The sequence below is a fragment of the Aethalodelphis obliquidens genome, unplaced genomic scaffold (assembly GCF_003676395.1).
Source record: "Aethalodelphis obliquidens isolate GAN/ISIS:26980383/991018 unplaced genomic scaffold, ASM367639v1 scaffold61, whole genome shotgun sequence".
Classification (NCBI taxonomy): domain Eukaryota; kingdom Metazoa; phylum Chordata; class Mammalia; order Artiodactyla; family Delphinidae; genus Aethalodelphis; species Aethalodelphis obliquidens.
This window is the reverse complement of record NW_020838005.1, coordinates 4,826,713-4,965,004: the sequence shown is the minus strand read 5'-3', so window position 1 is coordinate 4,965,004 and position 138,292 is coordinate 4,826,713. Positions and strand designations below refer to the sequence as shown.

General features: G+C 38.4%; 1 protein-coding gene and 1 pseudogene across 2 annotated transcripts; one reads left to right on the top strand and one right to left on the bottom strand.

Annotated features, from left to right (window-relative positions):
• Window positions 1-30,358: 30,358 nt before the first annotated feature.
• Window positions 30,359-30,946, top strand: LOC113610075 (ubiquitin domain-containing protein 2 pseudogene; annotated as a pseudogene).
• An 11,203-nt stretch (window positions 30,947-42,149) lies between these two features.
• Window positions 42,150-135,775, bottom strand: FZD3 (frizzled class receptor 3). 2 transcript variants are annotated; one of them, XM_027087885.1, is made up of 8 exons: window positions 135,650-135,768; window positions 125,616-126,144; window positions 104,935-105,131; window positions 97,849-98,866; window positions 76,175-76,213; window positions 54,360-54,508; window positions 50,073-50,306; window positions 42,696-43,806 (listed from the first exon to the last, which is right to left on the bottom strand). In XM_027087885.1, exons 2-8 carry the CDS (start codon window positions 125,802-125,804, stop codon window positions 43,593-43,595), a joined length of 2,040 nt encoding a protein of 679 aa, XP_026943686.1. In that variant the 5' UTR covers window positions 125,805-126,144; window positions 135,650-135,768; the 3' UTR covers window positions 42,696-43,592. The 2 variants fall into 2 exon arrangements, with proteins under 2 accessions (XP_026943687.1, XP_026943686.1); XM_027087886.1 differs by lacking the exon at window positions 76,175-76,213 and having other exon boundaries at window positions 42,150-43,806; window positions 135,650-135,775.
• Between the last annotated feature and the right edge of the window lie 2,517 nt (window positions 135,776-138,292).

Sequence of the window (138,292 nt, the reverse complement as noted above, 5' to 3'; positions counted from 1 at the left end):
CCAGTGGAACCAGAGATGTTAATGGAATAAGGTAGCCTCTAGCTTCACAGATAGTAGATCTGATGTGTCTGGCCTCCTGCAGGAAGGGCTTGGAGAAGGGTGTGTCCAAGTGCCCAGAAGAAGGGCGGCATCTCTTACATTTGAGCCTAGAGAACAAGGCAGAGAGGCCACGGGTGGAGAATTATAGGAAGCAGGATCCTGTCATTGGAGAGCACACACAGACACCCTCCTGTGAAGAACTCAGCTTTAGTTCAAGAAGCCGATAAGAGCCTCAGCTTGGGGAGGGTGCCCTGCGAAGGTGGAATCCAGTCTTCCTGAGCCGAGCCAGCCTCTCCCAAGTAACCTCACCACATGGGTGGGAAGAGAAGCTTTAAATCATCCCTGAGCCCTGCCTTCTGAGGTGATGGGGACCCAGAAGATCTCTTGAGAGAAGGAAGTCCTGCCTAATACTTCCAGATTCGTTTGTTTTTTTTGTTAATTCTTCTGAAAGAACCAGAAGCCCACTTAGAGGTGTACTGATAAAAATAACTGGCTCTTCAGAAAGAATAGCTCTGATTTGTGGTGCTTGCAGATTTCTGTGGTGTAAATAAAACTGAGCAGAACCCTGTGGGGCTCCTGGGCATGGAAGCCTTTCTGTGTCCCCCATTTCTTGTTTGTAGGGAATAGGCTTCATTCAGCCTCCATGACCTTCCCTGAGTTCCAAAGGGCAGGTTCAAACAGTTGCTAATCAGGGAAGGGAGGGGATGCAGAGACAAGGGAGGATCAGTCGAGAAACAATAGTGCAGCCTCGGGCAGGGTCCTGATTCTGCCTCAAGGGACACACATAACAATATCTTGGAGCTCTTCTGCAGAACTAAAACCCCCAGCAAATGGAAGATGTTTACTACTCGAAGCATTCTTCATTCCAGAGAGAAGGTCACAAAAACAAAAGCTTGAGAACAAAAAGCTCATCAGGAGACCACCTGAGGCCAGATTAAAGGCATGCAGGCCGCGCCTAATCCTTATCAGCAGCCCTGCCCCTGAACTATAGCTATAAAACTCCTCACCAAATCCTCCCGGGTTTGGACACACAGTTTTTCAGGGCACAAGCCTGCTGTGTCCCCGTCTGCCTGGCAAAGCAATAAAGTTATTCTTTTCTACGTCACCAAAAACTCCGAGATTCGATTTGGCTGTGGCCCAGACAGGCTGAGTTTTCAGCATCATAAATACTTCCACCGTGGCTGATTTCAAGCTACCAACATAAGGTCTCTGAACACAGAGTTGGAATGCCAGCATGCCACCAAGCCCTGGTAATTGGCTTCAGAGTCTCAAAGCCAGGTGGCGGCCAGGGAGCCGTTTCTGGGGGCACCCCAGTGAGGAGTAGAGAGAAGGGCAGCTCTTATGGGTGTGGAGCAGAGCCTCCAGCTGGGCAGCCGTGCTAGCAGGGAGCCACGGGCAGTGGGGAGGCCCAGTGAGAATCGGGGACCACACACAGCCTCCAGGGCAGCAGGGATGGGGATCGGGTGAGGAGACCAAACACAGCAGGAGGAAGTGCACTCAGAGTGAAGTAAGTCAGAAAGAGAAAAACAAATACTGTATGCTTACACATATATATGGAATCTAAAAAAGAAAAAAAAAGGTTCTGATGAACCTAGGGGCAGGACAAGAGTAAAGACGCAAACGTAGAGAATGGACTTGAGGACACGGGGAGGGGGAAGGGGAAGCTGGACGAAGTGAGAGAGTGGCACGGACATATATACACTACCAAATGTAAAATAGATAGCTAGTGGGAAGCAGCTGCATCACACAGGGAGATCAGCTCAGTGTTTTGTGATCACCTAGAGGGGTGGGATAGGGAAGGTGGGAGGGAGATGCGAGAGGGAGGGGATATGGGGATATATGTATACATATAGCTGATTCACTTTGTTATACAGTGGAAACTAACACAACATTGTAAAGCAATTATACTCCAATAAAGATGTTAAAAAAATATAAAATAGATAATTAATAAGGACCTACTGTATAGCACAGGGAACTCTACTCCATGCTCTCTAATGACCTATATGGGGAAAGCATCTTAAAAAAGGAGTTGATATATGTGTATGTATAACTGATTCACTTTGCTGTACAGCAGAAACTAACACAACATTGTAAATCAACTATACTCCAATAAAAATTAAAAAAAAAAAAAGAAGTCGCTTTATGACCCTAAACATGGGCCACTGCCAGGAGAAATGAGGAAGTAAACAGCCAGCATCTTCTTTTTGTGTCTTTCCCTTCCAGGCACCAGGTGTTGATAACTGGTATGAATCATTAAGGGTAGAATTTTAGGCATGAGTGGGAAAGAAATTTTTCGGATGTAACAACGCTGCAGGCACTCCTCAAATCACACCATCACACACACCACATACTCAGCTTGGCTGAAAGGCCGGTCCTACCTGGACAGATCCTCTCAAGACTGGGACACTCTGACAGGAAGTGGGCTTTGAAAGAACATCCTGCTTCCTGGAGTTGAGCATAACCGGGAACACTAGGCTACCTTGATGTAGTCTGAGTAAAAAGGGCTTGAGATGATAAAAGAGGACATGGCTAAAAGAAGGAAGCAAAAAGAACCTTGGGGAATAAGCCCTGTAAATCAATATTGTTTCCCTTCCATTTCCTAAGCCTGGAGACAAAAACCACAGCAAGTTCTAAGACAGCCTGTGCAGAGCCACTAGGTAGTGCGGTCACCAGGGTGCTCCTGGGAGCCTTCGTGTGTTCCTAGCTCCTGCTCTATATCCAAGTCCACACTCAGTACACAACTGCTAATGAATTCACTTAGAAAGGAAAGCTCCTAAGCATTCAAGCAATATCAGCCTTGTGCAAAAATCTTAAGGAGCACAAGATTTGCCTTTTACATCTGACTGTCTCTCTCTGTGGGGCTTCCATCTCGCTGTCTCCATTACTGACTCTTCATCTCTTACAGCTTCCCCATTTCCTTCCACATAAAATTATCTTGACCTGTTTATTGAAAGGATCTTATATACGAATTCATATTAAGGTATGAATGACTGAAAATAGTCTACTATACTGCCTTTTGCAAGAGCAGTCACATTTTTCAAAGTAATAATTTCATCAGTGATAGATTGGATATAATTTTTTTTTAATCCAAGAAATGAAGATATACCACACTAACACCAATCAAAAGAACACTAGAGGGCTTCCCTGGTGGTGCAGTGGTTGAGAGTCTGCCTGCTGATGCAGGGGACACAGGTTTGTGCCCCGCTCTGGGAAGATCCCACATGCCGCAGAGCGGCTGAGCCCGTGAGCCATGGCCGCTGAGCCTGCACGTCCAGAGCCTGTGCTCCGCAGCGGGAGAGGCCACAACAGTGAGAGGCCCGCGTACCGCAAAAAAAAAGAAAAAAAAAAGAACACTAGAGTACCTTTATTACTTTCAGACAAAGTGGGCTTCAGAGCAAGGAAAATTCCCAGGGATAAAGAAGGGCATTATCTAGTGATAAAGGGGTCAATTCTTCAAGAAGACATAATAATACCTAACATGTATGCACCTAACAACAGAGCATCAAAATACATGAGGCAAAAACTGATAGAACTGCAAGGAGAAATAGATGAATCCACTATTATAGTTGGACACTTCAACAGCTATCCACTCTATCAGAAATGGACAGATCCAGAAGGCAGAAAATCAGTAAGGATATAGTTGAACTCAACACCACCAATCAACTGGATATAATTGACATCTACTGTCAATTCACTTAACAACAACAGAATACCCATTCTTCTCAAGTGCACATGGAACATTCACCAAGACAGACCACATTCTGGGCCATAAACACACCTTAACAAATTTTTATCCTTTTTTTAAAATTGAAATATAGTTGATTTACAATGTTGTGTTAGTTTCAGGTACACAACAAAGTGATTCGGTTCTATACATATACACATATATACATATACATATATATTCTTTTTTAGATTCTTTTTCCATTATAGGTTATTACAAGGTATTGAGTATAGTTCCCTGTGCTATACAGTAGGTCTTGTTGGTTATCTATTTTATATACAGTAGTTTGTATATGTTCATTCCAAACTCCTAATTTATCCCTCCTCCTCTTTTCCCCTTTGGTACCATAAGTTTGTTTTCCATGTCTGTGAGTCTATTTCTGTTTTGTAAATAAGTTCATTTATATCATATTTTTAGAGTCCATATATAAGCAGTATCATATTATATTTGTCTTTCTCTGTCTGATTTACTTCACTTAGTATGATAATCTCTAGGTCCATCCATATTGTTGCAAATGGCATTATTTTATTCTTGTTTATGGCTGAGTAATATTCCATTGTGTATATATACCACATCTTCTTTATCCATTCATCTGTTGATGGACACTTAGGTTGCTTCCATGTCACACCGCAACAAATTAAAAAAAAAAAACTACATACAAAGTATGCCCTCAAACCACAGTGGAATTAAACTAGAAATCAATAACAAAAAGATCATCAAAAAATTCTAAAATATTTGGAGTTTAAACACACTTCAAAATAACACATGGTCAAAGAAGCCTCAAGAGAAGTTTTTAAAAATGTAAACTAAATGCAAGTACAACTATCAAAATTTGTCAGATACAGTGAAAGCAGTGCCTAAAGGGAAATTTATAGCATTGAATACATTTATTACAAAAGAAGAAACATCTAAAACCAGTAATCTAAGCTTATACTATAGGAAACTCATAAAGAAGATCAAATTAAATCCAAAGTAAGCAGAAGAAAAGAAATAACAGACATTAGAATAGAAACTTATGAAATCGAAAACAAGAAATCAATAGAGAAAATCAGCAAAACCAAAAGCTGATTCTTTGAAAAGATCAATAAAATGGATAAACCTCTGGCCAAGCTAATCAAGAGGAAAAGAGAGAAAATACAAATGACTAATATCAGAAATGAAAGAGAGGCTTTCATAACAGATCCCATGGACATTAAAAGGATAATAAAGTAATATTATGAACAAATCTATGCCTACAAATTTTGATAACTTAGATGAAATAGGTCAATTCCTTGAAGATGCAGGGATTTTTCCAAACTCTCTTCTACCAAAACTCACACAAAGAGAAATATATAATCTGAATAGGCTTTTCTCTATTAAAGAGAGTGGATTGATAATAAACTTCTAAAACTGAAAGCACCAGGTCCAGATGGTTTAACCAATGACTTTTAACAAACATTTAAGGAAGAAATTATATCGATTCCCTACCATCTCTTCCAGAAAATAGAGGGACAAGGAACATTTCTTAACTCATTCTATGATGACAGCATTATCTTAATAGCAAAATCAGACAAAGACATTACAAGAAAAGAAAACTACAAACTAATATCTCTCATGAACATAGGTGCAAAGACCCTTAACAAATTATAAGCAAATTGAATCCAACATTATATAAAAAGAATTTTATACCATGACCAGGTGGAATTTATCCTGGGTATGCAAGACTAGTTTAACATTTAAAAATCAATTAATGAGGGACTTCCCTGGTGGCACAGTGGATAAGAATCCGCCTGCCAATGCAGGGGACACGGGTTCAATCCCTGGTCTGGGATGATCCCACCCGCCTCAGAGCAATTAAGCCCGTGCGCCACAACTACTGAACCTGTGCTCTAGAGCCCGCGAGGCACAACTACTGAAGCCCGCGTGCCTAGAGCCCGTGCTCCACAACAAGAGAAGCCACCGCAATGAGAAGCCTGCACACCGCAACAAGGAGTAGCCCCCACTCGCTGCAACTAGAGAAAGCTCGCGTGCAGCAATGAAGACCCAACGCAGCCAAAAATAAATACAATTAAATCTTTAAAAAAAAAATCAATTAATGGAACCCAGCATATCAGGCTAGAAAAGAAAAATCATACAATCATATCAATAGATGCAGCAAAAGCACTTGACAAAATTCAACACCGATTCATGATAATAGCTTTTATACAAAATTAATAAGATAACAATTTTTAAATGAATAAATTATCGTCAAGAACACTAAGAAAGAGAACACTCGCCTTGCTAGAATTTTAAAACATGTTATAAGTGGACAACCATCAAAAGGGATGAGATTAAAATGCCAAGATAACTTTTGCAATGAAGATAGGTTTTGACCAAAACATCATGCTGCCAGACTGGTGATGCCTTTTCTTTCTCCCATCAGAATGCTCCTCTGGACCTAGACAGTCAAACAGCAATTAAGGAAGAGCCCTTTGCCCTTTGCTGCTGGCAAAGGAAGTGATGATCCCAGAATGCCAAGCCTCTGCTCTCACAATGATGACAAGGTCTGGGGTGACAGTGTGTCTGGGGCTTCTGCAGCTAGGAGCGAACAGAATCAATTCTGTATTTAACCCCGTGTCTCCTTTGACATTTCTCTGGCAATCTTAGTCTTCAAAGCACAAGGATTTAGAAAATGAGAAGTATTTTCCAGACATAAAGAAAGAAAAGAAGAAACCAAGAGCTGTAAACAAGGGCAACAAAGAAGCTATGTCAGTATCCTTTCTGTGTCTAAGTGGCCTTTCATTCCTGGGTGTCAGGGTAACAAATCCACTCCAAAGGCGAGGTCAATTACCCTCTCTTGCAATGAAAGGGTGGAAATCATACTCTGGCTAAAGCATTTCAGTTATGGTATGATTCAAAACTCTTGCTGAGAAAACTGAAAAAGTAAACACTGAAATGCATTTAAAATCCAGAATATTACAGCTGGATGAGACCATATAAATTAAAATTTTAATGTCCCATTTAATAAATGAAGAAACCCCAGTCAAGAGAGGTTAGAAGTCTGGCCCTTGGACACATGACAAGGAGAAGCAATATAGGAAAATAGCCTCCAACAGATCTGGGTGTGATTCCCAAATGCGAAGTCATTGCACCCATCTGAGCCCGTTTCTTCAACTGTAAAATGGGCATAACAGGAATCATTTCACAGGATTGGTGTGAATATTAAGATAGAAACCTGCAGAGCACTGGCATAGTTTTTGCCACATAAAAGTCCTCAATAATCATTTTCCTTTCTTTTGGTTCCCAGGGTCAGAGCCAGAACTCAATGCCTGGGCTCTGGAATCACAGTTCATTCCTCTTTCCTCTGGTCCAAATGACAGCAACAGGTAGAGTATTTGCAGGTGTCAGGTCGAGATGGGGATGAAAGGGATCCCTGGGTGTGTTCCACTGGCTCTGTAGCTCTGCTCTCCAGCAAATGAGATACTGAATGGGGCTTAGCTTCTGCCTCTGCCCCTGATAAGCTATACATGAAAACCTAGATCCACCTGCAGTTCAATTTTTCCATCTGAGAAATAGGGCAAAGGTCATTAAAGGGCTTCCCTGGTGGCGCAGTGGTTGAGAGTCCACCTGCCTATGCAGGGGACACGGGTTCGTGCCCCGGTCCGGGAAGATCCCACATGCCGCGGAGCAGCTGGGCCCGTGAGCCATGGCTGCTGAGCCTGTGCGTCCGGAGCCTGTGCTCCGCAATAGGAGAGGCCACAACAGTGAGAGGCCTGCGTACCGCAAAAAAAAAAAAAAAAAGGTCATTAAAAATTGATATTATCTGATATTTTGGAAGCCTTCCCAACTGCTCAATTCAATGAGCGTTTCTTAATCTGTATTTACATCTGTATTTGCTGCAAGAACCAGAAGTGTGTGTGTGTGTGTGTGTGTATGACTGTATGACCATCCATAGAGGGTGATGGGAATAGATGGAAAGGTGGTCCTATTCTAAATGGAAAAATGATCGGGGTCAGTAAGGACTTTGGTCAGTCCAGGTCCTCATACATACAAAGAGAAAGAGCCAGTAGGCCAAGAAAAGGAGGCTGCGTGGTCTTGGGAGAGTGAGGCTCTAGGGATGTGGAAAGAGAAGAGAATGTTCTTCTGAGAATGCACAGGAAGACAAACGCAATAGCAACTTAACAAAGAGCGCTAGGGGATTCTTCCTATAGCCTCATGGCTCCCCAGATCTACATTTTCAGCCCTGACCTCTGCCCAGAACTCTAGACGAACACTTGAATGGTTTCACAGGCGTTAGAATGAGCTTGCTCAGAAGAGAACTCTTGATTCTACCCTCCCACATTCAAACCAGCTCCTCTGCCAACCATCCCTGTCTCAGAAAAAGGCAACACAATCCACTCACTTGCTTAAGCCAGAAATCTAGGGATGTTCCTGGGTCTCTTTCTTTCATCTTCCTCAGCGCCGTAGAACCTTCGTTCACAATGCACCCGAATCTATTCTCTTCTCTCCGTTTCTTCTGCTCTGACTCCACCACCATCAAGTCCAGGCCACCATCAGTTTTTGTTTTAGCATTGCAGTATCCACCCAACCGATCTCCCTGATTCCAGACTTGCCCCCTCTTCATAAACCCACCAGAGTGACCTTCTAAAAATATAGACCAGATCAAATCATCCCAAAGCTTAAAGCTTTCCAATGATTTCCCACTGCACTTGGAAAAAAATTCCAAATTCCTTCTTCTAAGTCACAAAATCCTCCATGACCTACCCCTGCCCCCTACTGCCTTTCTAACTCATCTCATGCCTGCTCTCTCTGTTCAGTCACTGGGCTCAGGACAAGTTGGCCTTGTCTCTGTTCCTCAAATGTGCCAAGCTTGGTCCTGTGCTAAGGCCTTTGCACCAGCCGTGCCTCTGCCTGGAATGTGTTTCCTTCATACCTTTGCCTGGTGGTCTCCTCTAGAACTCAGCATGATGTCACCACCTCAGACGATCTGTGCCACCTATTCACTCACCATTCTGGCACCCTATTTTATTTCTCTGCGTAGCTCATATCACTTGCTGATGGTTTTCTTCTTTATTTCTTTAGTTACTGTCTGTCTCACTCTGTGAGATAGCAGGAATCTTTCAATCCACGCTGTTTCCTGTTCTGACACAGGGAAGGCACGCAACAAATACTGTTTGAATAGAAAAAGGAAAGAACTCCAAACCACCAAAAGTGAACTAAAGAGCCTTATCTTGGGGGGAGTGTTCATTTTAACTGAATCCCAAAACTGTCTCATAGAAATCTGGTGATGTTCGGAAGCCCACCAGGTTAATGGAAATGAGAAGAGCGTGGGCAAGTTCAGCACAAAACCCTGAACCCTTTTCTAGAGGATCCCAACTGTCTGGACATCTAAGGGCCTCTCCACCAGGAGACCTCTGGAAATAGAGTTCTATGTGTTTCTGTAATGAGACCAGCCCAAATGTTTGTTTTCAGACAGATGAATTTTGTTACAAATGCTCTGCTATGTAAGTCCTACGGCCTCTTTCATGGGAGGCGTTTTGGAAGGGAGAGGTTATCTCAAGCCAGGGCTCAGATGTTGTTAAGAAGAACCAGTTTCTTAAAGCAAATGTGAAATTTCCTTATTTTCACCTCATGCCATGCACTTTCATACCTTTTGCCTTTCCTCTGGCTCCTTCCCATCCCCCACCTCCTGAAATCCTACTTCTTCATCTTTACGGCACAGCTACAGTGCTACCGCTTCTCAGAAACTCCGCGACCTCCTGCAGTTGAGGTGAGCCAAGGCTTTCCCAGATTCCATTACCCTTTTGTACATAAATCCATTAGATTACTTATTTTATTTTATCTTATAATTACTTTTTACACCTAGAGTTACCCTAGAAGATTATAAGTTCCCTGAAAGAATTATGTCATTCATTTTTTAAATCTCCTCTTAGCAAGGATCACAGTTATTTATACAGAGGCAGTGTTCGATAAATGAGTGAAATGAACAAAGGAAATAAGAGAGGGCAGTGTGACTCCTACCCAGGTGGCTAAACCAATTTATGGCTCCAAAGAGTGAGGGGGGGTGGGGGAGGGGCGGGGGGTGGATCTTAAACTTCCAACAGCATTTACATATATTCACAGCTACCTTCTCACCTCCCAGCACAAACCCAAGCTTTGCTGTGCTTTGCTCGAGTGACCCAGAAAAGAGGAAGAGACCCCCCCAAACAGGCACCCCCCAATATATGCGACATGTGATGCCGAGTCATCCTGACGGGTGAAGGTTAACTGCTAAGACAGGAGTGAGTTAACAGAGTTAATAGATGAAAATTTTAGGTTAATGAAGAAAATGTCTGATTTTACTTGCGTATGTGCTTCTAAAGTTGTTCTACGATGCCATCCCTAAAATAATGAAGTTAAACTGTTTTCAGAAACACATTTTTCAGTAAATAAGATACGGACAATTCATGGTCTGTGACTGTCACGGATGTCAAATTTGATCTACATGACCAAGGCTCCCATCACACCCAGCGGACAGCCACACAATGGGACTCCAGGGGTATTTATTTTTGATTTTGTCTTCAGGAAAATGAATTCACTCGTCTTTACAGGCAAATGACATCATTCTGAACGATTTTAATCTGTTTTAAAAGCTTTGTCCTCTCCATTTGTTTCTCTTTTGTGATCAGCAAAAGAATATTCAATGCTGAAGAGCCACCCCAAAACAGCTACAGTGTTCTCTCTGCCACCCTTACTCGTCTTGACCTCGACATCCCATGGCCAAGTTCATTCCTCGAGCTGGAGCCCCATCTCCTCCCTCTCTTTCCTTCCCTTCTCTGTTTCTTTTCTTTTACAATCTCCTGTCAGTTTACTCCTTACATCCCTCGCTACTTCTCACTCTCTGGCGACTTACTGGGTCTTCTGAAAACCACAGATACAAATCTCCACGGAGGATTCTTCTCTTTTCAAGCACTTTGGTTAAAGTAACCAACGTTCGGTACCTGTTAAAGCTAAATGCTTTGCTAAAGGATATGTTATCCTTCCGACTCAGTAATCCCACCCCTGGGTTTACAGCAGGGACATAAGTGTCTATGGCCACTTACAAGGATGTTCACAGCAGCTTTCTTCAAAAGTTAGAAAAAGGGGCTTCCCTGGTGGCGCAGTGGTTGAGAGTCCGCCTGCCAGTGCAGGGGACGCGGGTTCGTGCCCCGGTCCGGGAAGATCCCACATGCCGCGGAGCGGCTGGGCCCGTGAGCCATGGCCGCTGAGCCTGCGCGTCTGGAGCCTGTTGCTCCGCAGCGGGAGAGGCCACAACAGTGAGAGGCCCGCGTACCAAAAAAAAAAAAAAAAAAAAAAAGTTAGAAATAGCTAAATGCCCATCAACAGCAAAATGGATAAATTGTGATATATTCACACACTGGAATGACTCACAGCAAAGAAAAAGAATGAATTATTGCTATATACAACACCATACATGGATAAATCTCAAAGACGATGATGAAAGAAGCCAAACACACAGATATCTATCTATTATCCATTATCTATCTATCTATCTATCATCTGTCTCTCCATATGTACACATCAAACAGACAAAGCTAATGTACAGTGATAGAGACGGGAAAAGCGCTTACCTTTGGGGGTATGCTGACTAGGAGGCGGCATAGGGGATCCTACTGGAGTCCAGAAACATCCTGTATCTTAATCTGGTTTGTGCTTACCTAATCCTAGCATACTGGGTCAGCCAAAAAGATTGTTCGGGTTTATCTGTAAGATATGGAAAAACCCAAACAAACTTTTTGGCCAACCCAGTACATGTAAAAAGTTGTCCTGATTAATGCAATTTACTCTATATAAGTTATACCTCACTTAAAAAGTAAGAAAATATATTAAAATAAAAAAAACAATAAAGTAACCCATGAATTACCACAAATTTCAGAACAGAAAACAAGCTGTGCTCTACCCCTCTCCCCCACATTTTAATTTAGCTGCATCCTCTTGTGTTTGTGCCAGGATGGCATACGACGGGTGCTGTTGGCATATGATGTGAGAGAGATGTGCAAAGCAAGCAGACAGCCTGGCAGATGGAAGCATACACACCTTGTGAGGGGAACAGATCTGGACCTTCCTTCTGCAGTCTCCTCAGCTGTGGATATAGAAGATGAGCATATGCCCCGAGAAAGATGGTGGAATTAGCAGTTTCTCTATGACTCTTTTCCCAGAATTTTACCCTCACGCTCCACCTCATAGTCAAGGAAAACTCAAAGTGCTAACACCCGGGCTTTAATTTCTGCCTGTTTAATTCACTCTGGACACGTGGTACAGGACCCATCGCACCTCTCTTCTTTCCCTTTTCTCTTCATCACCTATTTCATCCTTTTCATCACATCACTCTCCGTGCCCTCCTCCCACTATGTCTTCTTTATCTTCCTACTTCTTTTTCTTTTTAAAAAAAAAATTTATTTATTTTATTTATTATTTATTTTTGGCTGTATTGGGTCTTCGTTGCTGCGTGCGGTTTTCTGTAGTTGCAATGAGCAGGGGCTGGTGTTGGTTGTGGTACGTGGGCTTCTCATTGCAGTGGATTCTCTTGTTGTGCAGCACGGGCTCTAGGCACGCCGGCTTCAGTAGTTGTGGCACTCAAGCTTAGTAGTTGTGGCACACGGGCTTAGTTGCTCTGCAGCATGTGGGATCTTCCCAGATCAGGGTTCGAACCCGTGTCCCCTGCCTTGGCAGGCGGATTCTTAACCACTGCGCCACCAAGGAAGCCCCCTAGTTCTTTTTCTACCCCATCCCTCTGTGTGATTCCTTCTCTCTTCCCAATCTTCCCACTAATGTCTTTCCTCTATAATGTGGGAGAGAGATCTAACAATTTTCTTTTCTTTTTTTTTAGAAGATCTAACAATTTTCTACAGCATTACGGATTATTTCATTTTAAAAAGGAGTTTGGAAAAGCCTAGATTTTGTTTTATGAAACATCTTTCCTGTTAACTTAGACACACGTGTACATGATCACATAGAAATCTGCTTTTTAAAGTAGTTGTCATGGAATTCCCTGGTGGCGCAGTGGTTGAGCATCCCCCTGCCAATGCAGGGGACATGGGTTCAAGCCTTGGTCCAGGAAGATCCCACATGCCGCGGAGCAACTAAGCCCGTGCAGCTCAACTACTGAGCCTGCGCCCTAGAGCCTGCAAGTCACAACTACTGAGCGCACACGCCACAACTACTGAAGCCCGCACGCCTACAGCCTGTGCTCCGCAACAAGAGTAGCCCCTGCTCACCGCAACTAAAGAAAGCCCACGCAGCAAAGACCCAACGCAGCCAAAAATAAATAAATAAATAGATAAAAATAAAGTAGCTGTTACTCTAAAAGTTAAAAAACAAAGCCTGTTGGAATTGTAGTATGAGGGGCTTGCTGTTTTCCCCTGAGGAAAACAATTTCCAGCAACATTGTTATTAAGGACCGAAAATATTTACTCAAAGTGGAAGTCACATAGAATTTCTACATGACCTCAGTTTATAGACACGATAATTGACAAAGCACCTCGCGGTGGAAAAGCAGTGAGGGGAGATTTGCTTCATTGCTACCTTATGATCCTCAGAGAAAAGAGTGGGAGAGGGTGTGCATGGAGGGTGGAGAGTGGGGAGAAAGGAGAAGACTGGAGAAATGAAACGGATGTGGGTGGAGGCCAGGCAGGGAAGACACAGATGCAGCCAGGGCTGGACCAACCATTAGCCTCGCCTTTCAACCCGCAGTCGTCTTTAGCTGCCTGCTCAGTATTGGGAAGGGGGACAAGAGCTGCACGGTGGGTGTGGACACTTTGCGGTGCCGGGTAGGAGGGAAGGGCGCCCTCTGGGGGCAGCCGCTCCGCCTTTCCCCACATGGTCCCAAGGCACTCAGCTCTCTCTCACCTTGCACACCACCTCGGCAAACCAGAACCCTGAGTTAGCCAGAGCCTCCTCCACGCTCCAGAAGGCCAACTAGGAGCCAGGGGTTATAACTCCACCCCATCCCCAGAAGCCCATCGACTATTTCTTAAAGCTTCTTACTCTACTCTCCCCAAGAGAAAGTGCTGGAAATAAAGCATTCTCCACCTCACTACATTTCCAGCAAGGTATGGGCACTCTTTAGAGATGGACGTCTGGGCAACTATAACTGGACCCACCTTTGGCTCAGCTCTGCAAGGAGTTATTGAGGGACCCTTTAGAAAATCCACGGTAGGAACATGGAAAACGCATGCCATTTAACCTGATTCTCAGCTCCTGAATCTTGAAAATTAGGGGTGATAGTACCTACCACCCAGGGCTTTTTTGACGGTTAAATGTGCGGCAGTAGCTGGCATATAGTAGGTGCTCAGTAAATGTTGGTTCCTTTCCACTCCCATCCCACTCTACCTCACCCCACAGCCCTTAAAAAAAGATGGGGACTTCCCTGGTGGCGCAGTGGTTAAGAAAATCCGCCTGCCAGTGCAGGGGACACGGGTTCGAGCCCTGGTCCTGGAAGATCCCACATGCTGTGGAGCAATTGAGCCTGTGGGCCACAACTACTGAGCCCGCGTACCACAACTACTGAAGCCCGTGCGCCTAGAGCCTGTGCTCTGCAACAAGAGAAGCCACCGCAATGAGAAGCCCACGCACTGCAACCAAGAGTAGCCCCCGCTCGTCACAACTAGAGAAAGCCCGCGGACCGCAACAGCAACGAAGACCCAACGCAGCCAAAAAAAAAAAAAAAGGTGAGTTGGTAAGTTCATTTCCTCCTCCTACTTGGCCTGCAATCAAGATAAACCGCCCCTACGGGCAGGGCCGATTTGGTTCACGCCTCCCCGCCTCTCGGTAACTGCATATGTTATTAGGTTTGTGAGAGTTTGGTGCAGCTGCTTTGATGTAGGAGCGTTTTGATTTGGCCTCTAATGCCATCATTGTTTTTCACCTTCAGAAACATATCCACCCTCGGTCCCTGAGACTCCCGTGGATGCCGTCCATCTCCCATCCCCGGATGGATGTCAATGTTGTACATGACATAGGAACAAAACAAACAGCAAACAACAGTTTTACATTTGGACACTACTGAATGAAACGATTATGTCACAGAGTTCCTAAGTCAAACAGCAGCATCAAATCAGTTGCTAAAATAGCAACCGAAGTGTTCTGCATTATGACAATCGTATTCAGAAACCGGCTGAGCAGTCACTACTTCGGAAAATGTGAGTCCTGTGTAGGGTGTATTTTAAAATCATCTTACATGCAAACTATTATATATAGGACGGATAAACAACAAGGTGCTATTGTAGAGCATAGGGAATATGCTGTGATAAGCCATAATGGAAAAGAATATGAAAAAGAATATATATATGTATATGTACATATAACTGAGTCACTTTGCTGTACAACAGAAATTAACACAACATTGTAAATCAACTATACTGCAGTAAAATTTTAAAAATTAAATTAAATTAAAATAAATAAATAAAATAAAATCATCTTACAAACAGCCTTCAGGAACAGTGTGTCATGTTCAAAGACAGGTCCTTTGATTCTGCTGAGCTCTTTGATGGTTTTGGTCACGCAAAGGGGGGCCCAGGGCCAAGTTTACCTATTAGAGCCAGAAAGTGTTTTACAGACTTTCTTTTCTTTTCTTTTTTTAAAAAAATCACAACGCTTATTATTTATATTATGATTGAAACAGTTCACAAAACAGTACTTATTCTTACCGTGCACACATTCATATTTTCTATTCTATTTCATTTCTAAGAAAGCCTGGTGGTGACCCTCTGTATTGATTCTATTACCATGAATGGGTTTTGACATAGATTGAAAAACAGTGGGCTAGGATGCTGACCTACTCTGTCAAATAGAGAAGAATAAATGTGTAGTTCCCACCGGTAACTGGGAAAAAGCATGTGAGGGAGAGAGAGAAGAAAGGGAAGTGAAAAGAGCTATGAAGATGTCGTGAGACCAGAACAATGAGGGGAGAAAATGACCAAGAGTCACTGGCAGGCAACCTGTCTAAGGGACTGTAACAACAGATTTTTTTTCTTTCCAGCTTTACTGAGATATAATTGATATATAACGTGAAGTTTAAGGTGTCTGCCGTGATGATGTGACATGTGTATACTGTGAAATGATCACCACAATAAGGTTAGTTAGCACATCCTTCACCTCACAGAGTTACCTTTTTGTGTGTATGTGGTGAGAACTTTTAAGATCTACTCTCAGCAACTTTCAAATACACTATCGTTAAGTACAGTCACCATGCTGACATTATTCATCGTATAACCGGAAGTTTGCGCCCTTCGGCCACCTTCACCCATCTTCCCCCCACCCCTGGCAACCACCCATCCTCTCTCAAACCCAGAAATTTCCGATGGCCATTTTGAAGCTGTTTGCCTTGGAGCATTGTGACCACTCCCTACTCCTGAACATTCAGTTAAGTCTGTTCCTCACACAGATGCCTCCTGTACGTCAGTTTTAGGTGGGATTGGAGGTGAGGCTCAATGTCATTTCTGGGTAGATATAGTGCAGAACACAGACAGCGCTTATGGGGTGAGGATGAGACCCATAAGCTACACGAATGGTGGAGGCAGGGCTCAGAGTCAGGAAATCACAGAAATGCAGGCAAACGTCTGGACTCCCCCTAGCTTTGCAGTAGGCGTTCAAACCAATGCGACTTGGATCTTTTTTTAAAATTTTATTTATTTTTGGCTGCGTTGGGTCTTCATTGTGGTGCACGGGTTTCTCAGTGCGGTGGCTTCTGTTGTTGCGGAGCATAGGCTCTAGGCGCACAGGCTTCAGTAGTTGTGGCACATGGGCTCAGTAGCTGTGGCTTGCGGGCTTTAGAGCGCAGGCTCAGTAGTTGTGGTGCACGGGCTTAGTTGCCCTGCGGCATGTGGGATCTTCCCGGACCAGGGCTCGAACTGTGTCCCCTGCATTAGCAGGCAGATTCTCAACCCCTGCGCCACCAGGGAAGTCCCAGTGACTTGGATCTTAAGGGCAGGGTTATGCCAGGATTTTTAGACCAAAGATCCCAAATCCCAAGTTCTCAGGAGCAGTTTCATACCCCAGAAAGAACCCAAGAGGAGAGACGTTAGAGCCAGCCTGAGGGAAGGTGGGAGGGAGAGGCTGGGAGAAGAGAAGGGCGGACTGCGGTCAGTAGACTTGGGACCTCCAATCTGGGGAGAGGAGCGGAGGGTTGGGACGGAGGCTGGATGAAACGTGTGAGGGGTGAAGAGTGTCTGTGGGATAGAGAGGCTGGGAGCGATGTAGGGGAGACGGGAAGGTTCAGAGAAACCCAAGGACGGTGGATGTGACTTAGGGTGGAGGAACGGGGAGAGTGTTTGGGGCAGAGAATTGGAGGAGAAAACATGTGTTAATGCAGGGAAAACCTATCTACCCATAAAGATGGGCCTCAGACAGACAAATGAGAGGTGCCCTACCTGGGCTGTCACTCAGTCTCTGAATGTCAAGGTAGCATGTTGCCAATTGCTAAAGGTGAAGTAGGGAAAATGCTTCCTAGAGACCAGCATCAAAAGGGAGCCACCCTCCTGAGCAGTGTTTCCTCAGCAAATCATTCATCTCTGAAGGTACGAGGAAGGGACTCGTAGAGGTGAAAACGGACATTTTTGAATCAATACAAGGTCAGCTCAAAGCTGTCCAGGGGCAGCAAAGACTGCAGAAAGACGAGCTAAGAATTCCCTCCCTTCCAGCACCCGTGGGCTACAGAAATGGGAGCAGGAATGAAGGGAACCTCCCTTTTCTGGGGAGGGAGGAACCTCCCTTTGCACTTCTGTATAGTGTGGGCTCAGATTAAAGGTGGGATTGCAGTCTGTACTATTGAAGATCAAAGATCTGCTCTATCCAATGGCTGAGGAGAGTCTCGTATTGCTCAGATGACATAGAGTCTGACCCTTCTCTGCTTCCTCTGCCTCTCTCTCTGTAGCCACCACCTGTTCAGACAGACCAGAAAGTTGCTGAAAACCAATCTTGTTCATTCATTCAAATTCTATTAGGTTTCTTGCCTTTTGACGCACCTTCCTCACCTACCGCAGCATGCAATGTAAAAATGTGACAATAGGGGGAGCGATTGTGCTCCCGACATCTGATTATACCCAGGGCAGGAAGCTACGTTCTCATTCACAGCTGAAGGTTCATAAGGGGTAAAATTAATTGTCACAGTTGAGCAAAAAAGTAGCCAACAGGGTCTTCCCTGGTGACACAGTGGTTGGGAGTCCGCCTGCCAATGCAGGGGACACGGGTTCAATCCCTGTTCCGGGAGGATCCCACGCGCCTCGGAGCAACAAAGCCCTCAAGCCACAGCTACTGAAGCCTGCGCGCCTAGAGCCCATACTCCGCAACAAGAGAAGCCACCGCAATGAGAAGCCTGCGCGCTGCAGTGAAGAGTAGCCCCCTCTCGCCGCAACTAGAGAGAGCCCGCGCGCAGCAGCGAAGACCCAACGCAGCCAAAAGTAAATAAAAACATTTTTTTAAAGAACTTAAAAAAAAAAAGTAGCCAACAACTACCCTCCTGAATGTTTCTTAGAGAAAAATATGAAAGATCCAACTCAGTGGCTTTTAAAATTAGGAAAATAACTAGGGAAACTAAACCTTTATTTACTGAACACTGTTCAATATGTGACAATTATTAGTATTCACTTTTATATTATGGCCAATTTTCAGAAAAAAAAAAGATGGCATGGAGCAATAAACCAAAGATAGATGGAGAAAGAGAGAAGGCATGAGAGAAGGGACAGGAGAGACACTGGCCAGGGAGGAAGGGTGTTAACATACAATAGTCAGAATTCTAAGGGGGCAGCAAGAGGGTCAGAGAAAGGAAAAGGGAGAAAAAGTCTAGAATAATCGTTCTTAAGTTTCTTCTCATTACAGTCCACTTTGACAATATGAAAAACTATGGGCCTTTTCCCATACAATAGACTTATTCTTGTATATTCAAGGGATCTATGAACCATAGGTTAAGAACTCCTGGTTTAAGGAAGTTCCCTGGTGACCTAGTGGTTAGGATTCTGGGCTTTCACTGCCGTGGCCCGGGTGCAATCCCTGGTCGGGGAATTAAGATCTCACAAGCCGAGTGGTGCAGCCAAAAAAAAAAAACCCAACTCCTGGTTTAAACAGGGCCACAGAGTAGCAAAAGCAAAGAGAAAGATCCAGCAAGGCAGAAAGATGGAGACTTGGGTAGAAAGAGCCTCAAGGAAAGAAAGGAAGATGAGCATTCTCCTCCCCATCCTATCTTCTCTCTCATCTAAACTTATGCCCCATGTTAAAAGGGAGCACCGTGGTCGTGGCACATATATACAATGGAATATTACTCAGCCATAAAAATAAACGAAATGGAGCTATTTGTAATGAGGTGGATGGACCTAGAGTGTGTCATACAGAGTGAAGTAAGTCGGAAAGAGAAAGACAAATACCGTATGCTAGCACATATATATGGAATTTAAGGGGAAAAAAATGGTCATGAAGAACCTAGGGGTAAGACAGGAATAAAGACACAGACCTACTAGAGAATGGACTTGAGGATATGGGGAGGGGGAAGGGTAAGCTGTGACAAAGCGAGAGAGAGGCATGGACATATATACACTACCAAACGTAAAATAGATAGCTAGTGGGAAGCAGCCGCAGAGCACAGGGAGATCAGCTCGGTGCTTTGTGACCACCTAGAGGGGTGGGATAGGGAGGGTGGGAGGGAGGGAGACACAAGAGGGAAGAGATATGGGAACATATGTATATGTATAACTGATTCACTTTGTTATAAAGCAGAAACTGACACAACATTGTAAAGCAATTATACTCCAATAAAGATGTAAAAAATAAATAAAAAATATAATAAAAATAAAAAATATGAGAAAAATAACCCAAACTTACTGATAGGAGTCATTCTAGAGTAACATCAAAAGGGATCCACCCTCCTGAGCAGTGTCATCTTAGCAAATTATTCACCTCTCAAGACCCAATGAAGGGACTCACATAGGTGTAACGGGCATTTTTGACTCAATACAAGGTCAGCTCAGAAGCTGTCCAGGGGCCAGTAGGAGTCCTGGATGCCATGGATGGGGAGCAGGAGCAAAGCCTGCAGAAAGACGAGCTACGGCTTCCCTCCCTTCCAGCACCCGTGGGCTACAGAAATGGGGGCAGGAATGAAGGGAACCTCCCTTTTCTGGGGTGGGGGAGGAGCCTCCCTTTGCACTTCTGTATAGAGTGGGCTCATGGTTAAAGAAGGTGGCTGTCTGTGTTGAAACCATCAACCTGAAGTGTCTAAAGCTGACCTTTGCCCCAGGCCTCTTCCCTTTCCTTGGAGTGTTGGCTGGGGCTGACCCAGAAAGCCACAAATTCCACCTTGTCTTCCAACTTAATTTTTAACTCCAAATAGATGTTTTTGGCTCTAGCGTTTTTATTCTAGAGTTCTACCAAGAGATAAAGAGCTCTAAGAAAAAGGTACTGTAGGGGGTTTGAAGCAGGGATAATACAAGAAATGAAGTTTCTGGATTAGGCCAGCCCTTTTACAGGAAGAGGGATACTGACATGATATTCTTAACCTCATGTTGTTTTCTTAGGGGTTATATTTCCGAAGTATCTAGGGGGGCTGGAGGCAGGAATTGCTCAAAAGAACAGAGGCTTTGTTTTGGATGACTTGGAGCAGACAATGTCCCTATTCAAGGGATCAAGGTGGGCTGGGCAGGAGTAATAGATGGAAGAAGAAAGGAATAGATCAAGTGTGAAAAGTCTGTGCCAAATAGCCTCATGAGCTTCCTTCCAGCTAATCTGACCCTTTTCAATGAGAAGGGTGAACTAAAGTGTTCCTTTGATGATCGTTCCACTTTTTTCCATGGGGGTGAACGTGGTGGGAGCCATATGGCCTCCATTCATTTGCAATCCTACAAGAGGAGGCTCTGGGCCAAACGTGAATAATGAGCTCCTCCCCTCCAGTCAGTCAACAAGCAAGCTCGTTAGGACAGCTGACTCAGAAGTGCCCTGTCACTCCCGGGAGCTGTACTGCGCCCACTAGGCTGGCTGGCAGGTGTCTGCCTACTTCACACATGCCCACCTCACGGCACAGAGAGAGGAATTCGGGGACAAAGGGAAGGGGAAAAATCTCAGGAAGTATTCAGAACTCACCATCCCCTGCTTATTTGTCCTTCGGTGATAAAGAAGATTTACTTGTTGCCTAAGGGATTCAAGAATCCATGATGGGGCTTCTCTGGTGGCGCAGTGGTTGAGAGTCCGCCTGCCGATGCAGGGGACACGGGTTCGTGCCCTGGTCCGGGAAGATCCCACATGCCACGGGGCGGCTGGGCCCGTGAGTCATGGCCGCTGAGCCTGCGCGTCTGGAGCCTGTGCTCCGCAATGGGAGAGGCCGCAGCAGTGAGAGGCCCGCGTACCGCAAAAAAAAAAAAAAAAAAAAAGAATCCATGATGCCATGATGCGGGGGAGTGTTTTTCAAAGTGTGGTCCTCAGGCCACAGGCATCGGAATCATATGTGCTTCTAGATTCAGATTCCTGGGCCCTACCTCAGACCTACTGTCTCTAAATCTCTGAGGGGCTACAGGCTGTTGGGTAGGGCCAGGTCTTGGTGAGAAAATGGCGGGCTCCAGGAGGGCTCGCACCAATGAGTACTCCCCAGAACTACCGTCCCCAGTGTCCTCGTCCCCGCAGTGAGCCACAGCCATCGCCACCCCCGCCTCCGCACTAGACCCTCCAATACTAGCAGATCCTGCCATCTCCAACCTAGCTTTCTGGGCCAGCAATAGCTTGCCACCTGTGCCCCAGCTGGGCCTGTGGCAGCATCCTCCCCAAAATAACATCATCAAGATGGAGACATGGGGCTTCCCTGGTGGCGCAGTGGTTGAGAGTCCGCCTGCCGATGCAGGGGACACGGGTTCGTGCCCCGCTCCGGGAAGATCCCACATGCCGCGGAGCAGCTGGGCCCGTGAGCCATGGCCGCTGAGCCTGTGCGTCCGGAGCCTGTGCTCCGCAACGGGAGAGGCCGCAACAGTGAGAGGCCCGCGTACCGCAAAAAAAAAAAAAAAGATGGAGACATGCCTCAATCCACTTCAGTCCCCCTCACAAGAAGATCAATTAGTATCCGTCCATAGACAAGACACCACTGAGAAAAATCCCAGAAAGTAGAGGTGACGCTGAAGCACCCCCCTGGACCACAGAGACTGAGAAGGACCACATTAGAAGGCAAGAGGAGTGGCTACGCTCTGACCACGTTGCCCCTCCCCCAGGCCGGCACAGCACTACCTGAAGAGGGCCCCTCGCCTACAGTTTGCTCCAGTGGGAAAAAGAGAACCCAAAGTGGACACCCAGCTTTCCCAGTATCGCGGAAGGCACTTCCAGGGAGGTGCATTCAGGTCTCCCCTCAAAGAGATCACTTGGGGAACCGGCTGGGCTCCACCATTGGAGACAGAGCGCCAGGCTAGCAGCAGCCAGCGCTCAGACCTCCACAGACCGCGTTACTACTTGCCGTGCGCCGGTGCAGAGGTCCCAGCCAGTGGCTCTGCTTGTGGTCCTGTCTGGCCAGGGAATACTGTTGTTTGGCAGTTCTGCCTGATTTGAGTCTCCAGTCAAGGGCCCCCACCAGCTCATTCTACCGCCTCACTTCAGCAGGAAAGCAAATACACAGCCTCAGTTCCTGCCCATCCGGGAAACCTGGCCAGAGAACCTGGGCAGCGGCAGAGCACATCCTATAGTGCTGGTTGGTCTGGGATCTGAATTGACATATTTCCAAAGAAGATATTCAAATGGCCAACAGGTACACGAAAAGATACTCAACATCACTAATCATCAGGGAAATGCAAACCAAGTGTCTCCTTCCATTATTTGATGCCCCCATCTTCATATGTAGCCTCTAGATTCCTGGCTTTTTTTTTTTTTTTTTTTGCGGTACGCAGGCCTCTCACTGTTGTGGCCTCTCCCGTTGCGGAGCACAGGCTCCGGACGCGCAGGCTCAGCGGCCATGGCTCACGGGCCCAGCCGCTCCGCGGAATATGGGATCTTCCCAGACGGGGGCACGAACCTGTGTCCCCTGCATCGGCAGGCGGACTCTCAACCACTGTACCACCAGGGAAGCCCTAGATTCCTGGCTTTTAATAAAAGATATAACTCAGGAGCAGCCAGATGGAAGAGATGCACAGGGCAAAGTATGGGGAGACAGTGCAGAGTTTCCATGCTCCTCCAAGCACGCCACTCTGAGGCAGGAGATAGATGGGCCCCAGACTGAGCAGTTGGAGTCTGTCGCTTGTGGACAGATACTCCAAGATGAAGACAATAGGAGCGAGGAGGAGCTGAGCCCAGCCCAGATAAGAGATCAAGAGACCACATATTTCTCATTCTTGAGGTCAAGGAGAACCTCCTGACTACACATGCGCAGAAAGGTTCCTTGGGGGTCAAAAAGGGCGGGGGCGCCACCCCATAGTAGGTGATGTCAACCTACCCATAGGCCTCTGCACTAGAATCCATCTTGGCTCAGAGATGCACGTGCACACATGGGAGGACCCTGAGATGTACCAAATGTGGGCTCAGAGCCAGGCAAAGCAAGATGATTGGCCAGAGGAAACCCGGAAGAAATGCCCCATGTAAGTGATTTAAGCTATCACGAGGGCGCGACTCTCTCTCTGAGCCCGCCCACGTGAGTCTGTTCACACGTACTCTTTTTCCTCCTAATAACACTTGTTTCACTACTTTCCGTCTCTTTGTGGAATTTCATTTCTAAAAATACGACAGGCCAGGGCCTTGTCACTGGCTACTGGCCCTCGTGGTCTGCTAGGATTCAGAGCTCTCACTGCCACGGCCTGACTTCAGTCTCTGGCAGGGGAATTTTGCTTCAAGCTGCCGCAGGCTGAGACCACCCGAGATCAACTCTCCCCAAATCTCTATGTGTTCACCAACCCAGAAGCTTCTACTTTAACCTCATTCTTGAGAGATAGTTTTGCTGGTTGATAATTCTTGGTTTACAGTTATTTTGCTCTCAGTAAATTAAGATATATTCCTGGCTTCTGACTTCCATTATTGCTATAGAGAAATCAGCTTTCAGTGTAATCGCCATTCCTTTGAAATTGATCTTTCCCCTCTCCGGTTGCTTTAAGATTTTTTCCCCTTTGGTATTCATCAGTTTTCCTATGAGATGTCTAAGTGCTGTTAAAAAAAAAAAAAAGTATTCATTTTAGGATTCGCTGGGCTCCATGGACCTAGTGATTATTGTCTTTCAACAATTCTAGAAATTTCCTAGCAATTAACACTTCAAATATTTCTTTGTTCCCATTATTCTTTCTGGAATGTTGATTAATCTCATTTCATATTTTCTATCTCTTTCTTCCTCTGTGCTGCCTTTAGGGTAATTTCTTCAAATTAATCTTGTATCATTTATTGCTGCATGACAAATTAGCCCAAAACCTAGCAGCTTAAAGCAACAAACATTTATTACTTCACACAGTTTCTGGGGGTCAGGAATCCAGGAGTGACTTAGTTGGGTGGTTTTCACTCAGTGTCTCTCACAAGGTAGAAGTCAAGCTGCCCCTGGGGCTGTAATCAAATGAGAGCAGTTCTATTTGTAGTTTTTTAAGGAACCTCCATACTGTTCTCCATAGTGGCTGTATCAATTTACATTCCCACCAACACTACTGGGCATATACCCTGAGAAAACCATAATTCAAAAAGAGTCATGCACCAAAATGTTCATTGCAGCTCTATTTACAATAGCCAGGACATGGAAGCAACCTAAGGGCCCACGGACAGGTGAATGGATAAAGAAGATGTGGCACATATACACAATGGAATATTACTCAGCCATAAAAAGAAACGAAACTGAGCTATTTGTAATGAGGTGGATAGACCTAGAGTCTGTCATACAGAGTGAAGTAAGTCAGAAAGAGAAAAACAAATACCGTATGCTAACACATATATATGGAATCTAAGAAAAAAAAAAAAGGTCATGAAGTACCTAGGGGTAAGACGGGAATAAAGACACAGACCTACTAGAGCATGGACTTGAGGATATGGGGAGGGGGAAAGGTAAGCTGTGACAAAGTGAGAGAGTGGCATGGACATATATACACTACCAAATGTAAAATAGATAGCTAGTGTGAAGCAGCCGCAGAGCACAGGGAGATCAGCTCGGTGCTTTGTGACCACCTAGAGGGGTGGGATAAGGAGGGTGGGAGGGAGACGCAAGAGGGAAGAGATATGGGAACATATGTATACGTATAACTGATTCACTTTGTTATAAAGCAGAAACTAACACACCATCGTAAAGCAATTATACTCCAATAAAGATGTTAAAAAAAAAAAAATGAGGGCAGGACTAGGGCTGGCAAGCTGCGTCTGAGACAGCTCATTCAGGAGGCCTCTGTTCCTCCCCACAGGGGCCTCTCAGCAGGCTGCCTGAGTGTTCTCCTGACAGACCAGCTGGCTTCCCCAAGCCAGGGATCTAAGAGAGGGAAAGCAGCAGCAGGAAGGCACAGTGTCTTTTATAACCCAGTCCCCAAATCACACACCTTCACTTCTGCTTTATTCAATTTGTTAGAAGCATATCACTAAGTCCGATCTATACTTAAGGAAAGGAGAATTAAACTCCACCTCTTGAAAGGAAGAATATCAAAGAATTCTGGACATTTAAAAATCACCACAGGGCTTCCCTGGCAGTCCAGTGGTTAAGACTCTGTGCTTCCAATGCAGGGGGCACGGGTTCCATCCCTGGTCAGGGAACTAAGATCCCGCATGCCACACGGCGCGGCTAAAAATAATAATTTTAAAAATAAAAAATAAAGTTAAAAAACATCACCACATATATTTCAGTTCAGTAGTCTTTCATCAGTTGTGCTTAATCTGTTGTTTCTAATTTTGATTATTAAATCATCCATATCTGGAAATTCAACTAGGTCTCTTTTTTCAAATCTGCCTAGTCACTTTTCATAGTATTGTGTTATATACCCAATACCTTCTTTAATTTCTTCAAACATGTTAAATTGTTATTTTATATTGTGTGTTGACTCTTAACATCTTAATCCTTTGGAGAATAGGCTGTCATTTGTGATGTCTTGTTCTCTTTTGTATGTTTTGCTAGTTTTGACTATGACCTGCTCCTTTCCCTTGGAAATTTCTCTGTGGAAATTCCTTGGCACCTAAATTAAAATTGCTTTCCTCTTCATTTGCTTCTGACAACTGCCTGAAGTAGCAAGCAATCCAGAACCCTTTGAGTTATATTCTTGGCTTAAGGTTCAGATCACACACAGTGTACATTTGGACCAAAAAATGTGCATGAGGGCCTTTACACATTCTCAGGGGGAAATTCCACCATACTCCTGCCAACCAATGCTAAATTTGAATTCAGATTTCTTTGATGTCCTGTTCTGGGTGACTTTCTTTTCTTCCTTCTCCTTTACATTGAAGGTATAACCCATTGAAGTCCCAGCTTTATGCAGAGATCTATTACATTCTCCAACTGATGTTGACCTTAGGGTTAATCTCTTATCCCCCAAATATGGTGCTGTCTCCGGGGCTCAGCAAAAAAAACTCTTAGAGCAGAAGCTGGTATTGGTGCTGCTTTATTGCCAATGTTTCTCGCTTTCACTTTGTTTTTGACTTTTGTTGGTAAGATCATGGCAGTTCAGCAATACAAACACAAAGGTGATTTTTATATATAATCCAGCATTTTAACTGCTTACATTGGGAGGGTCATTGAAAGTACCGAATCTTCCAACTGCTGGAAATGTAAGTTCCCCATTTTCTCTCCAATCCACTCCATGCTGGCCCCCCTCCCACTCTATTTAAGTTGTTCTTTTCAATAACCTCCACGTTGTCAAGTCAAATGATCTTCCTCAGTCATCATCTCCTTTATAAAACACTTCTCTCCTGGCTTCTCTAACAGGTTCCCTGGATATTCTTATCTCACCGGCTTCTCCTTCTCAGTCTCCTTTCCTGACCTTTTGTCTGCTACACAACTTCTCCTCTCTATCCAGTCTTCTCCAAGGTGATCTCATATAAAGTGATGGCTTTAAATCCTACCTATATCTTGATGATGCTCACATTTCTATCTCAGGCCAAAATCTCAACCTGAGCTCTAGACTTATATCCAACTGTTTACTTGGCATCTTCACTTGGATAACTAATAGTCACTTTAAACCTAACCTGTCCAAAACAGAGCTCTTGATTTTTCCCGTCAGCATCTATTCTTCCTCCAGTCTTCTCCACCTTAGGAAGTGGCCCCTACTCCACCTCACTGCTATAGCCAAAGAACCAATAGTTATCTTTCATCGTCCCCTTTTCCTCAACTATCACATCCAATGTTTAAGACATCCTGAATCTTCCTTTTTCTGTCCATCTCTACCACTACCATCTGAGTGCTAGTCATTATTATCTCTAACCTGTACTCATGCAATTGCTTTTTTATTGGTTTCCCTGTGTGCATTCTTGATTTTCATAATCCATCTTCATAGAGCTACCAGAATAATTTTTTAAAAAGGAAAATTAGGTCGTGTTAATCACTTAATTAAAATGCTTCAATGGCACTCTTTTGCACTTTGGACAAAATCCATATTCTTTACCAAGACCTTTAAGCCTCTCCCTCCAGGACAGTCTTAGTCTTGTAACACTTACTACTATCTGAAATTAATCTGTTAACGTCTTTACTTATTTATTGTCTGCCTCCTCCCTTTAGATTCAAAATTTTGATTAGAGAACTAAAACAGAACTGCCTGTTTTGTTCCCTGCCATAACCTCAGCAATTAATAGGTGATTAATAAATTCCTATCGATTGGATCTTTCATACTCTATGAAAGTTCTCTGAACGCCCAGTCTTCTTGGCAGAAGTAACTTCTTCCACATCTGTGCTCAAATAACACTTTGAACACATCAGTATTACGGTCCTCATGTGTTGAAAAGCTTATCTCCTTACTAGCATGTGAACTCTACACGAGTATAAATCATGACATTTCCTTCTTTGAATTCCTAGGGTCTTACTCACTACCTGGTAAGGAGTAGGTAGACAAATGAGTGTTTACTGAATAAATGAATGAATGAATTCATGCTAATGAATGGTCACAGAGACTTGAAAGATCATTTTCTAAAATTACTTTCATCAACGGACAAGAAAAACAATATGAATATAACCCTCGGCTCTGGAAAAACAACTAAAATTGTGACAGCTAAAACAAGTTTATAGTTAAATATGCCATGTCTCTGCCAAAGAACTCCTACCAATGGATAGGACAAAAGAGAGGAAGAAAAGGACTTCTGGATTAAAGGTGTAGTTTGTTCTCCTCTGAATTTGCTGACCAATTTTAGTGCTGCAGCAATGGCTCCAGAAACAAACCAATTTCTGGCAGCCACATGGCCCACATAATCTTTGGAATTTTTAAAAATGCTTATCATTAAGGGAATCTCTCCTTGCTTTGTGGTAAGGGTTCATTTGAAATCTACTATATTGATGGCTAAGGGCACAGGTATTACCCCGTCCTCAGGATTCTTACCAACAGTTCCCTTAAACTGGCTCAACCAAAGCCCAATCTGTTGCCAGAGAACAATGTCGCTTCGTCTGCCCTTGCAGCCACCAGGACTTGTGGGAAACCGGAAGCTTGCATATAGATATTAGTCATGGATCTAGTCCCCGTATTCAGCAAACACTTTTCTAGAAAATCCGGTGCCAAAAAATTCTTAAAATAAAACTGTATATGCTTCATTGATTCACTTCATGTGAAGCGTTTAAATGCTTCTATTGTATTTATTATTGTTCAGTAGCTCACGTAATATTATTTGAAGTTGATGAAGACCTTCCATTAGCCCCTTAGGGCCTTTAGTTTTGCGCTAAGAGATAGTGAAAACGGCTCAACATAATTTTTCGGCAGCAAAATAGAAGATAGTGACTAATCAGTACCTTAGCAAAAACCTTTTGTTATTTTCAAAATACTTTTGAGTGCCTGCTTTTTTTTTTTTTTTTTTCCGGTACGCGGGCCTCTCACTGTTGTGGCCTCTCCTGTTGCGGAGCACAGGCTCCGGACACGCAGGCTCAACGGCCATGGCTCACGGGCCCAGCCACTCCGCGGCATGTGGGATCTTCCCGGACCGGGGCACGAAGCCGTGTCCCCTGCATCGGCAGGCGGACTCTCAACCACTGAGCCACCAGGGAAGCCCACCTGCTTAGTTTTGTGTTGATTTCTTTTTTTAAATAAATAGATTTGTATATAACCCTCTTTTGTGAATGCATGTGGTGCTCTGGAGTACCAGAGACCAGGTGGTAAAGCTTTGTTCCTTACCTTTTTAATTCTTGGCACACTTGAAAATCTCGACATTCTCCCAAGGCTCCTCTCATGTTCTGCTCCTTATCTCCTTCTGACAAATGGGTGGGTACGCTGGTGGGGGTGTGGGGCTGATAAAAACATATGCTTGATTAGCAGAGAAAAATGAAGAGCAGTGTTTAAAAGAGGAGGAGGAAAGTAGGATGGAAGAGAGGATAAAAGGAAAAATGGGAATAAAAAGAAAACTGGAAAATAATGGTGAAAAAAATGGAAGAATAAAATTGGAAGAAGGGCACCAGGGACTGATTGCTCTTATTAAATAATCTCAGTACCTCCAACCTATCCCAGCCACCTCAGCAGTCTGTTCCAGGGCAACTGGCCAACTCCCTGAAACGTTTCTGGTCCCTAATGGACTCCTTGGGCCACTTTCCATTACTCACTTGTTCATTGCTTGCACTTTGCAGATGTGCAAGTGTGAGGCTGAATATATTAGTCTTCTATTGCTGCTCTAACAAATTACCCTAACTTTAGGGGCTTAAGCAATACAAACTTATTACCTTCTGTAAGTCTGACATGGATCTCACAGGGCTAAAATGAAGATGTCAGCAGTTCCTTTAGGAAGACTTTTGGGGAGTGTTAATTTCCTTGATCATTTTGGTTGTTGGCCGACTTCAAAATGACATGGAAGGCCTTACAGAGTAGTAAGCTTCATTCAAGCCGAGGCTTATAAAAGATGGTTCTGAAGGATTTTTGTACTGGGTTGGAAGTTGGACCTTATGATTTCTAAGGTCCCTTCCAACTAAACACTGTACAATCTAGGCAAAAAAAACCCTCTAATAGCAGTTTAAATCCTGATCTGCTGTCCTGTGTGTGAAAAAAAAAAAAATCAACTGGTTTGCTTATGTGGGTAGGATTTTCTATTGGGAAATTGATACTTTAATGTATTCATTTTTTCCCCTATTATGTGCCTAGTGGCGGTATATATTGAGGGTATAATAATGAACAGAGATGGGACTCATCTATATCAACAAGTGTGAAAGAGCTATAATACAGAATGGTGTGTTAATATATTTCTATATTCCAGATTAATGTGGATCCTGTTATTATGAATGAAAAAATTAGTAATTAGAAGAACATAAAATATGACACCTAATTTAAAAACAGCAGCTTAGGGGTGGGGACCGATGGGGCCTGGCGGACAGGCTGCAACGGGGCTGGACTCGCCTGGACGCCGGTGTGCTGGGCTGCGAGGGGGTGAAGCGGGAGTTGCGACCCGCCCGGGATGGGCCAGCCCTGGTCTGGCGGGGCCGAGCCAGAGGCGAGGGCGGCAGGGGGGCCAGGCCTGCTGGGCGGGCGGCCCTGGGACTGAGTTGCTTTAGGTCATGACTAGCCTTTGAAAAAGGAGAAACCCAAATGGAAAAGCGATTATCCCATGACAGATGGACAACTGCTCAGCAAGAGAGATGAATTTTGAGATACTGCATCAGCTTTTGAAGGCTGTAAAGAGATTTGGGATGCCTTGAAGGCTGCAGCACATGCTTTTGAAAGCAACGATCATGACCTGGCACAGGCAATCACTGATGGTGCGAACATAACGTTACCACATGGTGCGCTTACAGAGGGCTATGATGACCTGGGGAATAGGCATCAGCTTCCGGTCTATTGCGTGGCACCACCAATCAACATGATAGAGGTAAAGAGCAACATAGAGACTCTGGATATTCCTGAGGCAGCACCCAATTCTGGGTATGAATCTCAGCTCCGTCTGCGCCATTCCACGAGCAAGACTCAACCCTGTGGTCCACGGCACAGACACACTGTACCACATGAAGAGGTGGCTACATGCAAGCAGAAGGAGTGGAACTGGGCAGTCAGCGCTAGTTCTTTTCTGGCAGATCTCTCACTGACAAAAATGAAGCTGGAAGACATGAAGATCGTAAAGGCCTATGTTGTACAGGTTATAATGAGCCAACCTTTGCAAAACCCAACACCAGTTGAGAACTGAACTGGTCCTGCTGGCTGTCCCCAGATCCCTCCTGCTCCTTTTTACCGTTATCATTCCCTACTCTATGGTGTGAAATTTATTTTCACTGCTCTGAATTCCATATGAATGGATTTAGGAGGAATTACCAGTGAAAAATTCCATCTGTGATGGAGACCAACAAAAATAATTAATAAAACATAAAGAGCCAGCCGTTGAGACTCATGTAATTACAGTTTCTAATTCGAGAGGCAGTTAAGAAATAGATAACCATTTATTTTAAAATACCCAACAACTATGTAATGGCTGTAAATGATTTGGACTGTAAATAGAACACTGCATTCATGAAGAACCAAGCACCTGTAAATACAGAATTCTTAAAAAATAAATCAAATTTCTGGAAATCATCAATAACACTTATAAAACTTGAGCTTTTTAAAATGGAAACTGAAAGGAGCAGTACTTGAGGTTCACTTCTTTTCTGGTCTTAATTCCTTGCTCAATTAATATTTAGCCATAAAGGAGTAGAGACCAGCAAATTGTGTTTCAGTATTGCTTTCCCTATCCCCATATGTTGAGCTCCTTATTTACATTCACACTAAATTTTGGTGCCTTCCAGCACGTTGGTGGCAGGCACCTTTCTGGAACACTAGGCAAAAATTGAGTCAGTGCATTCAGATCTCTGACTTTCAACTGATACTTGGTTGAAAAGTCTATTTTCCTCTTGCTGCATAGGTATTTTGAAATGCCTATATAATGAAGCTGTTTCATATCCAGGCTTAGAAGGTCACTACTATGTAATACCTTCACTGATCTACCTACTCTGTGTAGAACTTTTCAGAGCGAACTGTACCCCCAAATGCGTGGATACTAGGCCAGGGAATGCACAGAATCAAGTACGGCTGTTCCCACTGTAGGATAATAAAGTAATTATCTCTTCTCCTCCAATTTGCAGGAAGGAAAACCCATTCTATCTGTGCCTGGGAGAATTGTGGCTACCTTCAATCTTTTAGAAAAAATTTCAACTTATAATTGGCTAGTGTGAAAGATTTACTGACATCATTTAAACATCGGCAGTGAGACCAAATGATGATACGTTGCTTTAAACTTTAGTGGTTTCCATAGTTCACTGTTACCTATAGTTGTGATGGATGAGAATTTTCCTCTCTCATCTTTCCTAGCAAAGAGGCAAATTAAGAAGCATCTGCAGATTTTATCAGAGGACTGAAAAATTTGGTGAGATAACCTGATTCTTCTGTACTAGGACTGGAATAAAGCTGCCAAGGATTATTTTTAATTTGGAGCCTTTTCAAAGCTGGTTCCATAAGTGAGAAGGGGGCCACCACATGACCTCTGAACCCCTGAGAATCCATGGGATGGAAAAGTAGAGGCAAGAAGGCATTTACGTTGTTCTCAAATGAGAAATAATCAAACCTCCACACCTACTTTGGATGTGAAGCACCATTATTAATTTTGATGGCAAAATGAAACTGCTATTTAGTTTAAATGTAATGTTTAAAATAGTATTACATTTCGTATAGCCGGATTACACATATCTATAATTGTAACGTATCATGTTTCTGAGAGCTTTAACTACTTCTCTTTTTTATGCAATCATTTTAAAGACTGTGGCTACATTTAATTTAGGTTTACTGACAATTGAATCTAAATTCAAGAGGTGACAGCAGCATTAATTCCAAAGGAGTATTTTTATACATGGAGGTGGAGGTATGCGAGGGCATTTCAATATAATGCCCCGTCATCAAAATGTTTCCTTATTGTGTGCCACGTTGAACAGCAACATCTCTCAAAGGTGTCAACTGGAGGAAAAATAGTGTTCAAATCTGTTTTTCTTAAGTAAATTTGGTGATATAATAAAAAAAAATAAAAATAGCAGTGTAATATGTTAAATAGAGTCTAGAAGATGAGGTAGAAAACTATACTCAGTCAGGTACTAATGACAAAATACAGAACAAATCATTTAATTTTATTACAAATTTCCAATTTATAACCAAAATATACAACCACTACATTTAAAATCAGTTTATACACTCACAGTTAAAGTGCTAAGTAAAAACATTTACAAAAACTGACATCAGTCTACTGTAAACAAAATGAATCTACAAGAGCAGAGTGCAAAGCACACCCAGCTAATGTGAAAGTACATTTCATGCTCTAATCAAGCGCACTTGTCCTATACAGAGCTCAACAGTAACTTCTCCACTCGTTTGGAAATGAATGAACGATTTTAAATACATAGAAAAGAAACATGAAGAACGAATGCCACAAAATACAAGTCTTTATTAGCATAAAGTTTCTAACTAGATGTTTATATGATAAAGCAAGATTAAAATTTTAGAATCAATTTTAGAATCACCTCATCAACTTAATTCAGATTAGAGTTTGAAAACGAAATTGCTAAGTGCCACCTGTTTAAGAATAATAGTTTTTGAAAATAATAAAAAAATATCCTTTCTACCTTTATATCTCTTGAAAAAAAGAGAAGGTGGTGGTCATTGTTGATAACAGTAAAATGAGGCAAGACTTTTTTAAAACAAGAATGGACAGTGCCCATTTAATATCAAGGAGCAGAGCCGGAACGCAGGCCTACCTGAAGGTAGGGCAGACAGAGCCTGAAACACAGCCTTAGAAGAGTGTGGGTGAAGGATATCTAGGATGTTCCAGACACAGCCTTTGAACTGAAAAACATGAGATCAGTAAGGCCCCGACTTCATATGACGCATAAAACAGAAATGACTAGTTCCTTTCTTCAAGGTCACTGAAAATATACAGCACTTTCAGTCATCACATGGGTTCAGGGCAAGAGGAGCAGATTCCCAAGTTAGGTCATTTAAATGATATCCCTTGTCTCAAAATAGTTCCACCAACACTAAATTATTTCCACTTTTAAAGCTTAATATTCTACTAACTGATAGTAATCTGTGCTAACAACAATGTATTTGTTTTTAAGAGAGGTGAAAGGGCTATAGTCACTAACACTTTATTCCAAACCAAGACCCCTAGATTAATACTGGAGTGCACTAGGTCAGCTCTTGTTGGCTATCTGTTACCCTTATTATTCACAAAAATATTATTTATATGAGGAGATGTAGTATGACTTTGGAACAACGCAATCTGCAACTTTTTAGAACATAGCTCTATTTAAAATTGGGGATTTCCTGTGTAGGAGCTTCTTAATTTTATATGCTTTTTTATACTCATATATTTTAATTCTTACAACCTGAAACATATGCATAAAGAAAATCTTTAAATGGCACTTTAAGGCAAATTTGTTGACTACATAACATAATAGTATTCATTATTTTAGAACGCCTATCAAGAAGACACAATTCTGTAGCTGGCAAAATTTGAGTCCATATTAGATATTGGGTGGGGAGGGGAGTTATTTTGCCTCTAAATGATATTTAGATGTATGACAATGTTTCAATAATGAAAACTTAAAAACTACACACAGATTTAATGAAAGGCGTATGTAACTTATGTATTCCCGAAAGATATTTGCTTCAATTACTGAAGTCATTTTGTTTTTTGGGTTTTTTTTTTTGTTATTTTGCGGTACGTGGGCCTCTCACTGTTGTGGCCTCTCCCGTTGCGGAGCACAGGCTCCGGACGCGCAGGCTCAGCGGCCATGGCTCACGGGCCCAGCCGCTCCGTGGCATGTGGGATCTTCCCGGACCGGGGCACGAACCCATGTCCCCTGCATCGTCAGGCGGACTCTCAACCACCGCGCCACCAGGGAAGCCCACCGAAGTCATTTTGATTAAACACCTTTGAAAACTGGGCAATTTAAAAGCAAAACAAAGCAGAATTTTCTTGATAGACCTACGGTTATCTGTAGTTTGAGTCTCTTTCATAAAGCCTGGTAGGTTGATTAAAAGAGTTGAAATGGGAAGTCATTACATCTGTTCTAAAGGATCTTTGTTTGGTTGTTTCTTGAATATATATTATGAAATTGTTAACATTTGATCAACAAAACCAGCAACTTCACATAGCTCAGAATAATATTATCCAACTATGACCACATGATATGAATCTCCTTGGGCTGATTCTCAGAAAGAACAGTCCATCTATGTAAGAGTTTTCTGCTGAGATGACTGTGATAACCTAACATATACAATACTGTACAACATTAAGAAAATAAGACAAAACAAAAAAAAGTCTCAAAAAAAAAGCTCACATTAAATAAATGTGAGCTTCAGGTATCGTATATTACAGAAAGCGAAATAACTATTAACTATAATAAATTGTAGACGTATATACTTACATAAATAATATCCTCAATTCATTAACAGATTAAAATATAGCAAAGTTGGTATTTTCCTAATTTAAAAAGTTTAAATTAGAAGAAACAGTTTCCATAGCTCTTTCAAATAAAAATAAGACAATTTAATAGCTTTTGCGTGTCAAATGAACTTTTCTTTTTGCGACTGGGAGTAAGGGACTGTGGTGTTGCTGTCTTTATCATGCCAAAGTAAATTTCTAAACTGCATCACTCCTTCACATATGCAATACGTTTAAACTGCAATGAAAAAATAAAACTCTTGAAAACAGAATTTGGCATTTCTGAAAATAAAAGCAGAAAAGTTGTTTGAAGTTGGTATTAAAGATCTGTGAAATGGGATAATTTTAGAGAAATTAACTTTTTAAAAAGATGAATAAAAAAAAAGATGAATGATAAAGAACTCAGATTTACTATGATAATTCACAAGCTAAGGTAAAAATAGCACCTGATGACAAGAATTTCCAGACTAATATTTTCAAATTAGAGTCCTTTTCATGATTAAAAAAATAATTTCAAGTTCACATATAAAGAAAACATAAGATTTTCAAGTACACAAACACCTCAGCTCAGTGTAAAGCACTACTGTGTTGATCTTGTCTCAGAAATATAGAATTATTTCATATTAAATCTTTCTGCCAACAAGAGTAGTTCAAAGAAAAATTATCTGAGGCAGGACTAAGGGAGGGAGACAAGGAAGACATAAACTTCCTTTTCAAAACTGGGGGAGGGGATAAGTAGGTAGAGAAATAGAAGAATAGTGGATGGATAAATATAAATTAAATCACCCTAGGATTATCTGTTTTATCTTATAGAATATCCCATTATCAAAACCCAGAAAATACTCAATGAAATGTTTAGACCTCAGACTCAAGCTTAACAAATGTAATATCAAAACATGAAGAGACAGAGAACTGAAAATAAAGTGGTTGTTTTTAACAGGCAGTTAAAATAACATTGTAATACAGGCATGTCTGAATGAGAAAAGCTGGGCATCTAATTCAATTTCTGGAAGTCAGGAGAGTTGTCTGATCCAGTGAAAGACAAGGAATCAAGTACAGCCAAAGAAATCACACCAGAAACCAGTACACCTTCCTATATCAACTTTCCATTATTCTTCTCTACCCATCAGACACCAAACCCAATACCTAGACAGTAAATCTATAGACCAAGGGTTCAAGAGATTGATATGAGCTAATGAAGACAATTAGAAGAAAGACAATGATCTTTAAAAGTAACAGGAACCTCCTTGGCCTGGTTCTCAGAGAACGTAATTAAATCTACAAGAGAACTCTGCTGAGAGATGGAACTAATGGAATTTCCACATTTTATTACAGAAGGAGGCTTTAGAGAAACATCTTCTGCAGAGCCAGAAAAAAATAAAAAATAACACACCACATTTATCTCTAACAATATTTTAAAGCAGGACATTCACTTGCCCATGGCAATCTTGCAACTATATTTATGCAATGAATCTAAGAATACAGCTTAAGAATAATTATTGAACAGAAAAATTTCAATCCATTCCTCTTAAATTCCTTTTACATTTTATAATCATTTTAATGTCAGTAAAACCTAATAGCTTTTTTAATTAGCTATATGGGCCAGTGCTATCACTGCTTTGTTTACTAATTTTACCTTGAATACATTTTGTTAAAAGTTTAGCCTAAATAGCTACATTCATATTTAAGAGAACAAAGATCACAGAATTTTACATGTTATTTTTTTCTGTATGTCAATTTTAAGGTGCTTATGCTGGCTCTTTAGGAGACTTTTCCCTTGGGAGAAAAAAAGGTCATGTCAATTATTTGTAACCTTTCTTTTACTTTTATTATCTGTAATATAATTTTCCTCCTTTAAAATTACTTAAAATCAGGAATTTCCTGGCGGTCCAGTGGTTAAGACTTGGTGCTTTCACTGCCATGGCCCAGGTTCAATCCCTGATCGAGGAACTAAGATCCCACAAGCCATGCAGTATGGCCGAAAAACATAAAATAAAATAAAATAACTTCAAATCATGAATGGGAAACAAAATTAGCAACGTATCTGAATCCTATTAATTTGAGTATAACTTGCATTAACAGTACAGGCTGATCTAGTAAATATAGTTCATGGGAAGAATAACAAGAATAAAAGTAAGCCTAGATAATGATTATAAAATAGTCAAGGGATAACCAAATCAGAAACAGGTGGAATTTGAGACACTACCTGATCTAATCCCCTTGTTCCTTTCATTTACAGATGAGAAAACTGAGGTCCCAAGAGGTAAAATTCCAAAGTTACACAGCTCATTGAAAACAGAGGCAACACTAGAGATGAGGTCTTCTGACACAAAGTTTTGTGGTATTTAAAAATAACATAATGCATTTTTACTAAGCATTAAAAAAATCTGCCAATTTAGAAAAAAGAAATTATTAAGCTGTAAAGTTTTTTCTTTTATGTCAGTAAGCATGTCAACACAGGTAAAGAAATACTTGCAAGTTAGCAATACAAACAAGCTGACTTATATCACAAAAACCCCAGGGCAATAATAACAACAACAACAACAACAATAATAATGTTGTAGTTCACCCTACTTCAGGAAATACGATAAAATAACAAGCTTGAAAAATAGCACTGTCTTATAAATACTAATGTTACTAGCGAATGGTAATTATCAAAATAAGGGAACACTGAATTTTCAAAACCCGAATTACTACAAGGTAAAAAACTTGTTTCTCTTGATCAGGGAAAAGTGGTGACAGTGGCCAATAAAATGAGAAAAAAATTATGAACAATGCTATCATACCAATGAAAATGTCCAAGAAAGGACATAATAGATTTTCTGAGAAAAGTGATTATTAAAAAAAAAGTACTCTGAAGGAAACCAACCTTCAATACATTTAAATAGACTGAATGACTCTCACTTATAGGAATAATGTTGTACTGGTATGGGATTTGACTAAAATATAGGTGAAAATTTACCTTCTTTTATCTTTATGGCAACAAAATTTTTACTTTCTAATTAGAGATCACAGAATAAGAAAGATGCTTATTAACTTATTATATTAAATCTTTATAAATCAACCAAATTGGAATGTCTGCAAAGATGGCTGGTTCTGGATAGACCTTAACATTTTCTTTCTCAGAATACTTTGGATCCTGAGAGAAAATTATAACCCGATATCAATTTGGCTGTTAAAGAAATATAGAATTTATATTAGAAAAAAACCCAGGAGACTAATTATAGTCAGATGGAAGGTAAAGGTTGCTTAGTCTTCCTACTCCTTTCTCAAAACTCATATAATTGGAACAAAAAAGAAGGGAAGAGAACTAAAATATTAAGAGATGTCAACATACTTTTTTCATATAAAATAGATTAAAATGATATAAGAATGTATAAAATCATACAGCTACCAAGAAACATAGCTGAATTAAATGTAAACATTTTTTCTTATTTTAATCAGTTGTAAAAAAGGCATAAAAGAAGTTTAAAAGAATCATGAGTTCCTTTGTAAACCTAAGTTCTATAAAAATGCTCTTTTGCGTGCTTATGTGTGGAAAAGAATGGAGAAATCCTTACTTTATGCAGGTTTAAAAATTATATATGCAAATATACAAACAAGATAATATTATCACTTAAAATGTAAAGTTTTGCTACGATGAAAACCAACCAGTTACAGTAATCACATTTTAAAAATTGTTCTTAATTGGAAAGAACTGGGCACATGAAAGTCCTCAAAGAAAGAAAAATAAGGCTTACACTTCTCTTTATATTTTTCTTATAAATTTCATTGAAACCAAGCTAATGTAGTTATATCATTCTGTATCAAAGAAAACATAATGGAGATCCCCAAATTTCTGATGAAAGTGACCTACAAATTCAGCCATATAAAATTTGAAAACATATTCTGGTATAACATATAATAAAGAACCAATACAATCTAAGGGCATAGCCACTCTTGAAAAAGAACCTCATTTTTAAAGGATTAATTGGATTGCTGACTTAAAGGTTATACCAAATGAATACTGGTCTAATTGCCTATTCTGTTGTTACTGCTAAATACCACTGAAGACCATTATTCTTGCTTTCTGTAACCCCAAAATTCTAACAAAAACACATACTATCAGTAGGGGAACTTACAGGTTAAAGAGCACTGTAATTCCTGTTATCTCATTTGATCCTCACAATGTCCAGTGAGGTAGGTTTCGGGGCCCCAAATTACCTTATCCTTATTTTACATCAAAGAAACTGAGACCAAGAGAAATTAAATGAGCTGTCTAGTTTACATCATAATTATGGGTCTTTTGATTCCAAGTATGATAATATGTAAATATACCTTTGGCATGTCAAAAGCAATATAAATATCATCATAGTGAAATTTTGGTATATTAATGCTTTCTAAGCTCAAGCCAATGATCCACTACTTTATCAAAAAACTTTTAAGTAGTTCCTTTTATTTCATGGGGATATAGCCTAAACCAATACAGTTTCAACTTCAGTTACTGCCCGCTATTATCACAAAGAAACTAATGAGGTAGGTTAAAATGTAGTAAATTTTTCTAATTTGAAGAGATTCTCAGAATTTTCATAAATCCGCTCTAAGAAACAGCTTTTAGAAAATCATCATTAATCAAGGTTTACTTGAATATTCATTTACCCAACCACTACACAAAGATCTAACTTCACATAAAACCAACAAGAAACTAAATACCTCTAAGAATTGCTCATCACCTTTTAAAATTAATATAAAGTGTTGGTACAAGTTTGTATATATATTTCTTTAATTAAAATAGCAATACGGACTGTTACTCTAGGAGAAATACACTTTATTTGGTGCAATTCACATATTACTAACTGCCGCAGATTATTCTGGTAAAGCAGAGACTTCATTTCACTTAGTTTAAATTTAGACTCTTCAAATTTCTTTGAAGTGAGACTTCACTGCTAGAGTAAAAGTGAGTTGCATAACATGAGTTATTCATTCATTTAAATATTTATTGAAAATCTACTATGTACTATGCCCTCTGCTAGTTGTTGAGTTACTAATCAGTTGTTCTTTGAAACTACTGTTTCGAGCTTAATATTGTCTTGAATTGTTCGCTTTAATCACTGAAAAAATTCAATACAATATTGCTGAAATCAGAGTACTTCTCGAAAACCTTTCAGTTATATATTAACATTTTAGAGAGAACTATTATTTTCTCAGTTGTCAACCGAACAAATAAAATACTAAACATTATCATATGCCAATCACAACACAAATTAAACATATGGTAGGAAAGCTGTCAGGACTTGCTTATGTTGGATTAAGCTAGTTGAGACTTGAAATTGTTGTTTTGTTATAGTTCTTCAACTGTTTCTTTAAAGAAAAAAAATCTTAATTTGGAGCACTAGTTTGATAAATAACACAACCCAAACTAAATACGGTTATTTAAAACAATGCATTAACAATATTAAGTAAATTTTGTGGAGCAAAACTAAGATACTGAAAGTAACTGAGAGGCCAATATATCCTTTACAAATACATCAACAGTTTAGTAGAGAAGATACAAATGAATATATAAAAATCAAGAAGCACAAAGTTAAGATTTTCATAATGATGTTCACTTAACTGTCTATACTTGGCCCACAAAAAAACCAATTAACTTTTTTTTTTTTTTTTTTTTTTTGCGGTACGCGGGCCTCTCACTGCTGTGGCCTCTCCCGTTGCGGAGCACAGGCTCCGGACGCGCAGGATCAGTGGCCATGGCTCACGGGCCCAGCCGCTCCGCGGTATGTGGGATCTTCCCGGACTGGGGCACGAACCCGCATCCCCTGCATCAGCAGGCGGACTCTCAACCACTGCGCCACCAGGGGAGCCCCCAATTAACATTTTGGCAATTGATAATATAACGCAGATGGCGATGGATGACAACATCTTTGAGCTGAAACTGGTACCTTCTATAGTAACTTATTTTTTTTGTCTGAATGTTTGTTTTGGTCTCTCATGCTGTTCTCAGGGGAAATCCTCAGACAAAAGCCTCAAGAATTACTGATTTATTTATAAATGAGTTGTTATAAGTTTGGCTTTCAGAGTAAAGGGTTACTAACTGTCAGACGTGAGGGAATTCAGACTCTACTTGTCTTGAGTATTAACTCCAGTTTCAAGGGAAAAGACGATGAAGATAGAGGAAAAAGTAAAGCATTTGAGCCAAATATTCAACTATATCTTAAGAAGAATTAATAATAAATATTAAGAAATACATACTTTGAAAGAAAAAACATGATACACAAATTATTATTATCAGAAAACTGACTTCTGCGCCTGATAAAAGCTTCTGTCAACACCTAATTTCTTGGTGCTTTTTGTTTTAAAGAAGGAGAGGAAAAAGTACACATGAATTAAACACATGTCAAGGAATGTACTATGGTAGCCCTCAAACAAATCTCTTAAATCCTCAATAATCTTAATCCCTTATAGTTCATAACACTTTAAAATTTTCAAAGAGCTTTCATATGAGTTTTCATCTGATACCTATTTGACAATTTTGTGAGGTAGGTATTTATCTTCTGTCTTCATTTATAAACAAGGGAACTGAGGCTCAGAGAAACTGACCTGTTAAAGGTAAAAAATTAGCATATGGCAAAGCCAGGCCTCTTTAGAGTCTAGAATATTTTTTGAAGTGTGATTCTTGGATACTTGCATAAGAATCACCTGTGGTATTTCTTTTTACAACCAGATTATAAAGGCCTACCATCACCTTTGACTTAATGAGTAAGAATCCTTAGAAGTGGGATCCAGAATTCCCGTTGTATACCAGGTAATGATATAAAAGCATAACACTGAATCCAGCTAGATTTTCACGTGATACAACATGATGCTATCACATCATCATCAGAGGCAAGTTAGTTTAAAACACCTTGCAGCCAGGTTTCAGATTAGAATCACCTGGAAAGCTTTTTAAAAAACTACCAGTTGTCATCTGAATGAGAGGAAGGTGTCCGGTATCAGAGGCTCCCCAAGTGATTCTTATCTGTAGTCAGCGTTGAGGATCCCTTGTTTAAATATACTTTTCTATAAAACACATCCAGCATTTTCCAGAAGTTTTCTTTCCCTTCTGATCAATTTCACGCCTAATAAACTTCACAGTTTTTATTATAAATTATTTAAATTTTATAAGACAAAATGTCAAACATTTTTGAGTTGATATTTTTAAGATTAAAGGATACTTCACAGCAGGACTAATCATGCTCCATTTAGCTACAGTGATTTTCAAATACCCCAAATTAATCACCTCTTTGGACTTAGGTTATATGTATTTCAGCTATAAACAAGAATGATCCAGAATCTGAAAATAAGGGTGTGGGGCAAAAGCTGTAGCCTATTGGCTACTGGGCAATGCAAGTGCAGACAATCAACCCACTGACAGGAGGGGCCTGGATACCAAGATCTGGTGGCTTTGGCAAGATCACATCTCACTGTAGAAAAATACAATGACGAATACAGAGGAAACATTTTGCCATTTTGTAATTATGGTTACCACAAAAAACCTTATAATGTGTGATGCTTATTCTATTACATGCTTCCACAGAACATATCTGAACATGAAGTTCTCTAGGAATCAATACTACTACATGGGAAAACATGGCTACAAAGTAAAAATTTTCCATCATGCATATGGATAAGTTATAAAAACACAGCCAGTAAAAGTAATATTTACAAAAGTAATAAAAACAGCACAATTACCGGGAAAAATGCCCATCTCCGCTTTTACTCCGTTGCTAATCCTGCTCCTGTATTTCTCTGAATAAAGATTATTTTGATAGAATTTCAAAAGAGCCTTCAATAGACTAATCAGATTCTTCTGTTGATTTTATATTCTATTAGCTAAAATACCCTTGCTGATTTATTAAATTCTCCTACAGTTTAAAAACACAGTTCTTTTTCACTTAGTGGAAAGGAAACTACAAAGTCCTACTGTTTATCTGAGAAATAAACCTTGCATAGAAAATTTCTTTAATTCTGAAATTTTGTTTTATTAACAGAACTACCAGAATGTTATCTCACAACTAGTTGATATTATATGAAAGTTCACTATAAAGCAGTCACCACACATTTAGGATTTTTCTAAATATAAAACAAATGGGTTTATAAAAATGCTTACCAGACAAATAATTATTTCTTCATAACCTAGAAATAAGAATTATTTATGCGATAATTCTTAGCATTTTGGATGCCTTGATGTTACAAGTTTGTTGCAATATAAAAAGCAAAAGTTTACTTTTCAATGGACACAATCTGCACCTGACTGAAAGCATCATAACAGTGAGTTACGGCAATCAGTCATGCAAAGGCAAAGAAGAAAATCTGCTTTTTAAACAACACAAGTTTTCCACCTTAGGACAATTTAAGCACTGGTTCCATCTTCTTCAATAACCCGATTCATGCTGGTGCCATGTGTGATGTGAGTCAGAGGATTATTACTGAGATCTCTGATGCTGCTATGTCGTGACTGTTCATTGAGCCGATGAGAGCTACTGTGCCTGGAGTGATCCGTGAGTCGTGACATGCTGCCATGAGGTAGTCTCTCCTCCATTCCTCTGTAACTGCAGGGAGTGTACCTAACATAGGAGAGTTTGTTTTGAAGTAGGTAACAGAACACACTAGAAAATAACACTAAAAATTTTCATGAAAATACCTCATCAAGTGAAATAATTAGGAAACTAACAAGTGAAAAAGTAACAACCAACTTTTGATGATTTACACTCTTGAATTATTCAAGTGGCCAAACAGAAAGGAGAGAAAATCTACTGATTAGGCTCAGAATTAAGGTATGCTTTGCAAAAGGACAGAAGCTGAAGTTAAGAAGAGCTGACTGATCTGGAGCTATGCTAACTAAGTAAGGATACTTTTCTCATTCAAATAAGTTTTGGGTTATGAGGTGGGTTCCAGGAGAGGAAGAACAGCAACAGAAGAAATATGACATTGTCCCAGGGAGTTTAGAAGAATGGTTATAATCAGTAGGACAGCAAACTCCAATTTTACTAAAAGAGTAGCATTGGAAAAGCGAGCAAATGAAATTAGAGGAGAAATTACCGTGACCCAAAAAAAAAAAAAAAAAAAGTGAGGGAATCGGCAAGCAATGATGATGCTAGGTGCCGACAGCTTCTTTACAGAGAGCCCAGTTAACAGCTGAATTAACTACCTGTAAATGGTCTTAATTACTTTTCATTAGGGCTTCAGGCTGTGAGGATGCTATTTTGTAAAAGCTACATCAACTTAAATACAGAAGTAGCAAACTCCTAAGACTTTGTAACCCATATTCCTGCAAAAGCAAATTCTCTCCTTTATCCCTAGCCCAAGACACAGCTTTTGAGTATGTCAACTGGGCTACTTGGCTTATTGCAGACTGTCTTCTCCGTCATTCTACTTATCCTGAAAGGCAGCAGTGGGAGCTGTTAAATTTTCTTTTGTTGCAATTCTGACTCACTGAGCCCCCATCAGAGGTAAGAAAACTCACACTCAAACATACTATACACTTTTTGTAAAAAATATTTAATTTAGAATAACAAAGATCAAAGAAAACAACTGAAAATAATTTATAACTTTAATTAATACATTAAATTTTAAGTATTATTTCTAAAAACAAAATGGTAGCAGGCCATTCCTTTTTCAAATAGTCATCAAAACAACTAATCAAAAGCAGCTGAAGACCTATTGGCTGTCAAAAAGCATTTATCATTTCCCTCATTTAATGATTATAACAAATTTCATGACTCAATATGAATCATTTGTAAAATTTAAAAGATTTTAAAGATTGATTCATATACCACTGAGCTGATCTAGTATTATAGCAGTGCTTGTCAAATAATGTTTTCATTAGATCACAGTTTTAAAATTAAGTCCTTTAAAATTATAAAAGCAAGCATGTCTTTTTTCCCAGTTTGCATAAAGCAAAAAAGAACATTTAAGAATAAAAAGCTACATTTAAAATATTTTTTAAATTCCTCATGTTAACGGAATGGTTTATAAAAGAGCATTTAATTCTTATTTAATAAAAGAATTCACATTCAGAATACAAAGGTTTTACCTTTGGTTTGCAAGTTTTGGTAAAATAATTACAATGTTTGCAAATGAAAATATTTCATAATAAGCCTGTTATTCTAGTTAATAATTATGTTACATAATAATCATTGCCCTAAACTGAGTGAAAGATTTCTCCAAATATGATTTGCCAGCCAATATGGAGACCTTTCACCTCTCAATGACTTCATAAGTATCTATTTCAAACAAATATGGCAAATGAAAAAGACCAAATATGATGCAGTGTTCTAGGAATGATATCAAGGTAATTAAAAATATGAATTGAGTATTTTCTAAAATGAAATCTGTCTTTGAGTTTAATTTAATGAATAAGACTAAAAGAATACTTTTTTTTCATAGAAAAAATTGAGTTCTTATGTCTAATTATTATTATTTTTAAAACTTTTTATTTATTTAGTGTGTGTGGTATGCGGGCCTCTCACTGTTGTGGCCTCTCCCGTTGCGGAGCACAGGCTCCGGACGCGCAGGCTCAGCTCACGGGCCCAGCTGCTCCGCGGCACGTGGGATCCTCCCGGACCGGGGCACGAACCCGTGTCCCCCGCATTGGCAGGCGGACTCTCAACCACTGCACCACTAGGGAAGCCCTGTCTAATTATTTAAGTGAAATAGATGGCTATCCACAAAATTCTAGAATATGAACCACCTGCCCACGGATAATTAGGACTCAACTACATAGTAAAATGTCACCTATTTACCAAACTAACCACTCTTTCTCAAACCTCCATCTACCTACTCATCTACTTCCTTTTTTTTGTTGTTGTTGTTGTTTTTTTGCGGTACGCGGGCCTCTCACTGTTGTGGCCTCTCCCGTTGTGGCGCACAGGCTCCGGACGCGCAGGCTCAGCGGCCATGGCTCGCGGGCCCAGCCGCTCCGCGGCATGTGGGATCTTCCCAGACCAGGGCACGAACCCGTGTCCCCTGCATCGGCAGGCGGACTCTCAAGCACTGCGCCACCAGGGAAGCCCCCACTTCCTTTTTTACATCCTCTTATCTAACTACCAATTACTTATTCTTTGAAGTTGACATACATGTGAAGGTATATTTACCCAAGTCTTAGTTTATTTTACGTAGCACTGAGATCAGTAATTATCCATCAAGGAGTCTGGACTAGAGTGAGTACTGAGAAGCAGGAATGTGTGTATATGTGTGATCTCACAGCCAAGATACCATGAAATGATGAGAAAACCATGGCCAAATATAGTGTTCACGTGTAAACTTAAAAACTGATGCAGAAAGAAATCACCATGAGATGGCATGCCCACATTATTTCTAAAGTTGTTTGATAGATTTATTTGTCTCCTAATATGCACCGGTCTAGATACTGTAGGGGAATATACAAATGTCTGTCACCAAGTTCACATCCTCCAGAAACTGCAAACTTAGCCAAGGAAAAACAACTGTATTGAAAATAGGTCACACCGAAAGGATGACTAAAAAGCAATTAATTAACTGCCATGGATATGGGAATCAAGCAGGCCTTAAAGGATGAGTATGATTTTAATTAATCAGAGATAAGAAAGGCCATTACAGGAGGTCATAGTATATCCCCTAGTTTCCATGACACTATACTTTCACAGATTCCTTCATATGTCTATAAGCACTTTCTCTGAATCACATGCTAGGCTATTCTTATTGTATTATTATTACTTTTTTTTTAAAGACAATTTTTTTTTAAATTTTTAAAATTTTTGGCTGCGTTTGGTCTTTGTTGCTGCACGTGGGCTTTCTCTAGTTGTGGTGAGTGGGGGCCACTCTTGGTTGCGGTGCGTGGGCTTCTCATTGCAGTGGCTTCTCTTGTTGCGGAGCACAGGCTCTAGGCGTGCAAGCTCAGTGGTTGTGGCTCACGGGCTCTAGAGCACAGGCTCAGTAGTTGTGGTGCGTGGGCTTAGCTGCTCTGCGGCATGTGGGATCTTCCAGGACCAGGGCTCGAACCCGTGTCCCCTGCATTGGCAGGCAGATTCTTAACCACTGTGCCACCAGGGAAGTCCCTCTTATTGTATTATCATTACTGTATTTACCAAGGTCTTGTTCTTGGTCTGTTCTTTTTTTTATTAAGATTCAAGGAATTCTATCTCACAATTTTAATTACCAACTACCTTATATTAAAGATTATAAACTTTCTTATCTAAACTCCCATTCCATTCAGATTACTGATGCTGAAATCCCCCTATATTTAATTGCCTTCAGAAATTCTCTACTCAATATGAACTTATCTTGTATTACCATTCACTCACCCTACTTATCTCCTCTGAGATATTTTCATGGGCCAATCTGATCTTCCCCTTTTCTGAAGTTCTATAACATTGATCATCTCTAATACTCACTGTTTTAATTATATGCTGGCTTGCACTATTTTTTAGTTGGTTCTTATGTATATGTCCTATCTTTCTCATAAGGTTATATTCTTCTAGAGTGCAGAAATTATACTTTAGCTTTCTTCTATATATCTCTTTATACACAGAATGCCACATGCATAAGAGCTGTATTCTAACTGTTCATTCCTTATTGAAAAGGATAAGGCTAATAATGTCAAACATCAAATAATGCTGAGAGTCAGTTCATGGAGGGTGGTGTTGACAAAACGTACTCTGAAAGATTCTCTGATTTCCTCCCTCTTTATGAGTGTCTTAAGTTAAGACCTCTAAATTACTCTAGAAACTTCCCAACTGGGCTTACTTACAATCTCCTCTCCTATGCTGTTGTCAAAGTGATCTTCCTAAAATACAAATCTGATTTTATCACCCCAATGCTCAAAGTCTTCTAATAGTTTCTCATTGCTGTAAGGGAAAAACCCCCAAACTTCCCAGCATGTTTCATCTCCTACAGTTGCCCTGGTACTTAACTGCCCGTTTGTCCTCCTTCCCTCCTCATATGCTGTTTCCTTGTCTGAAATTTCCAACTGCCTCCTCTGAATCCTATTCAAATTAAAGTGCTATCCTGTTTGTGAACAAGATTTTCCATGGTAACTTAAATGGTTTTCTTCTCTGGAATCTCAAAGCACTTTGTACATGATTTTATCATACCCATTAAAGTATACTACTACCGACTGTTTACTCTTCTGTCTTCCATCTCTGTGTCCCTAGCACTTAGAAGAATGCTTTTTATTTAGGAGTGCTGAATGGAAGGAAAAGGTAGGAAAGAGAAGATCTTTGAATGTGATTAAAAAACAAGTCATTGGTGATGTTAGAAGTGGGTAAGAAGGTGAAAAAGACTAGAAATACAAGGAATGAAGGATGCAATTGGTAGAATGGAAATATTCAAAATATTCATTTCAAAAATCTGGCAAGGAAGAGAAAAAGAAATGGATAAAAGATAGAAAATATATGATAGTCAAAGAAAGGCTGCTACTTTTTAAAACATAGGGTAGCTGACCAAGTTAGAAGGCGAAAGAAAGCAAGTTGAGAGGACAAACCAGAAGGACTAAAAAGACAGTAAGTATAGGAATCATATCCTATAGTAGGAGGACAGGGAACACTGAGAGAAAGGCTGGAATGAGACTGGAAGGATACAGGACAGCTGTAGAAACAGAGATGTTTCAAAGTGAACAAAGAATTTCAGGCATTGTAATTTTCATTCTTTCAGTTTCCCAAACTAGAAATATTAAAAAAAAAATCTTTGGCACATTCCTTCTCTCCAATTGCTTCAATCCATCTCCAACTCCTATCACTTCATTTCTTCTTTTCAAATATCCTTCACATCAGCTCTTCCTCTCTTGCCACTGCCACTGCTCTTCCATAAGCCTTCATCATCTCTCGGCTGAATTAATGCAAAGCTCCTAAGAAGTTTCTAATTCTAGTGTCTCCACCATCAAAGTTAACAGGAAAGCACATCCAGCCCACTCTCAAACATCCTCTGTGAAGCTTTTTCCCATCCCCTTCCCCACCACAATTAACCACCCCCTCGTCCAAGCTACTAAACAGGGGTTGGCCAACTATGGTCTGCCAGTCAAATGAGGCCCCTTGCTATTTTTGTAAATAGTTTTACTGGAACACAGCCATTCCCATTTTGACTACATATTGCCTATGGCTGCTTTCATGCTACAACAGCAGAAATGAATAGTCGTCAACAAAGACCATATGACCCACAAAGACTAAAGTTATTTATTATGTGGCTCTTTATAGAAAAAGTTTGCCAACCTCTGGACTATACCATTATATTTGCATTTTACTTTAATTATTAACTTATAATAATGATAATAAAAGTTGATATCAGGCACTTACTGAGATGGGCACTGTTCCAAACAATTAGGTACATTATCTCATTTATTGTTTACAACATTGCTAAAGGGGCAAATATTATTACTATTTCCATTTTACAGATGAGGAAACTGAGGCTTATCATTCCAGACTCCATGCTTTTAACCACAACACAAATAATGACTACACTATCTTTCTTGAGCTTATTAAGAACAAAGATCATGCCTAAATCATCTTTGTATTCCCAGAGCCTAGCACAATGCCTGACATGGTAGGTATTCCATAACTGTTTGCCAAATTAATCTTACTAAAATAACCACTTTTACCGTGCCTTCTCCCTGATCAGTAATACCTGTCAATGACTCCATATTGCTTGCTGCACCGAGTCAAACTCTAAACTCCTCTGACTGGCATTAAGTCTGACCATAATCTGGGACAACTGTACCTAGGAAAGTTCAAAAACGTTAATAATGATCAACTTCTTTTTCAGAATTGGCTACTCTTCCAATAGTAGTAGTCACATTGGCTACTCGCCGTGTGACTCTAATTCAGCACACGAAATAAACTAATCTACCAATAAAACTCACCTGCCATCACGGGATCTGTGGAGGCTGCCATGGTAGCTGCTCACTTTGCTGTGGACACTCCCTGCTTTGCTTCTCTGATCATCCACCATGGCCAGCTGAGTTGAAGAAGCATGTGTGGATGTTCCTTGAGTGGAAGTTCCTCTTGATTTTCTTATAATAGGAGTATTTGGATCCCTCAGGAGGGACTGAGCGAAATCAGGTTCCTGGAGTACCTGTCGGCTCTCATTCACTATCCTAGACAACAAAATACTAAGTTTAAGATACAGACTAACATCTCTACTTTTTTGACAAACTGATGTTATTCTTGAAATTAATTCTTTCCCAAATAACGTCTTTAGGACAGATATAAGGTAACACTGTTGACCGAAGAGAGAATATAACAAAAATTTGTGTCAATCTGTTCCCAAAAGTGGTAGGATAGAAAGAGGTTCGTATTAGAATAAGGAAATCAGGATTTTAGTTCCAACTCTGTCAATAAATATATAATCTTAGGCAACTCACTATCCCCTTTTCTTAATTTTCCTCATCTATAAAATGAAGGTACACAATTTCATCATTTCTAAAAGTCCCTTTCAGCTAAAGAAATTTATCATTCTCAAGGACACTGAAATATTACAAAGGTACTATTATAAAGCAGAAATACTATTTTCTTGCATGGTTTATGGAAGTAGTAGAGGCCTCATCATGGCATAGACACATTTTTTAATTTGTAAGAGCAGTTGTTTTAAGGTAACAAGTTGACTTTATGACAGAACATTTGTCTAGTGCTGGAATAAACATGAATGATCATAACTAGAACAAAACATATGAAAAATTAATTTAAGCAAACATACAATTAAGTCCCAGAACCATTAAAGGCTTAGGAAAAAAGAATTAAGGGGATGAATTATGTCCAGAGCAAAAGTCTTTTTTTTTTTTTTTTTGTGGTACGCGGGCCTCTCACTGTTGTGGCCTCTCCCGTTGCGGAGCACAGGCTCCGGACGCGCAGGATCAGTGGCCATGGCTCACGGGCCCAGCTGCTCCGTGGCATGTGGGATCTTCCCGGACCGGGGCACGAACCCGCGTCCCCTGCATCGGCAGGTGGACTCTCAACCACTGTGCCACCAGGGAAGCTCCAGAGCAAAAGTTTTTAACTGCTATGAAAGGGTTAAAAGCAGACAGATGTTCATGATGATGAACAAAGTGGTAATTAATAAAAGAGCCAATTAAATAGTTGCAAAGGTCAGTGTATCAGTTTGTGTAAATAATGACTATGAGAATCATACATAAAGTTAAAATTAGACAATTTCATTAAAAAAAACCTCTCCAACATGTAAAGATTGGATCATAAATTGAGAAAGTGCATATATTCTAAGTTTTCGAATTAGAAAAAGATCATTGTTGTTATTGCCATTGTTGTTTTAGTGCTGGGGTAGAAGGGCTGAAAGACTAATATTTGTTGAGTACCTGAATTGTGCCAGGTATTTTACATATACTCTCCTTTAATCTTTCTTAATAATGTTTTTATTATAGAGATTAAGTCCTAAAAAGATATTAGATATCCATTAAGAATAAATATTGTGATCCCCATTTTATAGATGAAGAAACTGAGGTTCTAAGGGATTAAAGGACTTTCCAAAAGTCATACAACAAAACAGCAGTTGGGGGTGTGAGGGAGGGAGATGCAAGAGGGAAGAGATATGGGGACATATGTATATGTATAACTGATTCACTTTGTTATAAAGCAGAAACTTTGACATACCACTGTAAAGCAATTATACTCTAATAAAGATGTTTAAAAAAACAAAAAACAGCAGTTGGGGATCAAACTTAAGTTTAAATGGCTTCAAAGACAATCATAAAGTAATGATAAAACATAATGTTTATGTATATGATAAAAACAAAATGTCAAAAACTAAATAGAATAAAGTACAACTCAAAGATAGTTAAAACAACATTTGTTCTTGTGTTATCAATGGCCCTATTCATATATACATACATCCCAAGTCACTCTGGATTGCTGAATTTGTTTTCTAAACTTATTTTTAAAAATTGGTTCAAACTGACTTCTGGTCATTCCAAAAATTTAATCCACCTTCAAATGGTGAAGGTCTGTCCCCTCATTTTACAAATAAGAAAACAGAGGTCCAGAGAAATTAAGTGCCGTGACCCAGATAATTCCAAATGAAGATTTCTAAAAATATTTCAATCAGTGTCAGAAATATTAGCATAAGCACAGTCTTAAATGTGGCTTCATTCAGAGGAAGAACACTAATTTGATTTGCATAATTTTAGAAGCCAGTCTTTTGACACACAGTATAACAGAGGGGTTAAGAGCAGGCTAGAGTCACACTGCTTGGGTGTGAATCTCAATTCTACCATTCATTAGCTATTAAACCTTGGTTCTATGCCTCAGTTTCTTATCTGTAAAATGACGATCTCCCTCACAAGGTTGTTTAGAGGATTAAATGATTTAATAATATGTAAAATGCTTAGGACAGTGCTTGGAGTATTAAGTGTGCTCAATTAATTGATAACCATTATTATGATTACTCCATAGTCATTTCTCAAAGGCTCAACCAGACAAATGTTAGAAATGGCTGTAGGGTGCTCACACTCTTGAGGAGTGGTACTCTAGCCCAGAGCACTGGAGGGTCACAATGACTTTGTTGGGTTGCGGGGGTGGTCCATGGTTCCAGAAAACCAAATAGAAGGGTTCTTGGGAGTTCTAACCAGTTTCAAAAGGATTCTGACCCAACCAGGATCCCCCAAATAACTGGAAAGATTCCTCAAAAGGGTAGCTTGGGCTTAGCTCCATCTGGAGTTTCTAGTACAACAGAATTGTTGTATTACAGAATTGTTTGTGTATGGTCCAGAGATGACCAGGAATGTTTAATTCAAACCCTCAGAATTATGTTTTACTGTGATTAAAACATATTTAAAAATTTCAAAAAATATACAGATAAATCCCCCAAGGAAGGATGTTCCACAAAAAGCAAGGACTTGGTCTGTTTTGTATGCTACTGAATCCTTGGCATCCCAATATAGTTCAAAGCACACAGTAAACATTCATTAAAGACTTTCTCAAAGGATGAATTCTTAGGAAATACATTTTTGTTGTTGAACTCATCTTTCCCCTTCTTTCCTTCTCTGCCCTATGAAACTGTATTTAAAGGGGAAATGCATTATCTGATATTACTAGCAGTAGTCTCAGATATGGTAATAAGAAATGTACACTTTAAAACTGTGATTTAAAAAAATCTCAATCTAATCGATGTAACAGAAGCTGCTAATTACTGGTATTTAAGAAAATACAGATCCTGCTAATGCAGTACTTTAAGTTGTATAAAAAAAGTACATTAACCCATAAAAGACACAATAACATTTTAAATATAATCTTAAGAGTTTTATAGACTATCCCACCAAATCCATTTTCCATGGAACTTAGGTTAAGTAAAATCATAAGAATATAGACTCCACTAACTTGGAATTTGTGATAATTCAAATACAGTATACATATAAGACTTATACTTAGTAAACACTTTGAAGTCATTTGTTCCTTTGTGAATACTGCAGGGTCTTATTTTGTTTTGTTTTGTTTCATTAATTATGGGTCAAAAAATTCAAGATTCCTCAAATATGCCCTGAGAAGACTGCTTTGGCAAATCTTATATTTTACCGTGACAGTCTAATATGCAATGTGGCCAACTATGAATTAAAATAATTTCTTTAACATATTCCATTTTATCTACTAATATCATTTTGCTATTTTGGCTTTAACGTGTACCTCATGAGAATGGAATAACATGCTGTCTCTTTAAATAATTTATGGTACAACCTGGAAGAATGATGGACAGTTGGAAATGGAAGTCTAATCTAATACCTATGTGACTTCAGCCAAGGCACTTAACCTCTCTGTGCCTCAGTTTTCTCATCTGTAACACTGAGATGATAATACACACCAGTCCTCAGAGAAGTGTCAAGAAGATCAAATAAGAATATATATAAAATCATTAATTTGTTTTTAATTTTAAGAAGATTATGATTTGGATTTTTTAAAATAAAGATTGGTCTTCCCTCAAATATTCTGAATTAGTAAGGAATAGGCCTTAAGCCTGGTTCTACTTGACTATCTTTACTGAATAAGTTTTTAACTGTGATTTAAGGTTTAATCATAACTGGTGGAAGCTGAGGTTACAATCTTTTTGGAATACTTCCTCCAAATCCAAATTATTTTAACACAGGAAACACAAAAATATTGCGTAAATGTGAAGTTTGTGAACACCATGATAATTTACTTCAACTTACTCTTTTTTCCTACGACCATGAAAAAAACTGGCCCATTCAAAGCATGTCTTTTTGCTTCCAACCCAAAAAATGGAAGGAATACCAACTATGAGAGCCATCAGGTATTTCATCAGAAAGACAATCAGGTCTGGACGACTCATTTGAGTAACCTACAAGAAGGGAAAGAAAAATATCTTACACATATAAATAGAATTTTCTATTAAAGGCCATTATAAAATCTTTTAAATAAAATAAATAGTAAAATAATTCTATAAGTCTGATATTTTCACTTACACAGTTCTATAGTTAATTTTCTTGTTATATGGAAAAGACACACTACTGAAAATTTGACAACAAATTTATGTTCTATATTTTGAGTTCTATAGTCTTCTTATTAGCTCATATTGGATACCTTCTAAAGAAAAAGATTACTAATATAGAAAATATACCATGAATAGGAATAGAGGCTCAAATAATACCTATATTCTTCTTGGCCAATTTCACTCATCTTATCATTGGTCATCACAATACACAATTAGGAAAGTGTTAATCTTTCCCCCCCATTTTATTAATTCCTGTTTTTATATTTAATATGCTCCTCCTCCTACCTACTTTCATGTTTACTTTGCTGGCTGTTTTCAAGCTTCCTCTTTAACCTATGAGTGAGTTTTTTAGTTTCTATTCAGATGAGTTTTTTTAAAAGTTCTCTTTATTGTTGATTTCAAGTTTAGTTACTGTGGTCATAGAATGTGGTCTATTTGATTCTGGTTACCTTAAATTTTGGGGACTTCTTTTGTGATTTAGGACACAGTCCATTTTAAAGTATTCCTCGTGTACTCAAAAATAACGCTTACTCTGTATTTGTTGGGTACAAAATTTTCTATATGTATTAGATCAACTTTATTAGTTGTGTTGTTCAAATCTTCTATACAGGCATCCTCAGAGATATTGTAAGTCTAGTTCCAGACCACCACAATAAAGCAAATACCACAATAATGTGAGTCATGGGGATAATTCTGTTTCCCAGTGCATATAAAAGTTATGTTTACACTATAATGTAGTTGAATAAGTATGCAATATTTACTCATAAGTGTCTAAATAACAATGTTCATACCTTAATTAAAAAATACTTTATTGCTAAAAAATGGCAACCATCATTGAGCCTTCAATGAGTCGTACTCCTTTTGTGTGGAGAGTCTCGCCTCAATGTTGAAGGCTGCTGACTGATCAGGGTGGTGGCGGCTGAAGGCTGGGGTGGCCGTGACAATTGCTTAAAATAAGACCACAGTGAAGTGTGCCTCATCCATTGCCTCTTCCTTTCATGAACAATTTCTCTGTAGCAGGCAATGGTGTTTGAAAGCATTTTACCCAAAGTAGAACTTCTTTCAAAACTGGAGTCAAACCCTGCCACTTCTTAATCAACTAAGTTTATATAATATTCTAAATCCTCTGTTGTCATTTCAACAAGATCTTCACAGCATCTTCACCAGAAGCAGATTCCACCTTGAGAAGTCAGATTGTTCATGCTCACCCATAAAAAGCAACTCCTCATCCATTAAAGTTTTATCATGAGATTGCAGCAATTTAGTCACATCTTTAAGGCTACACTTATAATTCTAGTTCTCTTGCTACTTCCACTATATCTGCAGTTACTTCCTCCACTGAAGTCTTAAAGCCCTCCAAGTCATCCATGAGGGCTGGAATCAACTTCTTTCAAACTCCTGTTAATGTTGATATTTTGACCTCTTCCCATGAATCATGAATGTTCTTAATGGCATCCAGAATGGTGAATCCTTTCCAGAAGCTTTTCAATTGACTTTGCCCAGGTCCATCAGAGGAATCACTATCTATGGCAGCTATAGCCTCAAACAGTGTAATTTCTTATGGGAATTCCCTGGTGGTCCAGTGGCTAGAACTTGGCGCTTTCACTGCGGTGGCCCGGGTTCAATCCCTGGTAGGGGAACTAAGATCCCACAAGCTGAGCAACACGTGGCAAAAAAAAAAAAAAAAAGTGTATTTCTTAAATAATAAAGACTTGAAAGTTGAAATTACTCCTTGATCTGTGGGCTGCAGAGTGGATGTTGGGTAGGCAGGCATGAAAATAACATTAATGTTGTACATCTCCATCAGAGTGCTTGGGTGACCAGATGCATTGTCAATAAGCAGTAACATCTTCAAAGGAATCTTTTCTTTTCTGAGCAGTAGATCTCAACAGTGGGCTGCAGTAAACCATGTTGTAAACAGTTGTGCTGTCATCCAGACTTTGTTTTTCCATTTAGAGAGCACAGGCAGAGTAGATTTAGCATAATTCAAAATGGTAAATGAACATTAGCTTCAACTTAAAACTCACCAGCTACATTAGCCCTTAACAAGAGTCACCCTGTCCTTTGAAGCTCTCACGGCAGGCACTGACTTCTCCCCTCTAGCTATGAAAGTCCTGGCAGCATCCTCTTCCAATATAAGACTTTCATCTACATTGAAAATCTGTTGTTCAGTGCAGCCAGCCGCCTTCATTAATTTTCTTAGCTAGATCTTTTGGATAACTTGCTGCAGCTTCTGCATCAGCACTTGCTGCTTCACCTTGCACTTTTATGTTATAGAGATGGCCTCTTTCCTTAAATCTCATGAATCAACGTCTGCTAGCTTCAAACTTTTCTTCTGCAGCTTCCTCATCTCTCGGCCTTCATAGAATTGAAGAGAGTTAGGGCCTTGCTCTGGATTAGGCTTTGGTTTAAGGGAATGTTGTGGCTGGTTTGTTCTTCTATCCAGACCACTAAAACTTTCTCTATATTGGCAATAAGGCTTTCCCACTTTCTTATCATTAGTGTGTTCACTGGAATAGCACTTTTAATTTCCTTCGAGAACTTTCCCTCTGTGTTCACAACTTGGCTAACTGTTTGGTTCAAGAGGCCTAACTTTTTGCCTGTTTCGACTTTCAACATGCCTTCCTCACTAGGCTTAATCATTTCTAGCTTTTCATTTCAAGTGAGAGATGTGCAACTCTCCCTTTCACCTGAACCCTTACAGACCATTGTTAAGGTTAGTTGGCCTGATTTCAATATTGTTGTGTCTAAGCTAATAGGGAGGTCCAAGGAGAGCCTTTTATATGCACATGGAAACCAAAAAATTTGTGTGACTTGCTTTATTGTGATATTTGCTTTATTGCAGTGGTCCGGAACCAAACCTGCAATATCTCTGAGGTATGTCTGTAATGTGAGAATTACCAAAATGTGACACAGAGACAGGAAGTGAGCAAATGCTGTTGGAAAAATGGTACCAACAAACTTGCTCAACACAGGGTTGCCACAAACCTTCAATTTGTAAAAAATGCATTATCTGCAAAGCACAATAAAGCGAAGTGCAATAAAACGAGGTACACATGTTTTCCTGACTAATTTTCTGTTTACCTATCCATTTTAATAGAGGTATGCTAAACTGTGGGCTGATCAGTTTTCCTTCTAATCCTGTCATTTTTCACTTTTAAGCCTATGTTACGTGTTATATAAATGTTCTAGCTGCCCAATTTACTTTTTTAGTGCTCTTCACCTCTAACAGTATTTTATGTGACATTAATATTGCCACATCAGCTTTTTATTTCATCATACCAGCACATCTTCAAGGTGTATCTTTTCCTATTTACCAATGTATTTCTTTCAAGTCTGTTTGGGTTATACTGCTGCTTTTAAACAATATATAGTTTACTCCTTCTAAAGTATAAACTCCATGAGGAGTTTTTTTCCCCAATGGTTTTATCCCCAGAGCCTAGACCAGTGTCTGGCACATAGTTAAGTGCACAATAAATACTCACATACATTTACAATATATACTTATACTTCGTATTATGAGAAAAAAAATACATTGAAAATTATTCAGCACTGCTAGAGACTGTTTCAAGATGGCAGAGTAGAAGGACGTACACTCGCTCCCTCTTGCGAGAGCACTGGAATCACAACTAACTGCTGAACAATCATCGACAGGAAGAAACTGGAAATCACCAAAAAAGATACCCCACATCCAAAGACAAAGGAGAAGCCACAATGAGACGGTAGGAGGGGTGCAATCACAATAAAATCAAATCCCATAACTGCTGGGTGGGTGACTCACAAACTGGAGAACACTTATACCACAGAAGTCCATCCACTGGAGTGAAGGTTCTGAGCTCCATGTCAGGCTTCCCAACCTGGGGGTCCAGCAACTAGAGGAGGAATTCCTAGAGAATCAGACTTTGAAGGCTAGCTGGATTTGACTGTAGGACTTCAACAGGACTGCAGGAAACAGAGACTCCACTCCTGGAGGGCACACACAAAGTAGTGTGTGCTTCGGGACCCAGGGGAAGGAGCAGTGACCCCAGGGGAGACTGAACCAGACCTAACTGCTAGTGTTGGAGGATCCCTTGCAGAGGTAGGGGGTGGCTGTGTCTCACCATGAGGACAAGGACACTGGCAGCAGAAGAGCTGGGAAGTGCTCCTTGACGTGAGCCCTCCCAGAGTCCGCCATTAGCCCCACCAAAGAGCCCAGGGAAGGCTCCAGTGTTGGGTCACCTCAGGCCAAACAACCAACAAGGAGGGATCCCTTGGTTATTTAGTAACATATTGTTTAGCCTCCATGTTTTTGTGTTTTTTACGTTTTTTTCCCTGTAATTGATTTCTAATCTCATAACATTGTGGTCAGGAGACAACAGGATTAGTGTTTTACTGAGCTCTGCCCACCAGAGCAACACCTAGCTCTACCCACCACCAGTCCCTCCCATCAGGAAACTTGCACAAGCCTCTTAGATAGCCTCATCCACCAGAGGGCAGACAGCAGAAGCAAGAAAAACTACAGTCCTGCAGCCTGTGGAACAAAAATCACATTCACAGAAAGACAGACAAGATGAAAAGGCAGAGGGCTATGTACCAGATGAAGGAACAAGATAAAACCCCAGAAAAACAACTAAATAAAGTGCAGATACGAAACCTTCCAGAAAAAAGAATTCAGAATGATGATACTGAAGATGATCCAGGACCTCAGAAAAAGAATGGAGGCAAAGATTGAGAAGATGCAAGAAATGTTTAACAAAGACCTAGAAGAATTAAAGGACAAACACCTCAAAGAATTAAAGAACAAACAAACAGAGATAAACAATACAATAACTGAAATTAAAAATACACTACAAGGAATCAATAGCAGAATAGCTGAGGCAGAAGAACGGAGAAGTGACCTGGAAGACAGAATGGTGGAGTTCACTGCTGTGGAACAGAATAAAGAAAAAAGAATGAAAAGAAATGAGGACAGCCTGAGAGACTTCTGGGGCAACATTAAATGCAACAACATTCGCATTATAGGGGTCCCAGAAGGAGAAGAGAGAGAGAAAGGACCCGAGAAAATATTTGAAGAGATTATAGTTGAAAACTTCCCTAACATGGGAAAGAAAATAGCCACTCAAATCCAGGAAGCACAGAGAGTACCAGGCAGGATAAACCCAAGGAGAAACACGCTGAGACACACAGTAATCAAACTGATAAAAATTGAAGACAAAGAAAAATTACTGAAAGCAACAAGGGAAAAACAACAAATAACATACAAGGGAACTCCCATAAGGTTAACAGCTGATTTCTCAGCAGAAACTCTACAAGCAAGAAGGGAGTGGCATGATATACTTAAAGTGATGAAAGGAAAGAATCTACAACCAAGATTACACAACCCAGCAAGGATCTCATTCAGATTTGAAGGAGAAATCAAAAGCTTTACAGACAAGCAAAAGCTAAGAGAATTCAGCATCAAGACCCGTATATATGCTGTCTACAAGAGACCCACTTCAGACCTAGGGACACATACTGACTGAAAGTGAGGGGATAGAAAAAGATATTCCATGCAAATGGAAATCAAAAGAAAGCTGGAGTAGCAGTACTCATATCAGATAAAATAGACTTTAAAACAAAGAATGTTACAAGAGACAAGGAAGGACACTACATAATGATCAAGGGATCAGTCCAAGAAGATATAGCAATTGTAAATATATATGCACCCAACATAGGAGCACCTCAGTACGTAAGACAACTGTTAACAGCTATAAAAGAGGAAATCGACAGTAACACAATAATAGTGGGGGACTTTAACACCTCACTTACACCAATGGACAGATCATCCAAAATGAAAGTAAATAAGGAAACAGAAGCTTTAAATGATACAATAGACCAGATAGATTTAATTGATATTTATAGGACATTCCATCCAAAAACAGCAGATTACACTTTCTTCTTAAGTGCACACGGAACATTCTCCAGGATAGATCACATCCTGGGTCATAAATCAAGCATCAGTAAATTTAAGAAAATTGAAATCATATCAAGCATCTTTCCTGACCACAATGTTATGAGATTAGAAATCAATTACAGGGAAAAAAACGTAAAAAACACAAAAACATGGAGGCTAAACAATATGTTACTAAATAACCAAGGGATCACTGAAGAAATCAAAGAGGAAGTCAAAAAATACCTAGAGACAAATTACAATGTAAACACAATGATCCAAAACCTATGGGATGCAGCAAAAGCAGTTCTAAGAGGGAAGTTTATAGCAGTACAAGCCTACCTCAAGAAACAAGAAAAATCTCAAATAAACAATCTAACCTTACACCTAAAGGAACTAGAGAAAGAAGAACAAACAAAACCCAAAGTTAGCAGAAGGAAAAAAAATGATAAAGAATAGAGCAGAAATAAATGAAATAGAAACAAAGAAAATAATAGCAAAGATCAATAAAACTAAAAGCTGGTTCTTTGAGAAGATAAACAAAATTGATAAACCATTAGCCAGACTCATCAAGAAAAAGAGGTAGAAGACTCAAATCAATAAAATTAGAAATGAAAAAGGAGAGGTTACAACAGACACCACAGAAATACAAAGCATCCTAAGAGACTACTACAAGCAATTCTTTGTCCATAAAATGGACAACCTGGAAGAAATGGACAAATTTTTAAAAAGGTATAACCTTTGAAGACTGAACCAGGAAGAAATAGAGACTATGCGCAGACCAATCACAAGTAATGAAATTGAAACTGTGATTAAAAATCTTCCAACAAACAAAAGTCCAGGACCAGATGGCTTCACAGATGAATTCTATCAAAGATTTATAGAAGAGCTAACACCCATCCTTCTCAAACTCTTCCAAAAAACTGCAGGGGAAGGAACACTCCCAAACTCATTCTATGAGGCCACCATCACCCTGATACCAAAACCAGACAAACATACTACAAAAAAAGAAAATTACAGACCAATATCACTGATGAATATAGATGCAAAAATCCTCAACAAAATACTAGCAAACAGAATCCAACAACACATTAAAAGGATCATACACCATCATCAAGTGGGATTTACCCCAGGGATGCAAGGATTCTTCAATATACACATATCAATCAATGTTATACACCATATTAACAAACTGAAGAATAAAAACCATATGATTATCTCAACAGATGCAGAAAAAGCTTTTGACAAAATTCAACACCGGTTTATGATAAAAAACTCTCCAGAAAGGGGGCACAGAGGGAACCTACCTCAACATAATAAAGGCCATATATGACAAACCCACAGCAAACATCATTCTCAATGGTGAAAAACTGAAAGCATTTCCTCTAAGATCAGGAACAAGACAAGGATGTCCACTCTTCACCACTATTATTCAACATAGTTTTGGAAGTCTTAGGGCAATCAGAGAAGAAAAAGAAATAAAAGGAATACAAATTGGAAAAGAAGAAGTAACTGTCACTGTTTGCAGATGACATGATACTATACATAGAGAATCCTAAAGATGCCACCAGAAAACTACTACAGCTAATCCATGAATTTGGTAAAGTTGCAGGATACAAAATTAATGCACAGAAATCTCTTGCATTCCTATACACTAACGATGAAAAATCTGAAATAGAAATTAAGGAAACACTCCCATTTACCACTGCAACAAAAAGAATGAAATACGTAGGAATAAACCTACCTAGGGAGACAAAAGACCTGTATGCAGAAAACTATAAGACACTGATGAAAGAAATTAAAGAGGATACAAACAGATGGAGAGATATACCATGTTCTTGGATTGGAAGAATCAACATTGTGAAAATGACTATACTACCCAAAGCAATCTACAGATTCAATGCAATCCCTATCAAATTAGCAATGGCATTTTTTACAGAACTAGAACAAAATATCTTAAAATGTGTAGGGAGACACCAAAGACCCCGAATAGCCAAAGCAGTCTTGAGGGAAAAAAACGGAGCTGGAGGAATCAGACTCCCTGACTTCAGACTATACTACAAAGCTACAGTAATCAAGACAATATGGTACTGGCACAAAAACAGAAACACAGATCAATGGAACAAGATAGAAAACCCAGAGGTAAACCCACGCACCTATGGTCAACTAATCTATGACAAAGAAGGCAATGATATACAATGGAGAAAAGATAGTCTCTTCAATAAGTGGTGCTGGGAAAACTGGACAGCTACGTGTAAAAGAATGAAATTAGCACATTCTCTAACACCATACACAAAAATAAATCAAAATGGATTAGAGACTTAAATGTAAGACTGGACACTATAAAACTCTTAGAGAAAAACATAGGAAGAACACTCTTTGACATAAATCACAGCAAGATCTTTTTTGATCCATCTCCTAATGGAAATAAAATGGAATGGAAATAAAAACAAAATGGAATGGAAATAAAAATAAACAAATGGGACCTAATGAAACTTAAAAGCTTTTGCAAAGCAAAGGAAACTACAAACAAGATGAAAAGACAACCCTCAGAATGGGAGAAAATATTTGCAAATGAATCAATGGACAAAGGATTAATCTCCAAAATATATAAACAGCTCATGCAGCTCAATATTAAAGAAACAAACAACCCAATCCAAATATGGGCAGAAGATCTAAATAGACATTTCTCCAAAGAAGACATACAGATGGCCAAGAAGCACATGAAAAGCTGCTCAACATCACTAATTACTAGAGAAATGCAAATCAATACTACAATGAGGTATCACCTCACACCAGTTAGAATGGGCATCATCAGAAAATCTACAAACAAATGCTGGAGAGGGTGTGGAGAAAAGGGAACCCCTCTTGCACTGTTTGTTGGTGGGAAGGTAAATTGATACAGCCACTATGAAGAAAAGTATGGAGGTTCCTTAAAAAACTAAAAACAGAATTACCATATGACCCAGCAATCCCACTACTGGGCATACACCCAGAGAAAACCATAATTCAAAAAGACACATGCACCCCAATGTTCATTGCAGCACTATTTACAATAGCTAGGTCATGGAAGCAACTTAAATGTTCATCAACAGACGAATGGATAAAGATGTGGTACATATATACAGCAGAATATTACTCAGCCATTAAAAGGACCGAAATTGTATCATTTGTAGAGACGTGGATGGATCTAGAGACTGCCATACAGAGTGAAGTAAGTCAGAACGAGAACAACAAATATCGTATATTAACGCATATATGTGGAACCTAGACAAATGGTACAGATGAACCGGTTTGCAGGGCAGAAATAGAGACACAGATATAGAGAACAAATGTATGGACACCAAGGGGGTAAAGCGGCGGGGTGGTGGTGGTGGTGTGATGAATTGGGAGACTGGGATTGACATATACTAATATGTATAAAATGGAAAACTAATAAGAACCTGCTGTATAAAAAAATAAATAAAATTCAAAAAAAAAAGAACAGTCTAAATGAGCAACAACAGCAAAGGGAACAAGTAAATACGGATTATTTTGCAACCGCTAAAGATCGTAAATATGGAAACTATGTAGCAACTTGGAAAATAGCTTACAGGGTAATGTTACTTGAAGTAACCAGGAAACATATGTATGCATACACCATGATTCAACTATTTTAAATTTTGTTTTCAAAATGAGACAAAAGGAAAACTAAAAACAATATGGTTAGAGAGTGAGATTTTGAGGCTTTTATTTCTTTATAAAGTTTGCTCTAATGTACTATTTTGTTTGTGCTATGAATAAAAATCAAGGTGGAGCAGTACCAAAAAAATAATTATTCAGCACCTCCATCTCCTTGAACAAGATTATGCTCCTAGCACACTTTAGCTACCTATACTCGTTATTATTTTCCAGACATTCAGAACAACCTTTACAAAAAGAACTGGTTCTGTTATTATTATTGTTAATTAACTTTGCCAAAAAGTACACTCGACTCCTATCTTTGGGGTTCTCTTTTCTTCTTGCTAAAGGATGCCCTTTAGAAATTCTTACAGTTAGGGTGTGCCAGAGATAAATTATTTTAGTCTTTGCCCAAAAATGTCTTTATCTTGTCCTCAATCTTGAATGGTGGTTTAGATGGATAAAGTCATCATCTCTCAGCATTTTAAAGACATTAATTCATTAGCTTCTATGATTGCTGTTGAAAAGCTTGTGTAATTGATAATCTTTTGGAGATTTATTTCTTCTCTCTGGTAGCTTTTAAGTTTGTCTCTATCCTTCTGTCTTATAGTTGCAATGAATGTTTCTCATTGTGATTGGTTTTTATTTGTCCTGCTTAGTATGCAGAGTGTACATTTAATCTGAGAACTCAAGTTTTCAATTCTGAAAAATTCAAAGACATTAGCGCTTTAGTTATCACTTCTTAGTCATTCTTATGGCCTCCTGTTCTAGAACTCCCGTAAGATGTATATTGAAGTCCCTCAACCTAATTTTTAAAATATCTCTTAATGGCATAATTAGATAATTTTGAGTATTTTATGTCTCTCTGCATTCTGCATTCTGGGTGATCTCTTCAGAACAATTTTCCATTTCACTAATTCGCTCTTCAATCATGTCTACTTTAGAGTTCATTCCATCTATTGACTTAATTCCCATAACTTCATTTTTAAGCTAATTGGTTTTTATATTTGTCTATTCTTATTTCATTTCTGCTAATTTATCATAATTTCTTATTCCTTTAAAGTGGTTTTTATTATTTATCTTTTGAAGAATCCTAAACATACTTATTTAAAAATAAGTCTTTAAAAATTTTTATTACTTTTATTTCATCTGGGAGTGAATCCATCTTCTGACTCTTTTTATTGGACGTCTTTCTAGGTTTAGCTTTTCTGTTTCATTGTGCTTTGGAATTTTAGTTTACAGATCTTGCATGAGAGAGTTCTCCCTCTGTCTTTCTCTCTCCCTCACTCCCTCCATATATCTCACCTGTTTCATTCCTTTTTTGTCTTCACCAGTACCCATGAGGCCCTAGTTAAAAACCAAGTCTAATATTCGTGACTGCACACTCCAGATATTATCAGGTACTGCAGGTTCAGGTACTGAGTCATTGCAGTTTGGCCCTCCTACATCTCTAGATAAGTATTTTAAGCATTTTTATACTATATACAGCTTCAGAGAACAGTTGTACCTTTTATACAAACTTCCTTTCAGGAGCAGGAGAGTCCCATTTCCAATTCCTACTTTTAACCAGAGCACCTAGTTCTGGTCCTGACTCCCATGTGACACTTTTACCTCCCTATATCCCATAGAAAATGAATGCCCTAGCCACCTCCAGCAACTTCAGACCTAGATTCTAGTAGCCCCTGTTTTTATCTCTAGTCATCATTTTGCATTTCTATTCTACAAATTAGTTTATTTTGCCTTTTAGGCTGACTCTGTTTAAAATTTTTTCTTATTACATTTTATCTCTAACTGGCACATGATTATAGTTGGACTGGTAAGTTCAAAACATGGAACTTAAACCACAGTCATAACCTGCAGTTAAGGTGTGATTCCTCTAAGATTTACATAAAAGTCAAACAACAAATATTTATGGATTATCTACTACTCTAAGAATAATGTTATTCAAAAAGCCCCATGAGACTTATAAACAGAAGTAAGGCTTGACTAGTGTTCCCACCAAGCTGATAATCTAGATGAAAACACAAATTAAAGAAACCATAGAATAGTTAAGAACTAAAATTAGGAAGAGTCACTAAAAGCATGATCACCTAATCTATGACAAAGGAGGCAAGAATATACAATGGAGAAAAGATAGTCTCTTCAATAAGTGGTGCTGGGAAAACTGGATAGCTACATGTAAAAGAATGAAATTAGAACATTCTCTCTAACACCATGCACAAAAATAAATCAAAATGGATTAAAGACCTAAATGTAAGACTGAATACTATAAAACTCTTAGAGGAAAACACAGGCAGAACACTCTCTGACATAAATAGCAGCAAGATCTTTTCTGATCCACCTCCGAGACTAATGAAAATAAAAACAAAAATAAACAAATGGGACCTAATTAAACTTAAAAGCTTTTGCACAGCAAAGGAAACCATCAACAAAATGAAAAGAAAACCCACAGAATGGGAGAAAATACTTGCAAAAGACGTCACCAACAAGGGATTAATCTCCAAAATATACAAACAGCTCATGCAGCTCAATATCAAAAAGAAGAACAACCCAATCAAAAAATGGGCAGAAGATCTAAATAGACATTTCTCCAAAGAAGACATACAGATGGCCAAGAGGCACATGAAGACATGCTCAACATCACTAATTATTAAAGAAATGAAAATCAAAACTACAAAGAAATATCACCTCACACCAGTTAGAATGGCCATCATCAAAAAATCTACAAACAATAAATGCTGGAGAGGGTGTGGAGAAAAGGGAACCCTCCTACACTCTTGGTGGGAATGTAAACTGGTACAGCCACTATGGACAACAGAATGGAGATTCCTTAAAAAACTAAAAACAGTGCTATCATATGATCCAGCAACCTCACTCCTGGACATATATCTGAAGAAAACCATAATTCAAAAGGATATATGCACCCCAATGTTCATTAAAACACTATTTACAATACCCAGGACATGGAAGCAACCTAAATGTCCATCGACGGAGGAATGGATAAAGAAGTTGTGGTACATATATACAATGGAATATTACTCAGCCATAAAAAAGAGCGAAATAAAGCCACTTGCAGTGACATGGATGGACCTAGAGATTGTCATACTGAGTGAAGCAAGTCAGACAGAGAAGGACAAGTATGATACTGTTTATATGTGGAATCTAAAAAAATGGTACAAATGAACCTATTTACAAAACAGAAATTAAGTCACAGATGTAGAAAACAAACTTATGGTTACCAAGGGGGAAAGCGGGGGGAAGGATAAATTGGGAGACTGGGATTGACATCTACACACTACTATATGTAAAATAGATAACTAATAAGAACCTACTGGGCTTCCCTGGTGGCGCAATGGTTGAGAGTCCGCCTGCCTATGCAGGGGACATGGGTTTGTGCCCCGGTCTGGGAAGATCCCACATGCTGTGGAGCAGCTGGGCCTGTGAGCCATGGCCGCTGAGCCTGCATGTCCGGGGCCTGTGCTCCGCAACGGGAGAGGCCACAACAGTGAGAGGCCCGCGTACGGCAAAAAAAAAAAAACCTACCGCATAGCACAGGGAACTCTATTCAACACTCTGTAATGACCTATATGGGAATAGAAACTGAAAAAGAGTTGGATATATGTATAACTGACTCACTTTGATGTACAGCAGAAACTAACACAACATTGTAAATCAACTATACTTCAATAAAAAAAAAATTAAAAATTAAAAAAAAAGAATCACTAAAGCAGATCACAAATAACCTTCTCATTAACAAATACAATGGCTTCTTGTTAGCTTGCTTTTTTTTTTAAACACTTCTACATAGTATCAGTTATTGATGACCATCTCAGACTTTACAAAACTTTCATCTTCCCAGCTTCTACGATACTGCATAGTCGGGTTTAATCTCCTAATCAGGCATTACCCTTTCTTCTTGACCTCCTACTCCTGCTCTACCACCCTTTCATCCCCCACTACCCTCTATATAGGTGTTCTTAAAGTCACTCCTTAATTCTCTCTATACTTTCAACTTATCATTTAGACTTAGAAGTCATCTAGTCTTACTCTTTACCTAACAAATTAATTTGCTTTTAATTTAGTTGTTCTATGTATATAATCAGTACAGTGGTTATGATAAAATACAAAGTTGTCTCTTCCATGTTCAAACAGCTCTAGCCATTCTGCCCTTCTGTCCTAGTTCTGCCCTCTGGAGCTACAGAGAATAAGACTAGTCAATTTAATAAGATACCCTTAAAAGAAAGAAAAAACAAAACAAAACACACTAGTATAATAACTGGGAACAAAGAGACAAAAAGACTATCCAGAAAATCCAAGAGAAACTGAAAAACAAAAAGAAACAATCAAAGGATTCAGTAACTAAGTTGGACAAGATTAATATGCAAAAACTGAATGTTTTCCTATATACCACCAATAACCAGAAAAGAAACATAATGAAAACAATTTCATTTATAATATCAACAAAAACTATAAAACACCTAGGAACAAACCTAACAAGAAAGAAAAAGAAAATAATAAAATGCTATCAAAGGACATAGAAAAAAACTGAAGTAAATGGATTAAATACTCCATATTTCTATATGGAAATATTCAATGATTTAAAGATGTCAATTCAATTATCCCCCAAATTAATCCTATAAAGTTGATGCAATCCAAAAAGATCAGTAGGATTTTTCACAGAACATGGAAAGTTAAGTATATGATAAAAGTATTTCAAATAAATGGGGAAAAGATAGACTATTTAATAAGTGACGTTGAAATGGCTGGCAGTCTACCTGGAAACAAAACAATTTAGATGCCACCTCGCACAATAAAGAAAAATAAAATCTAGAGAGATAAAAGCAAATTATAGAAGTATGAAAAGAATTAAGAACATTTTTATAATGGGGGGTGCAGAAGGCCCTTTTTAAAGAGTAATATGAAATAAAGAAGTTAAAAAAGGAAAAGATGGACAGTTTTGATTATTAAAAACTTAAAACTTCTGCAGAACAATAAACCGTAAGTCAAATTAATAGACTAATAGTTAACTAAGAATATTAACTGTGTTATCCATCAATAAAGTAAAAAGAAATGGAAGGAAGTAATGAAGATAAAAGAAGAAATTAAGTAATTTCAAGACCAAAAAACAAATTAATAAACCCCAAACTTCAATATTTGAAAAAAAATTCTCTAGCCTGATCAAAACAACAAAGGAACGAAAACAGCAAATACACACACACACATATATACGCACACACACACAGAGAAATGATAATAAGTAAAAAATTACAAAGAGAACAAAACTAAAATAATCTTAAGAGATTACTTTGCTCAATTCCATTTCAATAAACTTAAAAATTAATGAAAACAAATGACAGAAAAATATTTAAAAAACTGATTCCAGAAGCAAGAACACTGCACCTAACTCAACATACTCTATAAAACAATAAATCTATATATGTCTCATTTATGAACTTGTATGCAAACAGAATTCAACAGCAAATTCAAAGAATAAGTCATGACCAAATATAGAAATGCAAGGACAGTTCAATATTAGGAAACGGATTTATAAATTCAACACATTGTTGGATCAACAGGAAAATATATATAATCATTTTCACGTATGCCAAAAAGGCGTTTGATAAAATTAAGAATCTATTCTTGGCTTTTAAATACTGTAATAAAATACATACAGATGATGAATAAGCCCTTAAGGTGACAAAATAATTCTATCATGCTTAAAGGGAACACCAAAGGCACTAAATATTTGCATTAAAGTCAGGAATACAAGAACAGTATTTACCACCACCACTCTTTCGTTTTTTTCTGGTGAGCTTATTTTTTTTTTCTTTTTTAAAATTTTTGTTGGAGCATAGTTGCTTTACAATGTTGTATTAGTTTCTACTGCACAGCAGTCAGTCAGCCATATGTATACACATATCCCCTTTTTTGGATTTCCTTTCCATTTAGGTCACCACCACCACTCTTAACCTTGTTTCAACAGTTCTAACAGACTGCAATTAAACAAAAGAAATAAATTAAGGGTATAAAAACTACAAAGAGGGAGATAAAATTATTATTATTTATAAATAATAATAATTTTATTCCTGAAAAAGCTAAGAATAAAGTAAAAACTATTATGTATCATAAGCAAGGTCACTAGGTAAAAAGTAAAATACAGAAATCATATATACACATATACGATCATATATATATATATACATATATATATATATCAGTTAGTAGGTAAAAGAAAGAAAAGTCTTCATTTGCCACTGTTATGGGTCCTCCTAAAATTCACATGTTGAAACCCTAACTCCCGTACCTCAGAATGTGATTTATTAGAGATAGAGCCTTTAAAGAGGTAATTAAGGTTAAATGAGGTTATATGGGTGAGCCCTAAACCAATCTGATTGATGTCCTTATAAGAAGAGGAAATTTGGAAACATAGATACCAGGGATGCACCATGTGAGAAAAGATCATATGAGGAAAAAGACCACCAGAAAAAACCATGTGAGGAAATACTAAGAGAGTGGCCCCCCGCAAGCCAAGAAGAAAGGCAACAGAGGAAATGGACTATGCTGGAACCTTGATCTTAGACCTCCAGTCTCCAAAACTGTGAGAAAATAAATTTCTGTTGTTTAAGCCACCCAGTCTGTGGAACCTTGTTGTGGTAGCCCTAGCAAACGAATACAACCATAGTAACAAAAGAGATAAAACACCTAGGAATACATTTAATAAGAAAAATGAGTGATGTATTTGAAGAAGCTTTAAAACGTATTTCCTTTAAAATGTTCTTTGCTAGAAAGAATCACTATCATAAAAATGCAAATCTTGATTTAGTCATAAATTTGAACACAATTCCAATAAAAATACCAACATAGTTATCTGAATTAAACAGGATGATACTAAATTTCATACAGAAAAACAAACAAGCAAGGCTTAACAGGAAAATGCTGAAAGGGAAATAGATTAAGCTTTAATAAAATTGTGTTATACTGGGGCAGGGGCAAACAGTTTTAGTATTTATTTTATGTGATATTTCAAACCATTCAGAAAAAGATGAATTATTCAACAAATGGATTCTAGATAAGCATCTAGAAAAAAATAACACTGAAGCCATACCATATCTCATACCAAGATGAATTTCAAGTAGATCAAAAATTCAAATGTAAAAAGATATGCAGAAGATATACTGTTAAATTATGGTAGATAAAGGGGCTAATTTTGTTAATAAATAAAGAACTACAAATACAGTCCCCTCCCTTGGTATCTTTGGGGAACTGGTTTCAGGACCTCTCATGGATACCAAATTCCACAGATGCTCAAATCCCTCATATAAAATGGCACAGTATTCTCATTTAACCTACACACATCCTCCTGTGTGTGTTAAATAATTTCTAGATTACTTATAATACCTAATACAATATAAATGTCATGTAAATAGTTGTAAATACAATGTATTGATAAATAGTTGCTGGTGCACAGCAAATTTAAGTTTTGCTTTTTGAAACTTCCTGGAATTTTTTTTCCCAGATATTTTTCATCTGGGATTGGATGAATCCATGGATGCAGAACCCATGGATATGGAGGGCCAACTGTAAATATAAGTCCACCACCTAAAGAAAAATAGGCAAAAGATATCGATAGCTTGCTGAAAATGAAATCTAAATATAAGAGCTCAGTCTCACTCACAGTTTAAAAAAATTAAAATTACATGCTAATTCTATTTTTTAGCCTATCAGATAGGTAAGATCCAGAAGTCTCATAGGCCATTTTATTATCAAATGCATGGTAAAATATACAGTCAACCCTTGAACACGGGTTTGAACTTCACAGACCACTTATACACAGAATTTTTTCAATAAATATATACTACAGTACTAAAAAGTTATACAGAGATTTTCCACTACATGGGGGGTCAGCATCCCTAACCCTTGCATTGTTCAAGGTTCAGCTGTAGTCTCATATATTGGAGATGGTAACAGAAATTCATACAACCTCTACAATTTAGTAATGTTTATCAAAATTATACCTTTTATGAAACTAATACATGTCAATTATATCAATAAAATATTACAATCATTAATAAAGCAATCCTTTAAAAAATTTATGATACAACTATATCACATATATATAAATCTGTTCATACATACACAGATTGTTTGCAATAGTAAAATATTAGAAACAATGTGGTTTATTCAGTCAGTGGCATATTATGAGGTCATAAAAAAACACTAAGGAAGCCTTTTCTCTTTAGGTATTGATCTCTAACATATACTGTTAAATGACAAAAGCAAGATGAAGTGTGTAGTTACTACTGAGTAAAAACAAGGGAGACAAAGAATATACTTGCTTTTCAAAAACAGAAATATAGATCAATGGAACACGATAGAAAGCCCAGAGATAAACCCACGCACATATGGTCACCTTATCTTTGATAAAGGAGGCAAGAATATACAATGGAGAAAAGACAGCCTCTTCAATAAGTGGTGCTGGGAAAACTGGACAGCTACATGTAAAAGAATGAAATTAGAACACTCCCTAACACCATATACAAAAATAAACTCAAAATAGGTTAAAGACCTAAATGTAAGGCCGGACACTATAAAACTCTTAGAGGAAAACACAGGCAGAACACTCTATGACATAAATCACAGCAAGATCCTTTTTGACTCACCTCCTAGAGAAATGGAAAAAAAAATAAACAAATGGGACAATAAAACTTAAAAGCTTTTACACAGCAAAGGAAACCATAAACAAGACGAAAAGACAACTCTCAGAATGGGAGAAAATATTTGCAAATGAAGCAACTGACAAAGGATTAATCTCCAAAATATACAAGCAGCTCATGCAGTTCAATATCAAAAAACCAAACAGCCCAATCCAAAAATGGGCAGAAGACCTAAATAAACATTTCTCCAAAGAAGATATACAGATTGCCAACAAACACATGAAAGGATGCTCAACATCACTAATCATTAGAGAAATGAAAAACAAAATTACAATGAGGTATCACCTCACACCGGTCAGAATGGCCATTATCAAAAAATCTACAAACAATAAATGCTGGAGAGGGTGTGGAGAAAAGGGAACCCTCTTGCACTGTTGGTGGGAATGTAAATTGATACAGCCACTATGGAGAACAGTATGGAGGTTCCTTAAAAAACTAAAAATAGAACTACCATATGACCCAGCAATCCCACTACTGGGCATATACCCTGAGAAAACCATATGTCAAAAAGAGTCATGTACCAAAATGTTCATTGAAGCTCTATTTACAATAGCTCGGAGATGGAAACAACCTACGTGTCCATCATCGGATGAATGGATAAAGAAGATGTGGCACATATATACAATGGAATATTACTCAGCCATAAAAAGAAATGAAATTGAACTATTTGTAGTGAAGTGGAAGGACCTAAAGTCTGTCAAACAGAGTGAAGTAAGTCAGAAAGAGAAAAACAAATACCGTATGCTAACACATATATATGGAATCTAAAAAAAAAAAAAAAGGTTCTGACAAACCCAGGGGCAGGATAGGAATAAAAACGCAGACATAGAGAATGGACTTGAGGGTGCGGGGAGGGGGAAGGGTAAGCTGAGACGAAGTGAGAGAGTAGCACTGACAGATATACACTACCAAATGTAAAATAGATAGCTAGTGGGAAGCAGCCACACAGCACAGGGAGATCAGCTCAGTAATTTGTGACCACCTAGAGGGGTGGGATAAGGAAGGTGGGAGGGAGACACAAGAGGGAGGGGATATATGTATGCATATAGCTGATTCACTTTGTTGTACAGCAGAAACTAACACAACATTGTAAAGCAATTATACTCCAATAAAGATGTTAAATAAAAAAGAGAAAAAAAAGAAACAGACACAGAGGTAGAGAACAAACGTATGGACACCAAAGGGGGAAAGGGAGCGGGGGCGGCAATGATGGTGTTGGGATGAATTGGGAGATTGGGATTGACATATACACTAATATGTATAAAACAGAATAAGAACCTGCTGTATAATAAATAAATAAATAAGAAGAAAAAGAATCTACTTGCTTTTATATACATAAACATCTCGGAAATGATACACAAATTCCTTGTAACGTTCAAGTTACCCTTGAAAAGGGTACTGGGAAACTGGGAAATACAGGTATAAACAGAGGGGAGACCTTTTCCCATATATTTATGTAACTTTGGGGTTTTAAACCACATGAATATATTATCTTTTAAAAAATTTTAAGAATCAAAAAAGTACAGAGAACTTAATTTTTTTTTTTAAGTATGAGCATTCCAAATACAAAAATAAGAGTTGGGTGGCATATGAGGAAATACCTTCATTGTTGGGGAGGGGGAATATACCTTGGTATAATCTTTCTAGCACATAAGCTTATAATACTTATCAAAAGTTTAAATGTATATACCATTTAATCCAGAAATTCTATTTCAAGAAATACACCCTAAAGAAATAATAGATTAATAATAGGGGATTACTTAAATAAAATATGGTGCATCCAAATAACCAAATAAGTAGCCATTCAGAAATGATAATGTAAAGTGAAAAAAGGAAGTAACAGACAGTGGTGTGCTGGTAAATGTTTGTTAAACATTTACCAGCACACATTGGTAGCTTTCTAGATGAAGGGAAGTCCTGGTTTGTAGCATCTGCCACTTTCTGTGGTATAAATACACCAACCATGGCTATTTCAAGCTACCAAAGTGATATCACTGAATGTGAAGTCATGTAGAAATGTGCTCAACTATCTCTTGTGAGCCAGCCCTAGTATGCTACTAGGTGTAGACTACTGTATCAAATATAATCACATTTTTATTTTAAGATTATACATAATATCCATAACACAACATACTATTTATACATATATCATATATGACTTTTTGGTGTGTTTTGTTACATACCACCATGCATTGTTCTGGTCATCTACTGCTGTGTAAGAAACCACACCAAAATAGATTTAATGGCTTAAAACAAAATTTATTATCTCTAACAGTTCTGTGAGTTGACTGGGCTCAGCTGGGTGACTTTCACTTGGGTTCTCACATGTAGTTGCAGTCAGATGACAGCTGGGGCTAGAATCATCTGAATGTAAGACAGAGGTGGACATACATATAAAGATGACTTCTTCACTCAAATGTCTGGCATCTTAACTAGCATTGCTGGAAAGGTGGGAGCTGGTTAGGGATCTCTCTCCGTCCCTCCTTCCCTTCATGCAGCCTTTTCCATATATGACTAGATTGGGAGTCCGTACATCTTGTGGTTTAAGAGCAGTCTGACTTCTTACTAGAGGCTGGTTTCTCCCAGAGCAAGCATTCCAACAGACCTGGCAAAAGCCAAAGTCTTTTTATGACTTAGTCTCAAGGTCATGCAGAATCACTTCTGCTGCATTCTACTAATCAAAAGCAAGTCACAGGGCCAGCCAATTCAAGGAAAGGGACCACACAAGAGCAAGAAGTCTGGTTCACTGGCTGGAGGCAAGGGGTGGGGTGCATATGTAAACAGTAGCTACCAAAATGATACAAAAATATACAGGAAAATGTAAATAGTGACGGGGAAGTGTGTTTTTCCTCTGAGCATGTTTTTACAATAACTTTTCCTGATATTTTGAAATTTTTTAAAGTGGAGAAAACCATATATATATCATCAACATTTATAAAACATATTTAACCAGGAAAACTTTTATCATATCAACAGAATGCCAAAAGCTTATGATACAATGTAAATTTGGATTAGTAGATATCAATAAATGTTCTGCAGATGAATCACCCTAAAACTATCAAAAAATTATATTGATATTTAATACACAGTATACAGTGAATATCACAAATATTTAAAGTAAGCTATATAAACAGATCAATGATCAACTAGATAGAAAACATGATGAATTAACTGTAAATGAATCAACGCACAGGACTTATATTCTGCATTGACACACACACACACACACACCTTCTTGCTATTTCTTCCATTCTCTGCTTTGGCACACTGCTTCTTAAAGATAGATTTTCACACAGTGTTAAGAAAGAACAAATACATATAGTATGTAAAATGGGTTAAAACATGTAAAGTACTTAGAACTGTGCTTGACACCTTATAAATGCTCAAACATGTGGTACTACATGAAGCACTACTGTCCCAGAAGATACTAAAAGGTAATCCATAATAAGATGGTCTGTGGTAAAATAAAATTTGGATATTATAACCCCCTCCTGGAGATTCACATGTACATTCATATAATATTAAAGGCTCTGAGAAGTGCTGAAGGAACTGTTTATCTTTGTTTATCCTAGTGTTTCCTATGCCGCTATATACTTAAATTTCCCCATCTGAAAATTAAGGGGTTGGAATAGGCAAAGTCATTCATCCTATTAATCTTGAAAAATTTTCTAGGGGAATTAAAGACTAGTTTTTATTATGTCCGATTTTACTACAAAAGTTATTTTCCTTTTCCATGATTTAAAAACCTATAGTACTAGCTAAGATGTACATGATTATATACATTTTTTTTTACTGTAAACATTTTTTTGACTCACAAAAAAAGAAAAAGTTCCTATAGAAGTTGAGGGAGGGGGAATTCCCCAGTGGTCTAGCGGTTAAGACTCCAGGTTCCCAATGCAGGGGACCGGGGCTTGATCCCTGGTCAGGGAACTAGATCCCGCATGCCGCCAACTAAAGACCCAGTGCAGCCAAATAAATAAACAAATATACATTAAAAAAGAAAAAGTGGAGGGAGGTAAGGGGAAGAATGTGACCACTGAGAAGCATTCTTCAAATCACATCTGCTTATATTCAATGAATAGTGATAAAACAATGAATGAAGAAAAACAATTATTTGTAAATGTAAAGATGTGGCTTACAGAAACAATATAATGAAAAGGAACAAGGTCAAGAATCTAAAAATTAAAGCTAGTAAAGTTGTAATCAAAGAAGTATAGAGGGAGATTTAATCAGAGTTGAGCACTGAATTAGAGGTATTGTGTGATGTGAAAAGAGCACTGGCCAGAGCAACGTGACCTCTATATATTAAATAGGGGGCCTGAACTTAAAGACTTTGGGATTGCCTTCAATTCCAGATGACTGATCATCTGTAGTCTAAAACACTCTTCTTCAGAGATCTTATAGATACAGTCAAATCCCTTTGTTTTATATACGTGGAATCAAAGTCTAGGGAAGCGAACTGATTTGCTCAAGGTCACGCAGCTAATTAATTTAGTCACTTAAATACTGAGTGCCTACAATGTCCTGGTAAAGAAATGTAACTATAAATGAGTCAGAAAATTCCCTGCCCTTTAGAGTTTACATTCCAGGGAGGGATGGGGGCAGGGTGACGATGGAATGTTGTCAATAAACAAGGAAATAAATCTTTTAATTTCAGGTAGTAATAAACTCAGAACTAAAGCAGGGTAGGGAATAGCATTTGGGATGCAGTATGGTAGATGGGGCATGTATCAAAGTGGTTAGAAAGGCTTCTCCAAGGACTTAACAATTAAGCAGTGATTTGAACTATACTGTGCAGTAAGAGTATTTCAAGAAGGAACAGCAGTAACAATAATCCTGAGAGAACAAATTTGTTGTCTCTGAAGAACAATAACATGGAAACCAGCGTGACTAGAGCCGAGGATGCAAGGAGGAGAACAGCAGAAAATAAGTCAAGGAAGTAGGAAGGGGCCAAATTACATATGGCCCTGAAGGCAACATTAAGAATTTTGGGTTTTATTCTAAGAGTAATAGGAAGCCCAATATTGGAGAGTTTTGTTTGAAGGTGCAACAAAATCTCATGTTTTTAAAAGATCGCCCTGGCTACTGTGTTGGAAAAAAATTGTAAAGGAACAAGAATAGAAGCAAGAAGATGAACTGGAAGGCCACTGTGGAAGTATCAGATAGCTTGGACTAAGGTAGAAGTGGAGGTGGTGATAAATTGATGGATTGAGTGTGATGAGGTATGTGAGAAAGGGAGGCTCAAAGATGGCTCCAAATATGAGTCTGAGCAACTCGTGAATGATAATACCATTTACTGAATGGAAAGAACAGGGGATAGGATGCAGGGAGCAGGTTTAAGGAGAAAAATAAAGAATTCTATTTTAGACATGTTAAGTTGGAAATGTCATATAAATAGATATATGTCTGGAGCTCAGAAGCAAAGTTGAGCTATATAATCTAAAATATGGGACTGGATTAAGTTTTCCCAGAAAAAGAGGAGGGGAGAAAAAGAGAGCCTAGGGAAAAACCGCATCTTGTAACTTCTACAGTGCTTTTAAACTGCATTGTATTGTCTTTCATAAATTAGAAATACTGTCCACATAACAGAAATGCTTGAATTACAGGGAAGGAGTGCTAAAAACAAAATCAGTAATAACAGCAACAACCAAAACGGTCAATTAGGCAAGACAGTACAGAGGAGAATTGGAGGACAGAGGGTTGCAACATGGAACATTTTGTATTATAAGGTTCAAAGCCAAACTCCCAGGGAAGACAAGTCAGTACCTGCCATGATAAGGATACAGTGAGAAATCAACTCAAGCAACACCTATTTTGTGAATGTGCTATTGGTAAAGAGCGTTGGAGCCAGAAGGCCAAGATACTGGGGAAGAATGCAAGTTATTGCTATAAGGAAAGGAGTTTTGCCTTATAAATGAGGAAAAAGAAAGAGGAAGGAGAATGCATTATTATCTGGTTGTAAGTCACACAGGGAACACACAAAAATGCAGGCAGTTAGTATGTAAAACAGAACATGTACTAGCTAGAAAGGCAAAACCCACTAAAGAAAAATAGTTAAATAAAGGAAAAGGAATACAACATTCAGTTTTTATTTTAAAATATCCCTATAATGAACTGAATGCCTACAGACCTTTTTTTTGGGGGGGGGAGGGGCGGAATCCACTAAATATCTTAGTTCCTTGTATAATTAATACGGACAAATGAAAAACTTCAAAGTATTCTTTTGTAACTGTCCTTTGAAAATACTATATTCCTATTGATGTTAAAATATACCACCTTGCACATGAAAAGATACTCAACATCACTAATTATTACAGAAATGCAAATCAAAATTACAATGAGGTATTACCTCACACCAGTGAGAATGGCCATCATCAAAAAGTCTACTGACAACAAAAGCTGGAGAGGGTGTGGAGAAAAGGGAACCCTCCTACACTCTTGGTGGGAATGTAAATTGGTACAGCCACTATGGAGAACAGTATGGAAGTTCCTTAAAAACTAAAAATAGAACTACCATATGATCCAGCAATCCCACTCCTGAGCATATATCTGGGGAAAATCAAAATTCAAAAAGATACATGCACCCTAATGTTCATTGCAGCACTGTTTAAAATAGCCAAGACATGGAAGCAACCTAAATGTCCATTGACAGAGGAATGGATAAAGAAGAAGTGGTACATATATACAATGGAATATTACTCAGCCATAAAAAAGAGCAAAATAATGCCATTTGCAGCAACATGGATGAACCTAGAGATTATTATACTAACTGAAGTAAGTCAGAGAAAGACAAGTATCACATGATATCACTTATATGTGGAATCTAAAAATATGATACAAATGAACTTATTTACAAAACAGAAACAGATTCATAGACTTTGAAAATAAACATGGTTACCAAAGGGGAAAGGTGGGAAAGAGGGATAAATTGGGAGCTTGGGATTAACATATACATGCTACTATATAAAAAATAATCAACAAGGACCTACTGTATAGCACAGGGAACTCTACTCAATATTCTGTGATAACCTATATGGGAAAAGAATCTGAAAAAGAATGGATATATGTATATGCATAACTGAATCACTTTGCTATTCACCTGAAACTAACACAACATTATAAATCAACTATACTTCAATATAAAATAAAAATTAAATTAAAAAAATACCACCTTAATAATTGAAAAAACTCATCTGATATATTTTTTTGCTCCATTTACTGGGAAATGAAGGAGAATCCCAGGCAGAGAAAGGAGACAATCAGCATCCACTTACTTGATCACTGTCCTTTTTCTACAACAGCCAGGCTAGCTGTGAACAGCCTATATTCACTATCTTCTGAACAACGGATCTTCACTAACACCACTCTAATTTTATTTATTTATTTATTATTATTTTTTTTGCGGTATGTGGGCCTCTCACTGCCGTGGCCTCTCCCGTCGCGGAGCACAGGCTCCGGATGCGCAGGCTCAATGGCCATGGCTCATGGGCCCAGCCGCTCTGCGGCATGTGGGATCCTCCCGGACTGGGGCACGAACCCGTGTCCCCTGCCTCGGCAGGCGGACCCTCAACCACTGCGCCACCAGGGAAGCCCACCACAAGTCTAATTTTAATCAACAGAATTTTGCAATATGACTTTATTCGATCATAACATGGAAAATATTTTCCTGTATTTTGTTTTCCCAATTTAGATCCATAATCCACCAAAGACCCTGGGGCTTAAATTCTTTTTAATTTAAAAAAAAAGCCTTGGGCTTCCCTGGTGGCGCAGTGGTTGAGAGTCCGCCTGCCGGTGCAGGGGACACGGGTTCGTGCCCCGGTCCGGGAGGATCCCACATGCGGCGGAGCGGCGGGGCCCGTGAGCCTTGGCCACTGAGCCTGCGCTCCGCAACGGGAGAGGCCACAACAGTGAGAAGCCCGCATACCGCAAAAAATAAAAAATAAAAAAAAATAAAAAAAATAAAAAAAAGCCTTGCAGAAGAAGAAAACCACCAAGGGCATATTTACGGTTATTGTGGTGCCCCAATGATTGTTTCTGAGACTCTGGCTTTGAATCAGGTCGGCAGAGTCCCTGCCTGGCTTCTTTCCCTATCAAGTGGAATCTATCCTTTACTAATGGAGACACATATTGTATTAGATTTGTTTTCATTAAAAAAAATTTTCATTACAAAATGCTGTCTTATATTGAGGCTGTGGTCATCTAAAGCCCACATAAAAATAAACTATTGGGGGCTTCCCTGGTGGCGCAGTGGTTGGGAGTCCGCCTGCCGATGCAGGGGATATGGGTTCGTGCCCCGGTCCGGGAAGATCCCACATGCCGCGGAGCAGCTGGGCCTGCGCGTCCGGAGCCTGTGCTCCGCGGCGGGAGAGGCCACAACAGTGAGAGGCCCGCATAGTGGAAAAAAAAAAATAAAAAAATAAAAAATAAACTATTGGGTTTCCCTGGTGGCGCAGTGGTTGAGAGTCCGCCTGCCGATGCAGGGGACACGGGTTCGTGCCCTGGCCTGGGAAGATCCCACATGCTGCGGAGCGGCTGGGCCCGTGAGCCATGGCCGCTGAGGCTGCGCATCCGGAACCTGTGCTCCGCAACGGGAGAGGCCACAGTGGTGAGAGGCCCGCGTAACTCAAAAAAAACCTTAAAAAAACAAACTATTGATCGGGCTCATGCAGAGTCTGTCATGTTGATAAGTGATAACAGTTCTGGAATGGAGGTCTTTGGATTCCAAATTTTGTGCCCTTATTACATACACTACATAGGCTTTATCTGCCTTTACTGTTATTCTGCTTTGAAAACTCACATACTCACCTTATCAGATATAAAGACCTATCAGAATTAAGACCTACAGTAATTAAGACAATGACAGAAGATCAAGACAAGGATAGAAAACAGACCGTGAAACAGCAAAATAAGTTTCATAGATGGAAACTTGATACTGTCTGACAGAGGCAGCATTACAGATCAGTGGAGAAAGGATGGACTAGTCAATAAATAGTGCTAACTAGACATCTACATATTTTAAAAATGATATTGCCTCCTCACTCCAGATCTGAAAATAAATTCTATAGACTAAAAATCCAAATCTGAGAAGAAGCAAAACTTTAAAACTGTTAAAACAAAGAATTTTTTTTAACAAGGTAAGCTAACCCACCATCTATTTTTTAAAATTTATTTATTTTTATTTATTTATTTGGCTGTATTGGGTCTTCATTGCTGCACGCCGATTTTCTCTAGTTGCAGTAAGCGGGGGCTACTCTTCGTTGCCGTGCGTGGGCTTCTCATTGCGGTGGCTTCTCTTGTTGTGGAGCACGGGCTCTAGGGGTGGGGGCTTCAGTAGCTGCGGTACATGGGCTCAGTAGTTGTGGCGCACAGGCTTAGTTGCTCTGTGGCATGTGGGATCTTCCCAGACCAGGGATCAAACCTGTGTCCCCTGCATTGGCAGGTGGATTCTTAACCACTGTGCCACCAGGGAAGTCCCAAAGGAGAATATCATTTACAACCTTTGGGTAGAGATTTCTTAAATAAGACACAATTTAAAAAAAAAGAAAAAGAATATATATATATTAAAATTTTAAACTTCTGCACATCAAAGGACACCATTAAAACAATGAAAAACCAAAGTTAGATGATATCTGTAATGCAAAAAACTGACTAAGAAATTATAATCCAGAATATATGTGTGTATATACAAGCAATTCACAGAAGAGGAAATCTAAATAGCTAATAAGTTATTTAACTTATTGTAAGTTATATAAGAAAAGAAGTTCAATCTCACTAGTAATCAGGGAAATACAAATTAAAATAGCAAAGAGGACTGCCAATAAGATTGACAAAAATTTAAAAGTCTGACAATTGGTATCAATGTGATGGTGAGGATGTAGAACAATGAGAACTCACTGTACTTTCATATGAGGTTCTAAATTGGGACGACTTTGGAAAACAATTTAGCAACATCTGGTAATGCTGAAGATTCACAAGATCCAACAGTTCCATTATGAGTTATACATTCTAGAGAAACTCACATGGATGTGCAATATTCACAGCAGTATTATTTATAATAGAGTAAAAACAATGTGCAACCTAAATATCCATTAAGAGTAAAATAGATAAACAAATGTGATATATTCATACAACAGAATACTGAACAGCAAAGACAGCAAATCAACACATACTGTACATATTACCATAGATAAATCTCACAAAAAGAATGAATGACAAAAGCAAGCTGCAAAAATACATACAGTTTTGACACTGTAAAGTTTTTAAATACTTCAACTAATATATTGTTTAGGTAAATATATAAATGAGTAAATATATAAGTAAATACACAATAACACCGAATCCTGGATAATGATAGTTTAGAAGGGAGATTCAATCAGGGAGGGGGACCTGGTGTTTTGTTATTGTTTTAGTAAATGAGTGATAAATCTATTGTTCAATGTATTATTCTTTATAATATACATGTATATGACATACAAAAATACATATAATACCTGTATGTCCGAAACAGTTATAATACCTTTTAAAAATAAAGGACAAAAAGGAAGTCAAGGGCTTCCCTGGTGGCGCAGTGGTTGAGAGTCTGCCTGCCGATGCAGGGAACACGGGTTCGTGCCCCAGTCCGGGAAGATTCCACATGCCGCGGAGCGGCTGGGCCCATGAGCCATGGCCGCTGAGCCTGCACGTCCGGAGCCTGTGCTCCGCAACGGGAGAGGCCACAACAGTGAGAGGCCCGCATACCGCCAAAAAACAACAACAACAAAAAAAGGAAGTCAAGGCTCCTATAATTTCAAAATACTTTGTTCCTTTCAGAGAGGCAATAATTTTGAAATTAAATTGGCACTAGGTAGGGTAGAGAACTAATTAGTAATTCACCCCTTTAACTAGATCTTTACCAATCTATCTTCCTTCCTTTTACTTCTAAGTTTATCTTCTGCCATCCTTGGCCCACTGATTTATTTGTAACCCTGTGAAAAATATGTACAGTAAGCTGGTATTTCAATTCCCAAGCTTTCCTTCAATCAATAGAGGAAATGATAAAACAAACTCCACATTTCAAATATTTTGCAAATAATCTCATTTTCTTTTCCAAACACAAAGACTACCTTAAAAGAATGCTTTCTTCTAAATTCAAGAATGGCTAATGGCAATGAGGAAAGGTAAACAATTTAGATCCTAATTAACTTTACCAATGACTGCTGTAAAATTCTGGGTGATGTCAACTTTTAGATAAATAAAAAATAAAATTTAATGATTAAAGAACAAATTTTTATCCCATTATTTAAGGGACACACAACTTTCCAAGTGACAGACTAGTCAGGGAAGATGAGAAAATGGCTTCAGTAAATGGACAGGAAATAAAGGAGAGCGTGTCTGATTAGAAAGGAATTGGTACAGAGCATATATACTCAGAAGAATAACCATAGAATATTAACATCTCAAAGATTTATCATGACATCTGGATATATTGTGTCTATTATTTAATTAACCTCATGGAAAACTCACAAATTAGGTAAGAAAAGGCTTAAAGCCAAAATTCACTCAAGAACTTAAAATGAACACAGAAATCATAGTTGTCTCAATTCTATTCCTATGCTTTGATGACATTATGAAACAGAAAATTCTACTTCTTCAGAAGTTATATTTGATTAAGCAAAGGACAACATCTTGAACTTTCATCCTAATTATACTGAGGGAAAAAATGATCATTACTCTTATGTCACTTTAATCTTAAGAACTAGAAATAGCTAGAAAATGGAACATTATTCTGCACACATACTTTACAATAATGGATGCAATAACTGGGAAACAAATAATTTAAAACTCTGTAGAATTTATGCTTAATCTTGATGCACACAGAAAACTCTTAATCAGAATTCAAAGGATAATGATGCTCATTCATCTGTGAAAAGCATAACCTTTTTTTTTGGATTAAAGTAATAAACTATTGTTTTTCCTCAAACCAAATCAAATTAAAGGTAAATCATATTGAAAAGTTCCATTCTCTCTTCTATATATGACTGAAGAGTAACAAGTAAAAATTTTAAAAATTAGTTTGTTATTAAGTATAGAATAATGAAACAGAAAACATGGCTTAGACTTTCCTAACCATTACAACAAAAGATCAACTTCCGGGCTTCCCTGGTGGCGCAGTGGTTGAGAGTCCGCCTGCTGATGCAGGGGACACGGGTTCGTGCCCCAGTCTGGGAAGATCCCACGTGCCGCGGAGCGGCTGGGCCCGTGAGCCATGGCCACTGAGCCTGCGCGTCCCGAGCCTGTGCTCCGTACCGGGAGAGGCCACAACAGTGAGAGGCCCGCGTACCGCAAAAAAAAAAAAAAAGATCAACTTCCTCAGCCTGGAAAATTTAGGGGACAGACCATGTTCAGAAATGAGTTCTTTGAAACTCCACAAAATTGTCCTGTAATCTCATGATTTACAACAAGAAAATAAGATATTAAAGAAAAAAATTTGAAGACAAATAAATGGAAAGATATTCCATTCTTATAGATTGGAAAAATTAATATTGTTAAAATATCCATATTGCCCAAAGCAATCTACAGATTCAGAGCAATCCTACCAAAATTCCAATGGCATTTTTCACAGAAATATAACAAATCCTAAAATGTGTATGGGACCACGAAAGACCCAAACAGCCAAAGCAATCCTGAGAAAGAAGAACAAAGCTGGAGGCATCATTCATGCTGTCTGATTTCAAACTGTATTACAAGCTACACTAATCAAACAATATGGTACTGGCACAAAAACAGACACATAGATCAATTGAACAGAATAGACTCCAAAAATAAACCAGTGCATATATGGTCAATTAATTTCTGATAAAGGAGCCAAGAATACACAATGGGGAAAGAACAGTCTCTTTAATAAATGGTGTTGGGAAAACTGGACAACCACATGCAAAAGAATGAAACTGGACCACTATCTTACACCATACACAAAAATAAACTCAAAATGGATTAAAGACTTGAACATAAGAGGTGAAACCATAAAACTCCAAGAAGAAAACATAGGTGGCAAGCTCCTTGACATCAGTCTCAGTAATGATTTTTTGGATCTGACACGAAAAGCAAAGGTAACAAAAGCAAAAATAAACAAGTGGGATTACATCAGACTAAAAAGCTTCTGCACAGCAAAGGAAACTACCAACAAAATGAAAAGGCAACCTCCTGAATGGGAGAAAATATTTGCAAATCTTACATCTGTTAAGTACAAATATTGAATCATTACGTTGTATACCTGTAACTAATATGTTATATGTCAATTATACCTGAATCAAAAAAAAAGAAAAAACTAATCTCACATTCAACAATACTTGAAATAATAAAACAATTTGCATCTTAGGAAATACAGGCACAACCAAACTTTCTAATTTTTTTTTTTTTTGCGGTACGCGGGCCTCTCACTGCTGTGGCCTCTCCCGTTGCGGAGCACAGGCTCTGGACGCGCAGGCTCAGTGGCCATGGCTCACGGGCCCAGTTGCTCCGCGGCATGTGGGATCTTCCGGGACTGGGGCACGAACCCGTGTCCCCTGCATCAGCAGGCGGACTCTCAACCACTGCGCCACCAGGGAAGCCCTGGGCTCTTTTAAGTATACTGTGACTGACTTCTCAAAACCACCTTATGGAAAAACAAACTCTGGAAATACATACAAGAAACCATATATGGTGGTTACTGGTAGAGATGGAGAGGGGGCAAAAATTGAGAATATGAGGAAAAAGAGTAGGAATAATGCTTCACAATATATATTTTTAACATTATAAACATTACAAGTCACCTATTCAAAAAATTAAATTAAAAAACAGAATTTTAAAAAACCATAAAGAACAAGAGGCCTATGAGAAGAGTAATAAAAGGGGGGTGGGGAGGGCATCTGTCAGTTGTTCTAGATCATCAATTGATATCTGATGCAGCTGATTATAGCATTAACCCATTTTGGTCTATATATACATTTTGCTGTATTTTTTTTTCTACAGGATTTTAGATGTATTTCCAAATTACACATTGTTACTGGTATTTTATAGAAACAATATTTGTTTAGCTGTATATATATGTTCACAACTTTATTTCCTCATCATTCCTTCTTGCATCTCGTACTATCTATGAGATCATTTTCATTCTTCTTGAAATATAACCTTTAGAAGTTCTTTTAGTACAAGTCTTTTGGTGGTAAACTCATTTTGTTTATATGTAAATGGCTTTATTACATCTTTGTTTTTGAGAACAAATTTGAGTTTTCCAGAACATGCAAAGATGAAGTTTGCAGTGCAAGATCTTTATTAGGGAACAGTATCTGTGAAGGAAAGAGTGGAAGCAGGATTGGGCAGAAGAAAATGACCTGCTGTGCATTCTCAGAAAAGCCTTTTGCCAAACTGGTAAGGAGTTGTGGAGTGAATAAGGACCTTCAGAGGGTCCCATGCTGGGCCAATGGCCAGGCCTTCTTAGCCCACCTAACAATCGCTGGTTGCAGGCCACCCCAGATATGGCCTGACCTCAGATAAAGCAGCTCTCTGCACCTGAAGGGTGTCTGCTGACCCCACTCCCTGCAGCTGAGCAGCATGCCTTTCTTTAAAGGGCATCTGGCAATGCATCCCCAGGTCTACCACAACAGTTTTACAAGGTACAAAATTCTGGTTGAAAAGTTTGTTTTTGTTTAAATATTTATTTATTTGGTTGCACCAGGTCTTAGTTGCAGCAGGCAGGTTCCTTAGTTGCGGCATGCATGTGGGATCTAGTCCCCTGACCAGGGATCGAACCCAGGCCCCCTGCATTGGGAGCGTGGGGTCTTATCCACTAAGCCACCAGGGAAGTCCCTGAAAAGTTTTTTTATCTCAACATTTAAAAGATAACATATCGTCTTCTGGCTTTCACTGTTATTGTTAAGGACTCTGTTGTCATTCTACCTGTTGGTCTTTTTTAGATGATCTGTCCTTTTTTGAGACTGTTTTCAAGATTCCTATCTTTGGCATTCTACAGTTTCACTGAAGTGTGGATTTCTTTTTATTTATCCTGCTAGTGGTATATAGAACCTCCCTGGTCTGTGAATGCACAGGTTTAGCAGTTGTGGAATATTTGCAGCCATTATCTCTTGAAATATTGTCTCTCCTACATTTTCTCAATTCCCTCCTCCTGGAACTCCCTCCTGGGACTCTAATTATATTCCTATTAGGCCTTCTCATTCTGTCCTCCATTTCTCTTAACATCACTTTCATATTTTCCTTGTCTCTCTTACTGCATTCTGGATACCTTTATTTTCACCTACTACTAGTTCATTAAATTTCTCTTCAAACAGCAGTCTAAACTGCTGTTTTATATTTCAGAAATTCATCAATTGAGTATATTTCAAAAATTATCTTTCTAGATGCTTAAGTTTTTAAAAGTCTTCTATTCCAAGTAGTTTCTTGTAGATCTGTAATCTTTGTGACTGTATCTGTTATTTCCATAAATGTTACACACTTATCTATTACTCAGTTTTGACAATTTCAGTATCTACAGTTCTAAGTTTGATGTTGCTATATCCAATGACTCTCAGTCATAGTGGCTTGTTTTCTCATGTGTTTGGTGTCTTTATTTTGTGAGCTATTTGGTTAATCAGTCAGTGGGAATCCTGGAGAAAGAATTTGTTCCAGCTGATTGCCAGTAGGTACAACTAACCTGCAAAGACTTCAGCCTATGGCTCTGATGATTTAGGCTAGCAAGGGAGTTCTGGCTCCCTTTCTCAACTTCCCAGCTGGCCCAAGTCTCAACTTCCGCCACCGTTAGCAAACACACTTCAGTTACCTTTCCCGTCTCATCCACCTAATTGACTCTGTTTGACGAGCCCTAGCTCCTTATTGTGCTGGTTCCAATTCATAATAATTTTTGAACTGGAGGACTCTTTGGAGATCTTCCCAAAGAGTATGTAAGACCTGTGATGCCTCAAAGAGTGTGTTCTTTCCAGATTTTACTGGTTCAGACTTTAATTGTTGATGCTCCTATTCAGACTTATTGTCAGAAGTCATATTGTCTGAAGAAACCTGAGTGTATTTTATTATTTTCTTAATGTTCTACTTTAAGACAAACTTCTTAGCTCTTTCTTCAGCGAACTTACAATATTAATGAACTCAATGACCTTAACACAGCTTAAAAAGTCACTGACAGAATGTTTGTGATTCAGTAGAGGAAATAAAATGGAAGATTTCACATTTGACATGATCAGGTAGGTGGTTAGTAGTCTCTGGAATCAGAAATACAATTCACACCCCAGCTCTAGCACTTACTGTAAGAATTTGGATAGGTTGGGGCTTCCCTGGTGGTGCAGCGGTTAAGAATCCGCCTGCCAATGCAGGGGACACGGGTTCGAGCCCTGGTCCGGGAAGATCCCACATGCCACGGAGCAGCTAAGCCCATGGGCCACAACTACTGAGCCTGCGTACCACAACTACTGAAGCCCACACGCCTAGAGCCCATGCTCTACAACAAGAGAAGCCACCACAATGAGAAGCCCGCACACCGCAACAAAGAGTAGCCCCCACTCGCTGCAACTAGAGAAAGCCTGCACGCAGCAACGAAGACCCAACACAGCCAAAAAAAAAAAAAACAAAACGAATCTGGATAGGTTGTATATAATTATGAGACTCAGTTCCTCATTTATAAAACTGAATACAATCTAACTTAGTGCGCTACTGTTAGGATTAAAGGAAATAATGTGTATAAATTTGCTAAGTACAGGACCTGATACATAGAACATAATAACTAGAAGCTTCTCGGATTATTGCTTCTATTTTACTATTCCCATAAACTACTCAAATTATTTCTTTAAACTGGTGTGGTGATGACTTCAAAGACAACTGTAAATAAGATTTATTGGCATGTCTTTATTATAGTGATGTACTAGAATTTATTTTATTATCATGATATAATACCAGATTTTATTGAATATTTTTAATACCATTATGTGATACAGTAAAATGATGATCCTCAAAACTCAGTAACGAGAATGAAACAGTGACAATTTCCATGGGACAGAAAAGTGCCAGAGGTTATGAAAGAATTCTCAAAGGTGATAGAGAACCACTGTTATGAAGGAATTCTCAAAGGTGATAGAGAATAATGCTTGCTGTAGTTCACGGGTTGGCAAACTACAACCTACAAACCAAATTTGCCCCAATTACATTACTGTAAACAAAGCTTTATTGGAATACTTCCATTTGTTTACATATTGCCTATGGCTGCTTGTGCATTACACCAGCAGAGCTGAGTAGTTCCGACAAAAACCACACGGCTGGCAAAGCCTAAAATATTTACTATATGACCTTACAGAGGAAGTCTGCTGTGCCCTGCTGTACACTGTGGCAAGTACACTGAATTTTTTTCTAAACATGTGTAAACCATTTTATACCAGATATATCTGCAGTTAAGACTTAAATTGAACTCATGGCTTAGGCTATTTATTCTGTTTAGCAGACGCCAAGATAATAGCAACTTGTATGTTTTAAAATATTAATATTTGGGCTTCCCTGGTGGCGCAGTGGTTGAGAGTCCACCTGCCAATTCAGGGGATGCGGGTTCGTGCCCCGGTCCAGGAAGATCCCACATGCCGTGGAGCGGCTGGGCCCGTGAGCCATGGCCGCTGAGCCTGTGCTGTGCAATGGGAGAGGCCACAACAGTGAGAGGCCTGTGTACCGCAAAAAAAAAAAAAAAAAAAAAATTATCCCAAAGTGCCATTTGACAGCATTTTACAACCTGTACATAATAGTATGAATAGTTTTTTAAATAAATTTCGTTAATATTCTATATTTCTAAAATATATTATTTTAAAATATTTTCCTACAAGAGACTTAGAATATTTTTTCAGGAATTCTCACTCTTTCCCTCTATTACAGACACTAAAAAATTTTGAGGAAAAATTAATTTGGTGCTAGGAAGTCACAGGCAGGATATTTACCACTTTAAAGATTAGTAGCATAAAAAAAGATTAGTAGTATGTACTATGTATTTTATACAGAATTATTTGTTGTCAGTAATGTTGGAACTGCAAAACACACCCATTTCCTTATTGTCCTTTCATAAACAATGCTGATTCCTTTTGGAATTGTCTGGAAAAGGGAAACACTCTTATCAGAAAATGAAGCTAAAATTGTTAAGTTAGATTTGATGTTATTCTGCTATTTTTGTACGTTTCTGAATCAAGATTAGATAAACAACAGATGGGTTGCCTTGTGTGGCTGAAAGAATACAAATAATGTTTTTTTGTTTGTTTTCTACACAAATAATGTTTTTTTAATTCTACAAATGGCTCTAATGTGAATTTGACAGTCTTAGCTAGGCTGCTTCTATTATGCTAACACATTTATTTATATTTTGAAACACAGGTTCTAGTATCAAAATTCCTTGAGATATACAGCATTGGATAAGATGGATGAAAAGAGATGGAAAAAAAATGAAGGGGCACTTTAGGAAAGGAAACATGTTTTTTTGAAAATCAATGTTTAAAAAAAAAATGATGATTCTAGTACAGAGTTTAAGAACAATCCTTTTTTAAACCTCAGGAATTATGTACTTGTAACAACAGAATACTGAAATTTTTCTTTGTGCAAGGCTCTCTAGTAGGAGGTTTAAGTTTATTTTCTCATTTAATCTTCTCTGCCACCCATGAGGTAGATATTACTATATTTAACATATTATTTCCTACATTTTACACGAGGAAACTGAGGCTCAGAGTGTTAGAGACAGGACTTCAAAGCTCATGTTTTTAACCAGTATTTTACATGTGAATGGTTTTCCAGAAATATCAACAAACTTTGAAACTTGTAAACTCTTTCATAAAATGCTTTGAGCCTCTTAGAAGCCCCTGAATAAATAAAGGGAATTACTTTTAAAGAAAAAAGAGAAAAAGAACGCTAAGTACCTGGAAAATTATTAATGTGTTATTTAAATAATACATAAAAATAAATAAATACATAAATAAATGATTAACATATAAAATGAAACACAGTCTAGGAATAAACGTTACTGATTTTAAACTGTGAAATATACATTATTCTGAAAACTCAAGCTATATTTCACAATTAATTCTTGATATAAGCATTAAATATTACTGTCTTAAGTTTCATTTAATATGCACTTTTTAAATAGACTGTTCTTGAAAAAACAGTTGGTATAAAGTATTTTAAAATCCAAACAGCAAATTTCTGTTTTCAGCAAGGACACTCATTTTAAATATTTTAAAATACTTTACACAAGCCCATTTTTCTTCAAATTATGGACTTAAATACATGCAATTTACATTAAACCCAATTGGTATTTTGAAACAATGTGATCAACTACCTCACAAGCTGATTTTTCAAATGTTTTAAAGCTTCAGTACTATAAGAAATGACTATAAAGCAACCTCACTGATTTTCAAGTGAATATATATTCAAATATTACGTTCTCTAAGTCACCCGAGGAGGCTACCTCAAGTATAACATCATTGCTTAACACATTTTAAAAACTTCTCATTAGGAATTATCATCAGAACCTGCTAAGCATTCTTTTAGGTATGCTCAGTAATAGCAAATCTTGTTCAATTATGTATGGATATTACTTCAAATAGAAATTTAACATCTCTAATGCTCAATTCAAAAGTCTATATAAGATTCCCCTAAAGTAAAATTCTGAATGAAAGTCAGTACTAAAATTCTAGTATTTGAAGGCTTCCCTGGTGGCACAGTGGTTAAGAATCCGCCTGCCAATGCAGGAGACACGGGTTCAACCCCTGGCCCAGGAAGATTCCACATGCCGCGGACCAACTAAGCCCATGCGCCACAACTACTGAGCTTGCACTCTACAGCCTGTGAGACACAACTACTGAGCCCACGTGCCACAACTACGGAAGCCCACGCTCCTAGAGCCCGTGCTCTACAACAAGAGAAGCCATGACAATGAGAAGCCTGTGCACCTCAACGAAGAGTAGATGCCGCTCGCCACAACTAGAGAAAGCCCGCGCATAGCACCGAAGACCCAATACAGCCAAAATAAAAACAAATAAATAAATAAATTTATTAAAAAAAAAAATTCTAGTATTTGAGTTCCACTTATATGAGGTACCCAGAGTAGTCAAATTCATAGAGACATAAAGTAGAAAAATGGTTGCCAAAGGCTCGGAGGCAGGGAGGAATGGGGAGTTACTGATTAATGGGTGCAGAATTTCAGTTGAGAAAGATGAAACTTCTCTCTTCTTACTTCAAAGATACCATGACAGAGGTTTTTTGTTTTTGTGTGGTACGCGGGCCTCTCACTGCAGTGGCCTTTCCCGTTGCGGAGCACAGGCTCCGGACGCGCAGGCTCAGCGGCCCTGGCTCACGGGCCTAGCCGCTCCGCGGCATGTGGGATCTTCCCGGACTGGGGCACGAACCCATGTCCCCTGCATCGGCAGGCGGACTCTCAACCACTGCGCCACCAGGGAAGCCCAACAGAGGGTTTTTAAGGAGGATATACCAGCCCTTTCAAAGAACAGACAGACCCTATTTATTGTAAAAACTGTTTCAATGAATAGAAGAAAAAAACCTCATTTTATGAAGCTATTATAACCTTGACACCAAAAAGGAAAAGGACAGGGCAAGAAAAGCAAAATGACCACAATCTATATCACTCATGAGTATAGATGGAAAAATCTTAAATAAAACATAAGAATTGGAAAGCAAACAAGATATGAATTTGTCCTTATTTGCAGACAAGAGGATTTCTACAAAGAATATCTAAGAGAACCGATATGCAGTTAGAACTAACGGAAGAGTGTAGCAGGGACGCTCAATATAAGGTCAATATGCAAAAATCAGTGGCATTCTTGTACACCAGCAATAACCAAATGAGAAGTGTAATACAGAAAAGACCTCATTCACAACTGCAACAAAAACTGTATGGTACCTATGAACAAATGAATGAATACATACATAAAGAAAGAAACTAAAAGATACTAAAACTCAGTATTACAAAGATAGCAATTTCTCCCAGATTCATTTAAAACCTAAAACAATTTCAATAAAAATCCAAAGTGTTTTTCATGGATAAATTATTCTAAAATTCATATAGAAAAGTGCCAAGATGGTTAAAATAATTTTGAAGAAGAATAAGGTAGAGGAAATGTGGAATTGTTACAAGGTTATACAAACAGACCAGTGCACAAAAGAGAGAGCCTAAAAATGGAACTTGTATACTATAGCCGTTGCATTACAGTTCAGATGGGCTATTTGATAAATGGTGCAAAAAGCATACTGCTTATTCATATGAAAAAATAAAATTATGTTACTCATAACATACATAAAAATAAATTTCAAGGGATTAGAGCTATGAATCAAAACATCAAATTTTAAAAACTGCTAGAAAAAATATGGCAGACCATTTTTATGACTTTGAGAGGCAGGGAAGGATTTCTTAAAACACAAAAGGCAGAGAAAACACAAAGTGAAAAGACAAGGTACAGAGCAGAATAAGATACCTGCAATGCAAACAACTGACAAAGAATTAAAACAACAATAACAACAAAAGGCAAATAACCTAACAGAGCAATGGACAACAGTAACAAACAGGCAAATCACAGAAGAGAAACCCCAAATAGCCAATAAAAATATGAAAACATACTGAACCTTATGAGGAATAAGGGAAATAAAAATCATGATAGACTTGAGACATTGTTTCAAAGGTTGGCAAAAAGCTAAAAGCCTGAGAACACCAAGATGGGGAGAAATGGGGAATTCATACTCTATACTGGGAGTGTAAATTAAAATAACCACTTGAGTTGAAGATGCATATATGTTACAATTCCACAATTACACTTTTGGGTATACAGCCCATGGAAATTCTTGGTCATGTACAAGGAAGACAGGTATTACAATAGCAAAAAAACTTGAAAACTATATGTCTGTCCATCAACAAAATAATGAGTGAACAAACAGCAGTATATTTATACATTAGATTACTGCAGTTAAAATGGACAAGTTAGTGGTACACATATCGGCATGCATATTCTCAAAAACTTAAAACAAATATAGCATTTCCTAAAGTTTGGTATTGGATGGTTTAAAAAAACATTTATATATGTATGTATGTGTGTGTGTATACATATCAATAACAGTAGCAACAATAAATTAAAAAAATGAACAATAGAGCTAACATTTGAGCACTCATTATGTAGAAGGCACTCTTCTTCTAAGTGTTTGCATGTAGACTCCTAAATACAACCCTAGTAGACAGATTCTACTACTATTTGTATCTAATATGATTACTCTTTCATTACTATTAGATTCTATTACTCATTTTACAGATGAGGAACTGAAGTAGAGAGAGATGAAGCTGATCTAAGGTTATAAAACTAGTAAATAATGAGAGTTAGATATGAAGCCAGTATTCCTAACCCAGACTTTACAGCTTAATAACTATGCTACTGTTATTATACCATTCTCTATTCTTTTTAGGATGTTGGAAATCCAACATTATTTCTGTAAGTTGGAAATAAAAAATCACTTTTAACCTATGACTATAAAGAGATGCATACACACACATTTTTGTGCAACTCAAACTGGTTCTAAAGATGCTAAAAGAATTCTAGGAATGTCTTGAAAATAGCAGCAGCCCAACTATTCTAATTTACTAATTTACATGTTTGAGGTTTGGTATGTTTCAGATCATTATTTCAGAGCGAGACATTATTTGCTCAATAGCCCTAAGACAATATATATTTGGAATCCTAGAAACCTTATATTGAGAAGCGCACAATGTAATTCAACCATCTCTTTCACTCTCGTTAGGGGCAAAATTTGATTACTTAGCTTCAGGTCTGAAACCTCACATTAAGAGTTTTAATAAGTAATTCTGTCAAGAAGTGTAATACAATTTCAATTATTCATTTTTTCTGGTCTTTCAATTATGAGTTGTTTTTTTAAAAGCCAGTAGCTAATATTTATACAATAAAATTTATTTTGTATTGGACTATTTATACCACAAAATAAAAAAGGGGGAATTGGCATTCTCAGTCATCAAATATTTATGAGCATTGACTATGTGCTAATCACACACTCCTTGTCTGCAGTACCACTGTTACCATTTCTTAAAATATGTCTTTTCGGGGCCTCCCCGGTGGCGCAGTGGTTAAGAATCTGCCTGCCAATGCAGGGGACACAGGTTCGATCCCTGGTCCGGGAAGATCCCACATGCCACAGAGCAACTAAGCCCACGCACCACAACTACTGAGCTTGTGCTGTAGAGCCTACGAGCCACAACTACTGAGCCCACATGCCACAACTACTGAAGCCCGTGTGTCTAGAGCCCGTGCTCTCCGTGACAGGAGAAGCCATGACAATGAGAAGCCCACGCACCACAATGAAGAGTGGCCCCCGCTCGCCACAACTAGAGAAAGCCCACGCACAGCAAAGAAGACCCAACACAGCCAAAAATGAAAACAAATAAATTTATAAAAATAATATATGTATTTAAAAAAAAAAGTCTTTTCGAACTTCCCTGGTGGTGCAGTGGTTAAGAATCTGCCCACCAACGCAGGGGACACGGGTTTGAACCCTGGTCCAGGGAGATCCCACATGCCATGAAGCAACTAAGCCCGTGCGCCACAACTACTGAGCCTGCGGGTCTAGAGCCTGCAAGCCACAAGTACTGAGCCCACGAGCCTAGAGCCCGTGCTCCGCAACAAAAGAAGCCACCGCAATGAGAAGCCTGTGCACCGCAACGAAGAGTAGCCCCTGCTTGTCACAACAGAAGGCGCGCGTGCAGCAACAAAGACCCAACACAGCCAAAAATAAATAAATGAAATAAATAAATTTATTTTTAAAAAGTCTTTGCTTCTCAATCTACACATTCACATTCTCAATGCCATCATCTACTAACCTACAGAACGTGCTTTCAAAAAATATGAAAAAGAAGTTCTTGCTTTCAAAGAGTTCACTGTCTAGTAGGGAAAAGAGACAAGTAAACGTAAGTTATCTATAATGCATAAGTACTTTAATAAAGGTATTTAAAAGGTATTAGAGAAACGTAAGGGTTGGGGGAGATGAAAGGGTGGCTGGTGCACTTTGAGAACAGGGAAGCTGGAGCATAATGAACATGAGACACCAAGTGGAGGCAATTCTTTCAAGAAAACTTGTCTTAAAAGAAAGAAGAGAGGGTAATAGCTAGGAGCATAGGTTCTAGAGAGGTTTTAAGATGAGAGAGATAAATACTTAGCATCAATCCCTCTAAACTGCTTTCCTTGTTCCACTCCTCTCCTAGAACTAAATCCAAGCGGAGTGTGAACAAGTCACTTAGTAATTCTAAGCCTCAAATGAGACAGATGTTTAAGAACTCTAAATTATAGAGGGAACCTGAATAAATGATCTCTAAAGTCCTCTCTAGATCTAAAATTCTATGATTCTATGATTATTTGATCTCTTTAAACTCAAAGGTAAAACACTTCAGTATGCCAAAAAGAAAAACCAAGACTATTTAAGAGATGAATTTGTTTGTACAACTGTGTCCTATTTTTTTTTTTTTTTTGCAAAACTGTTAAAACAATCCTTATTCTGAATATCAGTAAAATTTCCACAGAAAGACACTGCCTTTTAATCAACAACTTCCCCTCAAACCTGCAGACTTCTAAATAATCAACAAGCAACTATTTTGGGATAACAGAAGTAAAGTGCTTAAAAGCCCACAGCTTGGACTTGTAAAAGTCATCTTTTAAAAGGAAAATGTTTATAGAAACATGTGTATGACATTCTTACTACAGTAAATTTGTTCATTATCTTCACTTTAAAATTTTAATGTACAGGTCGTTCATGAAGAGTTAAAAAAAGACAAAATAACAACAACAAAAAAACAATTAGCTAAGATTAGCTCTTTTCACTGTCACATATTCTGAAATTTAGAACAAGGTTTCCCTTACCTGATATGGACATGGAATGTGATATTCTCTGCAGCGTTCTTGTATCCATGTTGTTTCCCAGATGCCACGGTAAGCTTGCTCATAAAAGTAGCATCCAATTACAACCAAGAGTGGTACAAGATAAAGAATGCTGAAAACACCAATCCGGATCATAAACTTCACCAGTTTATCTTGGTTCTCCTTTTCTAATGGAATCTCAATTCGAACTCTGTTTAGGGATATGATGCCGGCTAAGAGAAGTGAAACCCCAACTACCACATACAGGCAGAGGGGTGCAAGAACAAAATACCTCAATGAATCAACATCGTAGAGGCCAACAAAACACACGCCACTGATATTGTCACCTTCAATTTTATTCATCGCTAAAAGGATGATAGTTAGAGTTCCAGGGATGCCCCACGCGCTGGCGTGAAATAGCAATGCCTTCTTCTCAATAGCTTCACTACCCCACTTTGGCACAGCTGCCAAGAACCACGTGATGGTAAGAATTACCCACCAAACGCTGCCAGCCATAGTAAAAAAATAGAGTACCATAAAAAGCATGGTACAGGCTTTATTATGAGATCCTTGTGTCACTGTGGAAGCCTTATATTGTGCAGGGCTAGATGCATTGCAGGCTACTCGGTCCTCAAGCAAAAACCCAATAAAGAAAATTAACGATACCATCATGTAGCAGACTGCATAAAATATAATAGGTCTTTCAGGATAACGGAATCTTGTGACATCAATCAAAAAAGTTAAAAAAGTAAATAATGTGGCAGAGAGGCAAATGATTGAAATCAATCCTATGAAATATCGAGCAAATGAAAGTTCTTCTCTCCTAAAGTACATATTTGGACAAGGAGGTGAACAATCACGCACGTGCAAAAAAGAATAGCCAAGATCAGGATCAATTTTCAACTCTCGGGGACACCAAAAACCATAGTCCCTCTGCACTGCCACTGGGGCTCCTTCAGTAGGATCTCCAGCTAAATTCAGATCCACAAGTCGAGGATACGGCTCATCACAATCTGGGAACCTAAAAATACAAGACGAGAACCATTTTTACTTATTGGGAACCTAATGATCTGGATTTCCAAATTTAGCACCTGTGGTGTATTCTTATGTCCTTGGAGCACATTACAATTAAGTGGAAGAAATAATGCAAATGGTCATATTTTGTTTGTGGGTCATAAAACTAGATTTTACACTGACAAAAAAAAATGAAAAATTTATACTTAATTTTGTTTTGGCTTCAAAAAGATTACTCTTTATTAAAGTAGTCAGGCATAGCCATCAATAAATAGTGTATTTACATACTATTTATTTAGGACACACAGTTTAGAGTAAGATTTCAAAATATAAATTAAAAAAATATATATATAATATACATTAAAAAAAAGCTCCAACAGAATAGTAGCTAAAAGTTACTTCTTTCTAAAGTTTAATTACAATATAGTCCTCAATTTACCCTAGACTCAAATAGAACTTTCTTAAAAATAAGTGTTAAAAATCTTCCCTAATTGCATGGCCCAAAGTGTTTTGAGTTAGATTAGCACTAAAAATCCTTACAAGTGGCTTAGTTTTAGATCTTTTCTTCCCATTTAAAATTCACTCTCTGCTTACCATATTGGTTAATTAAAGTCCTCCTAAGGTCTCTAATGTCAACTAGTTCTTTCCTACCACTACTAATGTCTCTCCAATCCACTGCATTCTCTATTCCAGTTATTCTCAAACACTGACGTGCATGAGAAAAACTTAAGGTCATTTTAAAATACAAATTCTTGGTCCTCACCACCTCAAATCTTATTTCAGTATGCCTGTGTTAGGGCCAAAGAAATCTGCATTTTGACAATTTTCCAGACTTGAGAAAGCGTCATAACCATAGTACAGAAAAAACAGGGCTGTGCTGCAGACATACACTATTGAGAGTACTATTCTCATGAACTTCCTGCATCTTCAATTTTCTTGCCAGCATCAGTTTCTAAGCCTTCAGACTCCCACCAACTAGATATTTAGCAGTTATATGCATCAAATAGTTTCCAAGAAACTATCACTGATATTAAGTTTGCCATATATATGTATAACCTTACACTGAAGCTGATTAATCTTTTATTTTCTAATACAAACCATTTTCTTCACAGGGCTTGGATTATAAAGCCAAATGACAGAAACTTACTGCATGCAGGCATTTACTGGAATTCTACAGTATGCCAGGGCTTTAACAGAAAAAGACCCCAAAACCCAGGATCTCTATCCTTGAGTCCAAAAGGAGGCAAAAACTTGTAAACACAACACAAAATACAGCAGTGTGATATATGAAGCAATCAAAACTTATATAAAATATAAAAATGATATAAAGAAGGATTAATTATTTCAGGGGAAGAGGTTATGAAAGACTTCATAGAGTAAGACCCTCAACACAGGATCTCTGAATCAGTATTTGCCAGTATTGGCAGTATGCCAATCAGTATTCTAGCAAGAAACGGGAACAAAGGCACGGAGGTTTGAACAGGGTGTGTTTAGCATTGCTGGGGCATTAGGAGTGCATGAATTGTGACAGGAGATAAGGTTTAGAGAGGTAAGCACATTCCAGAAATATATGTGCATGTGTGTGTATGTATGTATGTATAAACATTGATATAAATATATCAATGGCTGTATCTGTATATCCAACTGCCAATTCACCATATACACACCCCTCACTCTTTAACCCTCCCAAAACCAAACTCTTGATTTCCACTCCTTAGTTTCTCCATTTCCACAAATGGTAATTCCATTCTTCTAGTCGCTCAGGCCAAAAACCTTACAGTCCTCCTTGAAATCCCTTCTCCCTCATATCCACCTCACAACCTACCAGCACTTCCTGTCATTCTACTTTGCGATGTTTCCAGAATCTGACCACTTTCCATTTCATCTACTGGGGCCACCCAGTCTGAGCCATTAGTACCTCATCCCTGGACTTCTGGAGTGGTTTCCAGTTTATCTCCAACTCCACACAAGAGCCAGAGTGAGCCTGTAAAGACATGTCACTCCTGTGTTCATGATCATGTCTCTTCTGCTCAAAATTCTAATGGCTTCCCTTCTCACTCAGTCAAATCCAAATTCCGTAAGAGAGCTCTAAAGACCCACCCCCAGTCCTTTTCTGATCTTATTTCCTTCTCTTCTCCCTTACTCACTTGGCTCCAGCCTCTTTGGTGTCCTGTGAATATACCAGCATGCTTCCACTTCAGAGCCTTTGCACTTGTTGCTCTGCTTCTTCTGCCTGGACTGTTCTTCCCTAGATATCTATATAACCTGTTCTCTCATTTCATTCAGATTCCTGTCTCACTGCCTCCTTATTGAAAAGGACTTCCTCAACATCTCCATAGAAAATAGAGTCCTTCTGCTTTCCCATATTGTATCACTATCACCTAACTCTATTCTTTCTTATTAACATTCATGACCATCTGACATTATCTATTTATTTATCTCCTACTACTACCACCACAACTAGAATTTTAGCTCCATAAGAACAGAGACTACGTTTTGTTCACTACTCACCTTCGCTATCTAGAATAGTGTCTAGCACACAGAAGACATCCAATTAATATTTGCTGAATTGATGATAAATTGAATAAATTTATCATATAGCCCTCATATAGTTGAATAAATATATTCATATAGCCCTCACCAAGTAATTAGAAAGATGACTAGAAGGAGTGTGGAAGACACTTGAGCTGGGCAAAAATGAGAGCAGAGATATCAGTTGAGCCATAACTAAAACCAGATAAGGCAGTGAGAATGAGACAGCTATGAAATTATTTAGATAAAAGCAACAGAATTTATAACTGACTGGATGTGGGAGCTTAGGTCAATGAAGGAGGACTATGCCTTCCAGGAATAAAAAAAATGAGCAAGGAGTAAAATCAATTTTCGACATGTTAAAATTGAGGTATTTGAGACAAATTCAGGTTACCAGTGGCTGCTGGATATGCAGATTTGGAACTCAGCAGAAAGACGCCAAGGCTACAGATTTAGATTTAGGATCCATCAGCATATGAATAAGAATTAAAATCAGTGAGATGGGATTATCCAGGGAAAGCATGCAGAATCAAAAAAAACAGGAACAGAACTCTAAGAAATATCAGAAAGAGGAAGAGGATGCAAGAAAAGAAATTGAAAAGGGCTGGTCTGAGATGTAGCAGACCACAACAGTTCACGCAAAATGGCCTAACTGGATTTTCAGGAAAGGAGGACAGGCTAAGGTTGAGGGGAATAAGGGTCAAATACAGAAAAAAGGTGAAATATGGGTTTGAAATGAGTGACATAGATTTGGCATAAGTGCTGAGGAGAATGAACAGAAATTTTCCTGTTGACCAAATTGGAAACTGACCAAAGACAAAGAGCAAATAGAGTTGCTATGGTTTAAAATGTCTATCAATAGGAAAATGGATAAGCAAAATACAGTATATTTATACAATGGAAGACTACTCAGCAAGAAAAAGCACTACTGATGAACACAAGAACATATTAATGAGTCTTGAAAATAGAGCAAAGAAGGGCAATCTCAACCTGAGCAAAAGAAGAGTTACACAACAAGTACATATTGTATGACTCCATTTGTATGAAGTTCTAGAATAGACAAAGTAATTATTGATACTTTGGAAGGATGTTAAACAGTAGTTTCTTCCAGAGGATGGTATAGACAAGGATTGACCATCAAGGAGCATGAGGGCATGAGGTAATGGTAATGATAATGTTCTACATCTTTCTGAGGATTTGGCTTACTCAGGTGCAGGCACTTGTCAAAACTCAGATATCTTTAGATTTGTGCATTTCCTTGTAAAGTTTTAAACTGAAAGAAAAAACTGTAGACAAATGTTGAATTCTAGTTAGTGAAAGACCTGATAAAATATTTGTGAGGGCAATAACTGTTGTCTCTAATTTACTTTGAAATACAAAGAATAAGGTAGATTAATGGATCAATAGAGGGATGGACAAATGTGAAAAGCAAACATAATAAAACAATGGTAGAGATCTGGGGTAGTTAAAAAAAAAAAGTTGCTATGGTTTAAATCATTAAATATGCAGCATAATTAATTTGTAAGAAATTAGTTGAGCTGGAGATCTGAACAAGTACAGTGGAAGGAATGAGTTGAAACTGCTAGCAAAAGTATTACTTTATGTGATGGACCACAAAGCTTAACCTAAGTAAGAAAATAAGTAAGATCAAGAAGGGAGCTATAAGGGGCGTGGGGGAGAACCCAAAAGTCTGAGGGTGTCCATGAAGTTGAAAAACAGGTACAGTAGGAACAAGGATATGAGAGATGTGGAAGAATGAAATGTTATTATGAAAGATTGGTTTGCCAGAATTTAAGAGTTAGACAATCCCAGGCAATACTGAGGACATAAAACAGATTTAACCCTATCAAAACAAATAAACATAAATCATAATGACACTTCTATACTTGTATAAAACCTATTAAAATAAAAAGACCACTAAACAATAGGAGTTAGATACAAAAAACATAAAATAGGGTTCCTGCCCAGGTAATTCATAACTGTTGTTATAAATACCAAGAAATCTACAAACTTCTGAAAGCAGGACTATAAATATTACCAGGTTTTGGGGAGAAAGTGGATGAAGGGTTTGATGGGGTAGATAAGAGAGTGTGTTAAATAGGTGGGAAATAGAGCAGACAAATATGAGAAAGCAAAATGCCAGTGAACTGACTACAAGTAACTAATACATGTTTTATTAAGTTCTTCCATCTGTCAAATGAGAGTAACAACATGTGCCTTTCACCTGTCTCCAAGGGCTACTGTCATATGATAAACAAATTAATTTTAAACATGAAGGAGAAAAAAGTGTTCTGTGCAGCACTGCCCATAATAGCAAAAACCTAGAAGTAACTTAAATGACCATCAGTAGGAGATGGCTAAATAACTATAGGATGGTAATACAATTGGCCATTATACAGCAATTAAGAGGAATGAACCAGAGTTACAGATATAAACACAGATACATGTAAAAAAAATTTAATGTTGTTTATGGATATGTATATATGTAGTAAGAGTATAAAAACAAAGATAGGAATGATTAACAACAAATTCAACATAATGATTATCTCATCTCTGGGGAGAGAAGAAGGAAATGCAATCAAGATGGGTACTAAGAAAGGAAACTTCAACTCTATCTGTACTGTTTTATTTCTTAAAAAAAGAAATCTGGGGACTTCCCTGGCAGTCCAGTGGTTAGGACTTGGTGCTCTCACTGACAGGGCCCTGGGTTCAATCCCTGGTTGGGGATCTAAGATCCCAAAAGTCATGTGGTGCAGCCAAAAAAAAAAAAAAAAAAAAAAAGGAAAATCTGAAACAAACATTGCAAAATAGTAAGATTGGACAAAGCTAGGTAATAAGAGTTATATAAGTGTTCATCTTATTCTTTATCCTTGAAACTCTAAGAATACAAAAGGCACAACATTATTATACAAGAAATACAGTATTACTACTGTATATGTTATTACTAATAATAATGTTCTCTCGTACCAATCTATAACACTGTCTGGTAAATATCCTCAAACCTTTAGGAAATGCTTACAATCTATATATTGGAAGTGATTTGAAAAGTATCTGACATTTTCTGGGTCTGGGTATATTAATACATGACAAAAACGGAACTGACAGGACTACTGTAGTCATTAACACATTTAAATCATAAAGATATTTGAGTCCCATTAAAATCATTAAACATATTTAATAATGAGGTAACAAATGATTATATTCTCTATATTTTCTAATTTTTTAATAAATGGCATTACTTTTATAACCAGAAAAAATCTGTAAGGGAGAGAAATCAACAAGCAATATCTTGATTATGTTTTTCTTAATTTGATTATTTAAAAAATTTCTTCATAGAATGTTTTTCTTTTCCCACCTTTTTCATTTAGTGCTTCCAAATTCCTAAGGAAATGAACAGCTCTGAGGCCATGAAACTGCTGTTCACAATTATGACTAATATACACACTTCAAAAAAGTTCTTAAAAACTGATGAACCAGAAGACAAATAATTTTAAATATACTGCAACATAAGTAATGGTCCATGAAAATCTATGATTTTCGCACCTACTGCATTCCATATCTTCAGGCCAAGGAACACCAAACATCTCCATGAGCTTCGAACACTCACTGTAAGCCCGTTGACAGAGCCTACGGCAGGGAAGTGTGACACGTCCGTATTCCATACAAATAGGAGCGTAGAGTGCACAAAGAAATGGCCGGAAATCCCGAGAACAATCCAAATTCACCATAGGGTGGAATGGCTAGGAGAAAGTTAAAATCAAATCATTAGATAAAGAGTTGCATACAAGTTAAAGTTTTCTACATATAATACGGCAATATTCTTTTTTTTTTTAATCTGTTTTAGAAGATTTCTGAAGGCAATTAAAATTTTCTAAAGGGGAGGGAGTTTGTTTTTTTCAACGAAACCCTCTTAGCCCTATCCCTGGAGATTCTGATTTGGTTAAGTATGAGGTGTATCCCAGAATCTATACATATTTTAATTGTTACAGGTGATATTAATGAAAAGGCCTGGCTGAGAACCATTAACAACAATATGATGCATTTTACATAGAAAAATCCACAAAAGATATGTGTCAAACGCTCAGAAGTGTGATTAGTGCTTGGTGATAGGATTTAAATTTTCTTCTTTTTATGTATTTCAATTTCTATATTTTCTTCAATTGACGTGTATCAATAAGAGAGAGAGGACAAGAAGTGAAAGGAAAGGGTGGGGGAGGAAGAGAAGTAGTTATACACAGTAGTACATATTTTGAGGGTGGGAGGTAGTAAGAGATCTCACTTTGGTCTTACATTTTCTTTTTCTTTGTACATTAAAAAAATTCTTTTTAAAAAACGGGAGTTCTTTCAACTCTGAAATCACATGATGTAAACAGAGCTCACAATGTTAAGCTGATATTAAGGAAACAAAAAGAAAAAACAGTGGCCCCAAACATAAAACCATACTAAAATCATCATTATAACCATAGGAATAGATCAATTATCCCAAGAAATGTGCATCTAGGCTTTTGACTACCAAATATCTTTTCCACTTGTTTATATAACAGTTTCAGAGTCACTGCTGATTTTGAACTGATAACAGATGTTCTCACCACCAGGCCTTTCCATTAAGACTCAATCAACTTATTTCTACATCGATATAAAACATTTTCCAGAGTCCTTCTATACACAACACAGTCAGAAAACCAAGTCTCTTAAAGAAACTGGTGTCAAAGAAGTTAACTATAATGGATGTGATAACTGATATATAACAATAAACTATATGTGACTATCACTTCCAAGTATGAACAGGTAATTTGTGTTAAATCAATGTTTCCATCAAGAACAACTTCAAAATACAGGAAAGAAAGTTTTAAAAATACCTATTTAAAGCTATTAGAGAAGTAGTGAAGGAAAAGAACTAGACAGACCAAGAATCTAGAGAGCTCGGAAGCATGGAGTGGTGGCCTGATAAGTGCAGCCACTTTTCCAAGGAGGTATCTGTTGAATCTGGGTATAAGGCAAGAAGCTGAGAATCAAGCCTAGGCTGGTGCTAGAGAACCAAGAAACCAGCAGAGCTCTGGTAGTCTTGCAAGACTAGAAATAATACATGTATATGTATAACTGAATCACTTTGCTATACACCTGAAACTAACACAACATTGTTAATCAACTATGCTCCAATTAAAAAAAAAAGACTACAGACAAAATGAGAAACAAAAGGAACAGATGGGTGAAAAGGGGAAGTACCTAGAATTGGGCCTGACAAAGAGCCAGTTTTCCCTTCAAGATATTTGAAAATTCTGAAGCTACACAGGGAAGGAGGCTAGGAAGCTAAGAAGAAAGCTCTGAAAAGCAGAGTGGAGATTTTGGAAGTTTTATCAGTATGAGGAAACATGAATTAGAGGTTCAAGTCTTGCCAGGGGAAGTGGGAAATGAACATACCACACTCTCAGCTGGAAGCCCCTGAGTGACTACACTTCAGTAGCAAGGGCAAATGACAGGGAGGCAGAGACCTATGAAAAATGAAACCCAGCCTCAACTCAGCTCAGTCCCTCACTGAATTAAGGTGATCAGCCCCCATTTATCTGCTAAGCAGGAGAAAGGGTGAGCTTTCTCTGGAGTAGTAATATAACATCATGTAGAAGCTCACCAATATTTTGTAATGTCTACTACTCAATAAAAAATACTAGGCATTCCAAGAGACAGGACCATATGACTGAAAAACAAAAGAAAAAATTACAGTGTTTTGGTAATCCCAGCTATTGGACTTAGTAGACAAGACTGTATATAAGAAATATGTTCAAGAAAATAAAAGATGAAGAATTCCAGAAAATTGGAATCTATCATAAGAGGAACCAAAGAGAAATTTTATAAGTGCAATACATAAATGCTGAAATTAAGAACTTATTAGATATGTCAGAAGATAGAACTGGAAGAATGGAAAACAAGGCAATAGGAAATATCCAAACAGAAGCACACAGATCAAAAAATACTGAAAAATACAGAAAAGAGCATAACAGACACGTAAAACACATGAAAAAAATCTAAAATATGCATAACTGAAACCTCAAAAGAGGAAAGAGGGAATGAGCAGAGGCAATATATTAAAAGATGATGGCCAAGGATTTGTCAAAACTGATTAAAGACAACAACCCACAGATTCAAAAAGTTCTGCAAATCCCCAGAAGAATAAATATAATTAAAAAAAGACACCTAAGCATATCTCATTTAAATTGCTGAAAACCAAAGAAAAACATCTTAAAAGCAGCCAGTGGGAAAAAAGACACCTTACCTTCAACAGAACAACTGTTGTTGGACTTTCGAATACTATAAAACAACAGAATGACTACTTAAAGAGCTGAGAGAAAACAACTGCTCACCATAACTCTATGGCCAGCAAAAATACCCTTTATAAGTGAAGGCAAAGTAAAGACATCTTCAGACAGACAAAAAACTGAGAAAACTAGTCACTAGCAAACCTGCACTAGAAGACAAAAGAAAAATAATCTAAGATGAAAATTCAAAAGGAATTAAAAGCAACAAAAGAGGGGAATATGTGGGAAAATATAAATATTCTCTGTATAAACAAACAATAATGGGGGCTTCCCTGGTGGCACAGTGGTTAAGAATCCGCCTGCCAATGTAGGGGACATGGGTTCAAGCCCTGGTCCGGGAAGATCCCACATGCTGCGGAGCAACTAAGCCCATGCACCACAACTGCTGGGCCTGCGCTCTGGAGTCTGCAAGCCACAACTACTGAAGCCTGTGAGCCTAGAGATCATGCTCTGCAACAAGAGAAGCCACTGCAATGAGAAGCCCGCGCACTGCAATGAGAAGTCTGTGCACCGCAATGAAGAATGGTCCCTGCTCACTGCAACTAGAAAAAGCCCGCATGCAGCAACAAAGACCCAACGCAGCCAAAAATAAATAAAATAATTTTTTAAAAAACCCAATGCAGAGACAAAAATATGAAAAGTTTAAAAAATAAACAAATGAAAATAATGTCTTAAAATACATACAAAATACATGTAAATTAATATGTGTAATAATAAAATGATAAAGATGGGGGTCAGAGGAAGACTAATGGGAGAGTGATCGAAGTTATTATTTTTACTATAATACTATAAGTCAAGGGTACATATAATTTCTAGGGTAAGCAATAAAAGAATGCACAACTAACAAGGTAATAAAGAGAAATAGAACAATACAAAAGAAGTCAAGACAGCAGAGAAAAAAGAATACAAAACAGTTTGGAAAAATTGAAATCAAGTAATAAGATAGTAGATATTAATCCAAGTACATCACTAATTGCATTATATATAAATGGCCTAAAGACTATGTAAAAGAGTAAAGTTGTTTGACTAGGTACAAATAAAATCAAAACAAAACAAAAAAAACCCTATGCCGTTTACAAAGACACGTTTTTCAATATAAGGATAGAGATAGGTTAAAACTAAAAAGACGGCAAACAATAAACAATGAAAGAACCAACCAAAAACAAGACTACACTTTATGACAAGGAGTGTTCCCAGAGATAAAGAAGGTCATTTCTTAAAGACAAAATAAAAGAATCAATTCACCATGACTAAAAAGTAAATCTAAACATATATGTACCACTTAACACAGCTTTAAATTATTTTAATAAAAAACAGAAGTAAAATGGGACATACACAAATCCACAATCAGAGTGAGTTTGATACACTTCTCTCAATAAGAAGAGTGAGACAAAAATTCTATGAGAATACAGAAAATCTAAACAAGTCAATTAGAAACTTGACCTAAACAACATATTTATAATCATGGCACCCAACAATGAGTGGAACCTATTTAACATACACATGGAATCTTTACCAAAACTGGCCATATTGTAAGTCCTAAAATAAGCCACAAAAAACTTCTTAGTACTAAAACCATTCAGACTGTTCTATGACTAAAATGGAATTAAGGTAGATATCAATTACAAAAAGAACCCTAGAAAATACCCAACTGTTTGGCTGTTTGGAAATTAGACAAAAAAACTTCTAAATAACTCATAATCAACAAAGGAAATCATAATTGAAATTTAAATTGTATATAATTATATATATTACATTTTAATGTTTATATATATGTATAATCTACATTTAGAATTAAGTAGTAAAGACAATAAGTAAAATGTCAGCAAAAGCTATACTCAGAGGAAATTTATAACCTGATATGCATATGTCAGAAAATAAGAAAGCCTGAAAAACAACCAATGGTAAGCTCCATCTCAAGAAGCTGGAAAAAGAATGGCCAATCAAACCTAGAGAAAGTAGAAAAAAGGCAATAATTAGTAAAAGAGGAAAAAACCCACAAACTACCAATATCAGGAATGAAGGACAGAAAATTACTACAAATATAATGAGGATACTATAAATAATAAATTCGACATGTTAGGATGACATGAACTAATTCCTTGGAAAAAGATCACAATTTACCAAAAATCATAAAAGAAGAAATATAAAATCTAGTTTTCTATCAACATTTATGAAGAAATTTAAGCCACCATTAGAAACTATCCCCCCAAAAAAACTCCAAGCCAAGATGGTTTCACTAGAAAAAATTTATCAAACGTTTAAGGAAAAAGTTACAGCAATCATATACAAACTCTTCCCCAAAAAAGGAAACTTTCTCAACTCACAAAACCAGCATAATTTTTATAACAAAACCCAACAGGGACTATATAAGAAAGGAAAATCACATTTCATGACCATAGATGTAAAAATCATATCCCAAATTAGTAAATTAATCCAGAACAATATAAAAAAGAATAATATATCACACCAAATAAAGTTTTGTTCCAAGGATACAATGCTGGTTAACATTTGAAAAATCAGTTAATGCAATTAATGGCATTCACAGAAAAAGGGCAGGAAATCACACAATCTATTCAACAGAGGCAATAAAAGCATTTGATGAAATCCAACACCCATTTATTATGAAAACTCTTAACAGACTAAGAAGGGAATTTCCTCAATCCTATAGAAAGCATATACATCAAACCATAGCAAACCTCATACCTTGTAGTAAATGACTGAAAGCGTCCCCTGAGATCAAAGATGAGGCAAAAGTACCTGTTATCACCTATTAAACACTGTATTGGAAGTCCTCGCTAGAGCATCAAGAAGAAATAAAAGGTAAAGGATTAGAAGGAAAGAAATACAGAGAGCAGTTCTTCTGGGTTCCCTTACCCTGCTGTTCTCCACCCAGGAGCCCCTTCCTAATAAAGTCTCTTGCTTTGTCAGGGAAAAAAAAAAAGAAAGAAAGAAAGAAGAAATAAAAGGTATATGAACTGGAAAGAAACTGTCATTATACACAGATGACATGTGCTCCAGTTACCAAATTTGTATCTCTGTTCCAAACTCACCCTTCAACACATGCTCTGTGATAATGGATGGGATTCCTTTCATCATTTCTTCTTTACATTGAACATGATTTTAAACTGTCTCAATAGAGTGTTGGAGAAATACTGCAGGATGAAGGGGGCTTCTCTTGTTGGTTGGGGCTGCTGCATAGTCAGCAGTGTAAATGTGAGGAAATCTATGCCCATGTGCCTAGAATGATCCTTCATCAACCTCACAGTCCCAGCCCAGCCTAGTAAACACCTTCCTGTAGCCCTCCCAAAATAGACACTGTAGGCTCAAGGCCTCCTGCCTGCAGCAGTGCCCTGACTCTCTCTATTTACCCAATAGTTGCCTATGCCCTGAAGGGTTGCGTCCTGCTTGCCTGGTAACTGTGGACCAGCTCTGGCCCAAGCAACCCTGTGATGTTCTCTGCTACCTAGTGAGCTGTAACTATATCCTGTACAACTAAGGTCTTAGCCTTGGGGTGGGGGCCCCTTCTAAGATTGTCCCTCAGCCCTAGAGAACCCTGTAGAGCTCTCTATATATCTTATAATTATTCTTCTTTAATAGTTTATTAATTATTCATATTACACTTCCCTTGTTTAAATCACTGAGTGGTTCTGTCTCCTAATTGAACCAGACTAACAAAACATGGTTGTTACAAAGAAAATCTAAAGTAATCTATAAACCATCAAATAAATAAATTTAGAGTCACTGGATACAAAGTCAATATAGAAAAAAAAAATCAACTGTATTTCTACAGTTGATAGAAATATAACTGTAGTAAATACATTAAAAATAAACTTCAAAAAAAGCCAAAAGAAGAGGAAATTAAAAAACAATTCCATTTATAAGAGCATTAAAAAGAATAAGTACTTAGGAATAAATTTAACCAATGTGATGCAAAACAGAAAACTACAAAATACTGTTGAAAGAAATCAAAGAAGACCTAATAAACATAAAAACTTCCCATATTCATGGATTGGAAGACTTAATGTTGTTAAAATGGCAATACTCCATAAACTGATCTACAGATTCAATGTAGTCCCTTCAAAACTCCCAATGGCCTTTTTTTGCCAAAATGGAGAAGCGGATCCTGAAATTCATACGGAATGCAAGAAACTCCGAACAGTCAAAACAACCTTGAAAATAAAGAACAAAACGTTCCCACTTTAAAACTTATTACAAAGATATAGCAACCAAAACAGTATGGTACCAGCATAATGCTAGACATACAGACCAATGGAATACAACTGGGAATACAGAAATAAACCTTCAAATGTGTGTCAATTAATTTTCACAAAGGTACCAAGACCACCTGGTACCTAAAGGTACCAATAGTCTCTTCAACAAATGGTGCTGAGACAACTGAGTATTCACATGCATAAGAATAAAATTGGCTGATTGCCTCACATCACATCCAAATTAACTCAAAATGGATCAAAGGCCTAAATGCAAGAGCAAAATCTATGAAACCTGTAGAAGAAAGCATAAGGGTAAATCTTCATGACCCTGGCTTTGTCAATGGTTTCTTAAACACCAAAAACACAAGCACAAAAGAAAAAATAAATTGGACTTCATCAAAAGTAAAAGCTCTTGTGTATTAAAGGACACTATCAGAAGCAGAGTGAACAAGACAATCCACACAGTGAAAAATATTTGCAAATCATATATCTGATAAGGGTCTAGTAACCAGAATACATAAAGAATTCCTGTAACTCAAAAAAAAAACCCCAATTTTTTAGATGGGCAAAAACACCTGAACAAACATTTCTCCAAAGGAGTCATGCAATGACCAAATAAGCACATGAAAAGATGATCAATGTCATTAGTCATTAGGAAACGCAAATCAAAACCACAATGAGATACAACATCACACCCACAACCCCATCTAAAAAACAGAAAATAACAAGTGTTGGTAAGAAATCAGAACCCCCATACATTTGCTGATGGGAATGTAAAATAAGGCAACCACTAGAGAAAACAGTTTGGTGACTCCTCAAGAAGTTAAACATAAAATTACCACATGATCCAGCAATTCCACTCCTAGGAATATATCCAAAATAATTTAAAATCATGTTCAAGCAAAAATTTGTATATGAATGTTCATATCAGAGTAGCATTATTCATAATAACCAAAAAGAGCAAAATAAACCAAAAGCAAAGGGAAGGAAATAATAAAGAATAGAAATCAATGACACTGAAAACAAAGAAGGGCAATAGGAAAAAAAAAAAAAAATCACTCAACCCAAGAGCTGGTTCTTTGAAAATATCTGTAAAATTGATAGGCTTCTAGTAACAATGATTAAAAAAAGAATGAGAGAAAGGAACACAACTTACCAATATCAAGAATGAAAGAGGATATCACTAGAGACTGCCGACATTAAAAATACAATAAGGAATATTACAAACAACTCTATGCACGTAAACTAGATGAAGTGGACCAATTCCTCAGAAGCCAGACTACCAAAACTCACCCAAGATGAAACTGATAATCTGAATAGTCTTCTAACTATTCAAGAAATTGAATCTGTATTTTAAAACCTCCTAAAAAAGATATCCAGGCCAGATGGTTTCACTGGTAAAATCTAACTAACAATTTTAAAAGAATACTAATTCTACACAATCTCTTCCAGAAAATAGCAGAGAACTAAACCCAACAAATTCTATGAAGTCAGGATTACTTAATATTAAAGCCAAAGATAATACAAAGGAAGAAAACTACAGATCAATACCCCCAGTGAACAAAATGCAAAAATCCTTAACAAAATAGTAGCAAATCAAGTCCAAAAATATATTAAAAGCATTATATACCACAACCTAGTAGGGTTTGTTCCAGAAATCCAAAGCTGGTTCCATATTCAAAAATCAATCAATGTAATCTACCAAATCAACAGGCTAGTAACAAAGAAAAAAATCACATGATCATACCAAATGATGCAGAAAAAGCATTCATGATTTTCAAAAGTTTCCAGCAAAGTACATACAGAAAGTAACTGCCTCAACTTGATAAAGTACATATACAAAAACCCTACAGTTAACATCATACTTTGTGGTGAAACACTGGATTCCTACCTTTAAGATTGGAAACAAGGGAAGAATGCCTGCTCTCACCACTCTTACTCAGCATAGTACTGGAAGTCCTATCAGCACAATAAAACAAGAAAAGGAGGGGCTTCCCTGGTGGCGCAGTGGTTGAGAGTCTGCCTGCTAATGCTGGGGACATGGGTTCGAGCCCTGGTTTGGGAAGATCCCACGTGCCACGGAGCAACTAGGCCCGTGAGCCACGACTACTGAGCCTGCGCGTCTGGAGCCTGTGCTCCTCAACAAGAGAGGCCGCGATAGTCAGAGGCCCGCGCACCGCGATGAAGACTGGCCCCCGCATGCCACAACTAGAGAAAGCCCTCGCACAGAAACGAAGACCCAACACAGCCAAAAATAAATATATAAAAAAAAACAAAAACAAGAAAAGGAAATAAAAAGTGTAGAGATTGGAAAAAGAAAAATGTCCCTATTGCAGATGACATTACTATCTACACAGAATATCTCAAGGAATCTCAAAAAACACTTTTAAATTAGTTTAAAGAAAAAAGTATTCGTCCTAGAATTAATAAGTTCAACAAGGTTGCAGAATACAAGAAAAACATACCAAAAAATTGTATTTCTATATACAATTGCATTTTTATATATAATGAGCATGTAGAAACTAAGTTAAAACAATATATTTATAATCACATTTATTTATTTATTTATTTATTTATTATTATTTTTTTTTCAGTACGCGGGCCTCTCACTGTTGTGGCCTCTCCCGCTGCGGAGCACAGGCTCCGGACGCGCAGGCCCAGCAGCCATGGCTCACGGGCCCATCCGCTCCGCGGCACATGGGATCTTCCCAGACCGGGGCACAAACCCGTGTCGCCTGCATGAGCAGGTGGACTCTCAATCACTGCGCCACCAGGGAAGCCCTATAATCACATTTATTTTTAAAAAAAGAAACACCTGGGTAAATGTCCAACAAGACATGTATAGGGCTTGTATGCTGAAAACTATAAAATGCTGATGAAATCAAGGAAGATACAAATAAATGGACAGATATACAGTTATACTGGTTTGCTAGGGCTGCTGCAACAAAGTCCCACAAACTGTGTGGCTTAAACAACAGAAATTCATTGTCTCACATTTCTGGAAGCTAAAAGTCTGAGATCAAGGTGTTGGCAGAGCCATGCTCCCCCTAAAGGTGCTAGGGAAGGATCTGTTCCAGGTATCTCTCCTAGCTTCTAGTAGTTCCTTGGCTTGTGGCAGCATAAATCCGATCTTCACACAGCATTCCCCCTGTGCCTCTTCACATATCTTCCCTCTATGTGTGCCTGTGTCCAAAATTCCCTTTTATAAGGACACCAGTCATACTGGAGTAGAAGTACCTCAGTACTCCACTACTCCAGACGCTATTTCCAAACAAGGTCACATTCTGAGGTACTGGGGGTTAGGGCTTATTAGGGGGACTCAAGTCAATCCATAACAACACTGTTCATGGACTGGAGACTCAACATGTAAGGGTGTCAATCTTCCCCCAAATGGTCCTTAGACTTAATGAAATTTCTGTCAAAAGCCAGCATGCTTTTAGTAACTAAAGACAAGCTTATTCTAAAATTTATATTTAAAAAACAAAAGAAGTAGAATAACTGAAACAATTTTGAAAAAGAAAGTGGGAAAAATCATGCTCTCCAATTTTAAGACTTACTATATAGCTAACAGTAATCAAGACACTGTGGTATTGGTGGTAAAACAGACACAAAGATAAAACAGGACAGAATAGAGAACACAGATATAAATCCACACAAGAATAACCAACTCATTTTTCACAAAGAAGCAAAAGCAATTCAATGGTGGAAGGATAGATAGTCTGTTCAACAAATAGTGCTAAAGCTAGTGGATATTCACAGCCAGAAAAATGAAACTTACTTTACACAAATTAACTCAAAATTGATCATGGATTTAAACGTAAGACATAAAGCTATAAAACTTAAAAGAGAGAGAATCTTCCAGACCCAGGCTGAAGAGTTCTTAGAAATGACACCAAAATCACAGTCCGTAAGAGGGAAAAGAAATTGGTAAATAGAACTTCATTAAAATTTAAGACTTCTGTTTTCCTAAAGACCTTGTTAAAAGGATGAAAAGGCAAGCTATAGACCAGGATAAACTATTTACAAACCACATACCAAACAAAGGATTTGTATCTAGAATTTATAAAGAACTCTCAAAACTCAAAAGTAAAAAACAAATCAATTGAAAAATGAACTAAAGACATGAACATTTTATCAAAGAGAATATATGAATGGCATATGAAAAGATGTTCAATATCATTAGACATGAGGGAAATACAAATTAAAACCACATGAGATACCACATCATATTATAAAAGCTGAATAAAAAATAGTGAAAATAGTAAATGGTGGTAAGAATGCTGAGAAAGTAGATCTCTCATATACTGCTGGTGGGAATGTACAATGGTACACCTGCTATGGAAAATAGCTGAGCAGTTTCTTAAAAATCCAAACATATGCTTATCATATGATCCAGCAATCACACTGCTGGGCATTTATTCCCCCCAAAAGGAAAACTTATGTCTGCACAAAAACCTGTACAGGAATGTTCATAACAGCTTTATTTGTAATAGCAAAGAGCTGGAAAAAACTCAGTATCTGTCAATGGATGATTAAACAAATTGCAGAACATCTATATAATGGAATACTACTAAGCAATTGAAAACAATGACTATTGATACATGCAACAACTTGGATGGATCTCAAGGGTATTATGCTAAATTAAAAAAAGCCAATCTCAAAAGATTATATATACTGTATGATTCTATTTATATAAATTCTTGAACTGACAAAATTATAGGGCTAGAGAACAAATTAGTGGTTACTTGGAAATAGGAAAGGGGGGAGGGAGAAAGGAAGCACAAGGGAGTTCCTCGGTGGCACTAAAACAGTTCTGTATCTTAACCAAAGTGATGGCTACACAAATTTATACGTGTGATAGAACTGCAAAGACAATATACACACATGTACATGTGCATTCACAGACACAAAAATGACTACATGTAAAAACTGGTGAAATATGATAAGGGCTATAGATTGTACCAATGTTAACTTCCAGGTTTTGATACTGCATAATAGTTATATAAGATAGGAAGACTGGGGGAAAACTAGGTACAGTACAAAGAATCTCTCTGCACTATTTTGATGTATGTACATACATCACACATATATGCATATGTATGCCTTAAGTGAGTCTCAAACTTGCGTGGTCCTCAGCAATGCATACAATACCAACTAATCCAATATCGTGATGTTACTATGTTAGTAAAACCTTCATTTGTGAGCCCCATCATGAATTATAAAATTGACTTGAGTGACTATTTTGTGCTGCTTGCACTGAGTCTAAAGCTATAAGTTTATGCTTCTGCCACTTGTTAGCTGTAAGTACCTTGTGCTGTATGTCAGCTAGCATTTACTGACACTTACTATAGGCTAGGCAGTGTTGTAAGTGCCTCACACATCTTTTTTAATCTTCTCAACAATCCCATAAGGTAGGTACTATCATTAGTCATCCCATTTTATAATACACGTGAAAAACAATGAGACACAGAAAGTTACGTAGCTTGCCCAAGATCACATAACTACAAAGACAGTCCCAAGAGCTAAACCTCTGCATTCTTACCCAGAGGCCTTGAGCTTAACCAATGTGTTCTATGTAATCTCTGTAAATTTCATGTTTTTCCTTTGTAAAATGGTCTTATTACATACAAATAAGAATAGGGACTTCGTTGGTGGTGCAGTGGTTAAGAATCCATCTGCCAATGCAGGGGACACGGGTTCGAGCCCTGGTCCGGGAAGATCCCACATGCCGCGGAGCAACTAAGCCCGTGTGCCACTGAGCCTGTGCTCTAGAGCCCACAAGTCACAACTATGGAGCCTCAGTGCCACAACTACTGAAGCCCGCGCGCCTAGAGCCCGTGCTCTGCAACAAAGAGAAGCCACCGCAATGAGAAGCCCGTGAACCACAACGAAGAGTAGCCCCCGCTCACCGCAAGTAAAGGAAGCCCGCATGCAGCAACAAAGACCCAATGCAGCCAAAAATTTAAAAAAAATTTTTAAAAATTAAATTAAATTTAAAAATAGAGTACAGGGCTTCCCTGGTGGCGCAGTGGTTGAGAGTCTGCCTGCCGATGCAGGGGACGCGGGTTCGTGCCCCGGTCCGGGAAGATCCCACATGCCATGGAGTGGCTGGGCCCGTGAGCCATGGCCGCTGAGCCTGCGCGTCCGGAGCCTGTGCTCCGCAAGGGGAGAGGCCACAACAGTGAGAGGCCCGCATACCGCAAAAAAAAAAAAAAAAAAAAAAAGAGTACAGAACCCAGTAAAAGACATTTTAAAAGGAGATTAGGAAAGAGTTGCAAATTAATAGAGCCGCAGAAGGCCTATCTGATGGGCATGAGGAACCCTGCTGATTTCCCATTCTCAACTCCCAAGTGAGAAAGTCAATTGTCAATTGGAATGGTGTTTTTAAAAAGCAAAACAAAACATGCATGAATCTCTAAATCACTATGCTGGGTGAAAGAAACCAGACATAAGAAAGTAGATACTATATTAATTACATTTATATAAAACTCAGAAAATGAAAACTAATCCATGATGACAGAAAGCAGATCAGTGGCTGCTTGGAACAGGGAGCCAACTCAGGGAGGTGGACTACAAAGGGACACAAGGAAGCTTTTGAGGTGATGGAAATGTTTTATATCTTGATAGTGGTGATGGTTTCATGGATGTATACATCTGTCAAAACTCATCAAATTGAACACTTTAAATGGGTGCAATTTATTGTACACAAATTATACCTCAATAAAGCTGTTACATAAAAACAAAAAAAATTAATATTTTTCAAATAAGCAAACTGCCTTGATTTTAACCCTAACAATTTTTAACCTCAGCAAAATCAAAATTAAATGAGCTAGGCTGAATACTGCAAAGTTGAGAATATGTTAAGATAAGGAATACTATCAAAGCTCTATAAAGGAGAAAAAAGGAACTTTAGCTGATTAAATTTTTAAAAGATTCTTACTGAGTACTCCCCTAAGCAGTAATACTTTTATTCACTAAATTAAGACCAGGGTATACAAAGTTTACAAACTGAAAAGTAACTTTCTAAAATTAAATTTCTGCTTTCTTCAACGAAGGTACAAGACATGGAACCTTCTATTCTTTGTTCAGATTCAAATCAACCAAGCCTTTGTGCTCTCATTCTCTTTCTTCTTTGAAATTTCCATTCCTGTTACCATAGGAACCTTCTAGCTGACAAGCCCTCAAGCATAGCAACAGCCTAAGCTTAGCAAGGAGTGTGAAAAGGGGACAGAGTCAAAGGCCAAAATTTGACTCAAGAGAATCAGAATTCCAATCTTTGTCACTCTACAAAGGGTCTGATAACCATAGAAACTGTATCCTACTAGGTTTGGGAATATTATGACTAAATTCACTAAATGTGAAACCAAATGTGGAATGGCATTGAAAATTCAAAAATGGTATTCATTCTATTTCAGATCCAAATTAGAGTGAGAAATTATTAAAAAACAACTTTTTAGAATAATTTTAAATGATTAAAAATAAGACCTTTTAAAAACCTTTTTGTAATAATAAAATTCCTAATGAGAAAAGGTCTAAAACTTTAAGAATTATACTTTATATATACATATTAAAAAAATTCTAGGTCTGCAACAAAATACCTTTAATCCCACAGATCTGCTTTTCTTTTACAAATCTTACTTTTTAAATGTCTTACGACAGCATATTAAATACTTTCCAATATTCTTTCAGTGCGTTGGTTTGCAGAAAGATGACATTATCACAGGCCTATATTTATCTTCTTAAGTCAAATGGGAGTTTCCAGAGCTGCCCATAAAATTTTTTTTTTTTTTTTTTTTTTTGCGATACGCGTGCCTCTCACTGCTGTGGCTTCTCCCGTTGCGGAGCACAGGCTCCGGACGCGCAGGCTCAGCGGCCATGGCTCACAGGCCCAGGCGCTCCGCGGCACGCGGGATCTTCCCGGACCGGGGCACGAACCCGCGTACCCTGCATCGGCAGGCGGACTCTCAACCACTGCGCCACCAGGGAAGCCCTGCCCATAAAATCTGACTTTTCTTCAGAAAGTAAACTTTTTTCAAATATCATGAACAGTTGTAAATTTTGGTCTGTCTCAAAAGATAAAACTTCACAAACCAAATTCCATCACACTTAGTAATTTAATTTAAAGTAAGTATTTTTGGGGCTTCCCTGGTGGCGCAGTGGTTGAGAGTCCGCCTGCCGATGCAGGGGACACGGGTTCGTGCCCCGGTCCGGGAAGATCCCACGTGCCGCGGAGCGGCTGGGGCCCGTGAGCCATGGCCGCCGAGCCTGCGCGTCCGGAGCCTGTGCTCCGCAACGGGAGAGGCCACAACAGTGAGAGGCCCGCGTACCGCAAAAACAAAAAACACACAAACAAAAAAAAAGTATTTTTAAGGCATTCTTTTAAAGTGATTTGTCACACAAAAAAATCAATTAAAAATTTAAAAGCTATTTTTTTCCTATAGTCAGAAATAACTAAATGCAATTAACTCTCCACTACTTGTGTGTACATTTTTCAATTTAGAAGTTTCTTAATTCCTGGTTGGTTTCCCTGTCACACAATAGGCTTCTCAATCCAATTCACTAGATTGTTGTTTGCTTAGGGAAAACTACCTTATTAATATTAACCTAAACAAAAGATAATAAGAGAGGTAAATCTGCTGGATAATGCATATATTCTAAAGATATAAGCAATGAATTTCAAGAATAAACATAATCAAAGAAATTTCATTTCCTAAGAAGCCTATCCACAAAATATTACTGGTAGAAAGGGGTATATTATTCTCTTAAAAACAAACAGAAAATCCACCTGTCTTTCAAGGTTAATTCAAATATGATCTGCAGCTATCTCTTCTACATATGATCCTTCTCTCTTTTGAATCCTCTTAGCACTTTATACCTATTTATGGCATTTAGCAAGTTCTTCCTTAAGTTTCAGTCATTCAATCAAAATACACTTAATAAATACCAAGTCTTAGACACTGCAACTGGGAGGTAGACAAAAAAGGACAGCTGAGATTTTTAAAAATAAAGTTTCTGTACTAATTTTACTATTTTGAAAACACAATGTGTTTCTTACAGAAAAATCAGAAAATACTGATACAAACATTAAATGAAAAACACAGAAAACACAAATAAATTGTGCTAATTCAGGAACAATCACTGTTGGCCTTGGCAAAAATCTCTCCAGATCACTTACTCTACATGAACATGCTTTTTTTTCTTCAACTAAAACAGGATGATACTACACGAAATGTTTTATTATCCACTCTTTTTTTTTCTACTTATTAATGCATCAAGTACAACCATTAGAATATGACAGGCAAAGATGGAGATTAGACTATTAAGGCAGAAAGAACATGAGAGGTCTAGAGATGAGAGTTGGTTTGCTTTATTTTTTTTCTTAATTACCCCACTTATAAGTGTAAACAAAATGTTGAAAGCTTCAAGTCATTTTGATCTCCACTCCCCCCACCTCCTGCCAAAAAAGGGCAAAGTAAAATATTAGTGTTCACAGGAAAGTGGTATCTTTGGTATTGGTAAGAGGATTACCATTACCATCGCCAAAAAGCCCATCACTATTTATCAATTACAACTTCAAGAGATTAAGTGCTTAGGTACAGCACTATAACCACAACCATGACTACCACCACCCCTTCGGAAGACACAGTTTATAAAGTTCATTAACTCACTCAAACATTTCTTTAGCAATTATTATGTGTTAGGCACTATGTTAGCTGCTGGCCCTACAAAGATGAATAAGGACATCAACAGCAAGCTCTGCTTTCAAAAGCAAATGTCCTTCAGTAAGAACTGAATTTAAAAAATGAGGACAGGGGCTTCCCTGGTGGCGCAGTGGTTAAGAATCCACCTGCCAATGCAGGGGACACAAGTTCAATTCCTGGTCTGGGAAGATCCCACATGCCACGAAGTAACTAAGCCCATGCACCACACTAACTGAGCCTATGCTCTAGAGCCCGCGAGCCACAACTACTGAGCCCACGCACCTAGAGCCCGTGCTCTGCAACAAGAGAAGCCACTGCAATGAGAAGCCCGCGCACCACAATGAAGAGTAGCCCCCGCTTGCCACAACTAAAGAAAGACCGTGTGCAGCAACAAAGACCCAATGCAGCCAAAAATAAAATAAATAAATAAAATAAATTTATATAAAAAAAATGAGGACAATCTCGTACCCATTAGAATGGCTATTATTCCAAGACAAAACAAACAAACAAAAAACCCAGAAAATAACTAGCACTGGTAAGGATATAGAGATATTGGAACCCTCGTGCACTGTTGCTAGAAATGTAAAATGGAGCAGCTGCTATGCAAAACTGTGGTGGTTCCTCAAAAAATTAAACATAGAAGTATCATATTATCCTGAAATTTCACTTCTGCGTGTATACCCAGAAAAAGTTTAAAGCAGAGAAACAGATATTTATACATCCATATTCATAGCAGCTATATTCACAACAGCCAAAAAAGTGGAAGCAACCCAACTGTCTGATGAATTAATGGTTAAACTAAATGTTTTGTATATACATACAATGAAATATTATTCAGCCTTAAAAAGGAAGGAAATTCTGACACGTGCTACAACGTGGATGAATCTTGAAGACATTATGCTAAGTGAAATAAGCCAATCACAAAAGGACAAATATTGTATGATTCCACTTAAATGAGGTACTGGAGTAGTCAATTTCTTTTTGTTTTTGGCCAAGCGGCCCAGCTTGTGGGATCTTAGTTCTGCGACCAGGGACTGAACCTGGGCTCGCAGCAGTGAAAGCGCGAAGTCCTAACCACTGGACCACTGGGGAGTTCCCTGGAGTAGTCAAATCCAGAGAGAAAGAAAAAAAGAAAGAATGGTGGTTGCCAGGGACTGGGGAATGGAAGAATGGGAAATTATTGTTTAATGGGTACAGAATTTTAGTTTTGGAAGCTGAAAAAGTGCTGCAGAAGGATAGTGTGATGACATACCAAGGCAACTGTACTTAATGCCACTGAACTGCACACTTAAAAATTGTTAGGATGGGGGAATTCCCTGGTGGTCCAGTGGTTAGGACGCTGTGCTTTCACTGCCAAGGGAAGGGGTTCAATCCCTGGTCAGGGAACTAAGATCCTGCAGGCCGCACGGTGCGGCCAAAAAAACCCAAAAAAGATTGGAATGGTAAATTTTATGTTATGTATATTCTGCCATAATTAAAGAAATCTTTTTGAGGAATATCTATAAACACTACTATGGAATATCCAGGATATACTGTTCAGTGAAAAAAGCAAGGTAGAGAAAACAAACAGTATGACACTATATCAAAGGAAAGTGAAAGAATATATAAATATAGACAGATACTGTATAAACATTTTATATAATTGTTATATTATATTTATAATTTTTAATGGAAGGATAAACAAAAAAACTTTAAAAAAAGACTACCCCCTAAGGGAAGGAAAGAATAAGGTGGAGGGGAGAGGGCCAGAAACTAGACTTCTCTGATTGTACCTTGTCCTATATATAAAGTTCTGAAACATAATTATAAAACAAACTTAAGCAAAAAAAAAAATTTTAAGTCATTCTTTAAAATCAAAATGAAACACAAACCTGAACTGTGTGTTGAATTAAACCAAACAGAGAAGTACTTAAGTAACTTAAAACACAGTAATTTGACTGTACATCCTTGGTGAAATACATCCCTCAGGACTAAAAGAAGTAGAAAGAAATCTAAAACTGCTTTCAGTAATTACATTGTTAGTAATAATACTGCTATTATTCTGAAATTATATAATGTCTCTATATAATAAGGTTTCAGTATAAGAGAAAAACAAAACTAAAATTTTAAACTGTTAAATAAAAACTCTGCAATATGATTTAATTGCAAGTATCAGTATAAACTCATGATGTACTTTCTTTTTAAAAAAAGTACTTCCTAGCTCTGTCTATGAAAAGGCCTAAAAATGACTAACCTAGTATCAATAAGCGTAACACCCAGATAGCAGTCCGTGAAAATCCTTTCCAACTAAAAGGAACTAGTGCTCCCTAAAAAACCTGATAATTCAAGGTCTAAGGCAGAATTTTATGAAATGAGGTTAGATCATACCAGAAAGCAAGGAAGCTATTAGAAACCACTAGGGTAGTGTCAAATACACTTAGGAGCTACCTTGAAGCGGCTCCCACTACCAAAGACAGAACAATTTGAGCCCTAATAAAATAATAACTGCAATGGACTGAAACACATCAAATATGGTAAAAATCCATGAGTTCATAATGATACTTAAAAAGAAAAAAAAGAAAAAAGACCTCATTAGTCACTTTTGAAAGATTCTTGTGAATCAATTTATTATCCTAAAAACTAATAAACAAAGGAAAACAATCAAGTATTTATCCTGTCTTTCTTATAAAAACTGAACACAAGAGTAACTTAATAGTCCAATAGTCGAAAAGAAGAAGTTTCTGTTTATAAAGTAGTCTGGCTGAGAAATGAAGAATGACAGAACTAGAATATCACCATTTTGCAAACCCCTAATAAAATTATTGACCTAAGAGATGATCGATGGCTGCTAAAATTACAAAGAGTAACAAGCAGACATTACGTGCCTACGAAGTATTCTTTCAAAACAAAAACAGAGACAGAGGAACATGGTAAATAACATCACAGGGATGCAGTCTGCAAAATAAAACTATGAGAAATAGGGCAAACATACTACAAGAAAAAAGGGAGAGGGGTAAGGGAAGGAGAAACTATAAACTGTGACATCAATTGAATGCATTGCATGAACTCTGATTTGAAAAGTCAACTATAAAATAAACTGTGAACTTCTAAGAGTAATTTAAACATTAATTGTATATTTGATGATACAGGTACGATGTTTACATATTTTGAAAGAGTCGTTACTTTATAGAGATATATACGGAAATATTTATGGATGAAATTATGGTGTTTGGGATTTGCTTTAAAGCAACCCAGGTGGATTTGCTTTAAAGCAACCCAGGTGCAGTCATAAATGAAACAAGACTAGCTATGTGTTGATAACTTTTGAAGCTGGATGATGGGTATATGGTGTTCATTATATCACTCCATACATTTCTATCAATATATAACTGAAATTTTCCATAATAAAAAGTTACAGGGAGGGACTTCCCTGGTGGTCTGGTCGGTCCAGTGGTTAAGACTCCGCCTTCCAATGCAGGGGACATGGGTTTGATCCCTGGTCGGGGAACTAAGATCCCACATGCAGAAGGGCATGGTAAGACCAGGAAATCACTTTAACTATTTAAGAAAATTCAGATACTGTAAACCACCAGCCTAAGGCTGAACAAAAGAACCCATTTTCAAAGTCATGTTCCCTTCAATATTTAGTAACTGAATTATGAGTACTATTAGTATAGTCTGTTCTTTAAAGTTTTATTAGCAAAAACAGAAAAGATGTAATCATGTCATAACTTGGACAATTTTAAACTTCTGAATGGCTATTATCTCCCAAGTTCCAGTGCTTCAAATTTCTATATAAAATAATGTCTGAAAACTAAGATGAGTAACATTCCCCAAACATGAAATCTTCAATCCATTAGAGTTTGAACCTAAATACATAACTTTTTAACATACAAGATGTAGTTAAAAACAACATTATTTTCCTGTTGTCTATCAGACACATTCATTAGCTTGGTTAAACAGGGTAATACAAGAATCATTTTCTACGACATGTCAAATAATAGATCAAGTCTTACCTCCATTGCTAAAGCTGCTGTCTGTTGGTCATAATGATTCAGAAGATTAGGCATGAAGGTAGTATTATAAGGCAAATCTTGGCACATCCTCAAGGTAATAGGTTCACAAGAAAACAAACTGTGCCCACCTATATGCCTCACAAACAAAGTCAAGGGCCACAGAATGAAGACGATCCAACTCACAGCCATGCTTCCTTGACTGAATGAGAATCAGATGATCAGGCCTACTCAATATGTACGTTAGATCTCTGTACACTTGCAGGTCTCAGCTTGAAAGTACTTCTTCGATCTTTCTGTTAAGTTCTTCAGACAGAAATACTCTTTGCACCGTCAGAGGTTTGTTAACTTGGTCTCACAAAAGGCATTTGTTTTTGGTTTCACAATATGGGAAAATGACATCATCTTGCCTCTTCTTTTCATTTTATTACATAGGGCACCACTTGGCCAACAGATCAAGTTGATCAACCACATTCCCAAACAACAGATTCCATCTTAGGAGAAGAGCTATTTCTTCCCTTGACTGAAATATCTGAAAAGAAATTTTTTAAAAATGGGAGAAATTAGTCATTTCCTCTCAAAATATTATCGACTTGATATTAAAATCTTTGATTAGCTCAGTAAAGTTTCAGGATACAAAATCAGTATACAAAAATCAGTTGCGTTTCTATACACTAACAATGAACTACCAGAAAGAGAAATTGAAAAAAAAAAAATCTTTGATGAGAGATATAATACTGACCTAATAGATAAAATACATGGGTATTTCATATAGTATAGTTTTCCTACTTTATCATTTATGGTACAGATATACTAACATAATACATAAACAGCATTCAAAGGCAAATTTTCTTCCCTCAGTTGCCTATATAACATATCGTTTAATTTCCCATCTATGATGGCAATTTTTCATTTGTCACAAGACATAATTGATCCATTTTGAAAAATCTGTATGCCATTGTCCTAAACTTTATTTAAATATCTGCCACGCTTATAACCTAAGTTATTTAATTTAAATTTTATTATATGTGTTTTAATCATTAATAGTGCAGTTTTTACATTAAATGATTTGGCAGATGGTATCTGTGAAAGATGTAAAATATAAATAAATAGAAAGATATGGATTCAAGCCTCTTTATAGCTCTTTGAGTCACTTCACTTCTCTGAACTCAGAACTTTCCTTCCTGAAAATAGCACCTCCCTAACAAAGATGATTTATGAGTGAATTATGAAGTAATACATGTAAAAGTACTCTATAAAAGGTAAAGCAACATCAAACATTAGGTAGGTTTATTGCTGAATAACAGCTGATACAAGACTACTATCAACCAATAATGAACTGGCAAACAGAAGATTCTAAAAGTAGTATCAGGACATTTTCCCAATATTACTTCATCCTTTTAGACAGTACAAAAATTTAGTACCATAGATGTAGAAACATTTGACCAACAAATGCTTCATTACACACAGCCAAGTTGCAGAGACTAGAAATCATCCCTAGAAAGTTATAGCAGGAATAGGAATGATTCCCAGTTATAGTTTCTTCCAAGTTGTAGAATCTTTGACTTGACACTACTTTTCCAGGGGTAAAAATATGCATCTCATTTGGGGCTGGAAGGGTATATGTGGAGTGGAAGGCAGGTCTGGCAGGAAAAAAGCATATACTAAGCTATCATATTTTCATTTGGTTTCATAATGATGTTAAATTTGCTTTTATTTCATTTTGTTTCATAGATATTAGATATTTGTTTGCGGTAGACAGCCTAGATTGGGAAAACATGAAAAAGACAGGTTCAGAAATTCTCAGAGACCCGGGTTAACAGACAACTTAAATATATACTAGGGCCCGTGACAGCTTAGACCTTGAGACCTGGAACTGGGTTGGCTTAAGCAGGGAAGGAACTGTCCTCTGTCCACTGACTATCAATGACTGGGACCTCTGCATCCCAAGCTTTAATTACTAGGCAGAAAAAACTATTTGGAGAAAGTAAAGCAATGGCTGAATCTTCCCAATTTCTCCCCCTAGTATTTGGTCTTGAGTAGTGGACGGGAAAAGGAAAGTCTGTGGCCTCCAGAATTAGGAACACTAAAGATACGAGCAAACCTGTCCCCAAACATCAAATCTCTCTAATACTGAAATCTCTAAACCAGAAATATTTGCAAAAGCTTCTGGGCCTGCCATATTTTTTCCTCCTTCAAGTTGGTCCCAAAAATGTGATGTCTGGCTAAAGAAAACTGATAATAAACACAGTCATTTATATTTAAGCTTAATTACCATGCAGCACAGTAACAATTATGCATATCATTAAATGTGTCAACCACTGAAAGCTTTATTTGGTTACAGTATTAAAACATCCATATAAGTTCCATCTTTGTAATTTGCTGCTTATGTAGCATGTTCATCTGCTTGCAATTAAAAAAAGTTAAAGGGGGGCTTCCCTGGTGGCACAGTGGTTGAGAGTCCGCCTGCCGATGCAGGGGACACAGGTTCGTGCCCCGGTCCGGGAAGATCCCACATGCCGCAGAGCGGCTGGGCCCGTGAGCTATGGCCGCTGAGCCTGTGCGTCCGGAGCTTGTGCTCCGCATTGGGAGAGGCCACAACAGTGAGAGGCCCGCGTACCGCAAAAAAAAAGAAAAAGAAAAAAGTTAAAGGGAACATTGCTCCCTACTGAATATGTATATAACAATAAAAATTTCAAAAATTTCACTTAGACTAATCTATTTTTCAAGCAGTATGGGTTTCAAATATATGGTTCAAAGAAGACTACCACATAAAACTTGAGGAAGAAACTAAGTAATAGCTCATTGGGTTTTTGAAACTAGATGAGAAACCCCCTTATACTTCTGCCTACTCTATTTACTTGTTTTTCTCTCAATTATTCCTTTTGCCTCATTTACAAGCAAGGCTCCCCACCACCTTACAAAAGTGCTTTCCTTTATGTACTACGACATTCAAATTTTCATGTATCAGGACATCCCTGGTGGCACAGTGGTTAAGAATCCGCCCGCCAATGCAGGGGACACCAGGTTTGATCCCTGGTCCGGGAAGATTCCACATGCCATGGAGCAACTAATCTCATGCGCCACAACTACTGAGCCTGCACTCTAGGGCCTGCGTGTCCCAACTACTGAGCCCACATGCTGCAACTACTGAAACCCATTCACCTAGAGCCCGTGCTCTGCAACAAGAGAAGCCACCACAATGATAAGCCTGCGCACTGCAACAAAGAGTAGCCCCTACTCGCCACAACCAGAGAAAGCCCACGCACAGCAACAAAGACCCAACACAGCCAAAAAATAAAAAATAAAAATTTCCACATATCAAAACATTTTTGTAAAATTATTATGTTAGGCTGGGGTATAATCTTAATACATCAAGAGTAGTTTATGATTATTAAAATAAATAAGAAAAAAAACCAGTGGAATGCCGTGAGACAAAAAGAAAAATAGGAATAGTAAAAATCTTAAAGAATGTATATTTCCCCCAAATCAGAGGTGCCCTAATCTTAATGTGTAGCAGATTCATAGATTCCCCCATAAGTCTAAGAAATTGGAACCTCTGGAAAATGATATGCATTCTAATGATTATCTCAGGTTCTATTACAGGTGATCTATAAATCATATTTTGAGAAATTCTATCCTAAAATAGAGTAATTTAACAGTATAGGATATTTGTACATAATTGTGTGCTTAGCAAAAGTAATACATAAAATGAATATTTTAAAAAGCAGGTAAAGAATACTTTAATAGAGAAATGGGAAAAAGACATAAATTTACAAAAGAAATATAAATAGCCAACAAACACATGAAAAGATATTCAACTTTACTACTAAAAACATGTGAACATGATATATAACATTTTTTCCAATCAGATAGGCAAAATAAGAATAACAGAACACAGTATAGTAGAGGGTGCAGGGAAAAGAACATTTTCAACATTCCAACACTTTCAAATACTATAGGTTTTTTTTTGGCCGTGTGGCTTGCGGGATCTTAGTTCCCCCACCAGGGATTGAGTCCAGGCCATGGTAGTGAAAGTGCCTAACCTCTGGACTGCCAGGGAATTCCCCACTTTCAAATACTACTGGTGGGAATGTAAACTAGTTGGTATTTCAAAAAAAACAGCTACGTACATCAAAAGCCCTTAAAATGTGTACAATCTGATCCAGAAAACCTATTCTATAATTTATTCTAAGAGAGTAAACACAGGGACTTCCCTGGTGGCGCAGTGGTTAAGAATCTGCCTGCCAGTGCAGGGGACACAGGTTTGATCCCTGGTCTGGGAAGAACCCACATGCTGCAGAGCAACTAAGCCCGTGCACCGCAACTACTGAGCCTGCGCACCCTAGAGCCTGTGCTCCACAACAAGAGAAGCCACCACAATGAGAAGCCCGTGCACCGCAACAAAGAGCAGCCCCCGCTCGCCACAACTAGAGAAAGCCCGCGCACAGCAACAAAGACCCATGCGGCCAAAAATAAATTAAAAAAAAAAGTAAACACAAGTACACGTGATGTATAACCAAAATGTTAGTGCGACATTGTTTATAAAATAAAAACCAGAGGCAACCTATAAGTCTACCAATAAGTAACTGGTTAAACTATGGTATAACCAATACATGATATACTCACTAAAAAAGATGAGCAGGATCTGTACACGTTGACGTGGTAAGACAGTAACAATAAGTAAAAAATAAAATTTAAAAATGTTTTGCAAAACAGAATATATATATATATATATATATATCACTTCTGTCAAAAAGATACATACACAGAACAGAATAAAACTATTTCAGTTGTTTAAAAATAAAATATTATAGGGAATTCCCTGGCAGTCCAGTGGTTGGGAGTCCACGCTTCCACTGCAGGGGGCATAGGGTTCCATCCCTGGTTGGGGAACTAAGATCTCGCATGCCTCGTGGCCAAAAAAACAAAAACAAAAAATTATAAATAAAATATTATAAATGCTAAAATTTTATTTAAAAATCTGTCGTATATTATTTGTGTATGGGATAATTTAACTCTGCTAAATCTATAAATGTGTGCTGACTGGCTGACAAGAATACTAGCTGAATCACTGATTTATTGGCTGCTAATTATGCAACAAGCCAAGGGACACAAAACTGTCCTACTGGGCTTCCCTGGTGGCGCAGTGGTTGAGAGTCCGCCTGCCGATGCAGGGGACGCGGGTTCGTGCCCCTGTCCGGGAAGATCCCACATGCCACGGAGCGGCTGGGCCCGTGAGGCACGGCCGCTGAGCCTGCGCATCCGGAGCCTGTGCTCCGCAACGGGAGAGGCCACAACAGTGAGAGGCCCGCGTACCGCAAAAAAACAAACAAACAAACAAAAAAAAAACTGTCCTACTGTAAGTAGTAAGAAAAGCAAAAAACTGATGATCAACATAGTATGAGTCAAAAACTGATTTTCAATACTGAAAAAAATCACATCACTTATCAGCTGAATCAAATGTTGTTATACACAGTTTTAAAAAAAACTTTTTTTTTTTTTGCGGTAAGCGGGCCTCTCACTGCTGTGGCCTCTCCCGTTGCGGAGCAAAGGCTCCGGACGCGCAGGCTCAGCGACCATGGCTCACGGGCCCAGCCACTCCACGGCACGTGGGATCTTCCCAGACTGGGGCATGAACCCGCGTCCCCTGCATCGGCAGGAGGACTCTCTACCACTGCGCCACCAGGGAAGCCCTAAAAAAAATTTTGATATGTATTCTACACTGCTTTTAAATAACATAATGAAATATCTGCTTCTAATCAAGATCATGTGAGTATGGGTAGCAACAGTCATTTTTCCTAAGGTAGAATCATCCTTGGAAAAGCTGTAAGTTGAAGTTCTAGACAGCAGGACACAGAGAAGATTCGGGACCCCAAGAGATACTGCCAAAATATAGCAACTCATTAAATAAAGGTTTAAAGTCCTTCTGGCATTCTTACTGATATTATATTTTTTTACTATAAGAATCTGCAGAATCTCCGCTGAATAAAGGGAACTGCTGGATTAACATAACTGGAGTGAACAGCCTCAGGAGGCAGGGCCCAGTAAAAAGTGAGCAATATGGCAACAGTTGTTCATGCCCTAACCCTGAGAAAAGAGGCACATTCACTTCTCTACAGAGCAATATAACATGGAAAACTGATTTCAGATTAAGCTACTTGATTATCATTTCATCACAAAACAAAAAGGAATAGATACATTTAAACATACACTTTAATTTTTATCAATGTGTAACATCAGGAATCTGGTATTACCCAATTTACCAGTTTTCTTTTGATGACAGAAAGTAAAAGCCCTTAAAATAAGCTGAGTATTTGTCCTGAAGAACAGCAATAAAGGGGATGCAGTCTTGGAAGACTGTCTTCCCAGGCTGGCTACAAAGCCAGACCCAAAGAACTCAAGTGGGAAAAGCAGGAGATGGCAACTGTGAAGAGGAAAGCAGGCGGAATCCCAGAAGAAACAATGACAACAGTGGGCCCTGAGGGCTTGTCAAGAGGGTCCTGCGACAAAAGATTATGTTCAGCAATTCTATTCCAATTCACACTTTCTGTACAGAAAGTGATCTGGTTCATCATTCTCAGTTTAGATTTAATTTTCTTGACACTCTATAAATGTAGATAACATTTTGCATTTCCAATTCAGAAATACCATCTAAAGGTTGCCTCAAACACGGTGGCTACAATGGGAACAGGAGAAACATTCCTTGTCTTTTTTCGGAGGAGTTTTCCAAGAATGCATTACAAGGATTAGCAATGACTACCTCTAAAGAGTTTCTTCTCTCAAGTAAATTACGGTCTTGTTGGAGAGCAAAATATACATTCAGAGCATACTCACTGCTCTAAGTGTTAGGTTCCTTTTCCTAAAACCCATGTGGTTTTTGGCCTTTTGTTTTCCATATCTTATTACTTAAAAAATAAATTCATTCTAGAAATACTGTTTCCTGGTGGCAAAAAGAAAATTTATGCAGCTCCATATTTAATTCATAGGTCGCAGATTCCTATTAATCTCAGAGTATCTCCTTCCTACTTCATCTCTGTAATTTTTAAAGTTCATCTTGTCATCTACTGATTACAATGGATAATCTAATCTTCCAGTGTGCTGAGTGATATGGCTTAGAAAGAAAAACAAACACAGGAAAAACAAATACATCTAAGTTCAAAATTTAAATGAATGGTAGGCATCAAAATCCAGTCCATTTTACAAATTATACATTACTTTTAAGACTAGAGAAAGCAGAAGATCTTTTAAAATGAATCTAAAAACAAAACTGGAAAGTTAAAAGATAGCCATATTCTGGACTAAAAAAACAAAAATCAGGTGACATTCCAGCCTTGGCTTCCCTTTTCAATTAAAATTTGTTCAGAAAATGGTCTAATATCAAGCCCCTGATTTTTGTTTTTTTCCCTTTAGCATGGTTGTATGCTTTGACTATAAAATTAGTTCAGTGAGATAAAATTTGGGGACCAGGATTTTTTTTTTAAGCCGACTAGCCTAGTTATATTTATCTCAACCTTCATTTGCAGTGCATTCCTTGGATCCACCAAAACTGTCGCTAGTTCTCAGTGTAACAAATTGGAATTCAAAGAGAGATCCATCATTTTTGATGCAATAGTCAGTTAAAATTGCTTCCTAGCCAATGAAGAGTTGTTACTCTTCAAACATTTATCCCTAGCCTTATGGAAATGCCACTATTAAAAACCTTCATTTCTTTCCTCAAGACCCTGCTACACATCTTTTCGCAAACCTACACTGAACAATCTCTCGAACATATTTCAAAGTCTTGCTTTTCATTTGCACTGTTGCTCTTTACGTGGGCAGCTGCAGCTTTAAGCAGCCCTAATTCTAGAGTTTTAGGGGTTAAAAAAAAACAAACCTGAGGCCAACACTGCTCTCCCCTGCAAAAGAAGGTAAAGATGTGGTAAGAACTGTTTCCTACCACCTGTCTCTTAAAGAAAATAAAGTCAATAGCAGCCTAACACCAACAAACTAATATGCTCAGAATAAGTTTTCAGTATAAAATCTCATAGTTTTACTAACAAATATGAAATTTAAGTTGGGGAGAGACATTTTTTTCCTGTCAAGTGGGAAACAGAGGACTTATTGTGAGTTAAAAACTCCCCTCTCTTTGCCCAATGATGAAGCTTTCACATTGTACTATACAAAGAAAGAATGTGCACTTTACTATTATATTCCCCTCAACCCTCCCTATTTCAAATATCTCAATTATAGGACTCCCAAGAAAAAGCCACCTAAATGTTCAAAGCACAGAATAAAGCTCAGAGGAATATAGTAGCTAAGATGAAAAAAGGAATGAAAGAGCCTACGGTCCTTTCTTCTTTTATTAATGGGACACTGTGGTAGATTCAAGAGAGATGTGGAGGTAGAGAATATTAGTGGATGAGAAAAAAAAAAAGTAGGAGGAAAGAGAAGGTAGGATGGTAGGCTTTACTAATCACCTTCTTATTTTCCTGATAGTTTCAAAGCCCTTGGGGGGTAGAGGAAGAACATGTTATTGCACGAAATAAAAGGCAACCCGGTAAGAGAAGGGCTGCATCTCAATTATCTTTTATCTTCAGCTCTATCCTTGCAAGCCTGCCCCCTTAAGCTTTTACACCACTTTCCTGTCTTATTACCTCTATGCTGTGGTTTGGTAGGTAGTTCAAGCAAATGCTTTTTTTTTTTTTTCCTGGAGGAAAAAGATGGTATTGATTTGCTTAAAAGTACGGATGGAAAGCATTATCTTGAGGAGTAAACGCTTCTTAATAACATAACTACTGATTTATCTATTCTTTTGACTGTCAGCACACCGCTAAAGGCTAAAAGAAGGCTGAAGAGGGAGGTAACATCCCCAATGTCAGGTCTTTGTTTCCTTGTTCTTGCGGTACTGGCTTTGCCAAGTAACCCAATTCCTGTAAATAAACATGACAGGTCTATGAGAACTACTTCTATAAAATAAGATCTTGTTTGGCTGTTTTTATATAGCAGTTATCCACTTCCATAGCTGCTAGTCTGCTCTGCTGCTCCATCCTTTTAAATTTAGAAGGGAACCAAAATTCAAATTTTCATTTTAATTATGGGCCAAAAACCGGACCTCCTTCCTACAGCAGATATTTTGCAACTTTAAGTTGACTCCTATGCCTGAATTAGTGGCATGTGCTTTTGTTCTAAAAAAAAAAAGGAAAACAGAAAGAAAAGAAAAAAAAAGAAGCAGCCGTCTTTCTTTCTCTTATTGAGGAGGCACCTAACTCTTCAAAAGCCTCTAGGAAGCTGCTAAAACGTCTTGAAATATTTTAACAGCAGCTTTATTTCAGAGGCTATGGATGAACTGCCCCGCGGTACCCCAGGGCAAACACACGGAGCATCAAAGCGGGCAGCGGGGGAAGCCTCGAGGAGGGAGCAGCAGACTTTGCGAACTGACTGGAGGGCGGGGAGGGAACAACTTTTAGGACTGGAAACAGGAGGCCGGTCAGATGCTGAGACACCGCCCGGGCCCGGGGAAGCCTCGACGCGGGTCTCGGGCGGACCGCCGCGCCCCGACGCGCAGCCCTCGGTGCATTGTCCTCCCCGCCGGCGGCCGCGCCCTCCACCACGCCCCGGGCGGCCCCGGAGCGCCACACGCCCCCGCGGCGCCCACCGAAGCGAAGGGCTGGGCCGGGGTCGGCGCGGAGGGAACGCGGGCCACACTCGCACAGGTTGTCCGGCGCGAGCTCGGGACCGCGAGGGTTAATCCTGTCCGCGGACATCTGTCCGCCTCAACCCCCAGCCCCAAACCCCGCTCCCCCGCGCCCCGCCGGCCCGCCGCCCACCCCGAGAAGCTCCGAGACACCCCGCCACAGCCCGGCACCCAAGGCTTTTGTTTCGGCCGCGACGAGAATAACGATCCCTGAGGAGGAGCTGCCGGGGCTGCTGGTGGCTCCTCGGCATAGGGTTAGACAGAGGAGCGGGCAGCCGCGGCAGCACCTCCTCAGTCCCCACACTCCCCAAGCCCTCCTCCCGCTGAGCCGGACGGGGGAGCCGCACGCTCCGGGACTCACCTCACACCTCGGGGCCGGGCTCCTAGGGGGGCTGCGGCGCCGGCCGTGGGTGGGCGCGGGTCCCTCAGGTAAACGTAGCGAAGGAGGACCGCCAGCGCGCGCCTCAAAGCGACCGCGAGCTTTCGCGAGCGCCAGGGCGCGCGGCCAGCGGAGCGAGCGAGCGCGCGCGCGCACGCACGGCGCAGGCGCGCTGCGCACGCGCGGCCGAGCGTTCCCATTTTGAGCCCAGCTGCGTGATACCCGCTCCGCTCGCCTCGTTTTTCCCGGTTTCGAGCCGCTGGTGGTGCTGGCGCCTCCTACCCCCTGCGGTGTCGTTCCGAGCTCTGGAAGCGTTTTTCTTAAATAACCCCCTTTGCAAAGCCATCCCTCTTTTCCCTGCTGAGACAGCGCGGCGACTCTCATCTCTCAACCCTGGGATGCTAGTATTGCGAGACTACCAGGACCTGTTTTGAGAACCAGTGTGCCCCCGGGGACCCAGGAATTGGAGATGGTTAAGAGGCGGGTCACCAGCTGCTGAGGGTGGCACTGGGTTCAGGTGGAGGTAGTCAACTGGCCTGTTGCAGAGCTCCAGGCTGAAACAACAGAGCAGACAGGATACCTGCCCATGAACAGTTTGTATCTTCTTTACCAACACCTTAGTGGGCAGGTGGAGCTTGTGGATGATTGGTGGCATTCCCCCATATTTTGCTCCTTAGGAAACGTTTCTCCTCGCTTTTTCTACATAAGTAATTTTAGAACTGAAAGATTTCTTAGAAGTCATCTAAACCCAACCTCTCATTTTTCAGACGCGAAAAAGAACGGTCCAGAAAGGTTAAATGAATTACCCAAAGTCACACAGCGTTTTAATGGCTTAGTTTGGATTCATTTCAAGCCAAAACTGTTCCTCCTTTTGCCTACATTATTTTACCTACCTTTCTCTTCCTTTTCGTCCGTTTTCAACCTAGACTTCAGAGGCATCATTTTGATCTGTGGTAGCACACAGGACTTAAAGTAATATTTTGATCTTGTCCCACAATATGAATGTACTTAACATAACTGTACGCTTGGTTAAGATGGTAAATTTTGGTTCGTATATTTTAACATAATCTTTTTAAAGGTGTTCCCTAAATGATAAATAAATGTTGAGCTGAGACAGCCATAAATACAGTTGAATGTCAGAAGATGAGCTATGGGAAAGCGCATCATAAAAGAGATCTGAAGAGACATTTTCAATTTCGTTAATAAATAACTACTCGTGCAGTAACATTTAAAAAAAAAAAAAAAAGAAAGTAGTATTGATCCTTTGGCTGATTCTTGTCAGGTCACTGTGTCCTGTGGAGCCAACACTGCCTCTACTGAGGGTGAGTGAAGCAGCTAAGAGCGTTTGTGAAAATCTGTGTGGACCTGCTTCATGTACTTCCAGATCCCTTGTACCTGCAGATCTTCTGGAGATGTGCTGCTAGCACATTTTTTATGCAATTTACACACGGACACATTGAAGCTGTCAGGCATAGAACATATCTTGGTTCACACCGGGAGGTGGGAATGATGTAGAAATTATCACTGAATGTACCAACATGATCACATCTCAGAAATAGAACAGAGTGGAAAAACCAAACTACAAGATATGTAAATTATGATAGCTCTCTAAAACCGCCGTATTGTTTCTGAGGTCAACCATGTATATACAGTAAGCATAAAAAGTGGACTAGTGGGCTACACACTAATTTCATGATAGTGGTTGCCTCTAGGCAAGCAGGGTGGGGAATGAGATCTGAGAAGCATGCAAAAGGGGCTTCAACTGTTAATCACACACAGGAAGCAAAATGTTAACATTTTTAAAAATCTCTGTGGGGAGACAGGGTGTTTCTTAGGCAAGTCTCTAAACTTTTCTTTGTGGTTGAAATGTTTCATTTAAAAGTAATGTTGAATTATCAAGGATATTGAGCCAGTGCGCTCACCATGAACACAGGTCTAGAGGGTGCTGGTTGAGAGGATCGAAGAAAGGAACCTTATTTTCATGGATAAAAATATTCAGCTCTAACAGGGTTAAAGTGTTCTGCTCTCTTTAAACCCACCTCTCTTTCATTCAATGTTGTAACCACCAGTAGAAAATCTTTAATGAGCGGGAACTTCACAGAGACACAGCACTCTCCCAGCATGTTGTTAAAACTGGTCTCTTCCTGGATGAACCCGTCTTGAAACCATACATGTTAACTGGTAATACACGGTAATTTAGTATTGCATCTACCTACCTCCCCCAGGCCTCTGGCCCTGCAAAAAGGCTTTGTTTATTCATTTTACATACAACCTGATCATGCGGAAAAACCACTAGGCTGGAATTCAGACAACCTAGGTTCTAATTTCAGTTTGGCCACTTGCTGATCCTTTGTCAACTCACGGAAAGCAACAACCTCTATGAGCTTCACTTTTCATTTTCTTTTTAAATGGGAGATATACAAATGCTGCCTATTTCAAAACTATGAATCGTTACAAACATAGAGTTTACATTTGTTTGCATAGGAGTACATTTTTATCTATTTTAGGAAATATTAGATAGTGAGAAAGTCTTTTTTGTTTGTTTGTTTAGCTGCTGCCCATAAGAACTGCTTTACATTTACCAGAGGAGCTCCGTTCTGAAATGTTGAATGTTTTGTTTTTCTC

Bases quoted from the DNA above. Each gene is read 5' to 3' on its own strand.
- FZD3 (XM_027087885.1), bottom strand. From the start codon at position 125,804: ATGGCTGTGAGTTGGATCGTCTTCATTCTGTGGCCCTTGACTTTGTTT. The intron at 105,132-125,615 runs GTAAGACTTGAT...ACTTTCTCCTAG, and splicing joins CAGCAGCTTTAGCAATGGAG to CCATTCCACCCTATGGTGAA. The intron at 76,214-97,848 runs GTAAGGGAAACC...ATCTTTAAGAAG, and splicing joins ACATTCCATGTCCATATCAG to CAGTGTGCCAAAGCAGAGAA.